The sequence below is a fragment of the Oncorhynchus kisutch genome, linkage group LG25 (assembly GCF_002021735.2).
Source record: "Oncorhynchus kisutch isolate 150728-3 linkage group LG25, Okis_V2, whole genome shotgun sequence".
In the NCBI taxonomy this organism is placed as follows: domain Eukaryota; kingdom Metazoa; phylum Chordata; class Actinopteri; order Salmoniformes; family Salmonidae; genus Oncorhynchus; species Oncorhynchus kisutch.
In genome coordinates, this window is record NC_034198.2 from 22,475,803 (window position 1) to 22,619,981 (window position 144,179).

General features: G+C 44.7%; 3 protein-coding genes across 11 annotated transcripts; 1 reads left to right on the forward strand and 2 right to left on the reverse strand.

Annotated features, from left to right (window-relative positions):
- Positions 1-772: 772 nt before the first annotated feature.
- On the reverse strand, positions 773-70,408 carry LOC109869895 (BAH and coiled-coil domain-containing protein 1). Of its 4 annotated transcripts, none has more exons than XM_020460178.2 (23): positions 59,761-60,529; positions 55,925-56,253; positions 41,014-41,163; positions 37,200-37,316; positions 34,779-36,980; positions 34,251-34,547; positions 33,938-34,087; positions 32,693-32,886; positions 29,400-29,739; positions 27,413-28,336; positions 24,515-24,681; positions 22,380-22,621; positions 17,335-17,570; positions 17,020-17,202; positions 14,766-15,166; positions 14,493-14,567; positions 11,218-11,353; positions 10,882-10,999; positions 10,427-10,728; positions 9,778-9,912; positions 6,444-7,876; positions 3,630-3,866; positions 773-3,484 (listed from the first exon to the last, which is right to left on the reverse strand). In XM_020460178.2, exons 2-23 carry the CDS (start codon positions 56,202-56,204, stop codon positions 3,275-3,277), a joined length of 8,529 nt encoding a protein of 2,842 aa, XP_020315767.2. In that variant the 5' UTR covers positions 56,205-56,253; positions 59,761-60,529; the 3' UTR covers positions 773-3,274. The 4 variants fall into 4 exon arrangements, with proteins under 4 accessions (XP_020315767.2, XP_020315768.2, XP_031660356.1 ...); XM_020460179.2 differs by lacking the exon at positions 59,761-60,529 and adding an exon at positions 68,968-70,408 and having other exon boundaries at positions 816-3,484; XM_031804496.1 differs by having other exon boundaries at positions 816-3,484; positions 10,882-10,996; positions 59,761-60,531.
- A 31,146-nt stretch (positions 70,409-101,554) lies between these two features.
- On the forward strand, positions 101,555-134,252 carry LOC109869915 (putative sodium-coupled neutral amino acid transporter 10). Of its 6 annotated transcripts, none has more exons than XM_031804499.1 (17): positions 101,556-101,760; positions 101,945-102,235; positions 102,570-102,733; positions 102,938-103,031; positions 106,667-106,810; positions 109,095-109,219; positions 117,539-117,641; positions 117,809-117,991; positions 118,112-118,223; positions 119,246-119,352; positions 119,602-119,761; positions 123,742-123,945; positions 124,163-124,543; positions 124,651-124,761; positions 126,727-126,747; positions 130,138-130,275; positions 130,438-134,252. In XM_031804499.1, the coding sequence occupies exons 2-17, from the start codon at positions 102,137-102,139 to the stop codon at positions 131,550-131,552; spliced, it is 3,261 nt and encodes a 1,086-aa protein (XP_031660359.1). In that variant the 5' UTR covers positions 101,556-101,760; positions 101,945-102,136; the 3' UTR covers positions 131,553-134,252. The 6 variants fall into 6 exon arrangements, with proteins under 6 accessions (XP_031660358.1, XP_031660359.1, XP_031660360.1 ...); XM_031804500.1 differs by having other exon boundaries at positions 101,556-101,755; XM_031804498.1 differs by lacking the exon at positions 109,095-109,219 and adding an exon at positions 107,498-107,622 and having other exon boundaries at positions 101,555-102,235.
- Positions 132,850-135,205, reverse strand: ndufaf8 (NADH:ubiquinone oxidoreductase complex assembly factor 8). Its single transcript, XM_020460223.2, has 3 exons — positions 134,895-135,205; positions 133,778-133,888; positions 132,850-133,679 (listed from the first exon to the last, which is right to left on the reverse strand). Exons 1-3 carry the CDS (start codon positions 134,973-134,975, stop codon positions 133,659-133,661), a joined length of 213 nt encoding a protein of 70 aa, XP_020315812.1. The 5' UTR covers positions 134,976-135,205; the 3' UTR covers positions 132,850-133,658.
- Between the last annotated feature and the right edge of the window lie 8,974 nt (positions 135,206-144,179).

The window sequence follows — 144,179 nt, forward strand, 5'->3', positions numbered from 1 at the left end:
GGAAAGGAATGATTCAACTTTTCCAGTTTTAACCAGTCAAAAACGCACCATAGGGGGCAGCACAGAAGCCATTTTGAATTTAAGAGCAGATCAACTTACATTCCCCAAATTCTGACCTAAAACATTACAGAGGAAAACAAAAGTGACCTTAGATCAGTGTTGAGATCCTCTACTCGTCGTCTTTAAGTTGCCATGAACCGACTACAGTAACATGAGGCTTTAGGCAGGGTATGGCAGTAATCCATGTGACAAAGGATACTTTCAAGATGTAATAAACGGTATGAATGTATCATGGGAAGTATCAAATAATATAATTCTCAAAGATATACACTTTGTCCTAGAAACTCTATACACTTCAGGGGATTGTATAGGCATTACACTCACACTGCACACACAACAACGCGCACACACAACACACACAGGTTTTAAATGAGGGTGTTCTTGCATGGGTAATGTGATATGGCTGCATTGTAGTCTTAATGGTTCTGTTCCGTTTGTATTATTCTAAATACCTGACCCACCTGTGCTGCCTGAAAAGTCTACCAGTAAACCACACTGTACTGCGCGCACACACACACAACATAGCTCTATCACTCTCACTCTTTCACTCAAACATGGTATAAAGTTTCAGTTTCCTTTTCCCCTGCTTATTTTTCTTTCTGTTTCCTTCTTTCTGCACCTAACAGTGGATTGTGAAGGAATTTTAACTTCTAAACTAAATCCAGGTACTTGTATATGTACTATAAAAATACATTTAAAAACTTTGCTGATATCATTTTTAGTGTTTTTTTTAATGAAACGCAACACAAAGGCAATAAAATTAAGATAAATAACTTTTCTTTTTTGTTTGTTTTTTTACACAGGGGAAATATTTTAGTCATGTTTCCAACAATGACTGAGACAAATGTTACAAAGTATATATCAACCCTACAAAGTCAATTGTTTCCAGTGGGCCTCCAAAAACAGGTTGCACAAGGATGATGACACTTTACCCAATGTGATGTTTAGAACTGAATCCAGTGTTTCTTTAAGAAAATACCGCTTTTCAAAAATTGTTTCAAGACCTACAAAAAGTAACATAATATGGATGTTCACATTAGATTTCTTTTAAAGCTTTTGCTTCGCAGTGTAACAGCAACAATGTTTTAAAAAGTCCATGTACGTTGCAAACGAAAAGGCATTCATGTTGTCCTTGTAAAAACCTCAACACTGAAAACACAGTCATCCCAGGCTTGCATAACAGTCAGGAAAAAGACAATGGCAAAATAAAAAATATTAAAAACTGAAAGAGACATTTTTGGCAATGCAGGAACAAGATTAAGCACAATTTTGATTTGATATTTTTTCTAAATATATATTACCCTCTTTTGATTGGCTCTGATTGTCCTTTACTTTCATGTGATGTCATATACGGTTGTCATGGAGCCTTCAAGTGCAACAGCCGGGCAATGTGCAGAAAGAAAACGTTGCTCCCATGGCAACATGGTGGTGAAGCGATGTTCTATGCCAACAGGTATGAGGGAACACAGGTATTTTACTTCAATATGATTGCAGGATCCCGGGAATTTTGATTAGATTGAATATTTTCATATTTGTATATTTCTTCATATTGTATTCTAATGTGATCAAGCGTAAACATAGATGCGCTTTGGTTTTGTTTTTTTGAGGCCAGATAAATACCTACATAGATCTCCTCTAGGAATATAATATAGATATAGAACATCTAGAACTCTCCGGTCTAGATCTTTAAGGATCAGCAAATAGAAGAAACTCGGTTTCTGTCCAGTATTTCTATTTCTGTTAAACCCCCTCAGGAGAATAAGCACATAACAATAGACACAATAAAAACATATATGAAAAATATACAAAACAGACCAATGATGATGTCGACACAAAAAGCCTTTTCCACTTTTCTTATAAAAACATCCCCTTCCATCCCAAGTCACCAAATCCACCCTAATCCCAAAAATGGGACTTGAACCCTTCCCTTGTAGCATATTTACAGCTTTACCCCTCATGGACCCCATCCCACCCATCCCCACCACATACTCAGTGCAGGAAGAGAGGACTAAAACTTTCTCCTCCCTAAGCCAAAAGAACAACTCAAAGAAAAATATTTGAAAAATAACACAACCTAAAGAGAAACAAAGAGGGATATATTTCTCTCTTCATGTATATTATATATGTATACTATGTACAGTTTAATCATAACGTCTTTATACATAATGCTGTACAACACACAGAGATAGACAAATAATTAAGCTGTACATCTATGCACCTGAATAGGAGGATATGAGAGGTATTGAAGTGTATGGCTTGACTGGAGAAATAATCATCCTTTTTGTCTTTTTTTTGTCTAGAGAAGAAGCTGTTAGTAAATCGATCTATATATTAATTAATATTTGTAGATTTACATTTAGTAGGTTTACTTTCTGAGTGTTAAAGACATTGAGGGTTTTCCATGGTGAGGTCTAGACTAGAGACCAATGCACGCACGCACAGACAAGCAAACACACACGCTAAAGCACTATTTACTCTGAGCTCTTCAAGTACCAAATGCATCCATTACAACCACTCAGCACACAAACGCACTCATACTCTCACTCTCACACACACACACTTCAGAACTACAGTGTTTTTGGTCCTGTTGGGATTTCTCAATCCTGCCGTTGTTCATTTATCATCAGACCAGTGTGGGCACCAGAAAGACCATTAAACCCTGAAGGGGGAGAGAACAGTCTCTGCTCTCCTCTCCTTACGTTCTCTCTCTCTCTCCCAGTCTCTTTCGTGTATTCTATATAACCAGATCTATAGGCTGAGAAGTGAAAACAACATTCTCACCTGGTGAGAGTCTCTCTTTGTCAGACTGCCTAAGAGTCAGTCTATGACAGTCTTTGACTCTATGACAGACTGTAAAACAACTATTGGAGACAGAGTGTAGAGTGGGCACTGTTTGTCTTTGTTTTAGGTCAGTAGAGTACTGAAGTCCCTCTTCAGGTCAGATGACTCCCGTGCTGATAATAGAATCCACTGCGGTCCAAAGTGCTGTTATCCCTGTTGGGGTTTGGGATCGTCCACACCCAAATAAGACCAAGAACCAAGATCCAGAACCAGCAAGAACTAGAACCAGAACAAGGAAGATCCTCCTTTCTGGACTCTCTAGTTCTGGACAGAACCATGCTTCACTGACACCAGCGCCAGTAGCTCGGTCCAGCCCTATGAGATGAGGTAGCCATCTTGAAGGCTTTGTTTTGTTTACACTCCATAGTTGTTGCTAGGGGACGATGGCCACGCCTTCGGCGCTGACTAGCTGGCCTGTGGTTGGTTCGTAGGTTCCGGCCAGGTAGAACAGGTCCTGAGCTCCGCCCCCTGACTTGCGTCTGCGAATCAGGTGCTCGTACTCGGCACGGTTGACCACCTGACAGCGGTGAGAGATGGTCTGGACGTCATTCTCATCCTCGTGGCTTGATTGGTACAAAGCATGCTGGGTAGAGGGGGGATAAATTGAAAATCAAAAGACAAATAAAGAGGAACTTCCTTAATCCCATGGTGAAATAGATTTAATTTGATTATTTGTTGATCATTTGATCAAAAAGTTGATCAAGTTGTTGAATGATTATCCATCGTACCTTTCCGTCGTGGTGCCTCTTCCCCAGGCGTGTTTCCTCGGGATGGTAGAACCACTTGACCCTGACCACCATACTGGAGGACCAGGACTCCCAGAGGCTCTCCACTCGCCCCACATAGGGCAGCTGGGGCCGACCGGGGGACAGGAATACAGCACAGTCCCCCACATGCACCGTCTCACCACCACGCACGATCGCCTTGTAGAACAACTTACGGGCCTTACCCTTCAGACCACGCCTCTGTAGGGAGAGAAAGAGGGGGGATGTTAGGAGGAAGTCCAGGTAAGAACATGGAACCAAACTTCTATGATGGCTAAATGGTTATGGCCAGAGCCTTTAAAGCAGTGGTACTAAAACCTTTTCAGCAAGAATCATGTTTTTTTTGCCAGAACTTCTGGGACCCCACCCCACCCCACCCCACCCCAAATCTAATGACAAAACCTTAAAATTGGTCAACTTTGATTTTCACATCAACTATCACATCAACTTCACTACCATCAACTCCTATCAACATTAAGAAAACCAAAAAATACAAAATAAAAATACAAAAAATACAATAAAATGTTCAATAACGTTTGTTGCATAAAATTATATAAATCTGTACTCTTAATTTTGAGTTCCCCCTCAAAATGTAAATATTTTTAAATTTGGCGACACCACTGCAATTCCTCCCGACCCCGACTTTGAATAGCACTATTTAGAGGGCCCTGGTTTTTCTGTAGCTTGTATCTATAATGTGACCCATTTCAAGAAGCTAGGCGTATGTTGCACATCACTACTTCACAGGAGAGGCATTTGAACGTTTTCTAAATGCATTTTTATCAAAATGTGTTTTTGGGTAGAAATGCCTTCTGGAACATGTGAACTTTCATGTGCCTTAATAACAAACTTGCATGCAATCTGTAAATGTGAATACAATTGTTAAATTACGAGCCTAGTTAGCTTAGTGACAGAAAAAGACAGGAACCTTCCCGCTAGCCATGATTGTCTGAGATAATGGATGGGCTGGACATGCTGAGAGATGAGTTCGGATTGGTCTGCCATGTAGCACGTAAATGTAAATAATCCCTGCTACCGCTGCTTTTTTGAAAGATATAACGTTAGCCATGGAGAGCTACAAAAGTGTTGCTACTGCTTTCAACAACATTGCTGCCCAGAATTCTGCACACGGTCAGTGTGAACCGGAGTGACTTGACACAACAACGGGCCAAACAAGCTGTAGCTACAAGCCAAATGGAACAGACACTCTGCCATGAAGCATTCATCCATGTATACGGGTACATGTTCAGATATAATATGTTTCTCATTTTGTCAGAAAGTAGTTAACATTGCAAGTTAAAGCATACTGTTAGCTAGCTAGCGATCATTAGCTTGCTGGTATGATCTATATAGTAATATTATTTCATACCTCAGTAATCTAGTTATAGCCTAGCTAGCTAACATTGAACCTAGTTGGTTAGCTTTAGCTACTTGCAGATTCATACTCCAGCATGTCATGCTTGGTGGCTAGCTAAGACAATCCGTTTGTACTGTAGCTATGGGTTGGGATTATAGTTAATTGTTTAGCTAGCAAGCTACATGTATAATCAAAAGACTCCACTTCGCAAAACAATGATTACATGACCCATGACCCATGGTCATTACGGTCATCTATTGTATTTCCTGAACATCTAGACAATAGTGACCATCCACATAGCTAGATGTGGTTATAGGATTTCTTTCACACTACCCATCAATTGAGACAAGTGTCTGGGTAAGCATCATCTAATAATTATAAAATAATTTCTGAAATATTTTGATCTGAAAGTCAGATTAGGATATAGGCCAAGAACTAGACAAAGTGTATTTTTACCTGGAGTTTTTCCCTTATTGTAGGCTACTGCTTAAACCACTTTTAGTCTTGAAATCAATGGTTGTTTACTACACTACCTTACTCACCCTGTTTAGCACATGGCCTCACATGTGAATCGTTAAAAAGATGGGTGGGGCTAAGGCGATGGTGTGAACGATGCTGAATAGGTGTAGACAAAGAAGAGCTCTCCAGTAGACCCCAACGTAAAAAACACAATTGAACAATTTAATGACGGTAGGCCGTCATTGTAAATAAGAATTTGTTATTTTTTTTAACCCAATTTCATGGTATCCAATTGTTTAGTAGCTACTATCTTGTCTCATTGCTACAACTCCCGTACGGGCTCAGGAGAGACGAAGGTTGAAAGTCATGTGTCCTCCGATACACAACCCAACCAAGCCGCACTGCTTCTTAACACACCGCCATCCAACCCGGAAGCCAGCCGCACCAATGTGTCAGAGGAAACACTGTGCACCTGGCAACCTTGGTTAGCACACACTGCACCCAGCCCGCCACAGGAGTCGCTGGTGTGCGATGAGACAAGGATTTCCCTACCGGCCAAACCCTCCCTAACCCAGACGACGCTAGGCCAATTGTGCATCGCCCCACGGACATCCCGGTCACGACCGGTTCCGACAGAGCCTGGGCGCGTACCCAGAGTCTCTGGTGGCAAAGCTGGCGCTGCAGTACAGTGCCCTTAACCACTGCGCCCCCTGGGAGGCCATAAGAATTTGTTCTTAACTGACTTGCCTAGTTAAATAAAGGTTAAATTTAAAAAAGTAAAATGTTAAATGTTACCGAATCGAGGCAGTCGGTCACAAATGTAGTGATCTTACTCAAAAAAGTCAATTTAATAAGACCTTGCTCAATAAATCTATTTCAGACTGTGTTAACCATCAAGCCTCCCACATACCAGGTTACAGGACAGATTATAATGGCCTCTACTTTGACTCTGTGTGTCTCACCTGCGTGGGGTTTCCAGACCACTTCCACAGCTGGCGACCCGGCAGGAGGGCGGACATATTGGGATGGGGGTCCGGTGACAACATCCTCTGCCTCTTGGCTGCTGGGTGGTCCTTGGGAGGTTTGGGCTGGGAGGCTGGGGTGTTGGGGGTCGAAGTGTGTGTGTTGGGAATCGCAATGTGTGTATTGGAGCCGGAACCATCTCTCCTCTTGGTTTGGTTTTTGGCTGCGTTACTGCTACTATTAGTCCTTCCCTTTGATGTGTACTCTTTCCTGTCCTCTCCTCTGTCACTTCCTCTCACCTTTGAACCTCCGGTGATGGTCATGGCTGCCTTGGCAACATAGGCGTGTGGTTGGGCAGAGGCTGAGGAGGCGGCGTTAGGTTTGGGGTTAGTGGAGGGGTCAGGGGTTAAGCGGTTAGAGGTCAAGCTCTGCCTGTGTTTGTGTTTCTGCTGCTGGAGCAGCGCTCTGTGTAGAAGGAGGGATGAAGACCCTTCTTCATCTGAGGAGTAGGAGGAGTCATTGTCGGAAGAACAGAGGGAGGAGGAAGAGAGGGAGCCGGAGGAGGAGGAAGAGGAGGAGGAGGAGGAGCAGACGGAGAGACGGGAGAGGAAACGTCCCGCACCTGCTGCTGCTGCTCTCCTCCGAGCTACGTCTTCATCTCCATCATCATCATCATCATCATCATCATCCTCATCCAGCTCAGAGTAAGAGCTGGGGCAGTCGCTGGGGCAGTCCAGAGCTCCAAACTCTCCCCCCAGACCCCCTAAACCAGATGAGGGGAGCCCTTTTCTGAGGGCTGGAGCCCCCTTCAGGAGCAGCTCAGACCTGGACACTCCACTTTCTCCTCCTCCTTTCTTCCTGTCCTTCACTACCAGAGCAGGGTGGATGTACCTCAGGGGTGCACCCGCCACCCCTTCAGAGGGACCCTTGTGCCCCCTGCCACCCCCCAGACGCAGCAGAGCTTTCCCATTCTTGGTTTTGGGCGACGTCACACCCTCGTGATCCAGCTTCACCAGGAACTGTTTTCTGTCTCTGTCACTCGACTTCCTGTTGGAGGGTGCTGTTGTCATGGTGACAGAGTCCCTCAGCCCCAGAGGCATAACCGTGGTTACAGGCCGTTGGGTTCCGGTACCGAAGGCTCCAGCGTAACCGTTGGCAATGCTACTGAAGGAGTCGATCTCGAATGGGGAACGGAAGATTCCCTTGAGGGGAGCAGGAGGGGCAAAGGGGTGTGTGGCGGGATGGTGGAACACCCCCAAGTCTCGCTGGTGACCCCCTCGGTGGGTTTTACGAGACGTCCCGTTGAACAGGAAGAAGTCCACTGGAAGTCTCTTTGCTGGCCAGCTTAACGAGGAAGTGTTACCACTGGTTACACTCTCTGATGTTGTTGAGGAACTATTGGCCCCTGGCTTGACCTTTTTGGGTCGTCCTACTGGAAGAAGAAACAGAATAAAGAGAAAGGGTGAGAGTGAGAAAGAAAGGTAGACAGCGAGAGAGAGACTTATAAACAAGATTGATCAACCTAACCTTCCTTTAAAGCAGGTAAGTCAATGAGAACAAATTCTTCGTAGCCATAAATAACAGCCCTTACTGTAGAGCTGGAGGCAACTTGTCACATTTAGTCTGTGTTGAGTTATGAGAATGCTGTTTGACTGGAGGGCATTCAGACCAGTGACAGTTGGAACAGTGATGACGTTAGACATGAGGGGGGTTCCATTGAGAAGGAAGAAGTGTTGAGATAAAATCATATTATATATGTGTATTATACATGAGTAAAGCTGGTCTGAATAGTAAGTTGGCCAGCCGGGCCTATGAAGCAGTTTGTCTTGGGGCTACAGTGACTGATTGGGGCTGGGATGGTGAGTGATGAGATGACTGATGACTGGTTGTCTATGCTATCTATCTCACTGGTGCTGTAAGCCACAATTTTAAACAAATGGGAGGAACTGGCACCATCTACACGGAATAAAAATATAAACGCAACACACAACAACTGAAAAGATTTTACTGAGTTACAGTTCATATAAGAAAATTTGTCATTTGAAATAAATAAATTAGGCCCTAATCCATGGATTTCACATGATTGGAAATACAGATCTGCTGGTCACAGATACTTAAGAAAAAAATTAAGGGCGTGGATTAGAAAACCAGTCAGTAGCTGGTGTTACCACCATCTGCCTCATGCAGTGTGACACATCTCCTTCGCATAGAGTTGATCAGGCTGTTGATTGTGGCCTGTGGAATGTTGCCCCACTCCTCTTCAATTGCTGTGCGAAGTTGCTGGATATTGGTGGAAACTGGGATACGCTGTCGTACAAGTCAATCCAGAGCATCCCAAACATGCTCAATGGGTGACATGTCTGGTGAGTATGCAGGCCATGGAAGAACTGGGACATTTTCAGCTTCCAGTCCGTAGTTTATGACTGCCCATACATACCGTAACCCCACCAACACCATGGGGCACTCTGTTCACAACGTTGACATTAGTAAACTGCTCGCCCACACAACGCCATACATGCATGCTGTCTGTCATCTGCTCGGTACAGTTGAAACCGTGATTCATCGGTGAAGAGCACACCTCTCTAGCGTGCCAATGGCCATCAAAGGTGAGCATTTGCCCACTGAAGTTGGTTATGACGCCAAACTGCAGTCAGGTCAAGACCCTGGTGAGGACACAGATGAGCTTCCCTGAGACGGTTTCTGACAGTCTGTGTAGAAATGAATTTGTTGTGCAAATTCATAGTTTCATCAGCTGTCCAGGTGGCTGGTCTCAGACGATCCCATAGGTGAAGAAGCCGGATGTGGAGGTCCTGGGCTGGCGTGGTTACACGTGGTCTGCGATTGTAAGGCCCTTTGAACATACTGCCAAACTCTCTAACAACGACTTTGGAAGCAGCTTATGATACAGAAATGAACATTCAATTATCTGGCAACAGCTCTGGTGGACATTCCTGCATCCAGCATGCCAATTGCACACTCCCTTAAAACTTGAGACATCTGTTGCATAGTGTTGTATGACAAAACTGCACATTTTAGAGTTGCCTGTTATTGTCCCCAGCACAAGGTGCACCTGTGTAATGATCATGCTGTTGAATCAGCTTCTTGATATGCCACACCTGTCAAGTGGATGGATTATCTTGGCAAAGGAGAAATGCTCACTAGCAGGGATGTAGATACATTTGTGAACAAAATTTTAGAGGAATAAGCTTTTTGTGCATATGGAAAATTTCTGGGATGTTTTATTTCAGCTCATGAAACATGGGACCAACACTACATGTAGCGTTTCTGTTTTTGTTCAGTGTAATACCATGGAATTATGCTCTGAGCCATTACCTGGTCTCCGCTCCTGGCTCCTCCCTCCTGTCTCCCCATTGGTTGGTCTCTCTGTGGGCTTGTCTGTACTGTCCTGGGTGGAGCTTCTGCGACCACGACGACCAGGTGAGAGCAGGGCTGGAGATGGCTCCGCACCTGAGAGAGAGAGAGAGAGAGAGAGAGAGAGAGAGAAGGTGAGAGTGTGGGAGAGTTTATTTGTTAGCCATTCTTTCTTTTTTTTCCCTAATTTTCTTATGATTTAATTAAATGTATCGACCGAAGATTACACAATACAACAGCAGTAGTGTTGTACCTGAATACATGATTATGTGTACTATTACTTTTACTACTGAAATGAACTGTGTTTCATTATCCTTGCATTGTACTGTATTTACTGAAATGCTGTACCACTATACTGCTTTGGCAATATTTACAAATTGTACTTCATGCCAATAAAGCAATCTTTATTAGACGGGAGGGAGGTAGGACAAAAAATACTTAAGGAGTGAAGCTGGATTGAATGTTGACAGACTCCAGTTTTCTCCAGACCATGTATTTACACTCCAGGAATGTGTATATATATGAATATATGAGAGAGAGAGAGAGAGAGAGAGAGAGAGAGAGAGAGAGAGAGAGAGAGAGAGAGAGAGAGAGAGAGAAGTGTACTCACAGTGTATCTGATAACCTGGGGGTAGCAGGCGTATGTTGGGCAGAGAGATTCTTCCTCTGTCTCCGTCATCAAACTCCACCATCACACTGCCCTCCTTCTCCTCCTCTCCCAGACCCCCTCTGTGGACGTATCCAGGGTAGAGGCAGCGGGAGCGTTCGCTCCAGTAGGCACAAACACGCATCCCGGCAGTCAAGATGGCTTCCGTCTGCGGCCGCACATCCAACACCCCTTCCTCTAATAGCTGATCTAGAGAGTAGATCCTTGGTCTGTTCCCCCTCTCCCCCTCAATCACTACACGGAATCTAGGAGAGAGAGAGAGAGAAAGAGAGAGAGACAGAGAGACAGAGATCGTATTAAATGTATTACAAGCCAGTCAGCCAGTCCTTTACATCAACATGTCTATCGGTGATTAAGCAGGCCATATCAGTAGGTATCAGTAGGTGTCAGTGCCTTACATGTCAGGCAGGTCCAGAGTGTGTAGTCGAGCAGCATACAGCAGCTCATCCTCCTTAGATATCAACACCTTCAGACCATCCACCAGCATCTCCCTGCTCAGCACACAGTTAAGCACTGCTGCAGAGAGAGGCAGAATAGAGAGCGAGAAAGAACGAGAGAGACAAAAATATGAACATTTAGACTGGTTTGTGACCCTGTGGTGTGTGTGTGTGTGTGTGTGTGTGTGTGTGTGTGTGTGTGTGTGTGTGTGTGTGTGTGTGTGTGTGTGTGTGTGTGTGTGTGTGTGTGTGCGTGTGTGTGTGTGTGTGTGTGTGAGCGTGTGTGTGTGTTCTCACCTGGTGCTCTGCGTGTGTGAGATATATGCTCCATGTCTTCCTCCTCCCCCTCGGAGAAGCTACTCTCCTCGTCCAATCGGAATCCTTCATCAGCCGCAAAGCTCTCCAGCAGCCGGCTCACTGCACGGCCTTTAGCCTGCGACAGGAAATTACATCATTAGACTATATACATCTTTAAACTCCTAAACCAGTGGTCGCCCTCCCATGTTCCTGGATAGCTACAGAGTGTGGAGGCTTTTGTTCCATCGTAGCACTATTTCACCTTTATTTAACCTGGAAGGCCAGTTGAGAACAACTTCTCATTTACAACTGCGACCTGGCCAATATAAAGCAAAGCAGTGCGACAAAAACAACAACACAGAGTTACACATAAACAAACGTACAGTCAATAACACAATATAATAATCTATGTACAGTGTGTGCAAATGTAGTAAGGTTAGGGAGGTAAGGCAATAAATAGGCCATAGAGTAATTACAATTTTAGCAATTAACACAGGAGTGATAGATGATGATGATGTGCAAGTAGAGATATTGGGGCAAAATAGCAAGAGGAAAAATAACAATATGGGGATGAAGTAGTTGGGTGTGCTATTTACAGATTGGATGTGTACAGGTACAGTGATCTGTAAGCTGCTCTGACAGCTGATGCTTAAAGTTAGAGAGGGAGATATAAGTCTCCAGCTTCAGTGATTTTGCAATTCATTCCAGTCACTGGCAGCAGAGAACTGGAAGGAAAGGCAGCCAAAGAGGTGTTGGCTTTGGGAATGACCAGTGAGATATACCTGCTGGAGCGTGTGCTACGGGTGGGTGTTGCTATGGTGAACAGCGACCTGAGATAAGGCGGGGCTTTACCTAGCAAAGACTTATAGATGACCTGGAGCCAGTGGGTTTGGCGACGAATATGTAGTGAGGGTCAGCCAACGAGAGCATACAGGTCGTAGTGGTGGGCAGTATATGGGGCTTTGGTGACAAAACGGACGGCACTGTGACAGACAACATCCAGTTTGCTGAATAGAGTGTTGGAGGCTATTTTGAAAATGACATCGCCAGAAGTCAAGGATCGGTAGGATAGTCAGTTTTACGAGGGTATGTTTGGCAGCATGAGTGAAGGAGGCTTTGTTGCGAAATAGGAATCCGATTCTAGATTTAATTTTGGATTGGAGATGCTTAATGTGAGTCTGGAAGGAGAGTTTACAGCCTAACCAGACACCTAGGTATTTGTAGTTGTCAGAAGTCAGAACCGTCCAGAGTAGTGATGCTAGTCGGTCGGGCAGCTGCGGGCAACAATCGGTTGAAGAGCATGCATTTAGTTTTACTTGCATTTAAAAGAAGATGGAGGCCACGGAAGGAGTGTTGTATGGCGTTGAAGCTCGTTTGGAGGTTTGTTAACACAGTGTCCAACGAAGGGCCAGATATAGACATAATGGTGTTGTCTGTGTAGAGGTGGATCAGAGAATCACCAGCAGCAAGAGCGACGTCATTGATATATACAGAGAAAAGAGTTGGCCCGAGAATTGAACCCTGTGGCACCCCCATAGAGACTGCCTGAGGTCCGGACGACAGGCCCTCCGATTTGACACACTGAACTCTATCAGAGAAGTAGTTGGTGAACCAGGCGAGGCAGTCATTCGAGAAACTAATGCTATTGAGTCTGCCGATAAGAATGCTGTGATTGGCACAGTCGAAAGCCTTGGCCAGGTCGATGAAGACGGCTGCACAGTATTGTCTTTATCGATGGCGGTTATGATAACGTTTAGGACCTTGAGCGTGGCTGAGGCGCACCCATGACCAGCTCGGAAACCAGATTGCATAGTGGGGAAGGTACGGTTGGATTCGAAATGGTCGGTGATCTGTTTGTTGACTTGGCTTTCGAAGATTTTAGAAAGGCAGGGCAGGATGGATATAGGTCTATAACAGTTTGGGTCTAGAGTGTCTCCCCCTTTGAAGAGGGGGATGACCGCGGCAGCTTTCTAATCTTCGGGGATCTCAGACCATACGAAAGAGAGGTTGAACAGGCTAGTAATAGGGGTTGCAACAATTTCGGCAGATCATTTTAGAAAGAGAGGGTCCAGATTGTCTAGCCCAGCTGAATTGTAGGGATCAATATTTTGCATCTCTTTCAGAACATCAGCTGTCTGGATTTTGGTGAAGAAGAAGCGGGGGGTGGGGGGGGGGGGGCTTGGGCAAGTTAAAATGCTTATTAAAATGATCGATTATCGTAAATTCATTGCTCATCGTTTAATTTGGTATTTTAGTGCAGGCCTAGAACAAAAGCATGCACACCCTGTAACCTCTGCCATTTACTGCTGTCAGAACTACCCCTGTCCACCAAACACACACACACACACACACACACACACACACACCAGCCCCTGTACTATTCCGGTTTAAGCTGGTTTCCTAATGATGACTGATGATGGAGCTGTAAAATCAGCCTGTTCAACAGGTTTCTGCCTGTATCTGGGCTTTCCAAAGAAAGGACCATATATTACTGCTTGAAAGATGTGTGTGTAAGGGTGTGTGTGTGTGTGTGTGTGTGTGTGTGTGTGTGTGTGTGTGTGTGTGTGTGTGTGTGTGTGTGTGTGTGTGTGTGTGTGTGTGTGTGTGTGTGTGTGTGTTGTGTGTGGGTGTTTTCCACATGAAGGGACAATATATTACAGTGACAGAGGTTTCATCACCAGAGGGTATGGAATATTACTCACCTCTCTGGGTTGGTGTGTGTGGAGGTTGTGTGTGTGCGCACATGAACGGGTATATGTATTTAGTACGCGTGCGTGCATGTGTGTGAGTTTAGTAAGTATGTGTGTGTAGATTGGGGTTTTTGTTCTGTGCTGTTTGCTTAGAGTCATGTGTTTGTCACATTCCCTCCGTATGACTATGATAAGATCAGTCAGAGGAAACCACCTCAGGGCTGTTCTCACCAAAACACACACAAACGACATCACACTTATTCAGCAGTCATATATCTCACCAGCTGACAGATTCACGGTTGTTGAAAACTGATCAGCTCATGCAGTTTGGTAATAATAAGATAAGTCATGCGGTAGCTTCTGACTTAAATTCGCCATATCACCTTTTCAGTTACATTATGTACATTTTCCCCATTCCTCCATGCCCACTCATCCTCTCTCTTCTACTCTACCTGTTGTTCCTGCTCAGGACTCCAACTGCCATTTCCTGTTTCACACTGCCTCTTTTTGTTTGCCCCTATCCCTCCTTCTCTCATGACCCCCCCCCCCCCCCCCCCCCCCACCCATGTTGACCCCCATCCCCACCTGTTTCTTCCTGCTCTTCCTGCCCCTGGTGGTGTCCTCTCTCTGGGTCTCAGTCTCCAGCCAGCAGCCTCTCCTCTGGAACAACCAAACAGGTCAGGACAGGTTTGCATTATAGACAATGATCATAATCACCATGTAGCTAGAGAGAAACCGTAACACGTGCATTTTAACAGTCTCAAGTAGTTGAGAGAGATTTTAACAGAGGAAGCAGTTTTTGATTAACCTAGAGACTCACAGTCCCTCCCCCCAGGTCCTCTCATTCCCCCTCCTCACCTGTCCCAGAATGCTTTGGGGTTCTGAGCTCTTCATCTCGGCCTCCGCCAGAGGTCCCTGGACCCCCCTGCTGTCCTCAAGGCTGTTGCCCACTGATGAGGCCCTCCAGTTAGGTACAGGTCCTCTCCTTGCCCCCTGTGGCTCCTGGAGCTCTGGGCGTCTCCGGTCTGCAGTAGCAGGACGTGGCGTGCAGGGGGCTCCTCTCATCCTCAGCTCCGCACTGAGCATGCTTGCATCATCACCTTGCCTCTCTTTCTTGCTCTTGGCTTTCTGATTGGCTTGAAGCTTAGGGGCTGGGCCAATCGCAGCAGTGTTCATTGGCATGTCTTTGGAGGATGGTGGCGTCGTCTTGACGTCATTGGTTCCTTTGTCGCTGTCATAGCTCCCCTCATCTTCCTCCTCTGTGGAAGTAAGGGATCAATAAAATCGATTAGAAACTGACTGGAGATCTTTTGTGACACAACCATCTCAAGCTCAGGCTCTAGTGAAAGACAGTGTAGAGAAGCTACAGTGGGGTCCAAAATGATTGACACCCTTGATAAAGATCAAACAAATATTGAGATATGTTGTATGTTCCATTTTTGGGGGGTAAATTATTGTCTTTTATACTAATACAATTGCTCAGAGAAAGAGATTTTGTTCAACAAGTAATAAATGTTTCTCTCAAAAAGGAAGGGGTAAAAATGATTGACCTCACCTTCCAAGGATAATGGCACTGAGCCTTTTTCTAGAAGGTTTTATGAGTTGGAGAACACATTGGGAGGGATCTTTGACCAGTCCTCCATACAGAATCCTTTAAGAACCTCAATGTCCTTAGTCCTCTTCAATTCAAACTGCAGGTTTTCAATGGGTTTCAAGTCCGAAGACAGATGGCCATTGCAAAATGTTGATTTTGAGGTCAATGAAACATTTCTTTGTGGATGTTGTTGTGTGCTCGGGGTATTGTCTTGCTGGAAGATCCACTTGAGGCCAAGTTTCAGCCTCCTGGCGGCAAACAGGTTCATGACTAAAATATCCTGGTACTGTAAAGTTCATGATGCCGGTGACCTTTACAAGGGCCACAGGACCAGTTGAAGCAAAATAGCCCCATAACATCAAAGCTCTACCACCATATTTTACTGTATGTATGGGGTTATTTTCTTCTCATGCTTTCTCACCTGGACACCCAAACCCACCACTGGTGTCCGTGGCCAAATACCTCTATTTTCATGTCACCCAACAAATGTAAACACCTGGAGTTTGCTAAACAGCATTGGCACTTGGATTGGAACTAGTGCTTTGGTCAGATGATATGAAAATAGAGCTCTTTGGCCACGCACACCAGTGTGGGTTTGGTGTCAAAATGAGGATGCATGAGCAGAAAAGAACCCCTAGGTATTGAAAGATTGAAAGGTATTGAAAGCAGTGGTGCCAATAAACAAACAAAAAGTATCACTTGTTAAACAAAGTCTCTTTCTCTGAGCAGTTATATTAGTATAAAATAATATAACGTCCCAATTTTTTTACCATATTATATATCGCGGTATTTGAACTATTTATTTTAAACAGTAATTTTTGCGGTCAAGGAAACCCAATGGCTATCTCTCTTTCTCATGCACAGACAAGCATAAGCACACACACACGTACTGTACACGCAAATAATCAAGCACGCACCCATGCAAACACGCAATCACACATGCACATACACACACACAGATCAGATCTTTATTGGCAGCTGTGGGTGGCTGACTGGGGGTCGTGTCGGGTGTCGACACGTTGCTGACACACTTGTCACTTACTCAGTGTTCTCGTCAACACTCTCTCACACAAACACACATCGCAAACACTTCGCTGCCTGCGAGGGGACAGGCAGATAGTGGCAAAAACACACACACACAGGACCTAATCAACTGACAGACATTGGGACACTTCACTTTATTTCTATGAAATGTTCATTTGAGATTATTGAGGAAAGGGGGACATTGTGTCTCTACTGGTTGGATTGAGGGGGTGCAGGGGAGGGGGCAGGGGGGGCAGGGGTGTGACATTCTAAAAGAGGCGATAGCGAGGTTCACGTTACAGCGCGGGTTTGGGGGCCGCATGCCAGTGGGCAGCCGTTAACGGTTTTAATGGTGTGACAGACGAGCCGGGAAGTGAGAGGAGGCCACCGTGATGGGAGACATCTCACTCACTGACACACACTCTCACACACACTCACACATTCACACACACTCACACTCACAGCTGGGAGATAACTCATTGAGAAGTAACTCACCCTGGCCGGAGGTCTCACTATTGCTCTTCCCTTCGTTCACTTCCTGGTTCACAGAGTCCTCGCCCACTCTGCGGAGGACTCTGGTCGATGGTCCGCCCTGTTTGACCTTTGGCCGACCTCTCCTCCTCCTCCTCACCCCCTGATTGGGCGCCCAGTCCTGCTGGACACTGGATGTATTGGCTGCTGGGTGGACATGGAGACATGGGTGTGTTAGTGTCAGGGAGTGTATGAGGTACAAGGTCTACATGTGTGTGTGTGCCTGTGTGTATATGTACATACATGTGTGCATGTGTGGAGTGCATGTGTGTGTTTTACCTTTGTCACTCTCTCTGCAGTTTGCGTGGGCTCCAGGTCTGGGGTCCACTCTGTGGCGGTGCATGCCCCCTGATGGGGCACCTCTCTGGGCCACAGCCTTCTGCTTCAGCTGGGTCACCCTCCTTGCTAGTCTGGAGCTCAGGCTGGGACGACCTCTCCTCCTCTTGAGGAAGCCATGATTGGTCATCCTCTTCCTCCGCTTCTCTCCATCCCCTTCTGCTTCCTCATCCTCCGCCCTAAAACAAATGAAGAAGAGAGAGAGAAGGATTTTATAGAAGGGGGAAAGATGGGGAGGTGCAAACAGAAAGCTAAAGAAGATCAAAGAAAGGGTAACAGGTCATGTCTTTCTGCTCTCTCTCCCTCTCTCTCTCTCTCTCTCTCTCTCTCTCTCTCCTATCTCTCTCCCTCTCTCTCTCCCTCTCTCTCTCCCTCTCTCTCTCCCTCTCGCTCTCTCTCCCTCTCCCTCTCTCTGTCTCTCTCTCTCTCGATCTGTCTCTCTCCCTCTCTCTCTCTCTCTCTCTCTCTCTCTCTCTCTCTCTGTCTTTTTCTCTCTCCCTCTCTCTCTCTCTCCCTTTTTTCCCTTCTCTCTGGCCTTTGATGAGTACAGAGAGGGGGGGGGGTATTTTCCCGTACGGAGGTTGTTTGGAAGAGAAAGCATTCTGTCGGTAAACTCTGAAATATCCAAGAGGAGTGTGAATATGAGACCCTGCTGAATCACACCAAGAAAGTGGGAGATATAGCTGGCGAGACAGCTACTGAAGAAAAACAGAGCGAGAGAGAGAGAGGGGGATGGGGAGAGTTGGAGGGAGCAAAAGAGAGAGAGCTAACAAAAGAGAGCACACAGAGCGAGAGCATGTGAAAGCGAGAGAGAGAGAGAGAGGGAGAGGGAGAGGCGAGGCAGTCTCAGGGGAGTCTGTCCATTGACCTGCGCTCCAGGGCTGGATCGATAAACACTAACCTCTATTGAACACCACTCTTCTCTCTACCCCTTTTCTCTCTCTCTTCATCTCCTCTCTCTCTTTCTCCCCAGTCTCTCTCTTTCTCTTTCTGTCTCCGTTTCTCTCTCTTTATCTCTCAAAGTGCACACACACACACACACACACACACACACTGCTGTGAGCAGCTGTTGTCTGAGGCAGGTGAATCCTATATTCCCACAGAGTGCTCAGCATCTCCCATCAAGAAAAAGAGAGGGAGGGAGGAGGGAGGTAGATTTGGGGAAGGAGCGGAGTAAAGGGAGAAGGGAGGGAGAGGAGAGGAAAAGAGAGGAAGATTTAGAGGATAAAGTAGGGAATGAGTGGAGGAAAGGATGAGCAGGAAAAAGAGGAGGGGAAGATAGGATTTGTAATGTGAAACCTGAGAGAATTACGAGGTGGTCTAGTTGGTCATTTCAGACAAATACAAAACTTTTCTGCTGAAGTTAAGATCTACAGAGAAGCCATTCACTGGGCACAGGCGTCGATTTAACGCCTATTTCAAGTTAGTTCAACGTAATTTCATTATAATTACTTGGAAACAATGTTGATTCAACCAGTGTGTTCCCAGTGGGCAGATTCCTGAAAACTCCTAAACTGCCCCTAACAAACTCCCACGTCCCCCATACCCATCCCCCACATCAACCCTCCATGGCCCAGCCTTAACCTGTCTGTCACCATCACCCCTTACCACTCCTTTCAACCTTTGACCTTTTGACCTCCAGTCAGCCCCAAGCCCCAGCGTTAGCCCTCTGTCAGTGTGCAACGGCAGTCAGTTGACGTAGAGTCACGTAAATCCACAGAGAATAGTGATTGGAGAAAAAAATTGGTACAGTTATATATCGGGATATTCTTTTTGACGATATATCGCATCGTATCGTTTTGACAATATTGCAATATTATTTTTGTGCTGGTTGGCTCTACCTGCACCAAAATTCCAGTATTTTTCCTTCATAGCTTGTTCTCCATCTTCTTTTTAAATATAGCTTGCCAGCTTGTAGTTCTAAAAATCAGAAATGAGTTACATCTTGTTTGTTCAGCTTTTCCTATGGGAAAATGAATGAGAAAAGAATAGAGTTTTGGGATAAACACCGAAAATACGGTCTGAGGTTAACAGGTCTGAGGTTAACACAGGCTTATGAGATCTGATACGTTTTGTTCTATGAGATATTATCAGTCAGTTAACTTGACCTTTATGAATTAGGAAGTCTTTATGTGCTTGTTTTGATCACGTGAATTCTTCAAAAAGTGACGTAGCTGATGAAGATTATCTCATAGAATAAAACATATAAGATCCGCTAAGCCTGTGTTTACCACAGACCTTATTTTCGGCGTTTATCCAAAAACCCTTAAAAAACTCCATTCATCTTCCCATAGGCTTTGTCCAACGAACCATGGCGGAGTTAGTGCCTACAAAAAGACGCCATTACTATTGCTCTCCATAGGGAGACAATTTGTTTTCAGCACTTTTATTTCCATGACTGACCGAAACTAGTTTTCTCATGACTCTCTCTCATCCCTCTGCAGCAGACATATAGTGAGCATTATGTTTGGAACATCAAATTGCAATAAAATCACGCATAGAATCACAATGCATATCGTAATAGCACCAAGGTATTGAGATAATATCATAACGTGAGGTCCCAGTCCTAACAGAGTATTAAATTACAATAACAACACCCCCCTTTCCTCTCTCCAACACCTCTGTCAACAAGTACTGCCACCAACAGACCAGTCAAGACATTTCTACCTCTTGCAGCTCTCACCCCCCCCCCCCCCCTCTCTGAGATGAAGGAATAAACTGTTGATACCACGCTCATTAATTAAGACAAAAAATACATCCTGTCACATACCAGCCAGCTCCAGTAATTAAACAAATATGTGTGTGTGTCGTCTATGCATTTATCTGTGCAGTACGTCAAATCATGCTATGTGTGTATGTGTTTTTGTGTGTGTGTGTGTGTTTTGTCATTTTTCATTAGTTCGTTGTAATCAGTGTGGTAACCGTGATAAACCTTGAGTTTGTTTAATCAGTTTATCAGAGCGAGGGGAACACGCACTATCAGAGGTGGAGCACAGCCAGAAAACACATTCATCAATATGATGACTTAACACTGGAATTTAACACTGTGTGTGTGTGTGTGTGTGTGTGTGTGTGTGTGTGTGTGTGTGTGTGTGTGTGTGTGTGTGTGTGTGTGTGTGTGTGTGTGTGTGTGTGTGTGTGTGTGTGTGTGTGTGTGTGTGTGTGTGAGAGAGAGAGAGATAGAGAGAGAGAGCATGTGTAGGGAGAGAGCATGTGTAGGGCATTAGGGGGTTTGCTTTGTAATCCTGTGTGTGTGTGTGCATGCCTTTGTGAATGCCTGCCTGCGCGCTCAAGTGTATGTGTTAGAAGAAGAGGTTGGTGAGTCATTCATCACTGTGATAAGTTTACATGGGGACTTTGTCCAGCCATATTAATATGTGTTGAGGGTGAGAGGGAGTCAGGACATAATCAATGGTGGTGATAAATATGATTAAATGTGATTAATGATGATTAATGAGTCTCTCCTCTGAGCTGATTAATCTATTAACCCCTCTCATTTAGAAACCACACCGGGTTTACTACCAGGTTCACACACACATACACACACACACACATGCTCAGTACGTGTGTGTGTGTGTGTGCGTGCGTGCATGCATGCGTGTGTGTGTGTGTTTGTGTGTGCGAGCGAGAGAGAGAGAGAGAGAGAGAGAGATAGCAGTTCCTCCACTCAGCAGTAGCAGTTCCTCTCATAAAGATTCTCAACAAGGTTCATCTCAGGGTACAATACTTTATTGAAAGCCATATAAGTACAGTAAATATACACTATATATGCAAAGGTTTGTGGACACCCCTTCAAATTAGTGGATTCGGCTATTCCAGCCACACCCGTTGCTGACAGGCATATAAAATCGAGCACACTGCCATGCAATCTCCCGAGACAAACATTGGCAGTATAATGGTCTTACTGAAGAGCTCAGTGACTTTCAACGTGGCACCATCATAGGATGACACCTTTCCAAGTCAGTTCATCAAATTTCTGTCCTGCTAGAGCTGCCTCTGTCAACTGTACGTGCTGTTATTGTGAAGTGGAAAAGTCTAGGAGCAACAACGGCTCAGCCGCGAAGTGGTAGGCCACACAAACTCACAGAACGGGACGGCCGAATGCTGAAGCGTGTAGCACACAAAAATCATCTGTCCTCGGTTGCAACACTCACTACTGAGTTTCAAACTGCCTCTTGAAGCAACGTCAGCACAATAACTGCTCGTCTGGAGCTTCATGAAATGGGTTTTCATGACCGACCAGCCACACACAAGCCTAAGATCACCATGCGCAATGCCAAGGGTCGGCTGGAGCGGTGTAAAGCCCTCCGCTATTGGACTCTGGAGCAGAGGAAACACGTTATCTGGAGTGATGAATCAAACTTCACCATCTGGCAGTCCGATGGATGAATCTGGGTTTGGCGGATGCCAGGAGAACGCTACCTTCCCGAATGCATAGTGCCAACTTAAACGTTTGGTGGAGGAGGAGTAATGGTCAGGGGCTGTTTATCTTGGTTCCAGTGAAGGGAAAGCTTAATGCTACAGCATACAATGACATTCTAGACGATTTTGTGCTTGCAACTTTGTGGCAACAGTTTGGGGAAGGCCCTTTCCTGTTTCAGCATGACAATGCTCCAGTGCACAAAGCGAGGTCCATACAGAAATGGTTTGTCGAGAAAGGTGTGGACGAACTTGACTGGCCTGCACAGAGCCCTGACTTCAACCCCATAGAACACCTTTGGGATGAATTGGAACGCCGACTGCGAGCAAGGCCTAATCGCCCAACATCAGTGCCCGACCTCACTAATGCTCGTGGCTGAATGGAAGCACGTTCCTGCAGCAATACTCTAATGTCTAGTGGAAAGCCTTCCCAGAAGAGTGGAGGCTGTTATAGCAGCAAAAGGGAGACCAACTGAATATTAATGCCCATGATTTTAGAAGAGGAGGTGTCCACATACTTTTGGTCATGTAGCGTATCTGGATAGAAGAACCCCTGCGGAGACACTCACCTGAGTCTCTTGGGGCCATCTGAGGCGCTGGGACCCGGGGTAGACTTGCGTTTCCTGGGGCGACCAGGTCGTCTGCGAACAGGGCTGTGAGAGGTCTCTGCTTTCTGGTGGTCATGTTTTCTCTGCAGCTTGGCTAACTCTCTCTGTTTCTCTTTGTAACGTCTCTGTATCTCCGCTAGCTGCACTCGCATAGCTAGCTCCGCCTCATCCATCGTCTCCATGGCAGCCTTCACTGGACACACCTGCAATACAAACAGACATTAAATATATAGTAGACTGTAAATGGACTGTACTGTGTGTCGTTCAGAGAGATCACTCCAGATTCAAGTTGAAATATGACGTTTTTGCAGGTCCCCAGGACGTCGGGAGACGCCGTCAAAACAATCCACTAAGGGCAGAAATATTGCTCATGTGCCTAAATACAGGAAGTTGCCACTAGGGGCAATGATGAATGCTATTACAATCAAGTAGGCATGGGTTTTGCTGGGGTTTGTGGACAGGGGTGGCGGATGGGTGTAATCTGCGAGCTCCGGCGGTTGCGTGTTCAATCCCAGTGATAAGCACTCATGTTTGCAACTTCGAAATTTGACGTTTGGAGAATCTCATTCTGCAGTGAAACTGTGCGAGCTTGTTGGTATTGTAACGCATAAAATGTAGCTTGTGTGTATGTACAGTGGGGCAAAAAAGTATTTAGTCAGCCACCAATTGTGCTCTCACTTAAAAAGATGAGAGAGGCCTGTAATTTTCATCAAAGGTACACTTCAACTATGACAGACAAAATGAGGGAAAAAATTTCAGAAAATCACATTGTAGGATTTTTAATGAATTTATTTGCAAATTATGATGGAAAATAAGTATTTGGTCAATAACAAAAGTTTATCTCAATACTTTGTTATATACCCTTTGTTGGCAATGACAGAGGTCAAACGTTTTCTGTAAGTCTTCACAAGGTTTTCACACACTGTTGCTGGTATTTTGGCCCATTCCTCCATGCAGATCTCCTCTAGAGCAGTGATGTTTTGGGGCTGTTGCTGGGCAACACAGACTTTCAACTCCCTCCAAAGATTTTCTATGGGGTTGAGATCTGGAGACTGGCTAGGCCACTCCAGGACCTTGAAATGCTTCTTACGAAGCCACTCCTTCGTTGCCCGGGCGGTGTGTTTGGGATCATTGTCATGCTGAAAGACCCAGCCACGTTTCATCTTCAATGCCCTTGCTGGTGGAAGGAGGTTTTCACTCAAAATCTCACGATACATGGCCCCATTCATTCTTTCCTTTACATGGATCAGTCGTCCTGGTCGCTTTGCAGAAAAACAGCCCCAAAGCATGATGTTTCCACCCCCATGCTTCACAGTGGGTATGGTGTTCTTTGGATGCAACTCAGCGTTCTTTGTCCTCCAAACACGACGACTTGAGTTTTTACCAAAAAGTTCTATTTTGGTTTCATCTGACCATATGACATTCTCCCAATCTTCTTCTGGATCATCCAAATGCTCTCTAGCCAACTTTATTATCAGTGGTGTTGTATGTCTTCAATTTCCTAATAATTGCTCACACAGTTGATTTCTTCAAACCAAGCTGCTTACCTATTGCAGATTCAGTCTTCCCAGCCTGGTGCAGGTCTACAATTTGGTTTCTGGTGTCCTTTGACAGCTCTTTGGTCTTGGCCATAGTGGAGTTTGGAGTGTGACTGTTTGAGGTTGTGGACAGGTGTCTTTTATACTGATAACAAGTTCAAACAGGTGCCATTAATACAGGTAACGAGTGGAGGACAGAGGAGCCTCTTAAAGAAGAAGTTACAGGCCTGTGAGAGCCAGAAATCTTGCTTGTTTGTAGGTGAACAAATACTTATTTTCCACCATAATTTGCAAATAAATTCATAAAAAATCCTACAATGAGATTTTCTGGATTTTTTTCCTCATTTTTCTGTCATAGTTGAAGTGTACCTATGATGAAAATTACAGGCCTCTCTCATCTTTTTAAGTGGGAGAACTTGCACAATTGGTGGCTGACTAAATACTTTTTTTGCCCCACTGTATATACATACTGTACATGTGCATTATACGTATAAGTGTGTGTGTTCAGTTCTATGTGAGTGTATACAGTTCTATGTATGTTTTGGCATACACACATACCGGCTCGTGGCGAGGCATCCAGCTGCATTTCCGTCGCAGGTTGAGGGTCCTTCTGACGGTACACTGCTGCCCCTCCCCCGTCCCTGTAGCTCCTCCCCCCAGCTCCAGACTGCGGGCCGCAGCCAGGGTCGCCAGGCTACGCAGGTCAAAGGTCAAAACATCCTCACCTTAAAAAAAGAGAGAGGAAAAACGTTACTTCTTTCTGGTGTGAAAATAATTTGACATGATTTGTCCTATTGCCGCCCCCTAAACAAGTGATTTACAAGCTAACTTATAGCCTTCACACCCACACCCACACCCATGCACGCAGGACCACACACTCACTCATCGGCTGAGGTAGACGGACGGAGAGAAAGAAGGAGGGAGAGCGCTAAAGGAGTGCTGTCTCTCCATCTATCACTGTCATTAACTCTGTCATTGTCACCGCCTGCAGATCAACTAGAATATTCATGAGGAACGAGCCACCCCAGACACACACACACACACACACACACACACACACACTCACACACACACACACACACACACACACACACAGGCTGAGCTGCACAGACACAGTCATATTGCTGTGTGCAAGAGAAAAGAAGAGAGAGATGAAGGAGAGAGAGGATGATAAAGACAAAGGGAGGGAGGTAAGGAGGGGGTGAAGGGAGGACGAGGCAGAGGAGAAGCAATAAGAGGCAAGGTGTTTATTGAGATATCTATTTATTCTCCTACATCTCCTCATTACTGACATGGACACAATCCAATTTACCCTACAGGAGGAGAGAGGAGGAGGGCAAGAAAGGAAGTCTGAAGTCTTCTGAGAAGGAGAACGAGAGAGAAGGGGAAGATGGAGAGGGAGCGAGAGATCGAGAGAGAGAGTAAGAGGGGAAGAGAGGGTGGCATTGCAAGAGAAAGAAGGAGTAGAGGGAGGGAAGGCGAGTGAGAGGCTAGACGACGAAGAGAGATTGCGATAGAAGAGAAAGAGAGAGAAAGGGATCGGTCTGCTAGGCCAAAAGGAAGCAGTGTCTGGTTTTACTACAGACCCACTCAGAGCTGGACCACTGGAGCTGAACGGCTATTCACTGACAATATTAAAAACCTGTGTGTGTGTACCTGAGCTTAAACCATAGCAGGCAGGGTACACAGAATATATTAAAAGTGAGGAAGGCAGGGAGAAATAATAGAAAGGAAGGGATGGATGGATTGAGAGAAAGAGTGTGAATGAAATGTGTGAAGCAAATTAATAAATATATAAATGAATGAACCATTCCCCTCAGAGAGAGAGAGAGAGAGAGAGAGAGAGAGAGAGAGAGAGAGAGAGAGAGAGAGAGAGAGAGAGAGAGAGAGAGAGAAAGAGATAGAGAGCTTGAGAGGAAGGGTGTAGGAGGCAGAGAACGAAAGCGAGTGAGGGATAGGAGGGAGGAGTAGAGGGATGTATCTCTCCTGTCCTGGAGTGGAGTCTTGTCTGTCAGACCTCTGGGCCAATGAGAGGCTCTGGTTACCCATGACTGGATGACATCACTGCTGACATCAACAGGCCTAGTTTAGCCTCCCCAAGGGCGGCAGCCACAGATAGATGCCTTCCGCCTGCCCGCCACACACACACACACACACAGGCAGGTGTAAACACACACAGCACACACGCACACAGACTGTGCCTTGTAATTTTTTGCACTTAGGTTGATTTGTATTATTTTATTTTATTTAACCTTTATTTAACTAGGCAAATCAGTTAAGAACAAATTCTTATTTACAATGATGGCCTAACCCGGCTAAACCCTAATCCGGATAACACTCGGCCAATTGTGCGCCGCCCTGTGGGACTCCCAATCACGTCCGGTTGTGATATAGCCTGGAATCGAACCAGGGTCTGTAGTGACGCCTCTAGTACTGAGACGCAGTGCCTTCCGCCCGCAGGCCACTCACACACAAGCAGGTGTAAACACACACAGATACGCACATGTAATCACACATACACACACAGCTGTGCTGCGCGGTATAATTTTTTGCACTTATTAATTCTGTCATCAGGGCTTGCTAAGGAAGGATTTACACAGAAGATTACATCGCTTTTTATAAATGAAAAAAGGGGGGGGACGGCAAATGGAGAAAAGCGCAGCCAGTGTGGTGAAGAGAAACACAGATGCTGATGGAGTGTAACAGGGATTCATCTGGGATTACTTAACAGCTTACACACACACACAAACACGCACGCACGCGTAAATAAAAACACGTTCTCTCAGAGGGAAAAGAGGAACGGTTTAAAGAAGAAGTGTTTTAAACAAGAGCTTCTAATTAGCCAAGCCACACTCCAGAGCCTGAGGGAGGGAGGGAGGGAGGGAGGGAGGGAGGGAGGGAGGGAGGGAGGGAGGGAGGGAGGGAGGGAGGGAGGGAGGGAGGGAGGGAGGGAGGGAGGGAGGGAGGGATGAGACACTTACACTTTTGCATTGTGTTTCTTTCTTTCTCCTATCTATCCCTTTCCCCTCTCCTCCTCCCTCCTTTTGCTCCCTACCACTCCAAACCCCTCTCCCTCACCACCACATCTCCTCCCCCAGGGAAACATTTGATCTTTGGACTTGAACAGAGGCTCTAAGAGAACAGAGGAAGGAAGCTGGACAGTCAGTGGGGACGTTGTATGTGTGTGTGTGTGTGTGTGGCATGCACATCTGGGATCCACACTCGGTTCTCCCATCTCTGTTTCTCTCTTTGCTCGTCTGTCTGTCTGTCTGTCTGTCTGTCTGTCTGTCTGTCTGTCTGTCTGTCTGTCTGTCTGTCTGTCTGTCTGTCTGTCTGTCTGTCTGTCTGTCTGTCTGTCTGTCTGTCTGTCTGTCTGTCTGTCTGTCTGTCTGTCTGTGTGTGTGTGTGTGTGTGTGTGTGTGTGTGTGTGCTCTCACACATTCTCTATCCACTCACTTCCTGTCTCTCTCTCCTTCTCCCTGTTCCTCTGCAGTATCCCCAGCTCAGCCAACTCTCCCAGGATCTCCATGCCTCGGTGTGGGAGTGGGCACGGGGCGGGCAGGAGTGTATTGGAGGGGGGCACAGGGGGGTAGCAGGCATCCCGGGTGGCACACAACGCTGCGGCAATAAGAAGCTCCAGACTCCAGATGCAGGGGTCATCACTGAGGGTGGAGGCTGAGGTTGGGGCTGGAGAGGGCCGTGGGCTGCTTAGTATCTCTACAGAGGCTTCACTCGTACTCATCCTAACTTCCTCCTTCTCCTTTTCCTTCTCCTTTTCCTCCACATCATCACCCTTCTCTCTCTCCTCCTCCCCATGTCCAGTTAGCTCAAGGGGCAGGGAAACAGTACAATCTGGTAGGTGGTTATTTTTCAATTCTGCTGAACTTTCCTCCTTCTCATCTTTCTTCGCTTGTGCTGGTTGTGGGTCCTTCAAGCCAGCTGGCTGGACCAGGCCGCCCACAGAGACCTCTCCTTTCTGGGCATCCTCAGAAGCAGAGACTGGGGCTAGAGATGGAGCTGGAAGTATGGCTGGGGATGTGGCTGAGGTTGAAACTTGGGCAGGAAACGGCGCCATTTCAAGAGTCTTCACTCCACTGCCAAATAGTGGGGGCTCAGATACTGATTGGCCCACCACCTCTGCTCCTTCTCGTTCCCTTTCTACAACTCCACTAGATTCTACAACTTTACACCCGTTCTCCTTATTCTCTGGTTTTGCCTCCTCATCCTCCACAATCCTCACGGTGTGTGGACAGGGCTTAGGGCAGGGCTCAGCTGGCTCCACCTCCAGATCAGCATGTTCAGCCAATCGGGCCTCCTCTGGGGAAGGACCAGCCTTGTAACCCATGGTGATTTCTGGATAGGTGTAACCCGGTGGAAGATCTGGGAGAAAATGAAAAAAAATGAAACTCCTTTAGTCAAGAGTGACTAATAATCAATCAATAAGGCAACAGAGCTTTAGTTGAGGAAGCATTGATACAGCAAGTGTAGTCTATAGGCAGTAAGAAATAGGGCATCCCAGCAGCAGCAGTTTGTGCATCTAGGCTATATGTCCATGTGTATGTGTAGGGGATATTGATGACACCCTGCTGCCTGGCTGGGATTGCAGTGCCGACCCTGTCACCCCACAACTCTGTTATTGATGCTATCCCTCCGCCCCCTGACAACGCCGCCAGATGAATGCATATCCTTCCGCCTGCTGTCTTTCAAGGACCTCTGAAGGATAAGGAGGGGCTATCAGAAATGTTTCTGACCTCGCTCATATAGAGTACACACACACATTCAACACACACATGCACAAACACGCACACACACGCACTCAAAGACACAGACTAGGGTCCATCCTTGCTTCAAACGTTCTTCGCAGAATCAAAGAATAACAGGCTTCACAGACCAAGGATTCTTATCTTTCCTGCAGCATCTTCATCTCTCAACGTCTCTGCTACTATCTGTTCTCCTTCTTTTTTTCCATATCCTTCGTTCACCAATTCTATATAAATGTTTATTTCTCCCTCTACTCCTCTCGCTTTCTCTCTCACACACATTCTCGCTCTATCTCCTCCTATTTCCCTCTCCCTCCCTCCTCCTCCTCAATCTCAGTAGTAAATGGAGGCTGGTACAGACTCTAACCTTGGGAACTGATGAAATGTTCCAGTGTTTCTCCTCTCTCCTCCACAGAGCAGAGGGAATCAGGGATAAGACTGCTATGTGTCTCTCGGTTTATTAGTTGGTGTTGATGAATACTATATCAGAAATAAAGACACAGTGCAAGAGAACGTACCAGAGACTAAAGCTCAAGTGTTTGTCACAGTGTGGTGCATATTTGTGAGTAGAAGGAAGAATGGGGGAGAGTGGGGATAAAGTTCGTAGGCTACTTGCGTGTGACAGGGTCAGAGTGCACCAGGAAACATACAGCTCAGACATCAGTCCATCAATCCAAACTCACCTGGCTCTAAGGATTGTGGGTAATCCTGAGGCGGCTGCCCCTCTCCTCTTTCCCCTCTTTCCGCTCCTTTCAACAGGTGTGAGGGGGCGGGGCTTAGAGCTGGGGATCTAGGGGCTGCAGCCGCAGGGCTGGGGGCGGGATTTAAACGGTTCTGGGGGTGTGTTCTCCTGGAAGGGGAGTTGCAGCAGGGTGCTTGGCGACTGCTGGGACACACCCCCTGGGAGGGAGGGGCGGTCTTGGAGGGAGGGGTATGGGAGAAGGGCTTAGCAGCACGGGAGGTTCTCGAAGTGTCGTGGAGAGGAGGGTCGTCAATGGTGATAGTGGTGTCCTCTGCCTTCCTCTGTAGGGAGGTGGGGGGGAAAGGAGAGCCTTAAAGAATAGCCACATACTGTATTCCTTCAGCTGATTCAAATAATCAACTCATCATCAAGTTTTGATTATATGTATCAGCTGTGTAGTGCTGGGGCAAAAACCATGCACCCAGGGGAAACCCCAGGACCCAGTTTGGGAAACACTGTCCTAAAAGACAAAAAAAAAACTCTAGTTGACATCGGTAAAGTATGTTTTGTCTTTCCTCTTTCATCTCTGCTTCCCTCGTGCAGCAAAGACGTTTAGGGGCCGGGGAGAAAATGCAATAACCCTTCAAAAAACTCCTGTTCCAGAGTAAAAATTCACATTTGTTGTATAATTATTCTGCAAGAGTTAATATTATATTAGGTTATGTGAAAGGTTATAGACCTACAGTCAGTGTCCAGATTTCAGTCAGGCTATTATTCCATCCATTTAACCCATCTGAACAGTAGCCTACAGTTCCCTACAGTCTGGTCTTGTGACTTTGAATTTGCATAGTGCCTCACAATCATCACGCATGACATAGCCGGCACTGCTATCATCCTCTTTTGCCACTTCACCAAATATTTCCCAAACATTTAGAATACTGTTCTGGCCCTCCTTCTATTTATTTTCAACTCTCCATTTCGCAGCTTTCCTCTTATTGAATTCAACTCTGACATTGTACTTTTTGCCTCAGTGGATCAACGTTAACTTTTTCTGCCCACGTTCCCAAAAGCTTTTTGGCAATTGGCGTGTATTTGGAGCACTACAGCTAGGCTCTATAGTTTAGGCTTGGGCTACGTACCAACACAAGATACAAATAAGAACCTAAATGAACAAGAATTATATACAATACCAGTCAAAAGTTTGGACACACCTACTCATTCAAGGATTTTTCTTTATTTTTGCTATTTTCTATACTGTATAATAATAATGAAGACATCAAAACTATGAAATAACACATATGGAATCATGTAGTATCCAACATTTTTTTAAACAAAATTAAATATTTTTTTGATTTTAGATTCTTCAAAGTAGCCTCCCTTTGCCTTGTTGACTGCTTTGCACACTCTTGGCATTATCTCAACCAGCTTCACCTGGAATAGTTTACCAACAGTCTTGAATGAGTTCCCACATATGCTGAGCACTTGTTGGCTGCTTTTCCTTCACTCTGCAGTTCAACTCATCCCAAACCATCTCAATTGGGTTGAGGTCGGGTGATTGCAGAGGCCAAGTCATCTGATGCAGCACTTCATCACTCTCCTTCTTGGTCAAATAGTCCTTACATAGCCTGGAGGTGTGTTGGGTCATTGAAAAACAGATGTGATAGCATATTGCTGCAGAATGCTGTGGTAGCCATGCTGATTAAGTGTGCCTGGAATTTTAAATAAATCACTGACAGTGTCACCAGCAAAGCACCCCCACACCATCACATCTCCTCCTCCATGCTTCACGGTTGGAACCACACATGCAGAGATCGTTCACCTACTCTGCCTCTCACAAAGACACGGCGGTTGGTACCAAAAATCTCAAATTTGGACACATCAGTCCAAAGGACAGATTTACACCAGTCTAATGTCCATTGCTCGTGTTTCTTGGCCCAAACAAGTCTGTTCTTCTTATTGGTGTCCTTTAGTAATGTTTTCTTAGCAGCAATTCGACCATGAAGGCCTGATTCACTCAGTCTCCTCTGAACAGTTGATGTTGAGATGTGTCTGTTACTTGAACACTGTGAAACATTTATTTGAGCTGCGATTTCTGAGGCTGGTAACTCTAATGAACTTATCCTCTGCAGCAGAAGTAATTCTGGGTTTTCCTTTCCTGTGGCGGTCCTCATGAGAGACAGTTTCATTATAGTGCTTGATGTTTTTGCGACTGCACTTGAAATTCTTGAAACTTTCTGCATTGTCTGACCTTCATGTCTTAAAGTAATGACGGACTGTCGTTTCTCTTTGCTTATTTGAGCTGTTCTTGCCATAACATGGACTTGGTTGTTTACCAAATAGGGATATCTTCTGTACACCACCCATACCTTGTCACAACACAACTGATTGGCTCAAATGCATTAAGAAGGAAAGAATTTACACAAATGACCTTTTAACAAGGCACAGCTGTTAATTGAAATGCATTCCAGGTGACTACCTCATGAATCTGGTTGAGAGAATGCCAAGAGTTTACAAAGCTGTCATCAGGGCAAAGGGTGGCTACATTGAAGAATCTCAAATATAAAATATATTTTGATTTGTTTAACACTTTTTTGGTTACTACATGATTCCATATGTGTTATTTCATATTTTTGATGTCTTCCCTTTTATAATACAATGTAGAAATGAGTAAAAATGAAGAAAAACTCTGGAATGAGACTGGCACTGTATTTATGCATGTTTCATGTTTTTTCCCCTCTTTATTCAACCCGCCCACCACCCACCCGACCTTCATCCACACAATATCCCATGACCCACGTGGATTGCGGGTTATGAGTCAGCCCGTGCATCACTACAGACCATCATGTTAGGAACACAATGGGGTTTATTGGGTGAATGCCACAAGCTAGTACAGACATTTTCAGCCAGCCAAAGGTCACTGGCAGTCTGCTAGGATCCTTTGTCTCTTGACAAAATGCTTTCTCTTTAAAAATGGCCTGGTTTCCCCTTTCTCTGTGTTGAAACATCTCTGGCTCTTGTGGTTGAGAATCAACAGTCTACAACTGAATATGCTGAAAATGGTGAAAGCATGAACTCTGGGTTTGTTTCAACATGTTGTTTCCTAATATATGTGTGCATACTGTTAAACAATACAAGTGTTGATCATGGTCAAGGGGGAAACTGCAGTGTAAAAAGCCAACTTGGCTAACGTAAATGGGAGCAAAAGTCACTGTGGTAAAGAGTATTCTCTCCATGAAAAGTTACACACGAGTGCTGAGAGTGTGTGTGTTACCTGTGAATCGCGGGTGTGTTTACCTGTGAGAGTGTGTGTTGCCGATGCAGGTGCTCCATGGCCCTGTGTTGTTGCTGGTGGTGCTGATGCTGCAGGGCGTAGAGCTCCTGTTGCCGTAGGAACGGCGAACGGGAGTAAACAGCGTGATGCTGCATGTGGGGGGAGGGACCTCGGGCTCCGTAGACCGAGGGCCACAGAGCTGACTGGTCCATCACATCTAAAGAGAGAGAAAGAGAGAGAGATAGTGGTATTGATAGTGGTATTTTCGGTCTGTTCTGTTCAAATCGATAAAGCGTGATTGAATTTTACTTTCAGAAAGGGACTGAGTGTGTGAGAGAGAGAGCGCAAGTAAGAGACTGTGTGTGTGTGTGAGTGAGAGCAAGAGAGAGAGTAAGGGTGTGTGGAAGCAGCTGTGTTATTTCTATCAGTGTGGCCTCAGACATCACTCTCTCCCTCTCTCTTTCTCTTTATCTCTCAATTTCTCATGGTGGTGTCTTTATGTGCATGGCAAGACATACATTCCCATATGCCCCACCCCTTCGTGGCTGCCACTGCCGTCGCTGGGAACCTTTGTTCTGTGAGATTAGCCTGAGTGGGCTTATGTTTCCCTGGGGAAGGGTTCAGTGGATGCACTTCCCCTCTCTGTAGGAACTCCTAAGGAGCGAGGCAAGGGAGCAGGCAGATAATTACATTTCACAGCCTGTTTGCAAAAGAGCAGTAACACACACACACACACACACACACCACAAACATCTGACTCCACCACACCACACACACACCACCAAACTCCACCACATAGGAACACACCAACACACACTCATCCCACACACTGCATCTCTCTCTCTGTGGCTGAACCATGAGAAGCGGTGCCATCTCTCTCCCTGAATTTTAGTATCATTAGCTAATCATAGTAAAATGGTTGGCTAAGTCCCTCTGTCAGAGACTCTGTGTTTTATGGCTCTGTTAATGGGAGCAGATATTCTAATGTCTCCTCTCTGAGTGTAAAGCATTATGCAAGCCATTCTAATGGAGGTTCATCTTCAGCGCCGGCTAACTGGCTGGGTGTGTGTGTGTGTGTGTGTGTGTGTGTGTGTGTGTGTGTGTGTGTGTGTGTGTGTGTGTGTGTGTGTGTGTATGTGTGTGTGTGTGTGTGTGTGTGTGTGTGTGTGTGTGTGTGTGTGTGTGTGTGTGTGTGTGTGTGTGTGTGTGTGTGTGTGTGTGTGTGCGTGTGTGCGTGTGTGGCCTGCATGTGTATTTGTGTGTCTTACCCAGGTGGTGGTGTGCTCCAGGCTCAGAGGGCAGGACCACCAGGGAGCCAGAGGGGTCCTGGGACAGAGGCAGGACAGGCTGCAGGGGGCTGGGCAGGCCAGGGCCGAACCCTGGGCCCATACTCTGGTGCAGAGCAGCATGGCTCAGACCTGAGAGAGAAAACACAAAATTAGAACATGAACTTTGAGTTTGTTTCAACATGTTTTTTCCACACTTCCTGATCCATGTGTAAAGACAGTTGCACAACAATACGAGTGTTTGTCATGGTCTGTGGGGAAACTGTATTGAGGAAAACAAGAATGCTCAGCTCACCATATGAATGGCCCATCCAGAGGGAGGGACTTCCAGTCCGCTGCATCCAATGGTGGTGGGCATGAGCAGAAGGGTCTCCACCTAATTGGCTGGCCCCGCCGGGCACCAGAAGGTGAGAGGTCAGGTCACCATGGCAACTGCTGGATGGGTGGATCCTGGCAAACTCCCCTCTCTCCTTGTTTTCCCTGATGAGGAGTTCTCTGTCTCGGTCGAGGTGATGAAGGCTCAGCTGCTCTTCTGTCATCCTCTTCCTCTCTTCTGCCTCCCGGCCCAGCGGGTACACAGAGCGAGACATACCTGGCAACACACACAGCGGGAGAGGGAGGGTTTAGAAAGCAGATCTGGTAACCCTTAAACAAAGCTAGCCTAGCAATGCCATAATTCTTAATAAGTCATGCCAGATTTCTAAACACAACGCAGCTGTTGAAAGAGTTGAAAAAACATTTAAAAAACATCCCAATACTGAAGCTAAGACTAACATGCGTGCATAAATACAGAGACATACAGATACATAGATCCAGCTCTCACCTTTGATGCTGGGCAGCACCCTGCCCTGTCGGCTGTGTCCTGGGGGGGTATCAGACGTGCGTTGGGGGGGCTCTTTCTGCCGGGCAACCGCCACAGCTATACCCACAGGGGGCTGTCGCACCTCCCCCTCCCCGTGTGTCTCCCCCGCCTCCCTCCCCCCTCTTCCCCCTCCGTCCATCCTTTCCCCCTCGCTGGTGGACCCTCTCCTAGGGGGTAGGGGCTGTTTGGGGGGATCCTGAGGGGCGCTGGGTCTACCCCCCTTCACTCCCTTCTCGCCGCCTTGCTTCAGGCAGCCCAGCCCCCCGAAGGGACTCCTCTGGGAGAGCAGCAAAGGCTGCTGCGAACTGTAGTTCATTAGGTTCTTCATGGCGCTGCTCTCTCCCTCTGGGTTGGGGGAGGAGTGGGGGTGAGAGGGGTGAGGCGATGTCATAGACTGCTGTTGGTCATGGGGGTTTTGAGTCCTGTTATCGGGGTAGGACTCTGTGTGGGGGGACATCCTCCTCTCGTCCTCTTGAGGACCTCTCAGTACCCCCCATGGGTGCAGTGTGGGGGGCGTTTGAACCCCGTACCCCATGACAACACCACTCTCACCATTCTGATTCTGACTCTGCCTACCCCCCTCTCTCCCCCTTTCAGTCCCTGATCCATCAGAACCCGACCCGCTGCCATGACTACTGTGCTGCTGGTGCTTTATCCTAGCAACCTTCTGCCCCACTCTTTGGGCTCTCCCCCCTGACCCCCCCTTTCCCTCAGGAGGAGCTGAGTGTGAACAGTCCCGGAAGGGCGGGGTGCTGGCGTAGGGCCCAGTCTTGGTGGCATGGTGCCCAACCCCGGGGTAAGCGCTCTGGGCTTCAAGAGGCAGGGAGGGCCGGTAGACCTCTAGGACCTCCAAGTCTCCCCTGGAAGAAGAGGCCTCTAGGCTGCAGGATCGAGGCCCGGGCTTGGGGTTAGGGTGGTGGGACTGGGGGTTAGAGGTATGGGGCTGAGGCTGGGATTTGGGCTGGTTGTTCTGGCTGTGGTGGTGTTGGTTGTATTTGTGGTTCTGGTTCCAGTCTGGAGGCTTGTCTGCCTTTCCGTAGCCCAACTGCTGTTGATGGGGCTGGGGCTGCTGCGTCTGGGATGACGGCTTCCTCTGGCAGTTACTAGACTGAGGATGATGAGGATTAAGAAGAGAATGAAGACTTTCACTAGACCCTCCACCTCTTCCTCCTCCTCCGCTCTTCTCTGCCCCTTTTACATCCTTAGCTCCGCTTCCACCCACTCCTCCTCCAGCACCACGGCAGTCAGGGGACCCCATGTCCCCAAAAGGCCCGACCGAGGGAACGTACGTAGGGCCAGACCCTTTCGCCTCCCTCCCTGATCCTCTGTCTTTAGGGGGGGTGAGAGTAAGGGGGGCAGGGGGAGGGGGGCAGTAGAACTCCGGGTGGGGGTGATGGGGATGGTGAGGATGGTGCAGCCAGCCCCCTCCCACAGCAGGCCCCATATGTAGTGGTGGAGGAGGGGGAGGGGGCATGGAGTAGGAAGCCATGGCATGGGGGTTGTGGGGTCCCATCATGGCTGCTCGACGCAGACAGTCTGACGAGGAGGAGGGGACAGTTTCACTTATCCTCATTTCCCCGCTCACGCCCCCTTCCTTGGAGCATCGTCTCGCCCCCCCACTACCACTCCCCTGGGGTCTGTTACCCCCTTCACCTCCACCCCCACAGCTGTTCAGGGATGCGGCCTTGGACCCAGACCCAGAGTCTCCATTGGATAGTTTACTTAGTTGTGCACAGTTGGTCATGTGTTTGGCACCCTGGTTTAAGGGGTCGTTTCCATGCTTTGCGGAGTCGTCCCTGTATTCCGTGGGCAGGTTGGGGGTTTTGTGTCTGTGGTCCTCCTCACCAATGTGAGTGGGGAGGAAGTGGGGGTGAGAAAGCGCATGAGGCTGATGTTGATGGTGGTGATGATGATGTCGCTCTTTGCTCTCCTGGGGCCTCTCTTTGCTGCTGGATCTCTCTCTCGACACACTCTTTTCCACCATCCCCGGTTCTTTGGAGCTCTTTTGGGATCCTCCTCCCCCTCCTCCTCCTTCCCCAGAGTCTGTTTCCCTGCTGCAGGACCCCAGAGGATGTCCAGGGGCGGTCCTAGACAGTGGCGGAAGGCTGTGATTGGTTGAGAGAAGAGGGGGCTGGGACGGCAGACTTCTCAGATAGAAATGATCTGAAAAGAGAAAAAAACTAATAAAAAACATGTATAAGGTTGCAAAATTTAAAAAATAAAAATAGGAAAATAAAAATGGTTTTAATTTGGCTGATGTCATTCCACTACAAAATTGCAAAATACAGAAAGTGGTTCTGTAGCTACAAAAACAAAACACACAAACACACACGCACACACACACACACACACACACACACACACACACACACACACACACACCTTTCTGAGTGTCGTAGAATCGGTGCTGTCCGTAGAGAACGCTGCTGTTGCTATGGTGATCCAAGTGGCTCATGGGAAGAAAGGGGGAGGTCAGACCTCCTGAATAACGGGGATACCCTGAGAGAGAAAGAGAGAGAAAGAGGAGAGGAGAGAGAGAGACCGGATGGAAGAGAGACAGGATGGAGAGGGGAGAGAGAAGTTCAATGAAATTCAATGTCATTTTGACCACAAGACCTCTATTAAATGGCCCCAACATGATTATCCCCATCATTTACAGTGGACACAGCGGTGACAACAACCATAACAGAGTGTAACTGACAAGAACTGAGTATTTTTCAGGATGAAAATGAACTTTGCTTATACAAAACAGGCCTGTGTTTTTCTCTTCAGGATGCTCATCCAAGACAAATAGTGGTGCCCTTAACCCATTTCAACCCGCCTTTACACACACACGCACGCAAGCACACACACGCACACACACACACACACACACACACACACACACACACACACACACACACACACACACACACACACACACACACACACACACACAGTTCTTCCCAGGGGGTCAGCGGGAGGTAAATAGTCATTCTGCTCAACTCCTTGCCTCAAAGAACATTGAACTGCATCCTGGGATAGCGGAGGCCTCAACGGGGGGTGAGAGGATATTTATGTGAAAACTAAATATTTCTGTCACCATGAAGCAGACAAAACACACAAACCAGACACACACACACACACACATCAAACACATTCAAACATGTAGTCCTGCACACGCACAAACACACGTTGCACACACCGGGCCTACTACACACAGTGAGAGTTACCAAAAGGCTTGATGTGTGCGTGTGTGTGTGTGTGTGTGTGTCTGTTTGTGCCCTTTCCCAAACTGGTTTCCCAGCTGGTTTCAAGCCCCACAGTGTCCTTGCCAGCCGGATAATTGACAGCAGTTAACAGTTTAACGGTGGTGGCCAAAGTAAACAGCAGCCCATAAAACTCATCCTCCACATTCCTCAGACGCACAAAACCACCAACACCCCTGACATGCTGGTCCCACTCGGTGTGTCTGTGGGAGTGTGTTTGTGCGTGTGTGTGTGCGTGTGTGTGTGCGTGTGTGTGTGTGCATGTGTGTGTGTGCGTGCATGCATATGTGTGTTTTTTAACAACCAGTTCATCTAAATGGCAACAATTAACCAAAAGGCTCCATCGGCCATCTAGAGGCAGTCATAGGCTAATGGTGAGGGATACACCTCACAGAGGGAGGGGGGAGGAGAGAGAGAGAGAGAGAGGAAGGGGAAAGGAAGGGGAGGAGAGAAGGGGATCAGAGAGAGATGGAGGAGAAGGAGACAGGGGACAAGAATGGGGGGATACGGAGTGAGAACATTCACACACCAAAACAGTTTGAGAACTCTGTCAATAAAAACTCTCATCTGTAGGGTAGGGAGTTGGAGTAGAGGAGTGAGAGAATAAGGAGAGAGGGAAGAGGGATGTAGAGAGGATGGAAGATGAAGGACAAAATGAACGGGAGTGGAGAGCTTTAAGATAAGAAAAGAAGAAAGGAAGGAAGGAAAAGCAAGAACACATGGGAAACAGGGAAGACAAGAACAGGTGCTTCACAGAGAGTATGTGTGTGTGTGTGTGTGTGTCCAGGCTCTCCTCTCTGTACTGGCTGTGCTTCACTCTCTGGACTGGGGCCAGCTGGCAGGCTGCCTACTGGTGCTCCCTGGCTTGGATTCTTCAAAACAATCATTTGTAGTGTGTGTGTGTGTGTGTGTGCATGCGTGCGTGTGAGCGTGCGTGTTCATACACACACACACATCAAAGGTGAGCCACACAGAGAGGAATACGTCTGATACTCACAAACGTTTTCGCTCGCTCTCTTTTTCTCCTCTCTCTCCCCCTCTCTTTTTCTCCTCTCTCTCCCCCTCTCTTTTTCTCCTCTCTCTCCCCATCTCTTTTTCTCCTCTCTCGCCCCCTCGCTCTCTCCCCCTCTCCTTTTCTCCTCTCTCTCGCCCCCCCGTTCTCTCCCCCTCTCTTTTTCTCCTCTCTCGCCCCCTCGCTCTCTCCCCCTCTCTTTTTCTCCCCTCTCTCGCCCTCTTGCTCTCTCCCCCTCTCTTTTATCCTCTCTCTTTTTCTCCTCTTTCTCTCCCTCTCTTTTTCTCCTCTCTCTCCCCCTCTCCTTTTCTCCTCTCTCTCGCCCCCCCGTTCTCTCCCCCTCTCTTTTTCTCCTCTCTCTCGCCCTCTTGCTCTCTCCCCCTCTCTTTTTCTCCTCTCTCTCGCCCTCTTGCTCTCTCCCCCTCTCTTTTTCTCCTCTCTCTCGCCCTCTTGCTCTCTCCCCCTCTCTTTATCTCCTCTCTCTTTTTCTCCTCTTTCTCTCCCTCTCTTTTTCTCCTCTCTCTCGCCCTCTTGCTCTCTCCCCCTCTCTTTTTCCCCTCTCTCCCCCCCTCGTTCTCTCCCCCTCTCTTTTTCTCCTCTCTCTTTATCTCCTCTCTCTTTTTCTCCTCTCTCTCTCACCGCTTGCTCTCTCCCCCTCTGTTTTTCTCCACTCTCCCCCTCACTCTCTCTCCCCCTCTCTTTTTCTCCCCACTCCCTCTCCCTGTATTTCTCCTGCTCTCACAATTCAACACTTCCGCTCTCTTTTACTCTTTCTATGAATTCAATTCAATCCAAATAAGCTCCAGGCAGTCTTACATGAACAACAAGAAAACATGATCAACTCTCCCTCTCTCTGACTAGTATGCTGCTTTCACAGTATATATCTGCACCTGCCTACACTAACATGCATAAACAGATACACAAACATACCATTTCACACATATACACACGCATGCAGTGAGTATTCCAAACCGTCGTTGATTAGTTGAGAAACGCTGAAAACAGCATTCTGTTTTGTGTTATCTGTTTTAGCTCATCTCCCCTTGAAACTGCACACACACACACTCACACACACACACACATACACGCACACACACGCACACAAGCACGCACACACACACACACACACACTCACACACACGCACGCACGCACACACGCACGCACGCACGCACACACACACACACACACACACACACACAGACACACACACACACACACCTGACTGGGGTAGATAACTGAGACAACCACTCTTTCTGACCGCAAACGGTTAACAGCCAAAAGAAGACATGGTGCACCCTTCCAGAAGACACAAAACACGTGTATGTGTGTGTAGCAGGAAGGGGCCGTTGGAGGTCGGTTAGCCCAGAGGGGCCCTGAGGGCGGGGCTGCGGTCTGAGAGAGGGGGGTGACGGGGTATAGGGGCTCCCGAAACCTGAAGCTACACTCCTGATACCCACAAGGAGGGCGGGGGGTAAGTGAGGAGAGACGGGGCTGAGAGAAGAGATGAGAGGGGAGGGGAAAGACTATGAGAGAAAGGAGTGGGGCAACAGAGAGAGTGAGCAAGCATGCACACACACATCCACACACACACCCTCCCATTCCCTGTTCCCAGAGAGTGTAATCCCAGGTCTGATAGATAGAGACAGAGTCATTATGTGCCTTAAAGAAGCTCTGAGCTGAAACAGGGACCAGTCACGTTTCTGTTTACACAGCAACACTCCAAGGCTTACACAGCCTGGTGTGTGTGTGTGTGTGTGTGTGTGTGTGTGTGTGTGTGTGTGTGTGTGTGTGTGTGTGTGTGTGTGTGTGTGTGTGTGTGTGTGTGTGTGTGTGTGTGTGTGTGTGTGTGTGTGTGTGTGTGTGTGTGTGTGTGTGTGTGTGTGTGAGTGTGTGTTTGTGTGCGTGTGTGTGTGCGTGTGTGTGTGTGTGTCTTACCTTCATGTGAGTGGGGGAACCAGATGGGAGATGCACTGGAGTGAGGTACTCCCCTGTAGGAGGGTGAGGAAGGGGAGGCAGGGGGGCCAGATGGGTGAGACTGGGGAGAGCCCAAACTGCTGGCCAGGAATGAGCCCATGAACGACGCACCTGAGAGAAAGACGGAGAGAGAGAGAGAGAGAGAGAGAGAGAGAGAGAGATGTAAGTTATTTCACTTGTAAAGCTTCTTGCATTGAGAGAGATAGAGAAACACCGTTTAACCTTGCTCAAAACCTTTGGCAGACAAAATAGCCACAACAGTCTGTGGCACACAATGCCTGCAAACACAGGCACGGGCGCGCGCACATACACACACAGACACACACAGTTACGCCCTTGACAGTCAGACCACTACAAAACACCCAAACAACCACAAGAACTCTCAACTGCTTTTAATCTGAGCTGCTGCCTCTACACACACACACACACACACACACACACACACACACACACATACACACACAGTGTTTGAACAGAATAGGGTCAATAATCATGTGACAGGATGGGATGTGAGGAGGGGGTAAGAGACTGAAGGGGACAGGAAAGGGGCGATGGTCTGTGGACAAGGAGGCGGGACAGGGGGCGTTCTGTTATTACAGCTGGGGCAAACACACACAGGCACACACACACACACCCACACACACACACCCTCTCAATCTAAAAGGAGAAGCCATATTATTTACCGTCTATAGTTTCTCTCGGCTCAGTGTAGTCATAATAAACCTGATTTCTGGGTAAAACCTGAAAGCTGTTAAAAGAAACCCAGACATGACTTCCCATACCAGACTGTTGTGTTCTCTGTCTCTCTCTCAACTCTCTCTCCCCCAGAAGACAATTGTCTGTCTGCCTTGACGGTTGTACTAACTGTGAACTAGTGGCCATCCTAGAAAACACTCCAGACGTGTGTGAGGTTAGGTTCCCACGCTGCATCACAGGGGTTCAGATAGAGGACGGACACACACACACACACGCACAAACACACAAACACACACACACACACACACAACACATCGATGTCCTGGAAATCAGTTCTCAAACAAAACAGGGTAAATTCACGCCAGATAGAGAATCTATCACACGATTTCCATCTCTCATGTTCCTCTGTCTTTCACTCCACTCCTCTCGTTCTGCTCTGTTTTCCGTCTGTGTGTTGAGGAGAAAATCATATTTGTTCTCCCTGTGGGCCGCTGATATGGAAAATCCTCTCAGAAGCCAACTGCCACCATATTTCTCTCCTCCTTTTCCTCTCTCTCCACTTCCCTTTGTTGCTTTCATCCTTCTATCTCTCCCTCTATCCCTCTCTCTCTCTCTCTCTCTCTCTCTCTCTCTCTCTCTCTATCCGCATCTCTGTCTTCTACTCCTGCTCCTCTCTGTTGCTCTGTCGCTCTCTCCTCTTTTTCTCAATTGTAAAATGTCTCCCAAGCCTTGTAAAAACACACAGCTGGGCCCCCAGGGGGATCGTTCAAGATTGTCATCAAAATGTGACATTTATCCATCTCCTGAGGACGTCGGGTAATGCCTTCACAACCGGCCACTAGGGGTAACGGTGAGCGCTATTCCCATCAAGTAGGCTTGGGTTTTGCTAGAGTGTTGTGGACAGGGGTGGTGGATGGGCATAACTCTGGATCAGAAGGTTGCGTGTTTGGTCCCAGTCTTGGAGACATTGGATTGTTATTCCAACCCTATCCCAAACCTTAACCATTCGGGAATAAGTGCCTAAACGTAACCCTTCACGTTTGGAGAACGTTAATGAACGTGTAATTCTTCAGTGAAACTGGGAGAGATTGTTGAGACGCCACATTCCAGATGTGCTGTATATCACAACCAGAAATAACCCCTATCTCAGATCTAAACCAGAGCTCCGGTACCTAACTGTTTGTTTCTGCATTCAACATTGTAGCCATGTTTGGTAAGACAACCACATGTTAACATCCACAAGTTATAGTAGATAGACAGACAGATGGGCATACAGGCTAAGAGGTAGGAGAAAAGGAGGGTCTTGGTATAGGGAAGTGGCTCATAGAGAATGTCAAGGACACCAAGCACAATATCTCTGATTGGCCTAGCAGATGCTGTCTTCCCAGGCCTCCTTCCATGACCTCGCATCTATGACCTTTGACACTGAAGACATCACCTGGGAGACACCAGAGATGGTTCTGGAGACCCCATTACTGACGAGCATCAACAATACTTCCATATTCCAATATTCCCAGATCTGGTTGTCTTCTGCAAATGTGAGCCCAGTTCTGTTAAAAGCCACAAGTACACAAACACACACACTCCCTTTGGTCGGTTTCTTGTCCACAGCAGCAGAGTGGTATTTGGCTCAGAGAAGCAGAGTGAAAACATAACTGACCAGACAACTCAAGGTCTCTCTCTGTCTCTGTCTCTGTCTCTAACTCTGTCTCACACACACACACACACACACACTACTATTATGAAAAAAAAGCAAGAGTGAGGGATGTTATGAGGAACTTTCAAACACATAGAGAGAGAAGGGCGAGATGAAGAGAAGTTTCCTTCAGTTTAGCTCACTGTGAATAACCTTCCTCCTAGTAGCCTATTCTTGCTTGAATGGACTGCCCCTGGTCAATGGACACACACACACACGTGCATGCACACTCCCTGGCACACACACACACTCCTGGGAGACGGGAAGTTGGTAGATTCAATTGATCAGCAGCCAATCGGAGATCAATATCCCCTTGTGGTCTATTGTCACTTTAGCCAATTAACAGTGCCTCTATCCACATGCCGACACACTGACCACTGAACACAACACACACTACCTCCACTTGACACAAATATACTGCAAAATAATGAATACAATTTTAAAAATTGACAGAATAGGAGTGGAAAAAGAGAGAAAAAAAGTGTGTGTGTGTGTGTGTGTCTCCCTGCATGTACCAGAGGTTCTGACTCTTGTTAGCTGAGCTGTTCCGCTCACTGCTGCACAGTTGGCACCTTCCCCTCCGTCCGACCCTTTCAACAGGCTCCAACCACCCACAGTCCTGGCACACCGCCCTCAGCGAGTGTGTGGCAGGTCCTTCTCATATGTTTTGATGGGAAGGAATTGCAAAGGTGACAGGGGTACTCAAATAAGGTGGCAGTGGTACACACGGACACACACACACACCCTACAAATGTGAGCAGGCGCCAAGCAGTGTTTACAAAAAAACTCAGACACAGACAGAAAAAGAGAGGCTTTTTGTTAAACAAGATCTAGATTGCTTTTCCCTTCAGTTCTGCCTCTTTTGTCCCTCTACAGTTCTTTTCCTGACTCATTCATGTTACTTCATCAAAGAGAGAGAGGCAGAGAGAGAGAGAGAGAAATGGTGAGAGAATGTGTGTGTGCGTGTGTGTGTGTGTGTGTGTGTGTGTGTGTGTGTGTGTGTGTGTGTGTGTGTGTGTGTGTGTGTGTGTGTGTGTGTGTGTGTGTGTGTGTGTGTGTGTGTGTGTGTGTGTGTGTGTGTGTGTGTGTGTGTGTGTGTGTGTGTGTGTAGGAGAGAGTGCTAGCGAGGCAGAGCGAGAGAGAGAGAGCATGTCGCCTGGGACAACCAGCAGTACTGAATTACATTACAGGAGCTGGAGAGAGAAAGGAAAAAAAGAAAGAAATGAAAAAAAATAGATGAAAAGCTACAAATGAGAGATTTCCCTCTGAGGCGCATAAATCAGCAGAATATGTACAGGAAGGGAAGAGAGGGGGAACCTTTCTTTATTTTTCTCTCTTTCTCTTTCTCTCACCCTCTATTTCTCTCTGTAATGAAGGGTTAAAGAAGGTGGAACCTTATAACAGCCCTCACACATTCAGGTCCCCACTACCCCATTACCCCTAGTATACCCCTACCCTGCTACCCCAAGATGAGAGTCTGCTGGTTCTCTGCATTTGATTGCTTACAGACGGCAAACAGCTGTTTCCAAGACCTGAGTCAGATGCTGATTTGAAAGAAGAACGGAAGTTGTGCGAATGACTCAAGTGTTAAACAGTGGATTGCAGAACACCATCTGCCCTGAGACATTGGAACCACCTTTTCCCATCCCCTGGTCCATGGACTGGCATCCCTCTGCTGACATCACTTTAGTCCGTTTTCAAGTTAAAGAATCAGGCCCTGATTAACCCATTAGGAGAGGAAGAAATGGCTCCAGTATCATAACAGTCGAGTTCTTCTGGCTAGACCTCACCCAGCCCACAGTGGAAGGAACAACCATATATGGGCTTTCAGGAAGTAAAGGGATGAGTGAACTTTCCATGTTCACCATAGTAACAGGATGTGGGGATATGGGCCATCCAAGTCCACACTAATGAAAAGCACATGGGTGGATGATATTTCTGGAGAGCCTGTGGTGATCTGCCTTTACTGCAGAAGACTGATGGGAGTCAATAGTGCAAGAGTGTGTGTCTAGTCTTCACTCTTTGGCCCAGATTTGTCTCTGCCACACCTCTTGTCCATTCAGCCTCTAGCCCTGGCTGATTCAAAACACACATGAACCATGCAAAGAGAGGAGACAGACAGAGAGAGAGAGGAGAGAGACAGACAGGAGAGAGAGCGAGTGAGAGAGAGAGACAGACAAAGAGAGAGAGCGAAAGAGAGACAGAGAGAGAGAGAGGAGAGAGACAGTATTGCCCATGCTCTGTTCTGAGTGGAGGTAGGAGTTGTGCATGCTTATCTAAATGTAGAACAAACCCTGTACCCACCTACTCAACACAAGCACCCTCAGAGTACTACATCTACAACAAGCATCACTGTTTGTATGTGTGTATGTATGTGTGTGTGTGTGTGTGTGTGTGTGTGTGTGTGTGTGTGTGTGTGCGCGCGCCCGTGTGCATGTTTGTTTGTGTGTGTGGGTTGTGGTTTATGCATGCAGCACTTTGCTTTACCTAAATAGAATATTAACGGCGCTCGGCACAGGTGTCAGTGTGTGTGCACAATATCTACACCAAGCATTAGCGCGTGTGTGTCTTCAGTCATGTGCCCATGCAAGCAGCATACGAGAGGGGGACAGAGGTTACTAGGCTACGATCATGAGAGATAGAGCAAATAGGAGAGGGAGAGCATATAAGTGAGAGACAGTGAGTGAGAGAGTTGAGTGAGAGAGTTGAGTGAGAGCGAGAGAGCAATAGAGATGAGGGAGAGAGAGGGAATGAGAGAGAGGAGGAGAATGAGCCCAACCTAACCTAACCACATCTATATGTAAGCTATTCAATCTAGTCCCATTTCATATTCCCTGACTTTGGCAATATTTACAAGGGAATTTCCTGCCAATAAAGGCATTATTGAAGAGAGTGAGAGACGGGGGGGGGGGGGGGGGGGGGGGGGGGGGCAGACAGACACACACATAGACGTGCACACATATGCACAGAAAAACACTGACTGATAGGCACACATTCGAATCAAGCATGCATTAGTAAGCACAAAAGCACACACGTAATGTATGCGTGCAGGCTTCCAACATAAAACACATATTCTTATGAAAATGATCGAAAAGGACAACAGATAATGATCAAAGTGACATGAAAGTAAAGACAAAAAGGAGGAGAAATACTACACTTGCAATCAAAGATAGAGAGAATGAAGCAAAAAAATTAGAGTTTAGTTTTAATCAGCGAACAGCCAAAATGTTGATAGGCATACACACAGGCACAATGAGTCCCTAAAGGATTAGGACCCTGGCGGCAGGGTGTGTGTGTGTGTGTGTGTGTCCCACGAGACTGATTATCCATGAATGACTGATGACAGATCTTTGTTGTTTTTTTTCTCTTTTTTCTCTCTCTGTCTCTCTCTGTCTCTCTCTTTTCTTGTTTCCTCACCCTCTTCCTCTCTCTCTCTGCACTCGGGTGAGAGCTTTCAGGAGACAGGAACACACTCACAGATCTGCATGTATATTCAACAGAGGATCCTGAATATACTTAACGCTTTCATGTGTTACGGTGTACCGTTCCACACTGTTCCACACAGTCACTTCCTTGTATGCACACAGAAAATACACACTCGTTCATCTACACACACACACACACACACACACTGGCCATTGCTGGACCAGATAAACAACCGTTTATACTCAACCTTTCTGGATTTAGGTAACCCTCATGGCCAAAAATATTTCCCAATATAGAGTTTGTCAGACTGAACAGTTTCCAGTCCATACAGGACAAAGGGCTTGAGAGACAGAGTACATTTGATAAAGAGTTTGTCATGGAGAACAGAAGGGAAAGAAAGGAGAGAAGAGGAAACAACAGAATAGAATCAAATGAAAGGATCATGCTCCCTCAACTTCAGGCAGATCCTCCATGCCCTTTACCCTCACTGTCCCTCTATCCTCCATGCCCTTTACCCTCACTGTCCCTCTATCCTCCATGCCCTTTACCCTCACTGTCCCTCTATCCTCCATGCCCTTTACCCTCACTGTCCCTCTATCCTCCATGCCCTTTACCCTCACTGTCCCTCTATCCTCCATGCCCTTTATCCTCACTGTCCCTCTATCCTCCATGCCCTTTACCCTCACTGTCCCTCTATCCTCCATGCTCTTTACCCTCACTGTCCCTCTATCCTCCATGCCCTTTATCCTCACTGTCCCTCTATCCTCCATGCCCTTTACCCTCACTGTCCCTCTATCCTCCATGCCCTTTACCCTCACTGTCCCTCTATCCTCCATGCCCTTTACCCTCACTGTCCCTCTATCCTCCATGCCCTTTACCCTCACTGTCCCTCTATCCTCCATGCCCTTTACCCTCACTGTCCCTCTATCCTCCATGCCCTTTACCCTCACTGTCCCTCTATCCTCCATGCCCTTTACCCTCACTGTCCCTCTATCCTCCATGCCCTTTACCCTCACTGTCCCTCTATCCTCCATGCCCTTTAACCTCACTGTCCCTCTATCCTCCATGCCCTTTATCCTCACTGTCCCTCTATCCTCCATGCCCTTTACCCTCACTGTCCCTCTATCCTCCATGCCCTTTACCCTCACTGTCCCTCTATCCTCCATGCCCTTTACCCTCACTGTCCCTCTATCCTCCATGCCCTTTACCCTCACTGTCCCTCTATAATCCATGCCCTTTATCCTCACTGTCCCTCTATCCTCCATGCCCTTTACCCTCACTGTCCCTCTATCCTCCATGCCCTTTACCCTCACTGTCCCTCTATCCTCCATACCCTTTATCCTCACTGTCCCTCTATCCTCACTGTCCCTCTATCCTCCATGCCCTTTACCCTCACTGTCCCTCTATCCTCCATGCCCTTTACCCTCACTGTCCCTCTATCCTCCATGCCCTTTATCCTCACTGTCCTTCTATCCTCCATGCCCTTTACCCTCACTGTCCCTCTATCCTCCATGCCCTTTACCCTCACTGTCCCTCTATCCTCACTGTCCCTCTATCCTCCATGCTCTTTACCCTCACTGTCCCTTTACCCTCACTGTCCCTCTATCCTCCATGCAATTTACCCTCACTGTCCCTCTATCCTCCATGCCCTTTACCCTCACTGTCCCTCTATCCTCCATGCAATTTACCCTCACTGTCCCTCTATCTTCCATGCCCTTTACCCTCACTGTCCCTCTATCCTCCATGCCCTTTACCCTCACTGTCCCTCTATCCTCCATGCCCTTTACCCTCACTGTCCCTCTATCCTCCATGCCCTTTACCCTCACTGTCCCTCTATTCTCCATGCCCTTTATCCTCACTGTCCCTCTATCCTCCATGCCCTTTATCCTCACTGTCCCTCTATCCTCCATGCCCTTTATCCTCACTGTCCCTCTATCCTCTATGCCCTTTACCCTCACTGTCCCTCTATTCTCCATGCCCTTTACCCTCACTGTCCCTCTATCCTCCATGCCCTTTACCCTCACTGTCCCTCTATCCTCCATGCCCTTTACCCTCACTGTCCCTCTATTCTCCATGCCCTTTATCCTCACTGTCCCTCTATCCTCCATGCCCTTTATCCTCACTGTCCCTCTATCCTCCATGCCCTTTATCCTCACTGTCCCTCTATCCTCTATGCCCTTTACCCTCACTGTCCCTCTATTCTCCATGCCCTTTACCCTCACTGTCCCTCTATCCTCTATGCCCTTTACCCTCACTGTCCCTCTATCCTCCATGCCCTTTACCCTCACTGTCCCTCTATCCTCCATGCCCTTTACCCTCACTGTCCCTCTATCCTCCATGCCCTTTATCCTCACTGTCCCTCTATCGTCCATACCCTTTACCCTCACTGTCCCTTTACCCTCACTGTCCCTCTATCCTCCATGCCGTTTACCCTCACTATCCCTCTATCCTCCGTGCACTTTATCCTCACTGTCCCTCTATCCTCCATGCCCTTTACCCTCACTGTCCCTCTATATTCCCTCACATCTTTGTGTTCTCAGGACCTCTCCATCCATCTAAGACCCTGACATTAACACACAAACACTGCTCAATGGACTGCATTATAATATGAATGAGCCAAATGAATCAAATAGAGCTGAGATGCAGTAAACAGAGCTGACATTAACTTAATAAGAAGCACACACATTTCAGCTGTACATTTCATGGCCATTTCAGGTGGCTTTCTCCAGGTATTGATGATTGCTGTAGCGAGGGTTGCCGTGGCTGCATCTCTGGACACTACTGTGTTTTTCAGGTGTCAGACCAGCCGCCCAAAGAGGAATCCCGTCGTGGATGACATCATGTCTGTCCCTGTGAAATTATGTCATCGCTCTGGCTCATGTAAACAGTGGATGCCTTGGCCTCAAGGCAAGAGGTAGCAATCCACAATAATACCATAAACACCAGGCACTGTACGCCTGCACACAGACGAATGCACACACACGCACGCACACACACACACACACACACACACACACACTTAAAAGCCGTGTCCACTATTGCACAACTACTTCTGTCCCCCTTTCTCACACACACACACACCACACATAGCGGTACACACACACACACACACCACACATAGCGGTACACACACACACACACACCACACATAGCGGTACACACACACACACACACCACACATAGCGGTACACACACACACACACACCACACATAGCGGTACACACACACACCACACATAGCGGTACACACACACACACACACCACACATAGCGGTACACACACACCTCCCCTTCATCCTAAAGAACAAGAAGCACTTTTAGCGTTGTGTTTTGCGGGCTGTTTAAAATGCAATTTTTCTCTCATTCTCTGACTTCAAAGGCGCTGCGCTGAGCTCTTACTCCCTCTGCCAAATCCTCCAATCGTTTCTGATTTAGTGAGCTGGCTACGAGCCGAGAGAGACCGGGATGGGCTATTAACAACATCGGGGGGGAGCGATCTAGAAAGAGATTGAGTGAAAGAGAGAAGTACAGACAAGAGAGAGAGGGGATGAGAAGTAGAGGGAATTCCTGCTGGTCTTTTCATTCATATAGATCTTCAGTCATCGTCCATCAGTACACATCCCAGAATTTTACAACCAAAAACGGACTGGTTACATTAATACATGCTACATCAGTGCCACTGACAAACACCCTACAGAACAGATGCAGAGTAGAATTAGTCACCCCATACAACAACATACCTGTGTGTGTGTGTGTGTGTGTGTGTGTGTGTGTGTGTGTGTGTGTGTGTGTGTGTGTGTGTGTGTGTGTGTGTGTGTGTGTGTGTGTGTGTGTGTGTGTGTGTGTGTGTGTGTGTGTGTGTGTGTGTGTGTGTGTGTGTGTGTGCGTGTGTGTGTGTGTGTGGTAGTAGAAGAGGAGAAGAGGTCTTGTACACCGTCTCCAAGCGTAGGCTAAACCACATGATCCCCACCACCAACCCAACCACCCGCTAACGCTACCACCACTATCTCCAGCTCCGTAGAGGGGGTTGCCTCAGCTGCCATGCCCCATATGAAGTCTTGTTCCCTGGGGAGGACGGTGAAGGGGGCTGGGGCCTGTCTCTGTCTCTGCCTATGGCTGAGCAGATCTGCTGACTCATCACTGACACACACACACACACACACCACTTAAGAGCCAGCGTGTTCCCGCGGAGACGCTCGGATGAGTTGCCGGGGACGACGGTCCGTGCTGTCAGGCGGCGGTAATCTGACTGGATTATCAACCAGGTGGAAACGCTCAGCCACTCTCGCTCTCTCTCTCTTTTCCCGCTCTCCACTCCTCCTTTCCCTTTCTCCTCCTAGCCTCCCCGCTCCACTCTCCCTCCCTCTCTCTCTCTTCCCCCTCTCCACTCCTCCTTTCCCTCTCTCCTCCTAGCCTCCCCGCTCCACTCTCCCTCCATCGTCACCCTCCTGCTGTTTTATTCCCCCTCTCCTCTCCTCCTTTCTCTCCCTCCCTCCCTCTCTCTTCTCCCTCCAACTGCTCTCTCTCTCTTCGTCCAGTTAACTCCTCTCTTCCTTATTTCCTCCTCCTCTCTTACTCTTCCCTTCTCACTCATCCCTTTATCCTTTCTTCATATGCTCATTCCTCTTATCCTCCTTCCCTCCTCCTCCTTCTCCTCCTCCTCCAAGTATTACAACAATGTGAGCAGAAATCACCAATAGTGAGACCTGTGGTGGGTGATAAGGGCTGGTGTGTCGGGCTATAAAGAGACACATTCTCCCTACTCCCGTAGAGGCTTTTAAAACTGTTCTAGAAAAGATTCCCGGCTATCCTTTCAACTATGATCAGAGGCCCACTCCACTGTTCTCCTCCACTTTCTAAAGACACACAGACAGACACACAGACAGGCACACAGACAGACACACAGACAGAAGGCACTAACTAGTCTGCCATTAGATTGGGGGGGGGGGGGGTATAGGGGAGGGAGAGAGAACAGGGTGTCTCGTTTCTGTAACCGTGGCGATCAAAGTCATGGCACCCTAAGGCTAGAGCACCTGAAACACCTTAGCCAATCAGCTTGCTCGCTGGCTCTGAGTCGCAACGAGAGCTGTTACAAGAGCATCAGGATGACTGGACAGGGCTGCGGAGTGTGAGACAGCGTCTGATACATGCACACACACACACACACAGCGCACACAAACACATCACACACAAACACACAGCACACACAGACGGCACAGTGTAGGAGCCAGCGCTGACATAACCAGACACAGCACTTGAGGAGAAAGGAAGAGAGATGAGAGGGAGGGAAAAGGGGGAAGAATAGAGCAAGAGGAAAAGAGATAGATTAAAGAAAGAGAGAGCCAACGAGGGTCTGACAGCCAGGTCTGCAGGTCTCTCTGAAACATGATTATTAAGCCTGAGCTGCTGTGTGTGTGTGTGTGTGTGTGTGTGTGTGTGTGTGTGTGTGTGTGTGTGTGTGTGTGTGTGTGTGTGTGTGTGTGTGTGTGTGTGTGTGTGTGTGTGTGTGTGTGTGTGTGTGCGTGCAGCTTCAAGGGCACAATGACTACATCAGAGTTGGCCTCTTTCCCTCTCAAAAATGTGCACACACACACACCCGCCAATCCACACCTTCTGAGAAGTGACACACCTGTGCAAGGACAGGCTCAGCCACACCCTCTGTGATACAGCACACCTGTACAACTATACACCTCCAGACAAGACAACTGTCTGTCTACACACACACACACACACACACACACCTGCACTGAAACAACTACTGCCTAGAGGCTAACATCACAGAGAGGGGGGAGAGGGAGAGAAAGAAAGAAAGAAAGAAAGAAAGAAAGAAAGAAAGAAAGAAAGAAAGAAAGAAAGAAAGAAAGAAAGAAAGAAAGAAAGAGAAATGCATACACGAGAAAATAGATATGAGGAATAGAAAGACAAAGAGTCCTAGTGCAGATATCAAACCCTCACTGCCAACGCTATATCACTGGTGTTCATCGGAGGGGCTGAGGTTTATAGTTACGCTATATAACAGTTATAACTCAGTCACCTCGTCAACAGACACCATGCTGATCCTTATAAGGACGTGGACGTTATAGATGGATCATGTTACAGATTTAGAACAAACAACAACGACAAAAGAAGGAAATTGACATTTTTCCTCTCCATATCTAAAAATGAGATTCTGGAATTACCCTGCTGCAGAAGCAAAACATTGGTGAATCTGTGTGTGTGTGTGTGTGTGTGTGTGTGTGTGTGTGTGTGTGTGTGTGTGTGTGTGTGTGTGTGTGTGTGTGTGTGTGTGTGTGTGTGTGTGTGTGTGTGTGTGTGTGTGTGTGTTTTGGCAGGGGAGTAGTCCCGGGGAGAGGAGATCTAACTAACCCCCAAACCCTGAAACCCTTTCCTCCTCCCCCTGCCTCCCCCTTGCCCTGCCTGCACCTCACATCACATCAACCCCCTGCCCAGAGGGCTAGGCCAGGCAGACAGCTATCTGAATCTCAAGGGGGGGGGGGGGGCAACACGAAGTTCCCCCCTCCCCAGCCCCATTACACCAGAAGCCCATCCAAAAAACAATCCCCATCAGAATGTCAGTCGGCCATCAGGAATAATGAAGGAATACCGAAGCTCTGGTATTCTAAATATAATAAAATACAATGTAAAGCTCTTTGAAAACTATATAAATGTTAACAGACTATATATATGCTAAAGTACTATATAATAGCATTTAATATAGTTATTATTATTTCAATAATATTCTGTGGTAAGATAATAGCCTCACCACCAAAGTGACTGTACAAGTAAAGAGAGCAGCCAATTCCGAACACTCTCCAAATACACAGCTATATATGGTGTAAGATGATCATAAAGGCAACAGTGTTGGTTTAGAAGAGAGGGACAGATGTGCGCATGAGCAGGTTATTGTATGTGACCAGTGTCATCTAGATATGGCCTCAGTAACCTCGAACTTTAGAACTATGGTTTGATCACCAATCAACCTTTCAACTTCAGTATTTTAGGGTAAGATAGGGCCCATGATAACCCAGGCAGGCGTATACACCACTCATTTACCTCAATCTTAGTATTTTCTCTATTGAGTGATTAAATGATATACAAACAATATAATAAAATGTCCCTTAGACCTCAAAAAAACAATAATTATAAAATATTCACAAACAAATTATTAAATAACGTTATAGAATTATTCTACATTAAATTCACTTGACATAACTACTGAATTCTTCTGTGCCAAATGGCGAAAGTCCTAAAACTTCTAAAGATTTTTTTTAAAAGCCCCAATTAACCTATTGAATAAGACACCTGCAAATAACTGTAACGCTAATTGTTATGATAAACACGAGTGGTGGGAATAAATACAGTCTCTATATAATTTGTCAATTTAACCATAATTCTCATCTTCTTTTATTTTGTTATTTTTTACTTAATTCAATCTTCATTCAAAAGGTATAGTCACTACATTTGTATTTACAAAGACGGCCTGGCATTTCTTATTTGAATGAAAGCGAAGAAAAAAAGAAACGCATATGCCTGTGACTTCCTTGGATGTTCCTTCTAATATGCCATTAGTCTTGTAGATTTAAAGCATATATGCAGTCTACGATGTCGTTCACTGTGAATCTCTCCTATTACAGGAGAGACAAAACGATTCAAATGCATAATTTAATTGATAGGCGTAATATATTTACACCAACATCTACGGCTGGAAAAGTCATTTTCAGAAATATTAGGACAACACAGGTTCTTCATCTCAACATAAGTAATTCATGTGATTTCACCCAAGACACATTTATTTTAGATTTCTACACAAATCCGCTCGGTTATATGATTCAATACATGATTAGGTGCAGCAGACACCCCTCCCCCAACCCAGAGACACACACCTTACCAGTTCCCTCCCGCTTCTCCTCCTCCTTTGGGGCAGGATACCAAAGCTACTTTTAAAATCTAATGCATGCACTGTCAAACCATTCTCGCCCCGTCACGTCCGTGCTGAATAACAGAAACGGGATTTTCTGGTATTACGTGCACCTCTATTAGCGCGAGCTCCGCTCCCACCGGACTGATCTCCGGTCCCAGACACAGGACAGTCCCGGGGCCTCACCGATAACCGAATGGAACGCACCAGCTCGCGCTTAACCCCTTCCACCTCCACACCCACCACACTCACGCTGCAGTACAGAGCCTGCCTGCGCACATACACCAATAATCTTAGCAAATAACAAATGATTGATGGTAAATAAGGCAATATAAAGTTACAAATGGATTAAAACCCAGTTATAACAGTATGATTAATCAATTTCATTAAACTGACATTTTTGAGTGAAACTATCAAACCATATAAAATAAGATTCCATGTCACTTGAAAGCAAATTAATTATAATAATAATAATCCCATAGATTTCTGAATAATCCCATCATATTTCTGAATTATGCAATACTCTAGGTTATAATAGGCTGTAATCTAAAAATAGGCCTAACGTTGTATATATTGTTCTTAATAGAAATCGTCTTGTCTAGAATAAGCCTAATCTCACTAAATTTGCAATTCAACTAAATAATCTTATTTTGTGCTTAGTTTGACAAGATGCACGATTCTTTTTCATATTAAAGTACACTCCCACTGGGCACAGACATCAAATCGTCGTCTATTCCACATTGGTTCAAAGTAATTGAATTGAAATGACGTGTAAACAACGTTTACCCAGTAGATCGGTTCTGACCAGGTAAGTAAAAAACAACACTAAACAGTTCAATAAAACGTCATTTTGCCTAAAACTGAAACATTAAATATCTAAAGAGTCCACAGCAAGTGCTAATTTCCTGAATGACCACATCGACTAACTCATTTCCTTTTCCAATAAATTATCGTTCTTCACTGAAAAACGTCAAGAGTTAAGTTTTTAAGGGAGTGGGGGGTGGGTGGGGCGGTAAATAAAACAATATAAACTGTCTGTAGGTTAGCACTTTCCAACAGCCAAAAAACACCATAGAGGTTTTAATACAATTGTATAATTCATCTTATTTTGCATAACAAATTCGTATTCACACCAACCTGAATGTGGGGCCATGGAGATGTGAGAGGGATAGTATTTTCCGGGCTGGAAATGAGCGGGGTGCTGCACGGTGCTGTGGCCGCCAGGAGTTATCCGAGAGGCGGCATGGTGAACCAACGCGCCCCGCTCTGTCAAGAGGTGGTGTGGAGGAGCGAAATCCCGGCTTTCCATTCTGTCGAGAAGAAATAAATCCCCCAATCCAGAGGAAAAGCCAGAAGCATCGAACGCTTCCCAGATGCAATAATCCCTTTTATGAACTTCGGATAGGTCGTCTTGCATTCAGTCGAGTTTTTGCCTTGCCGACCAAAAGGTATGTCCCGGTCATGTTCTACAATGAGAAAACACAAGACCACGTCAATGCACTGAAAACAATGGGACAAAAACTCTGAAATAATTATTTAGGCATGTAATTCTCACACGCATGCTGTGTAATGTTACCAACAAAACTACTACCTTGCATAACAAAAGTATACCTTTTAAGTGTTTTTAGATATCAGTAAAATATCAGACTTGGCTAGTTAAATAAAGGTTAAATAAAACAATAAACAATAATTATATATGTTTGACTAAATTAAACCAAAACAAATAGCCTACAGTAAAGTATAAGCTACAAGTCTGGTCGTTTGCCGAGACCCAAACCGCCTACTTTGGTCTCCATTGCAGACAAGAGACGGGTAGGCTACAAACTGAACAACAAAAGAAGTGGTCATCCTAAACTACGGGTTGTTTTATTGTTGGGGACCATAAAGCTATACTGCATCAGCGTATTCTGAAACCTAGATGTGAGTCAGTCTGTGTGTGTGGTGGTGGGGAGGGGGGGGGGGGGACGCTATATCTCACCCTCTCTGATAGAAGGAACCAGATAAAACCTGAAGCAAATGTTTGATCTTTCAGTCAGCCCATTAAAGACCAAATGTTCCCCTTCTCAAACTTCAAGCATCAAAATTGTTTCCTCGACCATAGCCTACTGCACATCATTAAAAGGAGCATACATTATACATATGTCGAGGTAAACAAAATACCATGAAGACTTAAATATCGACGTAGATATATGAAATGGATCAGCTACAGTATTTCGTTAGACTTGGGACAATTCTGACATGTCAATGAAGTTTGACTGGCTCATAAATTGACTGTCTGTACATTTGTTTTTCTTTACTGACATGCCAGTGAATGTGCTTGAGAAGAAGCATTGAAATCGCTTGTTTAAAGCAAATGTAACTGAATAGTTAAGTCAGCATTGCATCTCACCCTTTTACAATGGCAATCACTTATTATGCATGTAGACATGGGTGGGTGCAACCAAGTATAATAAGACTACTAACTAAATGACGTTTACCGCCAGGGAGACGTAAGAATAAATAAAGGAATAATAAGACTACTAACTAAATGACGTTTACCGCCAGGGAGAGACGTAAGAATAAATAAAGGAATAATAAGACTACTAACTAAATTACGTTTACCGCCAGGGAGAGACGTAAGAATAAATATAGGAATAATAAGACAACTAACTAAATGACGTTTACCGCCAGGGAGAGAGATGTAATAATAAATATAGAAATGGGAATCAACAAGCCCATGTGTGTCTTATAGCCCTAGTCATTCAGTTCAATGGAACACCCCATGGCGCTCAAATATGGATAGGTGGGTCTATGTTCACAAAACACACCTCATTGGGCAATGTATTAGGCCCCTTCCATAGCACGTCCATTCAGCGCACATAGAGGCTGATACGGTGATACGGTGATGAACCTCAATGATATCAATAAAATCTAAGATAAGAGAACAAAGAAAATATCAAATGGCGAGCTAAACCAACTGGTCCCCTTGCTGTTTCAAGGAGAAAAGTATACAGCGAACATTCTACTAGAACAGTAGGTCTTCTAGTCAAACTTTCAGGAATTCTATCCTGAGCAAAACAAGGTTCTCTCAAAACGACAAAACAGAGGCCTATAGGTTCACGCAGCATAGGCTGACGTGTGTGTGTGTGTGTCTGTGTGTGTGTGCGTGTGTACACGGTGCTCAGTGAGAGATTTGCACGTATTCAAATCCTTGAGCATGACAATGTGTATGGTAGAGAGAGTATTTGCATTCAAAATGTTGACAATCGTTTAAAAATGGTCTTGGTTATGAAGGGCCTAGTCGCCTCACACTGTGATCCAAAATATTATGTTTCATTCAATTACATAGAGCTATAATTACTAAATGCAATTAAAAAATGCCATTTCAATTCAAATAGTCACATAAAAAATGTATAAACATTCCTGGTGACGCAATTAACGTTTTTTTTTTTCTTTATAAATAAGTAGGCTAATGGGACTATATGGAAAACAATTATGTTATTTCATGTTGCAACAATCAAAGGTACATGACTTCTTCTCATTTGACACTGATACATTTTTACATTATTGGTCGTCAACAAACGTCTAAAATGTTTTCATTCTACGTTAACACGAAGCCACTCAAACTATGCAATTCGACCCAAACAACATTTACATTCAATGTAGGAGCCAAGGCCTACCGTCCTCCAAGAGCGTCACAGAGCTGACGAGAGCCCATCACATTAAAAATCACTTATTAAAATCTGATTAAAAAACAAGGTAGCCTGGGCCTATTTAAATCTGGGATCAACGTGGGAGTAGGCTACTCTAGGTTAGGAGACGCTGAGACTTCCTTTCCTTCCACTCCTCTGTGACAGACACTCTCTCTTTCACCCCCCCAATCGCTGCCCCAAAGGGTCAAACTATCAGGAGACAAAAAAAATCCCCCTTCGAAAACTACCAGTCGAATGGCAATAGGCTACATGAAAAGCCTGCATAAGCACTGAGGTGGAACAAGCACTAATTTCTACTCTCTTCCCAGTCCCCCGCATGAGATTGGAATACAAGTACGGCATTTTGGGCATAGAAAGCCCGAACATCTTCTGAAAAAGAATAGACTCTCGTAAGGACATAACTGCTATCATTGTCATGTGTTCTCTATACGGCTTTACGTTGGGCCCAAGAGCGTACTCAGTGCAATTCACTATTTTGCTGTAAAGCAAAGTCACAAGTCATAACTGGCATACTAAATCAAGATATTCAAATGCCAGTTAAGCGAGAGAGACACTCCAAGCACAGCGAAAACTGCCGGGTGGGACTCGTCAAGATCTCTTTACTGGCAAAGCCCCCTCGATAACAACTGTGAAAAACTGTAGTAGGCTAAGCCTATGTAATCAACTACTGATATTAAAACAACAAAACAAAAATATAATTAATCCATTATTTAGCACCAAATGGTGGTATCTGAACCGCGAAAAAGAATAGAACGGATACAACCAAATAACTGTAAACTATATTAAAATACAATAATTTGCTAACGTGGCATCTCATCTCATCATGAGAGAGTAATTGGAGATTATTGTTTAACGGTACAATAATAATTGTCTATACAACAACCAACGTTTAGGTTGTCAACAGCATGAGCAACTTGGCTCAAGTACAATTATTAAAATCGCTACATTGTCATGAATTGTTGTTGTATAATATAACACTATGCTCATTATTGTATTTGTTATTATACTATTTATAATTATAATTATTTTGTTAGCAATATTATTACTGTTATTACTCTCATTATTAATACTATAGGCTTACCGGACTACTACAAAACAATAAAATCTATGTGCAGTGTGAATTAAATTCATGCATATTCTTTACATATAATTGCTCCAGACCCTCTCAGTCTAAAATAACACACATTTTCTACTACAAAGACTCTTAAAAGCAGCACTTTGAAAGTATACATGTTTATTATCACACACATTCAAAATGGATACAATAAAGAAATTACTTACTGGTAAGTTATTCCTTGCATAACAATTAATGATTTAAAAAATAGTATGAAAACATACAAATGAAAAAAAGCGGCGTACAACAAAGAAAAACGTGGAAATAGTTACATCCTAGTCTGCAGATTGTATTGTGCAGTTGAGGTATAGAGATGCATCGTAGAAGTACAGGCTTCTAGTGAATCGAAGATCGCACATCCACACAGAAACTCTCCCACTGTATCCGCTAGTGCCACAACTACGCGCGAAGGAGGGACAGTAGGGGAACGCGCTCGACCATTGGTTTGGTAAACACAATGAGAAGCGTGCCCGTGAGACGCGCCCCGTGATAAACAGAGTCTCCGATTGGATGGTGCCGTAAACCAATGGCGAAGTTGCTGGATTCGCAAAACAAAACGGCGGGCGTTTGATTCAAGCCCTTTCCAGAGAACAGCATGCCCTGCACGCAAACGCAAGGAGACAGGCAGCACTGTGAGTGAAAAGCAGAAAATATACACTTTTTGATCACTAGGAAGTCAACAGAATATTTTGTGATCACATTAACGAGGCCTACACGTCAATCACCAAACTAGGTTAAAACAATAAAAAATGTTTGGATAACATTGGCAGTTTTATTTGTATTATTTTACAATAACATTTTTTTATAGCTTCACACTTATGCCTTACTTGTGTCACCAGAAATAGGCAAAAGGTTTTGATGATCAGTTTAATTTATTTATAACTTGCTTAATAACACATGTATTAAAAGGTCTTAAACCTGAGTATCATATTTATAAATTATGCCTACAAATATATGTTTGTAACATTTGGTAAATATAATAGAAAATAAGTAGATTAAAAGGTCATTAAAGAACAACAGAAATGCAGGAGCAATTCAAATAATAGACTAAATAACTCGGGATGTAAAAACTTTGGGGTCTGTTTATGTTTACTGTCATGACACACACACGCGAGCGCGCGGGCGCACACACACACACACACACACACACACACACACATCACACACACACACACACACACAGGGTTTGGGAAATCGAATCACAATGTAATTTGATAGCATTACTGTCCTCGGGGTTAGTTTTGCTCACGGTTCCCTAATTTAGTCAATTAAAAAAGGAAGGATATGGCCTTGTGTGTTTCCATGTTAAAAATCTATGAGCTATAGGCTAATATTCCCAGTCCATTCCCAGTTTGTTTTTAATGGAAGTAAAGGGTTAAAACTCGAGCGTTCGGTCTGTGTAAAGTGTCTGATTGGTTGGCATGTTGCCAGGGTGCTGTCAATCACAGAGTGTAAACAAGGTTCTGATTGGCTGCTGGCCAGTCCGCACTGGGCTGCCTGAAAAAAGCAATTACTGGCCCTGCGGTTTCAAGGCGGCCCCGGGTTGAACGATGAAAGGAGATAAGGAGAGGCTGTTTCAAGGCGCCCCCACGGCGAACCCCGTTGGCCCCAGCGCAAAAGGAGAGTCAAGAGTGACTAAATCAAAGGGAATACGTTAAAAAGGGGGAAATTACATGTTGTATTAAATGTAGAGGCTAGATTTGCGGATTAATGCGATGGAATAACAACGTTGCATAAAGAAAATGGAAGGTAAAACGGCTACAATGACAGGAAACAACTATTTAGCTCTTATTTGAAATGGGAATGCTGTTTTTCCAAGATACGGACCACAAAAACGATTAGTTTGCAAAAGAGATAAAGAGCGAGAGCGAGGTCGATTCGGATTCGGTGGTAGAAAACCTTGGACTCGTGTCATTTCATCGGTGTTTCTAAAACGTTAGCGTACGTTTTTATTGCCAGCTATTCAATAACCATGCTTAAGTAAGTGGATATTTCCGACTTTACGCAGTAAGTAGGATACGTTACAATCGCAAATTGGAGTATTACCATAACTGTTCAAGGATACCTCACATGGGTGTTGTTTTACTTGTTACCATGAATTGGGCTTAGCTACATACATTGCTTGCTACAAGAAAACAACAATATCTCAAGAAGGGCTGAAAATAAGGAGAGAATCATTTGTTTTAAATGTTCCATCTCTAAAGAATAGGCTAAATCCAATCTCGCATGATTCAGAATGGACCAGCATGGTCCCATTGCTTTAATGGTGGAGGATTTCATAATTAATTCACTAACTGAACAGAGCTAATAATAATAGCCTAATGATAATAATAATGAAAATGAATATAACATATTAGTTTATGACGCAATGCTACAACAATGCTGACATACAGCGCCTTCAGAAAATATTCACATCCCTTGACTTTTTCCAAATGATGTTGTGTTACAGCCTGAATGTAAAATGGATGAAATTGAGATTTGGTTGTCACTGGCCTACACACAATACCACATCATGTCAAAGTGGAGTTATGTTTTTCGAAATTTGCACAAATTAATAATAAATGAACAAATGAAATGTTTAACATGATTTTTCAATAACTACATAATCTCTGTACCCCACTGTAAGGTCCCTCAGTCTAGAAGTGAGTTTCAAACACAGAGACCAGGGAGGTTTCCAATGCCTCCAAAGAAGGGCACCTATTGGCAGATGGGTAAAAAATCAATTTAAAAAAACGTTGAATATCCCTCTGAGCATGGTGAAGTTATTAATATCACCTTGGATGGTGTATCAATACACACAGTCACTACAAATATACAGGCGTCCTTCCTAACTCAGTTGCCTGAGAAGAAGGAAACCACTCAGGGATTTCACCATGAGGCCAATTATGACTTTTAAACAGTTACGGAGTTTTATGGCTGTGATAGGAGAAAACTGAGGATGGATCAACAACATTGTAGTTACTCCACAATACTAACCCAATTAACAGAGTGAAAAGAAGGAAGTCCGTACCAAATACAAATATTCCAAAACATTTTTTCAAGGAAATAAAGTAATACCGCAAAAAGTGTGGCAAACCAATTAACATTTTGTCCTGAATATAAAGTATTTGGGAGAAATCCAATACAACACATTACTGAGTACCTCTCTCTATATTTTCAAGCATAGTGGTGGCTGTATCATGTTATGGGTTTTCTTGTAATCGTTAAGGACTGGGGACTTTTTCAGAATGAAAAATAAATGGAATGGAACTATGCACAGACAATATCCTAGAAGAGATTAAATCACCTTTCAGCATGACAATAACCTAAAACACAAGGCCAATTCTAAACTGGAGTCGCTTACCAAGAAGACAGTGAATGTTCCTGAGTGGCCGAGTTGCAGTTTTGACTTAAAATCTACTTTAAAATCAATAGCAAGATCTAAAAATGGTTGTCTACCAATGATCAAGAATCAATTTGACAGAGCTTGAATTATTTTGAAAAGAATAGGCCTAATGGGCAAATATTGCACAATCTGGGTGTGGAAAGCTCTTAGAGACTTTTCCGGAAAGACACAGCTGTAATTGTTGCCAAAGGTGATTCTTACTTATTGACTCAGGGGGTTGAATACTTATCTAATCAAGATGTTAGTGTTTTAGTTTTCATACATTTTTTACAAATGTTAGAATTTCTAATTGACTGCAAAACCACAATTTAGGAGAAAAAAAAATCCCAGACTACAAAAATGATCACTCTGCATCTCTGGGGTAGATCTAATGAGCAGTCAAACATCAGAGGAAACATTAGATATGCACTCTATATATCGGCATTATTCAATCAATCTCCTTTTGGTAGAACTACAACAAACACCAAAATCCCAACATCTGACCAGCGGCATCAAACATGATCCAACATCATCCCCCGTGGACAATGGCAATGACGTGAACTAATAAATATAATTAAAATCAAATAATGTAAAACGAGGAGCCTAGACTTGTACGTTTTAATTCAATAATCTAATCGCATCGCAATCTACATATGCACCACGCATTCCATGGGTCCTGACCCCATTGGCCTGTCGATGGGTTGGAGCCTCCACTTGTCCACACACACACAATCTGATCATCGATATTGTGAGCACCGACTTACTCCATTCCTCAAAATTGAGGATTCACTGTCCAGCCCCAAATGTGCCAAATATACATTTCAGTATTGTAATTTATGCATTAGTGCCCATTAGGCTGATACACGCAGACCTATAGCCTAAGTGTGAAATACTACATTAGTAAAATCACTCTAATGTAAGACAGGCAGTTTTCTATTCAACCTACATTTCACATGCTTTCATCGAGTTAGGTGGTGCATGCATACTCAGTGATAAACAGAATCGCCTTCCTCTAGATAAAAAATATATAATTTTCATTAATTTCGTTGTGATTTTTTTATATAGAAGAAATCACCTTCCAACCTCTCTCTCCCATTCCATTCTCCAGCACCGTTGTCTTTAAAACTAATGACATCGGGACAATAAAGAAGTATGTTCCTCGCCTGCACAAAAGGGGTCCCGCACTTAAAACAGAAATCTGCATTTAATTTATTTAGTGACAAGAAAAAGCCCTTTACTGCCTGATTTTTATTGGTTCTTTTTCACTTAAAAGGTGGGGGGTTGGGTGGGTGCTCGTCTGCTCGGTGTGTGTAGAAAGCATAACACACACACACGTTTCTCTTCTCTCTCGTCTGTGTGCCAGCGCGAGCTACACTATAAGGAGGGGACGCACGGATAATTAATGCGGATTGACTGATTACTCTTGAAACAGACCGGTCCTGCGCGATGGATTGTCATCGAGCAATAAAGCGTTCTTGACTGACACTTCCCCCCTTCCCTTCCCGTCCCCTCTGACTCCCAAACTACTAGAGCGGGGCGTTTTTTGCCAGCAAAGGCCCACTTCCAAAAAGCCAGGCTGGAGTTTTCATTTCCGCTGGAGAGACGAGCGTCTTTCTGTTTGACCTGTGTTTTCACCGTGACCATTCTAGAACCAAAGGACGTCCGCACAGCACAGTTCACTTGCCTCCGCGCTCGAGGCAATGTCTGTAGGCAAAGGGAGCCTGCTGCTTCTAGCGTGTGCGCAAGTGTGTGCGTAAAACGACTGGGTATTCTAAATAAATAATGGGGTGTCACGTATAGATGCAATGGTCCTAAGGTAAAGCTGAATTAACTTAGGAAGGGTATAGCTACATATTCCCAGTGCAATTCGCAGTCAACGGGAAACACTGACAGACAGGGCGAGGTAAATGAGGGCCAACTGAAGATCTCTACGGGAGGGCCTCTACAGCAGGCAACAATTCTATTCTTACGAAAATATTTCTGATGTCCACTAATGATGACGAATTCCAAACAGGGCTTTTCACCAGGGAAACGCCTTAATAAGTCGAAGGTATAGGCTGATCCCTCCGAGACATTGATGAAATTACTGACCGACTGAAATATGGCAAAATAAAATAGGTTTATTGAAATATCTCTGCGGTTATTACTAAAATAACATTTACTGAAAACACGTTCTTAAATGTAGGTGTAGTCTATGTCTGGGGCTCTAGGAGTAACATATAAACGGTAAGCCCTATATTTTGATGGCTGATTGGTCAACAAGGGTGTGTGGAGTCTGCCACTCAGCAACTCTTCAGTTTGTGTGTTTTTAGGCCTATACATCTATATCAATAAATTCAACTTTGGTATAACCACATGCACCCAGACAGAATGTGCAGGTCCTAAGATCCTGGTGAGGACACCGTCCCCAAAACACGACATGATGGACTAGAACTTCAGCCTAAAAGCAACGTGACCTTTTAAGCTCAGTGTGTGCATGAGAAGCTGCTATTTCTGGTCATCATGATAGATAGCTACTTCACAACAGGCCATCGCCGATATGTTATAAAACACTACAAGCTACAGCAGGTATGGCTGTAAACCAAATATCTCCAATGTTAGCAGCATTGAGCACATATTTGTATAAACATCGTTTTTTTTTAAAGACACAAGATATTTTTCTTCAACTTTATTTTAGGTCTATAATTTCAGAATGGCTGAATGCTTCTCTCACATCAACATATTTTGGTGACCACGCAAAATAGCCAAAGTCTACAAAATAGCCAAAGTCTACAATTATAACAGTGAGTGAATTATATTACAAATCGACAAAGTGAAATTAACCACAAAGGAGTATAAATAAATTGGTAATGTCAAGGACAACAGCCTAATTTTCCTCACAAACGTGCAGAATGCCAGCATGTTTCAGCTTTTGAACAGCTTGCCAAACAACAAGAAGGTTACAATGGGCTTGGGCAATACACTGGGACAGAATGCCATCCATTACCGAGGTCGCCATCATGTAGGCTAACATGTTCTCATTATCAGCATTTGAACATACATAAAGCAGCCTTCTAAGGCCTCAATATAGAGCCTATTACCTGGACGTTCCATCAAGTCCCCCAAAAGAGTTGCCAGCTTAGGCCTGACTCTACCTTAAGCCTTTGGACCGCAACACAGATAGTGGAAACGCAGTTTAGGCCTGAACAAAACTGTAGCACCGTCAGTAGATATGGACACAGAATGGGATTAAATATACAGGAGACATGCGTGTGGCTGACTAGTGACGAGAGTTCCAACCTGGAATGAAGACCTATACGTCCAAGTTAACGTGCATTCATCTGTACACCTCGGAGACTCGCAGCAAAGCTACCATTTTCGCTAATTAGGGTTCGAGCAGTTTTACTGGCATCATTCGACCAGGGGAAGCAAATTGGCGTTCCCTTCTCAACAGAGAACAAGCCGGGGAATGGCCATGGGGTCTATGAAAACTTGCTTCATATAAAATATGACCGAGTGAAAAGTATGACACCCCTGGCTTCACACCTACACACTCTCAACACACACAACATGATTGGACACGATTTGCTTAGGCCTGCGTTCAGAGATGTGAGATATGATATGCCCTGATTTTCGGTTGCAGGAGGAGGGAGAAGCGGCTAAAGAAGAGGCTCGTTCTTGTGTGGACAGGTGACTAAAGTGTAGGCCTATGTTGAACGTGAAGTCAATAGTCAAGGCCTTATAACATTGCGGTTTTTTGCTGTCTCTAGGTTCTCGATTGCAATTCAGGAATACACTGAATATTTCCCACCTAAACGTTCTATGTGCAATTGAAATAGTGCAAAATAATACAAGAAGTGCATGACTGGATAGGAAGTACGAGTTATTAGATTGTAAGTTAGTATTACTAAGCATACGTCTACATGTTACATAGACCAGAGCATCAACATTGGTTAGGCCTATCAGATAAACCTCGTTGAGCAGGAAGCCGCCAAGCTGCCAAGACCATCATTTGTCATTTTAAAACCGGGTCTGAGTCCCTGGTCCCGGGTTATCGATAGAAGCAAACCTGCACCTCATTAGTGGAAGTATATGCCCAGCTCCTATAAATGGCACATGCCTCCTTCATTACGACCTGTTTTATAGAAGAGGCTAAACGTTAAACTACGCAAAATAAAAAACTACAATAGCAACCTGAACATGCTAAAAGCTTTGGGTTGGCGCAAACTATTATTTAATCGATTTAAGGTGAAGGTATAAACCGGTGGAGCCTACTGGATCATGTGTGGTTCATTATAAAATTACATAATTTAGATAATGAAACATGTTAATCGTTGAAGCTTGCTGTTGGTTTATTTCAAAATGCAATCATTATTAAATGTCATAATGAATTAATTGGTAATAATTGGCGTAATTAATGTAGGCCCTAATCGAAGAAGTTATTGATTATGGATAATTTTATATTGAAATCATACTTTAAAATTTAAAATACGTTTTAGTTGTTCTGGAAGTGAAACTACAAAACATAGGCTACTATAAAACATAAGGCCTTATGCCACAAATGTATTGCTTGTTGTATTAGCTAATCAATAATTGTCAAATTACGTAGCCTACTCCAAATCCTCTGACAGAGAACATAAATAAAACAGTGACTGCACGAAACCTCAATGTGCTAAGACAAGAGAGTCACAAAATGGTCACAAAATGTCGACATGTTGTTGTTTACCATCTCTGGGTTAAATCTCTCCAAACTTCAGGAAATAAACAACAATAACAACTGAAAATTTCTTCAACCATTGATATTTTAAATAATAATGTGACGTTTGTTCCCTCAAGTGTGTGTGTTGTTCCCTCAAGTGTGTGTGTGTGTGTGAGTGTGTACGTTTCGGCTCGTGCGTGTGTGGTGGTGATTCAGGAATCAACGAAGTGTTCTTTTCGCACATGAAGCACTGTTAACAATCAGATACGCATCAACTTATCGCATTACCATATAACACTATTTTAAGTAGCCTACCCAATTGCACGAAGAAAGCGACAAAACTGTCTTCACATAGTTCGATGGTCAGGCATCACAATCTCTACAGGCCTCATCCTGTCCTTCCCCGAATAGGAGTGTGGGAGTGTGTGCGTGTGTGTGTGACCAATACCTTAATAATAAGCAATCCATATGAAATGTTTTATGGATTTTTAAAAAAGTCCCTTGTTTATAACCATACATTACATTAGAGCGATGTGCTACCCGACAAAACCATGCCGAATCAGTAAAGATTGTCATTATTCTACTTTTTAAATGTGGCCGACGTAAGAGGCTCACTCACAGTCATATCCAAACCTAAAAGTTGTCTACCCATGAACAACACAGGCAACATGATCGGTGTATGTAGTCCTACTTATAGTCTACTCTAAAGTCACCCTGAGTAATTTAGGTAGTCTACAACAAAGGTGGTCAGAATGTCAAATGTTTCAATGTGCAAATAGGCTACAGGAAAAATGGTGTTGTCTCGGAAAAGGGCAGTGCTACGCAGTCAAAATGAACCATAAAGGTTGTGCTATAAGAGGTGAATAAATAGCAACTCTAGAACAATTGACACAAGGTTATTACTACGAATGTTATATTTCAGCTGCTAGAGACTGTGGGAAAATAAATGCATGCTACAATCATTATTGCAGTCTTATAATCGTGCATATTTAAATCGGATACAAGGAGCAGTAATTTATTTGATAAATGGAAAACATACAAAATATTTCCGTATTGACTAAATAAATAAAGAAATGCCTTGTGATTTAAATTCATGTGTGTGTCCTTGCAGCGTTTGCAATCCATCTAAACAAGACGCAACTAGAAACGCAAAGCCTATGACAAAATAAAAACATCTAAACCAGTTTATAACACGCCAGTCTATTCAAGCCGTTATGTGAGAGTTGATCAACGTTTAAAAACGTCATCCGTGCAAAATACAGCAGTTTGTTTGTATTCTGTAATTCACAGTGACAATGATAAATAAAAATGTGGAAAGTAGAAAACACCTACCTATAAAAACGACAGTCGGTCCCGCACAAAACTGTAGCCCATTTATAACACACGGTATCGCTATTGATTTACGCAGAAGGGAGAATAAAACAAAAATATAGATGAGGTGTAAAACCTTACCCTCTTTAAAATGTAAATCTTCAAACAGTCTTAATCCCTGCAAGTGTAATCTAACTAGTCTATCTAATCAAATCAGTGATTTATTAAAGGTTATCCGCATTAATATACATAACGTTCGAATGCCTCTCCACTTCCTTTCCTGGTACTGTTCATTCCAAAGAAATAACTTCAGTAATCATCTTTTGGGGGGGTTCCGTTCGCTCGAACTCTGCACATAGTGTTTTAGAAACACCGGATCCTGTGCCTGTGAGCGCGCGAGACGGAATCCGTCCGAACAGTCTCCCTGAGACTGTATAATCGCACATTTATGGCTGGATGACGCGTCTCTCTTCCCACAATGGAGCTCGAGCGTTGACATTAAACAGAAAATTGATGGAAAGACGAACGTAACGCAATCCCCATCTCTCCCTCTCCTTGTCCAGGACAAAGCTTTCTTGCCGTTTTTAATTAGGGGTGGGGGCACATGCACACACCGACCGATAACATGTATGCCCCCCTCCCTCCCTCCCACACATAGCCTACCGAAAACACAAACACACACCTTCCCCGTGCCATTACTGTTTTGTTTGCATTTCTGATTGTAGTCGTGGACCGGATCTATGGAGTCTGAGACAGAGAGATTGAGAGCGAAGACGTCCCCATCTTGGAGAGATATAACGTTAGCTGGTTAACATCGAGTCCCATCGGAGCCTCCAGTCAGAATTTTCACATTTTCTTTCCTCTAAAAAAAGACCCTACATCTATCAAACTAGGCTACTGGCAGCAGAAAAACAAGTTTCGGCACACCCCCTCTCTCCCAGCTCGCGTCCTACCACAAGAATTTCACGGTTCTCAGACTTTCAGAAGCACACTGTTGTGCCATTTCAAAGATGACGAACGGACACAAACACACGGTCTGAGTTATAAGGAACCTCTAACTATTTAGCACACGCGTAAATGTCCATGGCGTTTACTTGCGCCCGTCGAAGACCTTTGATCAGGTTTAAACGGTTTCGACGAGCTTGTGCATAAAAGGTGCGATTTGGCGCGCTAAAGTAAAAAATACTGATTATCAACTGTTCGCCATGGAGAGAATACAACCCACATATTACCCATCTGGATTCACCACGCAAATAAATGTAAAAGCAAAGAGGACACAAACACACAGTCCTGAGCCGTTTACTAATAAGTTTACTTTTGCATAAAAAAGCAATTCAGTACTAAATAGAAAATAAAATATACAAAAAACTTTCAAAATGTGCGTCTCGAAAATAAATGAGAAACGTGTAGTCTAAAGTAGAACGTGAGACTTGATAGTCAGACTTTCTTTCCCTGTCCTTCCTCCAGCCTAAACTGCCCCCTACATAGGTCACCGCCCCAGGAATCATGACGTCACGAGGTTAACCTCTACACTACCGGTTGGAGGGAAAGAGCTTGCTCTGTCTCGGGACCATGTGTGTGTGTGTGTGTGAGAGAGAGAGAGAGAGATAAAGATAATATCTCTATATCTCTAATGTGGTGCCTGGCAATAAACTGAAGCTCATATGAAATAAATCTCAAAACATACATACAATAGGCTTAAATAATTTCAGGTAATCAATTACATCTAAACACACACACAAATACACACACACAAAGGAAAGCCCAGAAAATCTAAAAACACACATGCACACACACACCAAGGAAGGCCTGGAAAATTGTTAAAGATTCCAGCCACCCAAGCCATAGACTGTTCTTTCTGCTTCCTTACAGCAATCAGTACCGGTGCATCAAGACACCAACAGGCTCCTGAAAAGCTTCTATCCCTAAGCCATAAGACTGCTAAATAGCTAATACAATGGTTACACGGACTATCTGAGTTGGCCCTTGTATTTAATTTACATTTTTGCACTGTCTCTACGCACAGTCACAGGACTCAAACACTCACAAGCACTGACACTTCAACACATAACCTACACACACATTCATAATGACTCTACACACGCACACACACACACACGCACGCACACACACACACACACACACACATACACACACACACACACACACACACACACACATACAATCATAATTTACACTGCTGCTACTCTGTGTTATCATATAACCTGATGCCTAGTCACATTACCCATACACATATCTACCTCTATCTCTCCAGTATCCCTCCACATTGTAAATATGGTATCGGAACTGACCCTGGAACTGACCCTGTCTATAGCTTCTTACTTTCTTGTGTTCTTATTTCAAATGTTTATTTATTGAGGTGTTTTTGTTCTACCTTGTTATTTTTAGTGTAACATTGATATTGATTACTGCATTGTTGGGTTTTTAACTTGCAAGAAAGGCATTTCACTGTACTTGAAACACACACCAGGGTTTTGTCATGCTTTTGGAATACAAATGTTTGGTAGGATTTATGGGGAAGGGAAGTGGGATGGTCAGGTTGACCAGGGCCTCACTCAGGAAGTTGACCTCTAGCCCGCTCTAGCGACTAAACCCTGATGCACTTTGTGTTCTGTAATACAACATAAAAATAAACCCCTTATAAATAGTGTCCTATACCACACAGGCAATATTAGCATGCAATCCAATAACAATTACAAATGCAAACTAAATAAAGTAACAAAAATGTGTTCTCACAATAATAAACTATTTGCATTGACCCCACCCACCTTTGTTTTTACACTGCTGCTATCGCTGGTTATTATCTATCCATAGTCACTTTACCCCTACCTACATGTACAAATTACCTCGACTAACCTGTACCCCCGCACATTAACTCGGTACCCCCTGTATATAGCGTCCTTATTGTTATTTTATTGTGTTTTTTTTAAAAACTTTAGTTAATTTTGTAAATATGTTCTTAATTCTATTTTCTTAAAACTGCACTGTTGGTTAAGAGCTGTAAGAAAACACAAGGTGTACGGTAAGGTATACATACACCTGTTGTATTCGGCGCACGTGACAAATAACATTTGATTTGATTTAGTGGGCAGTTTGTCCACAGACAGAACCAAACTTGGTTCACATTTGCTGGTGATGTGTGAATGCTCCTGGTATTGCTGAACGTGTGTGTGTGCGCGTGCATGCGCGCGCATATGTGTGTGATTGCATGCGTGTGTGTGTGTGCGTGTGTATGGGGTGTATAATTCAGTTGCAGGTTCCTAACAGGGCCATGAAAGCCTGACTGCGAGCGTGGGTGGAGCGTTGCGGGGGCGGTGCGGCAGGCAGGACCACAGCTGGAGCGGGTTAAGAATCAGGCACTCAACCTGTTTCTGCTTCCAATTTGGGCCAACAGACTGCTCTCTGGTAAACAGAAAACACTTCAAGGTGCCACGGACACTCTGGGTACAAGTTACCCTCAGGCACAAATCTAGGATCAGCTTAACCCTGCCTGAATCTTAACCTTAAACATTGGGGGTGAAATGGAAAAACGGACCTCAGATCAGTGTCTATGGGTAACTTAAGATGGTTCCTTGGCATCGGCCTCGTAAAATAAATACATGGTCACGTGAGCTCTCTAGAACTGGAGTTGAAGAGAGCCTGCTCCGGAAATGGCCATATGCAAACACACTCACACTCAGTTCAGTTTAACCACAAACTTCACTCCCCCTTGTTTTTAGAGTCCTCATGATTCATCAGGTGGGTATAGAACGCACGCAGAAACGGTTTAACCACAGCAAGGAATGGACATAGAAAAACACTGGGCCGCCCGCGATCAGAACACGTGAGCCCATGATGTGTGGCTGCCTGGGTGGGTAGTCAGACAGACAGAGGGCATAGGAGAGAGTCTTATAGCGCCATCGTTAAGAAGCAGGCCAGAGCAAAGACCCAAATTACAGAACCCCCTTTTATGGGTCTTTGACATGCTAATATGCATGTACTGTATGATACATAAAATTCCAGTACAGCACAGTAGTCGAGGATGGTCAAGCTGCAATCTTCCCATTATTGAGGATATAGGTATTTTCCCCTTTGACGTCCTCACATTATGCATGTACCCCATAAAAGAGTCTTACAGTACAGGATGCCGAGGCTGCGAACAGAGCAGTCTCTTAAACGCCAGGCTAGGCATTCTGCCCTCTATGCCCTCTTTACCATTCCCTTCATCCCTCCATCCATCCATCATTCCTCTCCAGGGTTTCAGTCTAAAGTCTTTTTATCGCAGCTGCTGGTGCAGCCTCCGGGACAGAGACAAGGGCTGCCTTGTCACCCTCCCTCTCTCTGCTGACGCAGTTGGTTGTTGCCTATGCCCTTCATCTGTCCCTCTCGCTCTCACTCACTCTCTCTCTCTCTCTCTCTTTCTCTTCCTCTCCGTTCCATCATTAAAAAACACAAGTTTTATTTCCCTCTCTCCTCATATCTTCAACAGCATCACAAGGAGTGGCGTGGCCGAGATAAGTAATGTGATCGATAGCGATGGTCACCCCACAGCAGCTGCCCGCCGAGAGAAGAAAATAAAGTTTGTGTCCGAAACCTTTTTCCGACCCAGCAGTGGGTTGAAAGGTCAATGCAAACACTGATCCAATAGGTTTGTCCCGACAAAGAGCCAACTCTCTCCCTCTTGCTTCTTTGCCAACGTTCCTTTCCTATTTGATTTCTTCCCCGTCTGATCCATCTCCGTCTCTCCAGGCCCGAGGCAGATCTCAAGATAGCGCCAGCTGACCCAGGCATCACTGCCACAACATGGTCCCGAGACTCGGCAATTTAGTGTTCTTAGAACGTCATATTAAACAGTTTGAAGAGGAACAATTCAGGGCATTTGGAAGAAGGGAGAAGGAACTGATACAATACTAATCATTCTCTCTTTTATCCCCCTGCTCCGCTAAAAGGGTTACCTACCCACCACCAGTTTCTACTTCATATAGGTGCCTCCTAACCTTTTTATAACCCTGAACATCAGCATAGGCTTTCCATAAAGCTGTACCTACATACGTTTATATGACATGTATTTTGATTTTACATGAGCTGTTGCATTAAAAACATTCATTCCATAATTCCATCCCACTGCTCCCTTCCTCCTCTCCTACTTTGCTATTCCTCTGTCGTCCCTGGCAACAGGTGGCCTCTTCCTCAGATTAATTTTTACATTGGTAGTATCGTAGGGGAGTGTGTTCCTGACGTGAAACAGAGGGGTGATATTTCATAGATTGGGCTTATGGGCCTCCAGGAACATTGAGTTATATGGGACAGCGAGCAAGTGCACTAGAAGACGAGGGGGTAGGAGGAATAAGCAGAAACACACACACACACACATACACAGATGAACGGTCAGAACACATACCCACACAGAGGAACGGTCAGAACACACGTCCTCTGAACAACCTTACTTGAGTTTTTGTGTTGCAGTTATGCCCTGTCCTAGGGTAATGGTACTGAACCCCCCTACTACTACTACCCCCACCGAACCCCCATATGGTCCCCTACTGGCTACCTACCCCCTACGCTCCCCCACAGGTTCCCCTTACCCCCTTAACCCCTAGTGCTCTGTACCCCTGACCCCATCCTTTCACTGTTCCTGCTGGCTTTCCATTGTACAAGAGACTGAATATGCAGCAGTGTGTGTGTGTGTGTGTTTTGTGAGAATGTGCCCCAAATTAAAGACTTGGTTCATTCCACAATACCCACTGAGGTTTAAGAGTAAGGAGAAGCATTTTATCATAGAACATTGCACATTTATAGATCTGACTCCACAACAGCAACAACTGGTTATGAAAACGTTAATCCTGCTGCTATCTTCCTCTGACATTTATAGGGTGGCAGGTAGCCTAATGGTTAAGAGCGTTAGGAAAGTAACTGAAAGGTCTCTGGATCAAATCCCTGAACAGACTAGGTTAAATATCTGTTGATGTGCCCTTGAGCAAGGCACTTAGCCCCAATTACTCCTGTAAGCAATTGCTCTGGATAAGAGTGTCTGCTAAATTACTAAAATGTAAACATACACCAAAATGCCATCTAAATCCTCAGCAGTGATGTGACTGTCAGTGAGTTTACTCTATATTATACATGTGAGTGGATTAGTGGCAGGCTAGCATCACATTGTTACCTCCTTCTAGAGAGTTATCCATTAATTCAGGGTTAAAGTCCATTTGCATCCAGACAAAAGGGACATGGGGAAAAGGGGAGGGGGGAGTGTGTGTATGGGGATGATGTGTGTGTGTTTGTGGGGGGAGGGGGTGTCACAGTGTGTGTGAGCGTATGTGTGTGTGAGTGATATGGGGAGGGGGAAATGTGTTGTATGTGTGAGTGTGTATGGGGACAGTGTGTGGGCTGGGGAGGTTGAATAGTCCTCTTGCAGATGAATCTGTTGCCCTCAGGGGTGCGTTTACATAGGTGAGGACTGACTGTTCAGCAACCCTAGAGTGATTTATCTGAAATACCACCACCTACCCCCGTCCCCCGGCCTCCAGCCCTGTCCCTCGACCTCCAGCCCCGTCCCCCGACCACCTACCCCCGACCTCCAGCCCCGTCCCCCGACCACCTACCCCCGGCCTCCAGGACCATCCCCTGACCAGAGAGAGAGAGAGAGAGAATGTGTGTATAAACTCTCACCCAGGTAGGCACATTCCATATAAGTGAGCACACACAAACAGCAAATTCCCCAGTGCTATATTGGCACTGAAAGTGTTGGCCCATATAGAAACTGAACAGCGTTGAATTAACACTGTTTAGTGTAAAGCTTTATTTGCATATTTCACAGAATGCTTTGCCTTTTGAGTTTCCACCCATGAATAAAAAATGTTTGTGACAGAGTCATGCTTGTTGCATACATCCATTTTCAGTCCCATGGACTTCACAATGTGACATCCTAGGGGAATATTTTTACAATACAATATGTATTTCATAAGGACTTAATTTGAGGGTTTACACAAAAAAAATACTGAGTTGTTTGGATTGGGCCACTTAGTAGGGTTGTTTTAAAAAGAGCAAGGTTGGTTTGTTGACGCTGGGTTATTGAGATATGACCCAGCAGATCAACTACTATGGGTGGGCATTTGAATAATTGTTCAGCAGTCTTATTATTTTACTGTTACCTTTATTTAACGAGGCAAATCAGTTAAGAACAAATTCTTATTTACAATGATGGACTACCCCAAACCTTCACGACATCCTATGGGACTCCCAATCACAGCCTGGATGTGATACAGCCTGGATTTGCACCAGCCTTTTGGTCCTACACTTGGTACTCCGGTACCGCTTGCAGTGTGGTAGCAGAGAGAACAGTCTATGACTTGGGTAACTGAAGTCTTCAACCATTTTTTTGTATAGAAACACAACTGATGGTCAAATGAACCCATGTTTGGGTAATCTGAACAACATAACATGTTGGGTGATTAACGCAACCTGTGACATTACGCAGGCCAGCGTGGGTATATCGAACTTTGTGAATTTCTTATCACCCGCATCCTGCATGGAAATATGAGACTACCTAAAGAATCTAAACTGGAACAACCATTTCAGTAACGGGTGCAAGAAATCCAAGTAACATGTTGGATTATACTGAAAAAATATATAAACGCAACATGCAACAATTTCATTTTTTTTTACTGAGTTACAGTTCATATAAGAAAATCTGTCAATTTAAATACATTTTTAGGACCAAATCTACTGATTTCACATGACTGGGAGGGGTGCACCCACTGGGGAGCCAGGCCCAGCCAATCAGAAATACTCCTCAGCACACACGCCCCCCCCCCCCCCCCCCCCCCCAACCCCAGCTTAAGGTAGAGAAATGAGCATTAAATTCTTTGGAAACAGCTCTGGTGGACATTCCTGCAGTCAACATGCCAATTGCACGCTCCCGCAAAACTTGAGACATCTGTGGCATTGTATTGTGTGATAAAACTGCACATTTGACCTTTTATTGTCCCCAGCACAAGGTGCATCTGTGTAATGATACTGCCGTTTCATCAGCTTCTTGATATGCTACACCTGTCAGGATGATGGATTATATTGGCAAAGGAGAAATGCTCACTAACAGGGATGTAAACAAATGTGTGCACCAAATTTGAGTGAAATAAGCTTTTTGTGCGTATGGAAAATTTCAGCTCATGAAACATGGGACCAATACATTACATGTTGCATTTATATTTTTGTTCAGTGTAGTTTCGAAATATTTGAGAAGCATAACATTCATTAATAAATCAATGTACTAAATGCTAAAACATAGATATTGAAACAAACAATTCTTAAAATTAACATGCAATAGAGCATGCTGGGAAATAAGATAATAATGGCCATTGTTTTGGTTCAACTCTGGTTATTAACAACAACATTGGGGTTATTTTACACCCATGAGTGTTAATTCAACACTTACAGAGTTAAATGTTATGTTTAGAGTGTAGGCCCTCAAAATAAGGTCTTATGAAATAATTATTGTATTGTGTTTAATAATAATTTACATTTGTATATTCGCTCAATATCTCAGTTGGTGATGTCCTAAGGACTGACAAAAAAAAGAGTTATGGGTGGTAACTCTACAATTCACTTGAAAAGGCAAGGCACTCTGGGAAATGAGGCTTTACACCAAGCAGTGTGTTAATTTAACACTTTCCAGTGTCTACATGAGGCCACACTTTCAGAGTTAATTTAACACTGGAGAATTTGCTATGCACAGACAGACGAGACACACAGATGTCAACTAATCACCTACACACTGAGTGTACAAAACATTAAGAACACCTTCCTAATATTGAGTTGCAACCCCTTTTGCCCTCAGAACAGTCTCAATTTGTCGGGCATGGACTACAAAGTGTCAAAAGCTTTCCACAGAGATGCTGGCCCATGTTGACTCCAATGTTTACCACAGTTGTGTCAAGTTGGTTGGATGTCCTTTGGGTGGTGGACCATTCTTGATACACACGGGAAACTGTCGAGCGTGAAAAACCCAGCAGCGTAACAGTTCTTGACACACTCAAACCGATGCGCCTGGCACCTACTACCATATCCCGTTCAAGGACACTTCCATCTTTTGTCTTGCCCATTCACCCCCTGAATGGCACATACACACAATTCATGTTTCAATTGTCTCAAGGCTTAAAAAATATTATTTAACCTGCCTCCTCCCCTCTATTTACACTGATTGAAGTGGATTTAACAACTGACATAAATAAGGGATCATAGCTTTCACCTGGATTCACCTGGTCCGTGTATGTCATGGGAAGAGCAGGTGTTCCTAATGTCTTGTACACCCAGCGTATATCCACTACTTCAAGAGAGCAAGACTTAGCTGGTGATACAATTATAGCTCCAGTCATGTTGTAAAGCATTGCACAATAAATGTCAAAGATTCTGTTCACGTCCACAACAACTCTGTCTAACTGAAAGCTGCAGCAGAACACAGAACAGCCGCTAATGCTCTGACAGCACGGGAGTGTGAAGAGGGGGGAGCTATACTTTGACGGAGGATAAATGTTGTAAATTCTGTGACTCCATACATTTGTATGGGTATGTATTAGCTATGGTAATGTATGGTTTTTGACTGATCCACTTCACCCAATAATAGCTAGAGGGATTGTGTGACCTAAAGGCAGATGCTGAATCATGAGGAAAACATCTGAATTCATAATGGTTCATGGATTTTCAATTAGATGTAATATTTATACTATAATCTATAGATGGATAATAACAACAACACAGTAGAATTTCCCCCATCAAACCAGCTGCCAATCAAACTCTTCATCTCCTCTCCTCGCGTGAATATGCAGATCCCCCTTTAACCCACGTGCCCTCATGCGGGATTTCGAGGCAACGATTACAGAACGCTACCCAGCTCAGCGCACCGGGGCTCCCTCCAACTACCCCCCCCCCCCACCCCGCTCGGCTGAGAGAAGAGAAGGGGAGGGGGAGATCGCTTCTTCGCGTCTCTCCCCTGGCAGCCCAGCTGCCGTGCAGTCTGCAAGAACACTTGAACAGAGGTAATGGCGTTGTTTGGATATGGATAGGGCTACACCGCAATGAGAGAGGTAAAGCGCACGACTAGACCAGGACTGGATGGACCAGGGCAACGCGGGAGGATATTTATCTGAAGAGGGCATCTAGGTCTTCGAAATGGGAGAATTTTGGGCAAAGGAAAGTCGTCTTGCGGAAAAACTGTTCGCTTTTCAGAGAGGGGGGATGGGGACATTGGACACGGCACCATCTATACCCCAAATCAATCCCTTTTCACTTAGAAAAACGCAAGAATGCCAAAACAATAAGTCTGGAAAGGTGTGTTTTCGTAAGGAACATGCTCGACTACCGGCAAATACCAGGGATTGGTTTCATATTCGAATTCTACAACAACATAGGAACGCAGCCTATGCGCGCGACACAACGCCGTTTGGAACGCCCCCCCATGACAAGGAGGTGTCAGCTCCAGGGCGCGAGATTCAAATTTTTGCATAATGTGGTATATTTTGTATTCTTGAGCTAAACTGCATCCGTGCTCACTTCTCATGTTACATGCAATCTGCCAGCTCTGAATGAGTTTAAATCCTGGAAAATCGAACAATTGCGTTTTCATCCACTTTGCGTTAACATATATAGAGGAGTTCCAAATCAATTGCAACGCTTTATGGAAAATATTTTGTAAAATAGTAATCGGAGCTGCAAAGGATTTATTTTTAACAAGAAAAGGTGGGCAATGTACTAAATGTGTTTCCCCTCTATTATATTATTCATTCATAGTTGTGATGCAGATTGTAGAGCTAATTTATTTTGTATTCGATCATTTGAATAGTCTTTGCGGAACATAAAATGCATGAAATTATCTGCAACAATTTAATGTAGCATTATGAAAAAGCTAATATAACTTCTATAGTTAGTTTGAAAATGTAGGCTATAGTAGGCTATTACTTATAATATGGACAATTTGAGAAAGATTATTATCCAGCATTTGTAAATTGTGTGCATGTTAGTAATAAAATTATTTACCATACACATAACAAAGTATGTTGTTTAGGACGCGTTTCTATTCAATTTGAAATAATTCGATTTATTTCACTATGTACATTTAATTATCATTTGTTTTAAATATCAAACGTAGTAGAAAACTAACCAGATATACTAATAATATATATATCTACAGAATTGTTGTGAAAGTGCCCTTTCACTCCTGTAGGAGCCATTGGTGCATTGAAGGCATCAAATCCACAGCAATAAAACCTTAAAATCGATCAAACGGGCGGGGTGAGCGCGCCTCTTTCGCCATGTTGAAATCCTTTGTGTAGCCTATATAGATAAAGACTGTTGTTAACCATAAACTTTTTTTCTTTTTTTTTTACTTCAATACAATCAACTATATCTGGTTAAACATTAAGCATGGTGTGACCCTGAATTGTTTTTGAGGATAATAGGTTTAGAAGATCTGATTTCAAAATCAACTCATTTGACTTGATTTTACAATGTGTTTATAGATAAGACTACTTCAATTCCACTTTAAACTCCTTTCTGATCATTTATTTTCAATGTGTGAGTGTGATACAGTATAATTAAAAACCATGACTAAGTTTGCCAATTTTGTGTGCACATTAGTATGTTAATTGATTCATATCTAGTCGTTGACACTGCATTATTTGATAATGCCACAATTTATTTGGCATTACAATTAAGCCTATATATGATCTAAGAATAAACCATTTTAGTAATATTATTTCTTCATTTTTAAACGTGTTTAAAAATAAGTTATTGTTGTCAAGGCTACTGGAAAATGTCATCCTAAAGTAGAGTCTGCAAAATAAAATTTAGCTACAAAAGGTTAGTGTTGAATGATAGTTTGTTTTTAAATAAAATCCTAAATGACCATGTTAGTGTTTATAAACATGACTTAATGTGAACACATTTAGCAAAAACAAAGAAACCTTAATGAGTTAGAGTTTAAAGAGACTTCTCAAAATGTATACAACTCCTTATTATACAAGTATTATTATTATAATGATTATAATAATAATAAGGCTATAACAAAAAAACGTTATTTTGGAACGTCTTGCTTCACTATCTTCTCCCATATCGTGTTCCCACATACAGGCCTTTAACACAGTTTGACTGCTTGGTTTAATCTTGGCCTAAACAAAATTCCACCATGCACACTACCATTCACATAGAATAAAAGACGTGTTTATTTATTGTCGATTATGAACGACATATAGCCTACACACACAAGTCTGCATTATGTGGTGTGCTTTTGATTAACAACAAGTGGGCATTGAGACAAATTAGAAATAACTCTAGCTCTTTTTTTTGTCAGAACGTTTGAACGTAACGTTTTTGAGGAATGGAATGGAGCCTATGGAGGCTCAAGCAGGGACCTGTGCACGGCTCTAGTGAAGTTAATTCGAAGTGACTGCGGCGGGAGGGAGAGCTTTTGACTATGAACATGATGACGGCGATAATAGCAATAATAATAACACCGCCAGTCTGAACACAAGGCCTAACCTTAAATATATTAGGAAGAGAATATCAGAATTTTCACGACATTGATCTCTTTTGAATGAACATTGTCCCGTGTGGCTCAGTTGGTGGAGCATGGTATTTGCAGCGCCATGGATGTGGGTTCGATTCCCACAGCACGAAAATGTATGCACTTAATACTGTAAATCGCCTTGGATAACAGCGTCTGCTAAATTACGTAAATTGATTTTAAAAAATCACTTGAAGAAGAGATAACTACAAGGCAATGTCTTCAGAATTTCAATATAGGCTATAGGACAAACCCTGAGTATCTTAAAACATATATTGTTGTTAGATGGTTATTGCATGACTCTTTGGGAGCATAAATGCACAGAAGATAACTGGGGGCAGCATACGGGTGCTTCGATGTCGCATGTTTTACTTTTGGATGGGGGAACTTTCCGAAGAGTTTAGCTAGCCAAACAAACAATTCAGTCCCCTTAGATAAGATTGTCAGTAACAATGGCTTATTTGTTGAAAGAAAAAAATATGATCAAAATTCCAGTAGGCCCACATTCAGTGTAATATTAATAATAAATAAAAATAAGTATAAATATAAATATTTATATAAAACGTAGGCCTACAGTAAATATAGTATATCACACATTTAGATATGGCTGCAAGAACACCTCCCAGTTTAGAGAAATGAGAAATGTAGCCTACAATGTCCTTATTTGTATTTCGAGTATTCAAATAATTCCAAAATGTTACACTGTGAACATATGTTGTTGTGCGTAAAGATAAAACATTATCTCGAATTCGTTGTAGAATTTAAAAAATACATACATCTAATATGTGAGGGGAAGGGGAAATTATAGCGTTGAGACCTGCAGAATCATGTAATGAGGTAGGGCTACTGATCAACAACTTGGACATGGGCAGGAAACTATAGCCTATAAGCCCCTGCATTTAACTTGCAATCATTTACTACAAAGGCAAATAGAATATGTTTCTAAACAACTGCATTTGTTTCACGAGAAGCTCCGGTGTGAAGAAAACACTTCAAATCAGAAAGCAAGGACTTTTCAGACTCCGTAGATGTAGGCTGTCCTTTGATGGCTTGCGTTCCAAACCCCCATTTTGTACTCTGGCCCTTTACGCACGATGTTTTGTAAGCGGAACGCGTCTTAAATATTAAAGAAGAGGAGCCTCCTGAAACATTATTTGTTCATCAGGGGATAGGCCAAGAGAGCCTTATTTTACACAGCTTGGGGATTTCTCCACAAATAGGCCTATGAGCTGCTTATATGGGCGTTATACCAGCTGGCTACCATCTCGCCTCATACAACTGCACCATGTTTTGTATCACGCACAAACTTTTGACTAGAGGTTATGTGATTTTAAACAATAGTGGAGATAGTGTGGTCCATAGTAGAGGATAGCAGCAGCCACGTCGAAGTAGTCAACCGATTTCAGTTCAGATCATTAAGTTGCCTTATTTGCATAGATAAATCATTAGGCTACTGTCTCTGATAGTCTACAATACTTCCAGTAGGCCTACTTTGCCATGGGGACTTGGCTGCATCAGAATTGATTTCTTATTTTTCTCGACGTAGATGATAGGCCTGTACAGTTTTCTTAGGCAAGACAGGCCAGAACTACCCGTGGTCAAAGATACAAGATGCCTTCCTTCTCTACCAGTTGATTGTTTGGTGGCCAGCAAGGCAGAGTAGCTGCCTGCCTGCAGCGGGGGAAGGGGCCTCCATCGCGACGGGGGCTTCTCTCGCCACCCCGCTGAGTTGGGACGGGCAGAGAGCGAATCCTCACCCTAGGCATACTGCGCCCAGCTAAGAAATACAATACAACGTCAATTAAATGCAGTCTCCGCTGCGATTTACTGCAATGAATTATAAATTGCTAGTCTTTCTCACATACTAGGATCTTTCAAATTGCAATAATGGGCAAAATCGTTATGTAAAATATGCATACATTTTACCACATTTAGTCTCGCTGGTAAACCATCTCTCGCTTTTGTTGCAAATTCCAGTCTAAATAACCAGGCTTGTTTCAAGGCGTCAGTGTTTAAGGTCAAATTGTTTTATTGCTAGATTGCTAGTTATCCTTTTTTTACCAGACGTTGGAAAATAAAAATGTACACATTTGCGAATAACAAAATAATTTCGTTGCTGTCGACCGTGAAATGAGAACAGGGAAAATATGGTTTAGCGGTAAACAGTGTAAACAATAATTACAAACAGAAGGGGGAGGACGTGGCCTGACAGACAGACGACACGCAGGGCTTCAATCCCAGGTCTGCAGGCCCATAGGGCTGAAAGAGAAGCAAGCGGGGTCTACCTTCTAGACCTCAGGTATTTTAGAAGTAGACCTACATACGATATAAACTCGTACTTATTTCATGAAATAACTTCGATAATGGACCAGAATGACATGGTTTCATCATTCTGTTTTCAATCTAGTAAACTATGGATTTCACAAGCTGTTGTTGCAAGTAGGCTTCCATGGATCCAACCATGCACATTCAATAGCCGTTTCTTCTATGTGCGTATACATACTAGACAACTATAAGGCTTTTCATTTGCAGATGTACCATGATATGTTCACGTACAAGCCTTACCCAATTACCTCGTCGGTGTAGAAAAATGTGATAAAACAACAACATCGATTCAATGTTTCCCTCCTTCAGCCTTTCATTTCGCAGACACATTCATGTTAACAGGGCGAGACGAGGCGTGTTGGGAACTGTGAAGAAATATTATCAAGGTACATTTATTGAGGTAGCTAGAATATAGGACAATTGCGCACGTGCTTCAGAAGCATATCTCCATCGTGGATCTTGGCACGTGAAGTCCATGCCTGGTCAAGTGATTTTACCTTCTATTTTAAAAGTAGGACTGTTTTATGATTCAATTTCAATGGGTCAAATGTCTGTTTTAATCGTGTATTTGGAGATAAAAATGTCGATATATAGTTCAAGATTTTTAAAAAAGTGAGTTTAGATTAAACAATCTAAACTCACAGCAATAGCCTGCCACCTTTTCTATAATTTACACTCCTTAAATTAGCAATGTTGATGTTGGTATGTACAAATTGATTCCCCTGTCAGTGTCAATGCCTTTCATGTTTGTTTTTTTTGTATGATTTTTTAATCTGTAATATATGAATAAATATGAAATATGAATTCTTGATTTTATGACGTTTTCAATTCACATAATACAATTAATCAAATCTTTTACTAAAATATGATGGGGACAGAAAGTAATTGAATGATAGTCTGGACATTTATATAGTAGCTAAATCATTTCAGGATTTCCTATGTAAACTGTAAATGGGATTGAATTTATTTAGGCTATGACAAATGTTTTGTAAGACTTGTACCTATGGACATGCCTGTTCTTCCCGATCTCTTTCTTTGCATTCCCTCTTTATTTCTCTCAATCTCCTCCTCAGCGGCATGGGCCATGGATGAGAGGCGTTTATACCGCTCCTCTCCTCCACCCTCCATCCTGTATTAAATCCCACTACAAATGTTTTGACAGCAATAAAAATCATTTTTAAAAGATCAGCACACGCAAATCCTCTGTTACTGAACCTTTAGCTCCCTGTCTCTATCCTGCTCTCCCGTCTCTCTCTCCCCTCCTCCCTCCCTCTCTCTTTCTCCGGGGTGTAGGAGAGTCGGGTGTGGGGTTGTAGGGAGAAGAGCAGTGGTGCTTATTTAATTAGTTGTGGACCTCCCAGAGTTTCAGTATTTCCAATGAATGATCCAATGATCAACTATTCTATGCTGATCTATTATAATGTATGGTTTGCATTGAAATGTGCCAAAGTCTCATGTCATTTTATGTTGTTGTGTTACAATGTAATGTACAATGTTATCATAATATCCAATAATAAAGAGATGAACTCACATTTCTTGCACTGACACATACACACACAAACAGACAGAAGCAGACACAAACATTTTCTATCCTAGTGGGGACCTACAATTTTCCCTAACCTTAACCCTAACCCGAAACCTAACCCAAAACCTAATTTTATCCCTAATCCCTAAACTTAAAATAGTCTATGTCCTCATGGGGATGTGGGAAATGTCCCCACAAGTGAGACATTTCCTTGTTTTACTATCCTTGTGGGGACTTTTGCAGATTTCAGGTCCGCAGGAGGATAGAAGAACAAGACCACACACACGCGCACACACACACACACACACACACACACACACACACACACACACACACACACACACACACACCACCAGGGGGCAGTGTCAGATGTTAAGGTCATGGGGGAGTCCAGTGGAACCACACACACCTACCTATCCCAGGCACCAGACCCCAGGCAGGGATAACCAGACCCCAGCCAGCAGCAATGCAAGCCAGGGCCCATGGCTGAGACTGACAGGCCAGAGGACCACTGGGGCAGACGAAGGGGGCAGGTGTTCTGCTTTCAGAGGAAGGAAGGAGACAGGGGAGGTCAGCAGGGTCAGCAGAGGAAGAGAGGAGGGAGATGGCTGGGGAAGAATAAACGAGGGGAGAGAGAAGAGGTGAAGAGAACAGGGAGAGAGAGGGAGAGAAAATAAGGAAAAGATAGGAGAGAGTGAGGGAATGGTAGGGGGTCTTTCCTAACGTGTGTATCCGGTGTGGGATAGTCCATTTATTACCCTCACGTGCTGGGGGTTTACTTTGCCAATGATCGAGAGTGGAGAGACCAGAACACTACGGGGAGAATTAATGTGTGTGTGTATGTAGAGGGGGGAGGGGTATGGTCTGGGCCCCCTCGAACAGAGACACAGACATTCAAGTTCGAGTTGCGTCTTCTTTTGTACAGGGGTGCAGTCAGTGTTGCTAGCTCTCTTGGACCACATCCCTCCCCCCTACCAAAACGACCCCCCCCCCCCTTGCCTGCCTAACGGCTAGGCGCACAACTGCATTGTCGGGGTGGAAACAGGGTGCTTGTTGCTAGCCTTCTGTCTCTGTATGCTGAGTGCTTGACCATGGGATGGTTTTTTAATACGCAGACAATGACAAGAAATACAAATTCCTCCCTCCTGTCTGTTGTCACTTTTTTAAAAGCTCTGCCCTTCTACATTTCCCTCTTTTTTCTTCAGACTTTCCTCATCTTTATTCAGGCCGTTTGAATCTTATGGCACAGCTGAAAACATTTCATGGCATTTGGCATTGAAAACGTTAGCACTGAAAAGTTTAGTGTTGAAATTTGGGCATTGGTTATTATCTCTTTATCCAGTATTTTTCCCTAGTTTGACATCAACCAAAATGATTGTGCAAAGGTTAAGGTTGTCATTATACTTGAACGTTTTTTTCTAATGACTAGTTTAAATAGCTGATGCAACAGTTTATGTATCATTCATGGCTTCATTATAACCTATACAGCAAGACTTCTAATTCTCTAATAGAAACAGTGCTGCCTTTAATGGTTTAACAGTGTTCTTTTACCTCCAACAATGTGTGCAGTTTGCGGTCGTGGGGGTTTAAGATGGATCTTCCCTATGAAACCGGACACTTAATAAGTCCTATTTAGTATTAATATTTGTAACTTCACAGTTAGTGTTTGTGAGGGGTGAGGAGAAAGGGATTAGGAGAAAGGGGGAGGGGGTACATCAGTAGAGGGAACGGTTGCCAAACCAGATGTTTAGGGGGGGGGTTGTGTGTCTTTCCCCCTCCCCTTCCCTACCTGCCGATGAAATTAATGACAATAAAACACTGTTTCACACGTAGTTGTTTACGGAACCTATGTACAGCATCCTCAACCCAACCATTACTTCTACCTCTCTCAAATACACACACACACACACACACACACACACACACACACACACACACACACACACACACACACACACACACACACACACACACACACACACACACACACACACACACACACATCAATATGACATCATGGCAGAAGATCACACTGTTGCAGCCACAGCCCTCTCCAGGAACTGACTCTGTGTTTGCAATGACATCAGCCTGAAAGAGTGTGTCTGTGTGTCAGAGAGAGTTCAGGGTGAGATCAGGTGACATAACAAATGACTTGGTTGGAATCTCAAACAATTCAGCGTTGCCATGACAAACAGAAGATTATGCAACAGGCTGGAATGGGATGAGAAACAGAAATGGAGGGAGGAGTAGGTAGATGAAGGTGCCTCTAAATACTGATCTTAGGTCAGTTTCCCCCCCAGCTTCCCCTCCCCCAATCCTAAACTTAAACATTAATTAACGTGAAAGCACAAAACTGACCTTAGAAAAGGATCTATGAGCAACCTCACTCTATACTTCAATGATATCACTCTCTGGATGTGAGACTGAAAGGATGCTTTGGGGCCCCCCCTACTGGTAAATACACAAAACTACATGTTGAAGCAGGAAGGAGGCAGCAGAGGAGTATGAATAGTGTGTGAACAATATAATGTTCTAATGGTGGCAAACAGATATTTGTAAAATATTTAATGACTATCATTGGTCTACCAGCTGATCAACATACAGATCTAGTACAATTACTACCCAAACTGTTGATCAATCTGCATGGAGGTCTGTGAGTCTGCATTGGGATGTCTGGCAGCCAGCTGTAGAATAACAGGACTGTTTCTCTTCAGTTTGTGGAGGAGGGAAATGGGGGAGGTTCATATTAGTAAACTGTAACACCTGTGGGATATACAGCATATGATTGGTCATAACACAGACATGTGCACACACTCAGAAAGAGGCACGTACACACACACGCGCGCAAAGAGGTGCACGTGCAAGCACATGTGGCATGCACACACACATACATGGGTGCACACACACACAAACAGACACAGAGACACACACACAGGCATGCACACACACAGGCATGCACAGGAGGCAAACATCTGTAAGGGATTTGTACAGTGAGATGACACCCAATAATAAATAATGCCAACATTTGAAACTCATTTTGGTCCCCCTCTGTGTGACCTCAAACAGGGTCAGAGGTGTGTGTGTGCGTGTGTGTCAGTGAGTGACTTCAAGAGAAATGAAGGATGATCTTTATGTGGTAGTTTACTTGTTTTTGAATGCAGGTAACTCTGAGGCCCAGGGGAGAGGGCTCCAAATACAGCATGTTACTACCAGAGGGAAGGGCAGGCATACAGAACTAAATAGGGCTACATAACGTTACAGAGAGTTGCATAGAATAACACATAGCTACATAATATTATGTATTGGATAGACACACACACACACACACACGCACGCACGCACGCACGCACACACACACACGCATGCATGCACGCACACACACACACACACACACACACACACACACACACACACACACACACACACACACACACACACACACACACACACACACACACACACACACACACACACACACACACACACACACACAGACACACACACACAGACACACACACACACACACAGACACACACAGCAGGATTGGGAAAAAAACCAGGAGGAGACACTGATCAGCGGCTGGATAGCAGCTAAGGATTTAGGGAGAGGGGTCAAATCAAATCAAATTGTATTAGTCACATGCTTCAAAAACAACCGTGAAATTCTTACAATACAGGCCCTTCCCAACAACACATAGAGAAAAATATAGAAACAAATAATACCACACTGAATAAATACACAAGTAACAATAACTTGGCTATATACACGCGGTACCAGTACTGAGTCGATGTGCAGGGGCACAAAGTAATTGATATGTATATATAGGTAGGGTTAAAGTGACTAGGCAACGGGTTAGATAATAAACAGTAGCAGCAGTACGTGATGAGTCAAAAGAGTTTGTGCAAAGAGGGTCAATGGAGATAGTTCGGGTAGCTATTTGGTTAACTATTTAGTAGCATTATTGCTTAGCGGTAGAAGCTGTTCAGGGTCCTGTTAGATCCAGACTTGGTGCATCAGTACCGCTTGCTGTGCGGTAGCAGAGAGAACAGTCTGTGACTTGGGTGGCAGGAGTCTCTATAGGCGGTCTCATCGTTGTTGGTGACCAGGCCTACCACCGTCCTGTCGTCAGCAAACTTAATGATGGTGTTGGAGTCGTGCACTGCCACGCAGTCATGGGTAAACAGAGAATACAATAGGGGACTAAGAATGCACCCCTGAGGGACCCCCGTGTTGAGGGTCAGTGTGGCGGATGTGTTGTTGCTTACTGGAAGTCCAGGATCCAGTTGCAGAGGGAGGTGTTCAGTTCCAGGGTCCTGAGCTTAGTGATGAGCTTGGAGGGCATTATGGCATTGAACGCTGAGCTGTAGTCAATGACCAACTTTCTCATATAGGTGTTCCTCTTGTCCAGGTGGAAGGGCAGTGTGGAGTGCAATAGAGATTGTGTAATATGTGGATCTGTTGGGGTGGTATGCAAATTGGAGTGGGGCCAGGGTGTCTGGGATGATGGTGTTGAAGTGAGCCATGACCAGCCTTTCAAAGCATTTAATGGCTACAGATGTGAGTGCTACGGGGCGAAAGTCAATTAGACAGGTTCCCTTCACGGTCTTGGACACAGGCACTATGGTGGTCTGCTTGAAACATGTAGGCATTACAGACTGGGTCAGGGAGAGGTTGAAAATGTCAGTGAAGACACCCGCCAGCTGGTCAGCGCATGCTCAGAGTACGCATCCTGGTAATCCGTCTGTCCCCACGGCCTTGTGAATGTTAACCTGTTTAAAAGTTTTACTCACATCGGCTACAGAGAGCGTGATCACACAGTTGTCCGGAACAGCTGGTTCTCTCATGCATGGTTCAGAGTTGCTTGCCTCGAAGCAAGCATAGAAGGTATTTAGCTTGTTTGATAGGCTGTCACTGGGCAGCTCGCAGCTGGTTTTCCCTTTGTAATCTGTGATAGTTTGCAAGCCCTGCCACATCTGACGAGCGCCAGAACCGGCATAGTAGGATCTGAACTTAGTCCTGTATTGCTGTTTTTCCTGTTTTCTCCTGTTTGATGTCTCGTCGGAGGTCGTAGCGGGATTTCTTATAAGCGTCCAGATTAGTGTCCCGCTCCTTGGAAGCGGCAGCTCTAGCTTTTAGCTCAGTGTGGATGTTGCCTGTAATCCATGGCTTTTGGTTGGGATATGTATTTACAGTCACTGTGGGGACGATGTTGTCAATGCACTTTATTAATGAAGGTGGTGACTGATGTGGTAAACTACTCAATGTTATTGGATGAGTCCCAGAACATATTCCAGTCTGTGCTAGCGAAGCACTCCTGTAGCTTAGCATCCGCTTCATCGGACCATTTCCGTATTGAGCACATCACTGGTACTTCCTGTTTGAATTTTTTGCTTGTAAGCAGGATTGAGGAGGATAGAGCTTTGGTCAGATTTGCCAAAGGGAGGGCGAGGGAGAGCCTTGTATGCGTTTCTGTGTAGAGTAAAGGTGATCTAGGTGTGTGTGTTTGTTTCCCGGGCAAAAGGGGATGGAGGAGGTACAGGTCATATATAAATGCACCCACATGTTTCAGGGGGATACACATCTCTCTCCCCTATGGGGTTTTTCCTTGTGGGTGGGTGATTGGGGGGTTGAATATCAGAGGCATGCATGTACGCATGACTCCATACTCCAACACAGAGGGATTCGACAAAGAGTCTGTGAAAGAGAAAGACGGACGTAGAGATAGAGACAGAGAGAGAGACACAGGGAGACAAGAGTCCCTGGCAGAGGCTGCATTCAGGAAAGTAAATAAAAGTCCCCATTATGTGGGCCTACAATAGCTAGCTGCTCCCTTGTTTCTCTTCTATTCAAAAAGAGGGGCAGAACATGTAATCACAAAGGGAACCCGTGTCTTTTCTTCTTAAACCACAGCGGTACTACTCTCCTCTTCTCCCCCTCTCGCTCCCTTTCTCCTCTTTCTCATTTCTCTCTCTGATCTAAAATAACCCTTTAAGTTGATGTTTTTCAAATATGTAGGAAGCAGATCAATCAGGTCCACCGACAGTGAATTAAACAGCCAAATTTTGATGAGAGAAGAAGAAAGGAAGGAGACTAGAACTAAGTATGGGAGAAGAGGGGAGGGGGTGATGTGTGTGGGTCATCTGGACTGTAAAGTGTTTAGTGTGGTCAGGGTTGTAGGCGACAAATATTTATGGAGTGCGGAGTACACAGACAAAACACAAATAGGATCTGGGCAGGAACCAGGAACACACATTCAGTGTTAAGTGTACACATCACAAGTTATGATTCAGACCTTAATGATTTAGACCCCATTGCACAATTTCTAATACATTACACATTCCCTTATAATGAAGATCCACAGTCTCCATCATGATCTGTTTACATTGCTGTACATAATGTTCACTGCTGCTTCACATTTTTGTCATGAACTAGGACAAGCAGCCATGTTATGAGGTCAGGGTTCGCCTGGGATAATGAATGGCTGCGTCTGTGTTCTATTTACTGGTATTAAAGAGATATTTCCTGTTTATGAGAACCTTAATGTTTTTTTTCTTCCCAGAAGCAACTGCTTCTCAGCCACCAGCTGCTGTGGGGCCATCCACATGCATTGTTGAGTGACAGAGGAAAGGGGGAAGAGGAAGGAGAGAGCGAGAGAAGGAGAGTTTGGAGAATGAGAGAGCAAGGAGGAAGACATATAGAGGAGAGAGAGAGAGAAAGAAAGAAAGTATGAGGGGTTGCGGGATGATGCAGAATAGTGAGACAGAGGAGGGAAAAAAAGGAGAGAAAGGAGGATAGGTGTGCGAGTTAAACTAACAAATGGATCCAGTTAATCTACCGGTAACTCATAGTTGATGAATATTGTCTATACAGTCAATGGGCTTAACTGGAAACCAGCGGAGGTGAGGGTTCAACAACAGGACCAAGATGGCATCGACTTCTCTTAGCTCAGTAAGAGTTGAGATCCACTTCACCCAGTAAAGGCAGTAAAGTCTAATCACAGAGTGTTGGTAGCCCCAGTTATGAAAGAGAGAAATGGAAGGATGGAGTGAAGGATGGAAGAAGGGATGAAGGGAGGGAGTAGGGGTGGTGTCAATTAAGGAGAAATATGGCAGGGTTCATTTCCGCCAATCACTGAGTGAGTTTTACCCCGGCCAGTCAGTGTGAAAGTGAAAAGCCTGTGTAAATGATCATCCCTAGATCCCTGATTTTCTACATTTCAAACTCCACCAAAGAGACTTATATCTCCATTTAAATGTGAAGGAATTTCCTCCCTACACTGAACTACACTCATCACCACACACACACTGACACACACGGGCTGTAGATCATAGGTGTGGGCAGGAGTGTCAGCACTCAAACACACACTGTACCTTATAGCCTGGTTTAATAGAGGAGACCCAGCATGAATCCACACAGACGCTCTGTTCCATTCACTCACACAGGTAACAGTCTCCGCCATTCACACTGCATGCTGTCCCCGGAGGGTAATATACCTTCTGTGCGTGTGTGTATGTGTGTATATACATCGTTCTGTGTGTGTGACTGTGTGTATGTATCTGTACGTGTGTGCATCCCTATATGTGTGTCCCCATAAGTGTGTATCTGTGTGTGTATCTGTATCTGTGTGCGTGTGTGTGTGTGTTTGAGCTGATGTAGACAGTGTAGAGGGGCCATCAGTGCAGCGTTTCCACCTCTCCTCTTTATGAGTCTGGCCTTTTAAAAACACACTGGATTTATGGTCAGTTTAGGCGGTATTTCATAGAAAGAGGGTGTGTGTGTGTGTGTGTGTGTCCAGGCCTAAAATAGGTGACGGTTAGAAAGAGGCACCATTCGTATACGAGAAGAGTGTTAAAGGGAGGATTGAGCTGTCCTCCTTACCAAAAATGTTACACTGACACTTTTACTGTCCCAAGCTCCCCCTCCACACTGGAAATAGATGTTATTTAGACAGGACCATAACGGAACTTCATTAAGACATTATAAGAGTGTCTGTATATATTTGACATAATAACTGCATCATAATGCATTAAACCTGCCAACATTAAGAAAAGGATTAAGGATTCCACAGTAACGGAATTATGCTTTCAGTCAGTTTTTTCCCACTTTAAAATACATTGCCAAACAAAAACCATTGACTTCAAAGTTTAACAAACCATATAACTCTATGCACAAGGACTACTTTTAACAATTTCAATTGAAAAATTACAAAAACTAATTTAGTGGAAGAACTGTGCAATGCTAAAAAAAAATTATCTTATTCTACTGTACTGTACACTACCTTTCTTTACTGTACTGTACTGCTGTATTGGACTGTACTTTACTGTGCTCTACTCACTGTACTGGTACTGTATTGTACTTTACTGTGCTCTACTCACTGTACTGGTACTGTATTGTACTTTACTGTGCTCTACTCACTGTATTGTACTCTACTGTGCTCTACTCACTGTACTGGTACTGTATTGTACTCTACTGTGCTCTACTCACTGTACTGGTACTGTATTGTACTTTACTGTGCTCTACTCAATGTACTGGTACTGTATTGTACTCTACTGTGCTCTACTCACTGTATTGTACTCTACTGTGCTCTACTCACTGTACTGGTACTGTATTGTACTTTACTGTGCTCTACTCAATGTACTGGTACTGTATTGTACTCTACTGTGCTCTACTCACTGTATTGTACTCTACTGTGCTCTACTCACTGTACTGGTACTGTATTGTACTTTACTGTGCTCTACTCACTGTACTGGTACTGTATTGTACTTTACTGTGCTCTACTCACTGTACTGGTACTGTATTGTACTCTACTGTGCTTTACTCACTATACTATCCAAACTTATGAAACTTACATCTATGATTGATTTGATTTGACCAAATCTAAACCTATCAAATGAAATGAAAGTCTGTGGGCGTTAACATCAAGGCCAGGGTGGACTGACCGAATGTCAACTACTTTCCAACGTCCATGACGTCCGGTGTCGATAGGTGCTCAGTTGGTTCTGGTTACAGTACATGGGAAAAGAGGGAGCCCATCGGTAGGTGTCAGTAAGAGCTGGGAGAAGTTACATTAACTGGAGAGTGAGAGGCAAAGAGGGAGAGAGAGTAGGACGGGTTGTCCAGACTCACACTCTTGGTTTGACCACCAGAAAACAGAAAGACAAAGAAAACAGTTATGAGCTGAACATAACAGTATGTCAGTAGAAGGGAGGACAATGGCAGGTGGCCAAACTGATTTGTGAATATTATGATTTCCCATTGTAGCCAATTCAGTTGCAGTAACTCCATTATTTATTTTGGGGTAATTCTGTTCATTTGGTAACGGAGTTACACTTCTGAATAAGTGAACAATTCTTAACCAAAATAAATATAACAAATAATCACTATAACTAATTGGTATGTCTACCATTACTTGTTACTTCTGTGAACTTTCATCCCCTCCTCTTGAGGGAGAAAAATTAGAAAATATCTGTCACGCCCTGGTCAAAGTATTTTGTGTTTATCTTTATGTATTTGGTCAGGCCAGGGTGTGGCATGGGGTTTTTGTAATTGTGGTGTGTTTGTCTTGGGGTTTTGGTGGTGGTATTGGGATTGTAGCTTAGTGGGTTATCTAGCAAAGTCTATGGCTGTCTGGAGTGGTTCTCAATCAGAGGCAGGTGCTTATCATTGTCTCTGATTGGGAACCATATTTAGGCAGCCATATTCTTTGAGTTTGTCGTGGGTGATTGTCCTATGTGTACTCTGTTAGTTTGCACAAGTATAGGCTGTTTTCGGTTTTCGTTTTGTAGTGTTCGTGTTTAGTCGTGTTTACGTTTGTTTGAATAAATATGGATCGCAATCGACACGCTGCAGTTTGGTCCGACTCTCCTTCATCACAACTAGAAAGCCGTAACAATATCTTCACGATATGTGGGGTTTGGTAACGAAATTACAAGGCAATATTTCTTAAACTTACAGAAGGTAAAACATTTCTCCAACGAAATATAAGTGATATTACACTGAACAAAAATATATAAGTAACATGTAAAGTGTTGGTCTCATGTTTCATTGAGCTGAAATAAAAGTTTGCAGAAATGTTCAATACGCACAAAGCTTATTTCTCTCAAATCTTGTGCACAAATGTGTAACATCTCTGTTAGTGAGGATTTCTCCTTTACCAAGATAATCCATCCACCTGACAGGTGGGGCATATCAAGAAGCTGATTCAACAGCATGGTCATTACACAGGTGCACCTTGTGCTGGGGACAATAAAAGGCCACACTAAAATGTGCAGTTTTGTCACACAACAATGCAACAGATGTCTCAAGTTTTAAGGGAGCGTGCAATTGGCATGCTGACTGCAGGAACGTCCACCAGAGCTGTTGCATGATAATTGAATGTTGATAATGCCGGGCCTCATGTTGCAAGGATCTGTACACTTTTCCTGGATGCTGAAAGTGTCCCAGTTCTTCCATGGCCTGTATACTCACCAGACATGTCACCAATTGAGAATGTTTGCGATGCTCTGGATCGACGTGTATGACAGTGTGTTCCAGTTTCTGGATAACTTCGCACAGCCATTGAAGAGGAGTGGGACAACATTCCACTCCTCTACGTGAAGGAGATATGTCGCGCTGCATGAAGCAAATGGTGGTCACACCAGACACTGACTGGTTTTCATATCCACACCCATACCTTTTTTTAAAGGTATCTGTGAACAACAGATGCATATCTGTATTCCCAGTCATGTGAAATCTATAGATTAGGGCCTAAGGAATTAATTTCTATTTACTAATTTTCTTATATGAACTGTGGCTCTGTAAAATCTTTGAAATTGATGCATGTCAAGTTTATATATTTGTTCAGTATTATTGTATTTTGATGTATTTCTGATAGCTTTTAAGACTTTTTCTGCTATATGTTTACCATGCCAACATGGGTTTATCCAAAAATCTAAGCACTTACAGTACTACCTAATTATTAAGCTGAAAAATGGTTGAAAATGTATAATATGCCTTAATTGAAAAAAAAGATGGACTCTTATTTGACACCCAATTTGATATGCTCCTACGAACTTCACATGTTGGTGCTCATGGGTCCTTTTAGATGGAAATGCCCATAACTAGCTTTCTCATGACCCAAATACTCAGAACACAACCCTCCATTTTTCAAAGACAGAATCAACTAAAATGAACTGAAGTTGCATTTTAAAGCTTCATTCCGATTCTACATGGCCTCCCCATTTAACAACAACAACACCAGACCTAACCATCTAGCCCAGAAGACATCTTTTGTCCATTCCTTCATTCTATCTGTAGTCTAGTAGCCTATTAGCAGAGTGGTCATTAGAGCCTCTAGCCCCCAGTGTATTACTGATGGTCAAATGACAGGGGGTTAATAGAATGTTGAGGGGCCAGAGGCACAAAGGTAGGCAATGTTCAGTTGGATAGGCAGGGCCATGCAGTCTCTCTCTCTGTATAGGAGGCTGGTTGAAAACCCCATTCATGGCCAGGGCTAATGCTGCGTTGTAATTAACTGTGATTACTGGAGCAGAGGGCTCTCTCTCCCTCTCCCTCGCTCCCTCCCTCCCTCCCTCCACTGGTTTCCTGGGCAGACCTAGGACCTCAAGCCCCCAGTGCTCATGGGAAATCGTGTGCATGCCTGGCCCCAGAAAGGCCTCCATTCAGTGGTCCGCATGCTTGACCTCTCAGGGGTCAGCACTCTGCTTTGTGTCCCGCGACCCCACCGCGACCTGGGGTCACCTACAGAGGTCAGTAGGTCAAATCCAGATGCCTGTGTCTAATTTCACCCAGACTGGATTATCCTCCCAAATCTGCCCTGAAATGTGTCCCCAGAAAAATTCCCCTAACTACAACTGCTGGCCATGTACCTGGTCCTGCCCCCGCCAGTCTTAGCAAGGCAACTGCCTTCCATACCTTCATGTACCCATCTCCTGCCGGCCTCATTGCACGCAAGCACACACACTCCCTCAGACCCCAGCCGTATCCCAACCGAGGCCTTGGGCCTACCTTGAGGGATTAGGTGTGGACAGCCAGGACCCTCCAGCCAATCAACCAGTCTGTCACATTGATTTTGAGGGGTCACTGGAGCACAATGGCCAGGCTTTTCGTGTCTTAACCTCCCCATACCTCCGTGATGCACACACACTTGCGCATGCACCCACACACACACTCTTTCCCCTTCCCTCTCCCACCACCGAAAGCTCCATCGGATCCCTGCCTGTCAAATCCCCCTTCCCCAGAGCCCTTACTGGGGTAAAGTGCTCGGGTCATCCCCCTCCTCTGGTCCCACACCTGCCTGGTCAGATGACACAATAACCACTAGGGCTCTGGGAAGTTACCCTAACCACAGATCTAGCCTATAGGATCGTCTTCCTTTCCCCCAGTCATAACTGTAACATTTGGAAGAAATACACAAAACTGAAGCAAAGAACATCTATTCTTCTTTAAAGTTTTATGTCATACTGCACCTATTGGTGTATTGCCGCCTCCTACTGTATGGGTTCTTCTTCTTTGATATTACTGTGGTCTGCAAACAAATGCTATAGGTGCATGCCTCCACCTACTGTTTTGGCTGTATATCAGCAAAAAAGAATGAACATAAAAGTAAACTAAACTAAACTCAATGTAGTCCTTTATTCAGATTCAACTGCCAACACCCATCCCTACAGGCTCTGTTGCCTGAGAAGGAAGAGCATCTTCAAATCCCTTTGTCACATGCGCCGAATACAACACCTTACAGTGAAATGCTTACTTACAAGCCCTTAACCAACAATGCAGTTTTAAAAAATGTACTTGGCGCTAGATCTTTGGACAGTAATCTTTGCAATGTTTTGGCAGTGAAGTCCTGGAAACCCAAAAACCTCTCAGCCGCAGATACTATTAAGGCCAGTTTGTTGGACTTTTTGTTTGTGTGTGCAGTACAATTAATCACATGCATAATAAACACCATAAAATAAGATTGTCTATTCTCTGCCTGGAGGTTTTTCATATGGTCGCGGCTGCGCAAACGCAGTTCATTTTGGATTGGATCTAGGGACGCTATTTTTCCGAAATGCTGTAACACGCCTGGCCGCTAGAGAACGCCCAAGCGCATCATGAACAGTCTTGTCACGATTCAACGACAAAAGAGATAGGAATCCCAATGAATAAGACAGTGTAAACACCCACCCAGCAGACTATAGTCATGCTGCGTCACGCAATCCCTTCTCGAAAGTCAGGAGTCGAGAAACTTCACTATTTTCCACGAAAGTACGTAATGTCACGATTCCAAAGCTATACGATATTACAGAGAATAGGTTAGTTATCTTACATCTCGGAAAATATTTGTAATGTTGTACTCCTTGTTCCCGAATTTCATGCTAATGTTGGGTTTCTAAGCAAGCGCCAAATTTACTCCCATTGCCTCCTTGAAGGAGAACTCGCCTTGTCCCAAAATAGCCCAGAATGCATCGTGCGACGTATGGACAATTTACACATTGGGCGTTAATACGATTTCTAAGAACTTTCCCATGCCCTCAAAAGTATATATGGGTATAATATGAGCCAGATGCATTGGTAATAAACTGCACAGCTCTAACAAAGAACAAATCAGAGAAAATAGGCATCGTTGTGAGTGCGGGACTCCGCGATTGTACAGCAGAGGCATTACAAGGAATCCTGTCGATGAATGTTCCTTCCACACAGGCACCTGGGGCCTGTTGCACAAAACTAGGATAAGGGATTAAGCCAGGATATCTTGGTGATCCTGGCTCAATTGATCCGTAATCCGGTTGCACTAAAGATGGATAGGGGGCAGGAGGATATGTTATGGTATAAATTACCATGGAGATTTATTCTGTGGAGCTAGCCTGCTCCAGACCAGGCTAAATTCCAGGATCTATTTAATCTCATCCCTAATGTCAGTCAGCAGTCACCACAAATGGAAACCAATAGTTATTTCACTGCTCACTATACATTGTTATCACATAACTAGACCCACTGTTATTATTTAAACGTTTGTGATCATTAATTTCAATGATTTTGGATAAAAAATTATTTTTTGATGTTGCTATCATTAGATAATTTACAGTTTCCCCATAGACTATAAGGCTATATATAAAATGATAGAATATTAGGGCCACAGAGGGGAAAAAAACACAAGTCATAATATTGTAACCAGTTGTTTTAAAGGAGGACAGTTGTTAAAATGACAGATGTGGGGCATTTCGTGAAATTGTACTTCAGTATGGTTTCATAAACAAAGACATGCTGATGTGCCAGAATATTAAGTATCACATTGTCATAAGTATCAAAACTGTAAAAACAATATGTAGCTTTTCTGCAGAAAGAACCAGCCTCATAAATTTATGACTTTATCCTTTTTCTTCAGTGTGGCCCTAGTACTCTGTCATATAAACAAATACACATTCCATATGAATATAAAAACACAATGTGTAACATTATGTTCCTTTATTGAATAAGGACAAAACAAAGCAGGTAAACCATCAGCTCCTTTCGAAACTGAAGTCACAGTGACTCTACAAGATGGAAAGCACAGAATCCAAGCATATTATACAAAATGATACATACACATTCAAAGGTCTGTATATAACACACCCTGCATGTCTGCAGACTAAAATAAATGCAGGACAAATCCATACACATCAACTGAACAGACAAATGAATGGATGCAGTAGCCTCCCTGCAGCCTTGTATTACACACAGTATACCGCACAAACATCATAAGAGGCCAAATTCGTCAAAAAACGAACACAAAAAAACCCAAATTCCTCTGCCACCGCAGGACATATTTAACCAAAATTGAAAGCACACATACTAACTAAAATAATTCAACACATATTGGTCCCTCAGCAGCCGACCACTGTCGTCATCAGGGAAGATTGCCGGATTGTCCCAGTCCATGGCTGGTGGCACTCTGGGGGCCCTCTCCTTCCTCAGGCAGGCCACATTGTGGAGGACAGCACAAGCCACAGTAATATCACATGCCCTAACAGGGCTGACCCTTAATTTGTGAAGGCAGTGAAAGCGTGCCTTCAGGAGGCCAAAGGTCATTTCAACTCTGGCCCTGGCATGGGCATGGTTGTAGGCCTGCTGTGCTTCCTGGGGGTCTGTGAAAGGTGTCAGGAGAAAAGGCTGGCAGCCATACCCCCTGTCTCCCAGCAACACACCAGAGAATTCACCTGTCAACACAAAATCTCATCATTACTACCTCATAAACACAGTGATATTCTTGACACAGCCATGATTGTTATAAATAGGGGTTGTGTGGCTTACCTTGTGATAGATTTCAGAGGCCCGAAAGATTCTGGAGTCATGGACTGAGCCAGGCCATTTTGCCACAACATTGCTGATCACACAGTCAGCATTGCAGACCATCTGAAATCATAAGATGAGGAATATTACACCAATCAATGCACATCACTGGCAATGCAGAGTGTTCGTCAATGGACAATATCAAAAAATTTATCATAGCTTTATACAGTGTGATGGAGTTACTTTACACAATTTCACTCATATCTGCAGTGCATTTCAATAAAAAATTTAACCGTTTCATAATTACAGTACAACTGCATTTTTGGAGATGTGAATTAAATATTTGAATTGTAATTGTGATGTTTCAGCGGAGCGGTGAGTGTGTAATTGTGCACTACTTACGCATTCAGGCGGTCTGCAATACTTTGCCACGCTTTTTCTCTTTGCTTTATCACTGTGGCGGTGTTGCCTTTCTTCTCAATTATATATTTTACCTCCTCGTATGCCTCCATGAGGATTTGTGCTTCCGACGGGGAAAAGTACGCGGCTCTAGTTGCCATGGTAAATCAGTTAATCTGTGATCTGTGGCGGGGTCTATTTGAGTGAGCCGTGAGCGCGCACCTATCCAGGATTGGTTTCACCTGGCTTAATGAATCCGTGTCTGCTCATCCTGGCTTGGTCTTTGTGCAACCAATTAAGCCTGGACGCACATGTTTTGGCTTCATTGAGCTCAGCTGAGTCATTTATCCCGGATGTCTTAATTCTACTTTTGTGCAACAGGCCCCTGGAGTGGGGTGGGGATTTATTTTGTTTGTATTGAATATGACGTTGGTATTTTCCCGCAATGGATATTTATTATTTATCGTTCAGAATCCATACAGTAGGTGGCGGCAATACACCAATAGGTGTAGTCTGTCATAAAACCTTAAAGACGAAGAAGAGTAAGAGCCAGATTCATACTTCCTGTGTACACGTTCAGGAACTAGTGATTTCCGTAGCTTTTGTAGTTGTTTACCTCATGGTAAATATTAAAATAAAACGTTATAGCGTTATGTGATGGATATAAATTGATAACGGTCTATTTTAACCAAGTGGACGAGTCACCGATGATAACATAAGCTTCAACATCAAGGGAATCGAAAACTGTTAAGGTTAGGTGTGTGTTGAACAAAGTTTTTGCAACAACAAAAGCTCGATTTCCTTTCAGCTGTCAATTTTTCATTTTGAACGTACATGCACGATGCAGATAAATGTATTTTATTTCGTGAAATGAAATATAACTACATGTATTTTAGCTGAATGATCTAGTTTGCCTGTTCGGAATGTTTTGGTTTCTCTAGCTATCCTACTAGCGCCACGTCACATAGCTCTTGAAAAGGATACGCTTTGGAAAAAGCAAAGCAGAATCGGACGGATTCAACTACTGTCATCATCGTTACTTGGACCAAATAACGGCCGCAACTTTACAGTGGTCATTTCTCTACGTAGTATTGAACGTTTTTTGTGTGGTGAAGAAAACCTAAACATTCAAAATGACGGCGGCGGCGGCTTCAAACTGGGGTTTGATCATGAACGTGGTCAACAGCATCGTTGGAGTGAGCGTTCTGACCATGCCGTTCTGTTTCAAACAGGTACGGTTTCCGCTATCTTACACCGGTCACACGAGTATTCCATTGCAGATGTAGTTTATCTTATCGTGTGTAGCGACTTTGAACTCACGATAAGCTACTAGTGTGACGGCAGGTAATGAGTGAACATTTGTTCCGTGTTTACCTTTCCACGCGCCTTAACAGGTGCATTATACAGTCTGTGCACCTCATGCTTTATGCTGATCTTGACATCTTTGTACCGAATTGCAGTTTTAGGCCCCCATCATGCCCCTGTCAAACTGAAATGTGTATGACAGAGTTGCCATATTTGTAGTTTTGAAATTAACCCTCTCTGTCTCTGCTTCTCTCGCTCTAGTGTGGGATAGTGCTGGGGACTTTGTTGCTGTTCTTCTGTTCGTGGATGACCCACCAGTCGTGTATGTTTCTGGTCCACACGGCTAACAGCACCAAACGCAGGACCTATGCTGGCCTAGCTTTCCATGCCTACGGCAAACCAGGCAAAACACTGGTGGAGACCAGGTATGTGTCCTTTCCTTTGAGAGCCAATACTGTTTTGATGTATGTCTTGTGTCTTTAGAGCCTTGATCAAATGCTAATATCTGAATTTCTCTCCCTCTTCCTCCCACTTTCTCTTGGTCTCTCTCCCTCTTCCTCCCACTTTCTCTTGGTCTCTCTCCCTCTTCCTCCCACTTTCTCTTGGTCTCTCCTGCTCTTCCTCTACAGTATGATAGGTCTGATGTTGGGGACCTGTATTGCCTTCTATGTCGTCATCGCTGACCTGGGCTCTAATTTCTTCGCCCAATTGTTGGGCCTACCGGTAGGAGTCAAGAGTTTTGAATTACAGAAGCAATCAGAGAATACAATAGAGGCTGCATGATTTGGACAAAATACCCAATGTTTTGGGCCAGATATTGCGAAAAGCTTGGTAATTCCATCAGCCATGGTTAATACAAGTGTCTGGGTAGAGGACATCTCTTCTAAAATGAGATCATATGAATTAATACATACCATGCTAACTGAATAAAAAACAAATTAAACAAATATGTTATACATATGATAGCAGATAGGATTATTGTACCTACATATTAACCAATGGAATATAAAGCTTATGATTGTGTAATTATGTATAAGTAGGCCCAATCATTGTTATAATTTAAATGAAGTCAAATTGCTTTAAAAACATCTAACACGTAGCCTACTTATTGCAAGGTGCAGCCTGTGATCAAAACATTGGAGTCTGGTCCAGTTATTCAACGTGATGGCCTTTACCGCGTTTGGTCCAGTCAACAACGCGATGACCTTTACCGCGTTTGGTCCAGTCAACAACGCGATGACCTTTACCGCGTTTGGTCCAGTCAACAACGCGATGACCTTTACAGCGTTTGGTCCAGTCAACAACGCGATGACCTTTACCGCGTTTGGTCCAGTCAACAACGCGATGACCTTTGCCGCGTTTGGTCCAGTCAACAACGCGATGACCTTTACCGCGTTTGGTCCAGTCAACAACGCGATGACCTTTACCGCGTTTGGTCCAGTCAACAACGCGATGACCTTTACCGCGTTTGGTCCAGTCAACAACGCGATGACCTTTACCGCGTTTGGTCCAGTCAACAACGCGATGACCTTTACCGCGTTTGGTCCAGTCAACAACGCGATGACCTTTACCGCGTTTGGTCCAGTCAACAACGCGATGACCTTTACCGCGTTTGGTCCAGTCAACAACGCGATGACCTTTACCGCGTTTGGTCCAGTCAACAACGCGATGACCTTTACCGCGTTTGGTCCAGTCAACAACGCGATGACCTTTACCGCGTTTGGTCCAGTCAACAACGCGATGGCCTTTACCGCGTTTGGTCCAGTCAACAACGCGATGGCCTTTACCGCGTTTGGTCCAGTCAACAACGCGATGGCCTATGATGTTTGCAAGCCCCGACCTTGCAGTTGAAACTACTCATCAAGTGTAGTTTCAAAGGAATGTAGGGCTCGGTTGTAAACAACATGTGTGAACTCTGTTTCAACTTCTCCATTTTGTTATATAGTGTTGGCATGGCGACTTGGGAGAAATGCAGTCTTATCTCCTGTCCAGCTTATTATTATTATATATTTTTTTTATCTTCTTGAAGCCGTCTACAGTTACATATGATTATTGTGAATAGTCAGATTTAAACATTTACATTATTTGCAAGAATACTGATTTCCCTAATGATTCCGTTTACATGGATACATCTGAAATCAGGGTAGCCTATTTGATTCTGAGTTCGGACATATAAAGTTTCTATTTAAAAACAATTTCTAAGATTAATGCATTCAGTTTTCCCGAACTCACCTCATTCTTGGTTTTAATGTTCATGTGTCACATGCACAAAAGAAGAAGGAAGCTTGTGCTTTTAATTGGTGTACACTTACTTTGAGTATGATTTAGGCAGATTAAGATAAGCAGATTAAGGTGTTTACGTGTCTAATGCCATACTCGGCCTAGTGCCATAATCAGTTTAATATAGAATTACTAGTGTGCATGTAAGTGTAGACATGAGTCATGTCGTTGGCCATATGATAGATGGGTGACAGCCTCTGTGATTTCTGTGTCTGCGGGTTGTGGTTTCGTAGGGTGTTACTTGAAAACGCATTAGCAATCAATGCCTGCTTAATGTACAGTGCATTCGGAAAGTATTCAGATCCCTTGACTTTTTCCACATTTTGTTACATTAGTCTTATTCTAAAATTGTTTTCCTCATAATTTTTTGCACAATACCCCATAATGACAAAGTGAAAACAGGTTTTTAGACATTATTGCTTATATATATATATATATATATATAAAAAAAATATAGCTTATTTACATAAGTTTTCAGACCATTTGCTATGAGACTCAAAATTGAGATCAGGTGCATCCTTTTTCCATTGATCAACCTTGAGATGTTTCTACAACATGATTGGAGTAAATTCTGTTTATTGGATATGATTTGGAAAGGCACACACCTGTCTATATAGTTGACAGTGCACGTCAGCGCATAAACCAAGCCATGAGGTCGAAGGAATTGTCCGTAGAGCTCTGAGACACTGTTGTGTCAAGGCACAGATCTGGGGAAGTGTACATTTCTGCAGCATTGAAGGTCCCCAAGAACACAGTGGCCTTCAACATTCTTAAATGGAAGAACTTTGTAACCACCAAGACTCTTCCTAGAACTGGTCGCCCGGCCAAACTGAGCAATCGGGGTAGAAGGGCCTTGGTCAGGGAGGTGACCAAGAACCCGATGGTCACTCTGATAGAGCTCCAGAGTTCCTCTGTGGAGATGGGAGAACCTTCCAGAAGGACAACCATCTCTGCAGCACTCCACCAATCAGGCCTTTATGGTAGAGTGGCCAGACAGTAGCCACTCCTCAGTAAAAGGCAGATGACAGCCCGCTTGGAGTTTGCCAAAAGGCACCTAAAGGACTCTCAGAACATGAGTAACAAGATTCTCTGGTCTGATGAAACCTAGATCGAACTATTTGGCCTGAATGCTAAGCATCATGTCTGGAGGAAACCTGTCTCCATCCCTACAGTGAAGCATGGTGGTGGCAGCATCATGCTGTCTATGTTTTTCAGCGGCAGGGACTGGGAGACTAGTCAGGATCAAGAGAAAGATGAACGGAGTAAAGTACGGAGAGATCCTTGATGAAAACCTGCTCCAGAGCGCTCAGGACCTCAGACTGGGGTGAAGGTTCACCTTCCAACAGGACAATGACCCTAAGCACACAGCCAAGCCAATGCAGGAGTGGCCTTTCGGACAAGTATCTGAATGTCATTGAGTGGCCCAGCCAGAACCCGGACTTGAACCCGATCGAACATCTCTGGAGAGACATGAAAATAGCTGTGTAGCAACACTCCCCATCCAACCTGTCAGCTTTAGAGGATCTGCAGAGAAGAATGGGAGAAACTTCTTAAATAGTTGTGCCAAGCCTGTAGCGTCATTCCCAAGAAGACTAGAGGCTGTAATTGCTGCCAAAGATGCTTCAACAAAGTACTGCGTAAAGGGTCTGAATACTTGTGTAAATATGATATTTCAATTTTGTATTTTTTTTTAATACGTTTGGTAACATTTCTAAAACCAGTTTTTGCTTTGTCGATATGGGGTATTGTGTGTAGATTGATCAGGGGAGGGGGGGAAACAATTTGATCCATTTTAGAATAAGGCTGTAATGTAACAAAATGTGGAAAAAGTCAAGGGGTCTGAATACTTTCAGAATGCACTGTAGGTGGCTGGCTATGGCTCAATCTTCATAAAATAGGGGATTGTTCTTCTTCAAATGATTGAATAAATGTGTCGTGTTGCCTCTTGTTGTCTCCACAACTCAAAAGGTACTTTTTGCACGACACTTGGTTTCCTTGTACTGTTGCTGATTTTGTTCGAACTGATTGTTTGCGTGGTATGATTGGTTAGAGATTGTGTCCTTTCTCGCCCTCCGCAGGTGTCATTTGGTTTCCGTGTGCTGCTGCTGATCACGGTGTCTCTGTTTATCGTGCTGCCTCTCAGTCTGCAGAGGAACCTGATGTCATCCATCCAGTCCTTCTCTGCCATGGCCCTCATGTTTTACACGTTCTTCATGTTCACGGTGAGACCAAAACCACATGGGTAGGGGAAGGGGTACAGGGCTGTCTGCAGCAGGTGTAAGAGGGCCATACTCAGATGGGTAAAATGTTAAGAGTTTTGCTAATATACATTTTACTCGATAGGTTTTTACAAAGAGTTATGGCTCTTCTATCATGATGATATGTGTTTCTAATTCCTGTTTCACACTGATAGAATAATGACTGTTGACACTATGTGACTCCCTTGCCTTTTCTTTGACCCTATTGCGAAAATGTATTGATGTTGATGTTATTGTCGATGGCTCTGTGAATTTCTGTAGTATTTGCACTGCTTACACAGTTAGCCTTTAGTACTGCTACTGTAGTATAGTGTAGCCTCTTTGTGCTATCCTGTGCTCTGCCCCAACCTCCTGTAGTACAATCATGACATCTCTACTGAACACCACTGTGAGTTGGAGTACTGTTGTGTTTGGGATTAGAACCAGTCCTGGCCCTGACCTCCACCCACCTTGGTCCAGACCACTAACCCTCTAACTGATGTATCTCCCTTCCTCTCCTACTTCTTTCTCTATCACTGCCGTTCCTGACCCCCCCCCCCCCCCCTTCCTTTCTGACACCTCCTTTACGATTCTCTCTACCTTCCTCTCCCTTGTGACTGTTTCTCTCCTCTCCTGTGTTGCTGCTGACTGCTGTCTGGCTGGCTGCTGTAGATAGTCATGTCTTCTCTGCGTTACGGCCTGATCTCAGGCTCCTGGTTCGAGCGTGTACACCTGTGGCGGGTCAGGGGCGTCATACAGTGCCTGCCCATTATCGCCACCACCTTCTGCTGTCACCCGTAAGTAACCATGGAAACAATCCTTGAACTCCGACCTGGGGGAAGGTATCAACTCCGACGCTAAAGGGGACAAAATTCAATCCCCAACCCACCTACCACCTCCTAAAAGTAATAGCATCCTCCCTCTCAATCTCCAATCCAATCCTCGCATTTCCACTTCCTCTCCCCTCTTCAAATTCATTTTTGTTTGTCTTTAGGTTGTTTGTGTGTCTATGGTTTGGAGGAAAGGGGGTGCACAATTATTGGTTGCTCAACCCTTGTCCCCCCAAACTGCCATCCTCTGATGTGGAGGATGCTCATGGAGCTCTCTTTCTCTGGTCCTCTGGAGCTGGATATGGGAATCAACTACAGACAGTAAATGCCATACCGATCAAAACATCTGCCCCTCAGAAATATTTATTTATTTTCTTGATCAGTCTTTAAATTCTGCATTTTAGTTGGTTGGGCTGCACGAAATAAGTAAAAATCAAATTGCTATTTTTGTACCAAATATTGCTATTTTACTTGCGATTATTGATCAAAACACTTGGTTAAACTGTTGGAATCATAGAAATTGAATAATGATTTTAATTTTATGGTTGGAATACAGTGGGCACTTGGAATGCAGTTCTGTTTCGCATGACAACAAATGAAAAGTAAGGGAGGAGATGGTTGTGACAGAGCAGGAACCAAAGTGTTGGTCAGTCTTTCCCATGGGAACCTAATTAGATTTAAATGGATAGGTACATTCATACAAAGATTTTAGAATGTTCTTCACCTTTTCCTCTCTGATTAAGAACAAGCTGTCTCTCATTAAGAACAAGTGGATTAGCATTAGGAGCTAACAGGAAACCTTTAGGCATATTTGCAGTTTCCTAAGGCCAACTAAGAGCAAGTTACACTAACAAATAGTATAATATAGAAAATATGTGGATTTATATTAAGAAGTAAGGTGGAAAGTTGTGTTCTTGTTTGGGAAAAATCTGTTGACTGCATGCTGTTTGGTCGATGCATGCAGAGTGAATCTCGAGCACGAGAAACTGCCTGGCTGAGTGATGGAGCGGAGAGAACTCTGTCAACTTAAGCAATAAATCCAAAGTAAAAATACGGGCCTTACAGATGGCTGTTTCAAAATAACGCAGCCTCTTGTCATATGGATATTGCGCATGTCAATATCACAATTTAGATTACCATTCGATTAAATGTGCCCTACAAGTTGGGCATTGGGCATGTGTAAATGTCTAACAGGTTCGAGAGGATGATATCGTCACAGCCTTATTTGGGCAGGAGGAGACTTTTTTATCAACATGGTATATTCTGTCTCGTTTTTTAAATGTTGTGTTCAAATTCATTTTCTCCGGTTCCTCCCTTCATTCTTTCACTCATGATCAGACAGGCCTTCAGAATGGGCTTTTCTCCTCCTCTTCAATCCTCCTGTTCTTCTTTTGGTTCAAGCCATAACTCCCCCCTGCTCTCCCCCCTCCCTCCCTCAGATGGTGCTGTCCTCATTCAAACACGGGCTACTCAGTGGCTTTTGGCTGGGGCGGGTCAGTTTGGTGCGCTGGGACGGTGTCTTTCGCTGCCTCCCTATCTGTGGCATGGCCTTCGCCTGTCAGTCGTAAGTACCTCCCAGTCCCTTCCCGCCCCTCCTGCGCAGTCCCTGAAAGGGTGATAGGATATGGGTTGTGTTCATTAGGCACAAAAAGAAGTCCGAGACACTTTATAAAAAAATACATACCTAAACTTGTCCAATACGTTTTCAAAAGTTTCCTGTTTCATGCCTATTGAACATGACCAGGATGTAGAGTCTATAGACAGAAATAGAATGGGTAGAATGGACATGATAGTCATGTGGTCTTTCTTTCATGCTGCTCCTAATATGTTGTAAATGTGCTATTGTTGCATGTAGAACACTGATAAATGTACTGAATGGAGCATGACTACCTGAATTCATACAGACAACACAAAGGCTATAGGGTTAGTCTGCAAGGTGACGGAGACAGAGTTAGGGGTGGGGGATTTTTGTTGGGGGAGTTTGCTGTTTCACTTTCACGGCTTCACATTTAACCAATCGGCTACTTCATTCCCTGTTCTATTGCCAGGTACTTCTACTTCTAGACGCAGTCGCCTGCTGTAGTTGTATCTGTCTAACAAAAGTGCATCATGTTGTTTCGGTGTGGGTTTTATAATGGGTTGCCAGGAACTGCATTCTAGCCCTGGGAAAATATGTTATTTATCACAACAGCACAGGCTGTTGAAGCCTGGAGACGAGATGTTGATTGGAGATCTTGAGGAGTAAAGAGTAGGATCTACAATGTAACTAGCGAGAGATGGACCAAGAGAGCATTTTCTTCCTCTACATTTGAGTCATTTAGGAGACGCTCTGACTTACAGTTTGTGCATTCATCTTAAAATAGCTAGATCGGACAACCGAAAGGCAATAAATTGTTGTATTATTTTGGGGGGTAGGGGTGGTGCGAGGCAGGGTGCTGTGGGATTATTTAAGATACTATTTGAAGATTTGAAGAGTTAGTGTTTCAGATTGTTTTTGGAAGATGGGCAGGGGGGGGGGGGGGGGGGGGGGCAGGACAGAGAAGAGCTGGGAGGGCTAAGAGACCAGAGGTGGCAAAACAAAGTAATCGGGTTGGGGTGTAGGGTTTGAGCCTAGCCTGAAGATAGCTGCTCCATAGGCAAGTACGATGGTCTTGTAGTGGATGCGAGCTTGGTTGAACACCAAGTGGGCTGCAGTGGTCTGCATAAGTTGCAGGGGTTTGATGGCACAAGCGGATAACCCAGCCAGCAGCGTGTTACAGTAGTCCAGACAGGAGATGACAAGTGCCTGGATAAGGACCTGCGCCACTTCCTGTGTGAGGTTGGTTTGTACTCTACGGATGTTGTAGATCATGAACCTGCAGGAGTGAGTCACTGCTTTGATGTTTGAAGAGAACGACATGGTGTCCAGGGTCATGCCAAGGTTCTTTGCACTCTGGGAAGGGGACACGTGGAGTTGTCAACTGTGATGGAGAGGTCTTTGAACGAGCAGGCCTTCTCTGGGAGGAAGAGCAGCTCCTTCTTTTTGAGCTTGAGGTGGTGGGCCAACATCCCAGCTGAGATACCTGCGTTTCGCTACCTGGGTGTCAGTAGGGGGGGGGGGGGGAGTTGAAAAGTAGTTGAGTGTCATCCGCATACAAATGATAGGAGGGACCATGTGAGGATATGACAGAGCCGAGTGACTTGGTGTATATAGAGAGAAGAGACGGCCTAGAACCGAGCCCTGTGAGAGAACGTGGTGCAGACAAAGATCCTCTTCACCTGATAGGAGTGGCGTGTCAGGTAGGATGCAATCCAAGAGTGCAAAACCTGAGACACCCAGTCCTGACAGTGTCGAAAGGCAGCAGGTAGATCTAGGAGGATGAGAACAGGGAGAGAGTCAGCTTTGGCAGTGCAGAGAGTCTCTGACACAGGAGAGCAGTCTCAGTTGAATGACCCGTCTTGAAGCCTGACTGGTTAGGGTCAAGAAGATCGTTCTGAGAGAGCTGGTGAGAGTGTTGGTCAGAGACGGCACGCTCAAGTGTTTTGGAATGAAAAGAAACATGGGATACCGGTAGGTCGTTTTTGACGGCAGAGGGGTTGAGTGTTGGTTTCTTAAGGAGGGGAACGAACATTTTGAAGTCAGAGGGGACAAGCCAAATAAAATGTTATACAAAACGTGACAAATAACAACAGGTGTAGACTAACAGTTAAATCCTTACAGGCCCTTCCCAACAATGCAGAGAGAAAGAAAATTGAGACATGATAGAAAAGTAATAATGAATAACAATAACTTGGCAATATACTAGGACTGACCCCAATTATTCGACTAGTCGATTGTTTGGTCGATAGGCTGTTGGTAGACCCAAGATATTCTTTAGTCGAGCAGAGGCAAATATATACCCTACCGTTCAAAAGTTTGGGGTCACATAGAAATGTCATTGCTTTTGAAAGAAAAGCACATTTTTGACCATTAAAATAACATCAAATTGATCAGAAATACAGTGTAGACATTGTTAATGTTGTAAATGACTATTGTAGTTGGAAACAGCAGATAATATATATTTTTAATGGAATATCTACATAGGCGTACAGAGGCCCATTATCAGCAACTATCACTCCTGTGTTCCAATGGCACGTTGTTAGCTAATCCAAGTTTATAATTTTAGAAGGCTAATTGATCATTAGAAAACCCTTTTGCAATTGTTAGCACAGCTGAAATCTGTTGTTCTGATTTAAAGAAGCAATAAAACTGGCCTTAGACTAGTTGAATATCTTTAGCGTCAGCATTTGTGGGTTCGATTACAGGCTCAAAATGGCTAAAAACAAAGACCTATCTTCTGAAACTCGTCAGTCTATTCTTGTTCTGAGAAATAAATGCTATTCCATCTAGAAATTGCCAAGAAACTGAAGATCTCGTATAACGCTGTGTACTACTCCCTTCACAGAACAGCGCAAACTGGCTCTAACCAGAATAGAAAATTGAGTGGGAGGCCCCAGTGCACAACTGAGCAAGAGGACAAGTACATTAGTGTCTAGTTTGAGAAACAGACGCCTCACAAGTTCTCAACTGGCAGCTTCATTAAATAGTACCCGCAAAACACTAGTCTCAACGTGAACAGTGAAGAGGCGACTCTGGGATGCTGGCCTTCTAGGCAGAGTTGCAAAGAAGAAGCCAAATCTGACTGGCCAATAAAATATTAAGATGGGCAAAAGGACACACACTGGACAGAGGAACTCTGCCTAGAAGGCCAGCATTCCGGAGTTGCCTCTTCACTGTTGATGCGTACCTGATTACACATAGAATAAGGCCTATAGGCTACCTGGCCTGCTCACAAATGTAGGCATATAAAATGGGCCCATTTGGGGATGTTGTAGTATTTCTGATTGGCTTAATACACCACCACTAATGAGCTGTGGAGCTTCTCAAAATAATGTTTTCTTCACCTCAAACAGCAAGTAAACAAAGTTTTTACACTCTGAGGGCCCAGAATTGTATACAATGTTCAATGTACAATGAACTTCAGGCCAGACCCAAGTTAATAGTTGATCCAATGTTTCAAGGTTATTGCAGACAGGCCATGTGTAGCCATTGCAATTTATCTGATATTTATTTTTATCAGGATATCTTCTACCTGCAGGCTGCAATGTTTTTATTTGTTGGCTTTATAGGCTATTTTTACATAGTTTATCATTTTAATTTAGATTTGGATAGAAATTTGGTTAACCACATGACAATGATTTTAAGATACGAATACGTTATTTAAACGAAAGGAAACTGTCCTACGAAAATGTTCTATGAAAACCATAACTGGCACACAGATCGGTAGAAATGGTAAAATAAATTGGCATTACACATGAGAAAGGTTGCCGACTCCTTGTTTAGCCTGTTACCGACAACTTCATGATAGTAACGGCAGAATCGGCGAAAGCCAGTAGGAGCGGGAAGAGGATGGTCGGGACAGGTTCAGTTTAATTTTCTTCTTGTTATCTTGATCTCTGACTCCCTCTTGAGTCATTTGTGTCTTATTTCATCAAACAGTGAGCTTAAAGCATCAGGCATGCTCAATGCATATATAGTTGACCATTCGCAATGCCAAGCGTCGGCTGGAGTGGTGTAAAGCTATTGGACTGTGGAGCAGTGGAAATGCGTTCTCTGGAGTGATGAATCACGCTTCACCATCTGGCAAGTCCGATGGATGAATCTGAGTTTGGCGGATGCCAGGAAAACGCTACCTGCCTGAATGCATAGTGCCATCTGTAAAGTTTGGTGGAGGAGAATTAATGTTCTGGGGCTGTTTTTCATTCTAGACGATTCAGTTTAGCCCTTTCCTGTTTCAGCATGGCAATGGCCCTGAGCACAAAGCAAGAGCCATACAGAAATGCTTTGTCAAGATCGGTGTAGAACAACTTGACTGGCCTGCACAGATCTCTGACCTCAACCCCATCAAACACCTTTGCGATTGATTTGGAATACCGACTGCGAGCCAGGCCTAATTGCCCAACATCAGTGCCTCACCGCACTAATGCTCATGTGGCTGAGCGGAAGCAAGTCCCTGCAGCAATGTTCCAACATCTAGTGGAAAGCCTTCCCAGAAGAGTTTAGGATGTTATAGCAGCAAAGGGGAGACCAAGTCATATTAATGCTCATGATTTTGGAATGAGATGTTCGATGAGCAGGTGTCTACATACTTTTGGTCATGCAGTGTACATGGGGTATATGTACCAAGTCGATGTGCAGGGGTACGAGGTAATTGAGGTAGATATGTACATATAACCTCTGAATAAAGTGACTATGCAACGTGATGGGTATTAAACAGTAGCAGCAGTGTATGTGATGAGTCCCAAAAAAAAGACTTGCAAAAAGGGTCAATTCAGATAGTTTGGGTAGCTCTTTGGTGAACTATTTAACTAACAGTTTACCAGTTTTATTTATTGAGCGTAGATGCTGTTCAGGGTCCTATTGGTTCCAGACTTGGTACATCGGTTCCGCTTGCCATGCGATAGCAGAGAGAAGAGCCTATGACAATATTTTTGGGCCTTCCTCTGACCCCACCTGGTATAGAGGTTCTTGATGGCAGGGAGCTCGGCCCCAGTGATGTACTGGGCCGTACGCACTACCCTCTTTAGCGCCTTGCGGCCCGATGCCAAGCAGTTGCCATAGCATGTGTTGATGCAGCCAGTTAAGATGCTCTCAATGGTGCAGCTGTAGAACTTTTTGAGGATATGACAGCCCATGCCAAACCTTTTCAGCTTCTTGAGAGGAAAGAGGCATTGTCGTTCCCTCTTCACGTCTTTGTTTTGGTGTGTGTTTTGACCATGATAGATCCTTAGAAAGTGGATACTGAGGAACTTGAAGCTCTCGACCCGCTCCACTACAGCCCCATCGATGTGCTCGGCCAGCCAGTGGTCAGGGATGGGGGAAGTGAGGAATGGAAGGAGGTCTAGAGGAGGGAGGGGGAATGGTGTCAAGCAGGCAGGTCGGGTGGCCGGACCTCACCTGCAGGATTAGAGGGGAGATAGAGGGGAGAAAGAGGTCAAGGTGTAGGGTAGTTCTGTGTGAGTGGGATCAGTAGAATCAATAAGGCTGAGTGAATGAGGAGCATATGTCGTCAACCTTCTTTTCAAAGTGGTTGGCAAAGTCGTCCACAGAGGGGGATGGGTGGAGGATTAAGGAGGGAGGAGAAGGTTTAAGATTTTCCTAGGGGTAGAGGTAGAAGCTTGAAATTTAGAGTGATAGAAAGTGGCTTTAGCAGTGGATACAGAGGAAGAGAAGATGGACAGGAGGGAGTGAAAGGATGATAGGGTCTCCAATAGTTTAGCTTCCTCCATGCCCGCAATCCTGTTCTGTAAGCTCGGAATGAGTCACTCAGCCACGGGGCAGGAGGGAAGGGCCGAGCCGGCTGGGAGGAAAGGGGATTGTGCGAGTCATAGGATGGAGAGTAGAGTTGAAGAGGCAGAATCAGGAGGCAGGAGGGAGGATTTAGCAGAAGGGGGAGATGATAGGATTGAAGAGGAGAGCGAGGGAGAAGATGGCAACGGCACACAACCATCTGGGTAGGGGCTGAGTGGGTAGGGTTGGAGGAAATGGAGACCGAAAAGGAAACATATTAGTGATCAGAGACCTGGAGGGTGGTTGCAGTGAGATTAGTAGGTAAAAAGCCTCTAGTAAAGATGTCAAGCATATTTCCTGCCTTATGAGTGGGAGGGGACTGGGGAAGAGAGGTCAAAAGAGGCAAGGAGGGGAAAGAAAGAGGTGGAAATAAATTATTTAAGGCAGACGTTGGGAGGTTGAAGTCACCCAGTATGAAGAGCTGTGAGCCATGTTCAGGAAATTAGCTTATCAAGGTGTCAAGTTCATTGAGGAACTCTCTAAAGGCACCTGGTGGACCATAGATGACAACAATGTTAAGCTTGAGTGAACAAGTGACAGTAACAGTATGGAATTCAACAGCATAATCCACCCACCCACCCATCCATCCATCCCTCCCTCCCTCCCTCCCATCTTCACCTCCATCTGCATGTTCTGTCACTGCCTCCTCTCTTCTGTCATTGCCATGGTGCCTGGGATGAAAGGGGAAGGGTTTTGGGTGGGTGGGGGGGTTAGATGTGTTTGGGGTTGGACTGGGTTGGGTGTTCGGGTTTTGGGTTTGACTGGTACATACGCTTACGGTTTGCATGTATGAAGTTTCTTAAGGAATTTTTATTTGAGTTTTTTGGAGGTGATTGGGTAAGGTTTATTGGGGCGAGTTTTTTTTTGGGGGGGGGGGGGGGGGGGAGGCTGACTGGTGCTGAGACTGGAACAAGAATAATTATCCCACTGAGGTAACAATACTCTCGTGTGTGTGTGTGTGTGTACGCACGCACGCACGGGCCTGTCCTAGTGTGTGTGTGTGTGTCACACTCTAGCGGTGATGAATGTTATTTGGCAGGGCCCTCTGTTGGCCAGTGGTCAGACAGCGAGCGGAGCGCTGCTCGACTCCATGCTGCTTCAGCCAAACCGCTAATCAGACCAATGGGCGGCTGCCATCTAATGTATTCACACACTGATTAAACATCTTTCAACACATACGCTTTTTATGACCTTTTATTAAAGCTGTTTACGTTCATTTATAACGCGACTTAATATCACCATTAACCAGGCCAAGACTATAGAGTTATGAAACTGTGCAGTCATAGAATAGACAAACACTAATGAAAATGTCCCTCTGTGATACTGCTGTGGAGTCAAACAAACTAGATAAGCAATATGAAGACCATGTCTGTCCCTCTACCCACACATGCTGGAGTGTTAGTTTCAGTTTGACGTCAAGAAGTATTTCAAATAAATAGCTATAGTACGCTGTTTTACAGACCATATAAACCGAATAAGAAAACATACATTGGACTATTTTACAGATGGTTGTAAACTATAAATAGAATGAAAAAACATTGGAATGAGGTATATTGAGAGAATGTACAGTACTCTACAGGTTTGAGGTCTCGTTCCAGTAAGCTGTTTTATTTGAGCTCAGCTATAAGTTGGGAATAGCTTCTGAGTTTAAACAGGTGTCAAGGAAAAGCACTGTGGGACAGTGCTGTACACCCATAAAAACCAGAAAGAGGGAGAGAATGCGGTAGAGAGACATGGTAACTGTATGCTCTCTCTTTCTCTCTCTTTCCCCCACACACACACACACACAAAAGTGAGTGCAAAAAAGACGGCCAAGAAAGGTTATAATGCTCTAACCCTCGTCGAACACTAGCTGTTATATAGAAGGCCTGTACATTCCCCTGTTAATGTGCTGCTGGCCTGTTCTTTTACAGCGCTGCTTGATGACAGACAGCCCGTTTCTCAGAGATAATAACCAGTACTTTACTGCACCCCTCCCTGACTGACAGACAGCCTCACCCACTCTCATTCTCACACACACACACACACACACTTGTGCATGGCATCGCACGAACACGCACATGCACACACGGTGTCGCACACACACTGTGCGGAAACCACAACTGCCTTTTTGTGAAATGAGCTGTTTTTCTCTCCCTGTGTGTTAATCTAATAGGATACCAATGCTGATTCTCGCTGTTCAATCTCACCATCTATAATGAGTAGAGCTCTAAACCGTCAGATAAACCTTTTTACCCTCTCATGACCAATTTGCCTCGACCAATATCTTATTCTTTGATTCAAATATACTAATTTGATTTTGATTTGATTATGATCTTTAAAAAACCCAAAACAATGAATTATCCCCAGTTGATGTTGACGGCTGTTGTCTTTAGAGAGAGGAGACCAGACTACAAAGTTTGTACTAAAACTTTAGCTTTTTTTAGTAGAGCACAAAGTTTGCCCTGAAATTTGACCTGTCTAGTCCTGTCTGATGTGGCAGCTGTAGTTTGTGTGCTGGTTGTTTGTTTACAGGCAGGTGTTGCCTACCTACGACAGTCTGGACGAGCCCTCCATCAAACGCATGAGCACCATCTTCACCACCTCCCTCAATGTCGTCACCACCTTCTACATCACGGTTAGTGGTGCACGCTGATGTCACTTCCCGTCTCGATGTCTTCACCGCATAGTACATCATTCTATACGATGGTTTTGGTGTGTGTGTGTGTGCGTGGCTTTTGAATTTATCACAGATTTTTTCCCCTCTTCCCTCCTTCCTTCCTCTTCCTCCTCTCCTCTCTCTAGGTGGGCTTCTTTGGTTACGTCAGTTTCACGGACGACATAGCCGGTAACGTTCTGATGAACTTCCCTTCTAACCTGGTGACAGAGATGATCCGGGTGGGCTTCATGATGTCAGTGGCTGTGGGCTTCCCCATGATGATACTGCCCTGTAGACAGGCCATCAACACCATGCTGTTCGAACAACAGGTGAATCTATACACAAATTAAGGTTAACACACACAGTAAACAGTGATAAGAAATGATCATTCCCTAACCAGAAGAGCTTTACTGTAGAATACTGTTATAATGAGTCTTTTTGTCCCCCAGCAGAAGGACGGGACGTTTGCTGCAGGGGGGTACATGCCTCCACTTCGTTTTAAGATGATCACCCTTGCCATCGTCTTCGGAACCATGCTGGGAGGCATCCTCATCCCCAATGGTGTGTGTTTGTATGTGCGTGTGGTGCAGGCGGGCATTCACGTGTGTGTGTGTGTGCGCGACTGTTCGTGTGTTCTTATGTTTGTATGTCCGCAGGCCTTTATGATGCATGTGTTGTTTTATGTGTGTGTTGTAACTCACGCTTTTTACGACGTGTGTGAATATGAGTTTATGACTCAGTGACCGTCACACTCTTAACACACTCCTTAAATCACACCTCTACTTTTATCTCCTCTGGACGAACAGACAGGAAGATAGCGCTATTATTCTCCCTTCCTCACACAGCCACACACACACACCCTCTGGCTCATAGACCCCCACAGCACACATTTGTTCTTTAGTGGTCTCCGTTAGTTGTCTGTGTGCTGTAATAATGATCTAGATGTGAAGGTTGGGGTGAGTTTGAATGTTTTATTCATCTTGTTTGGTAAGGCTATTTGTTAGGGCTGTGCTTGGGTAGGGGGACACACACACACTGCTGTGTTTGGCTGGGGTGTGTGTATCTAATCAGGCTAATAGAGAGGAAGGGGGAGGAGGGACTCCAGGGGGAACAGACACTAAATCTGAGGGACACAATATAGCCTGGGTTCCCAGGATGAGAGATGGGGCCTGGGCCCAGCGCCCAGACAGACCTGCCCAGGGGAGGGAGGGAGGGGTTGGGTCGGAAGGAGGATGGCATTGGTACTGGCTTGAAACACAGGTTCTGGAAGTGAAGCTTGTACTAGATTAGATCAGGGGGGGGTGTATGTTTGTGCTTCATTTGGGACAGGGCCATGGGCAAGATGGGTTGAAAGATGGTGTGGAGATACTGACTTCTGATTGAACAGGAAGGCTAAGCCCTGTCCCTGTACTGTATGTATGGTGTGGAGGTGAAGGAAGAGGTGGAGAGAAAGATGAGAGCGGATGAGGACTGTTAGCCTGGCAGACGCACAGACCCACGTGGTACACTGTCAGCTAGAGTATGTCGCTTTAGCCAACCAAGGGATTGTGTGCAACTGTTTCTCTATGCTCTTATGTCTGTAGTGGAGACCATCCTGGGACTGACTGGAGCCACCATGGGCTCCCTCATCTGCTTCATCTGCCCCGCACTCATCTACAGAAAGATCCAGAAGAATGGACTCACTGCACAGGTACCACACACACTATCCCCACTAACCCCATCACTGACCAACATCCCTCTCTCGCTCTCTCTCTTTCTCTCTCTCTCTCTCTGGTGGTCTTCTGTAGCTCAGTTGATAGACCATGGCGCTTGCAACAACAGGATAGTGTGTTTGATTCCTGGGACCACCCATATGTAAAATGTGTACATACCTTTGGATAAGCGTCTGCTAAATGGTATATTTTATTATTATATAATCTTTCTCTCTCTCCCTCTATAGCTGGTGTTATGGGTGGGGTTAGGCATCCTGCTGGTCAGCACCCTTACCACGTTGTCAATCTCAGCCAGTGACTCCACCCCCAAGCAGGCCCCTCCTCCCCCTGCATCGGTCAAGAGTGCCATCTTTGGGGTCCTTCCTGATGTTCCTGATATACGGAACGGTACAGCCCATATATTACTATTATAGCCACAGGCCATGTTCCATCGCCGAGTCAACTTTCCATTCTATTCTGTTCTTTGTTATTCTATTCTAATCAGTTCTAGATCTGCAATGTTCAAAACTCCAAAGTTCACATTTTGATGTCATTGTTGGAGAGAGAGGTGCAGAAAAGTGAGAGTATAGAGAACAAGAGCCAAAAGGTGAAAGCAATCTTAAAACAAAGAAATATGGAACCGCAGATAAATGGGGGAATATATTGGGTTGACTGACAGACAGCTAGACAGACTGACAGACGGGGGTAGAGGATAACCACTTGATAATATCGAAGAGAAGCAGCGTTTGACATTGATGGAGCCAGAATGATGCCCTTCAAACTCCAGTGGTTTCTCATCTTCCCCACTCTCTCCCCCTTTCCTTCTCACCTACTCCCTCTCCTCTTCCCCCTTTCCTGGGCAGCTGAAATGCCTGCTAGCTCTTTCCTGTAACAGTGGTATCAGATGGAGGTGGCATGGAGGGAGGGGTTGAGAGGTACAGACAGAGGAAATGAGGGGAGAGATGAGTGAGACAGGCTCGGGGCTTGAGGGGTTTTGATAAGAGGAGAAGAGGGGGATCGTAAAAATTAGAAAGAGCTCCACACATACGAGCGAGGACAGTTCACACAGCCCCATCCTCTGCCTTCCGTTTTCCTCTTTCTATCACTCTATCTCGCTCTCTCCCTCCCTCTGACTGATAGTCGCCCACTTCCTTCCACACCTGTTTCCTGTTTATTGCAGATTAGTGAGGCCAGTAGAACAGAAGCATGGGTCTCTCTCTCTGTACCCTCTCGTCATTTTCTCTTCATTCTCTCCTGATTCTCTCTTAGACTGTACTGTAGCAAGTATGTCAGCATTAGTGTTGCATCTCTTTATAGTTTAGATCTCTGCTGCCATCTAGTGGATCTCACACTCACACATATTGGTATATACAGTGTGTTCAGGAAAGTATTCAGACCCCTTGACTTTTTCCACATTGTGGTACGTTACAGCATTATTCTAAAATGGATTAAATAAAAATGTTCATCAATCTACACACAATACCCCATATTTACTAAGCGAAAACAGGTTTTTAGACATTATTGCAAATTGATTAAAAAGAATATACCTTATTTACATACAGTACCAGTCAAGTTTGGACACACCTACTCATTGATTTTTTTAAATTTTATTTTATTTTTTACTATTTTCTACATTTGTAGAATAATAGTGAAGACATCAAAACTATGACATAACACATATGTAGAAACCAAAAAAGTGTTGAAACAAATCCAAATATATTTTTGATTCTTCAAAGTAGCCACCCGTTGCCTTGATGACAGCTTTGCACACTCTTGGCATTCGCTCAACCAGCTTCATGAGAAATGCTTTTCCAACAGTCTTGAAGGAGTTCCCACACAAATTCAATTGATTGGTCATGATTTGGAAAGTCCCACAGTTGACAGTGCATGTTAGAGCAAAAACCAAGCCATGAGGTTGAAGGAATTGTCCGTAGAGCTCCGTGACAGGAGTGTGTCGAGGCACAGATCTGGGGAAGGGTACCAAAAAAACATCTGTAGCATTGAAGGTCCCCAAGAACACAGTGGCCTCCATCATTCTTAAATGGAAGAAGTTTGGAACCACCAAGAATCTTCCTAGAACTATCTTCCTAGAGCTGGCCACCCGACAATACTGAGCAATTGGGTGAGAAGGGCCTTGGTCAGGGAGGTGACCAAGAATCCGATGGTCATTCTGACAGGGCTCCAGAGTTCCTCTGTGGAGATAGAAAAACCTTCCAGAAGGAATACCATCTCTGCAGCACTCCACTAATCAGCCCTTTATGGTAGAGTGGCCAGACTGTAGCCACTCCTCAGTAAAAGGTACATGACAGCCCACCAAAAAGCACCGAAGGACTCTTAGACCATGAGAAACAAGATTCTCTGGTCAGATGAAACCAAGATTGAACTCTTTGGCCTGAATGCCAAGTGTCACATCTGGAGGAAACCTGGCACCATCCCTACGGTGAAGCATGGTTGTGGCAGCATCATGCTGTGGGGATGTTTTTCAACAGCAGGGTTAGGAGACTAGTAAGGGAAAGTTGAACCGAGCACAGTACAGAGAGATCCTTGATGAAAATCTGCTCCAGAGTGCTCAGGGACCTCAGAATGGAGCGAATGTTAACCTTCCAACAGGACAACGACCCTCCCCACACAGCCAAAACAATGCAGGCGTGGCTTCGGGACAAGTCTCTGAATGTCCTTGAGTGGCCCAGCCAGAGCCCGAACTTGAACCCGATCTAACATCTCTGGAGAGACCTGGAAATAGCTGTGCATCGACTTTCCCCATCCAACCTGACAGAGGTTCTGACATATTCAATCAATCCTTATCCCAGTCTGCTGTTCCCACATGCTTCAAGAGGGCCACCATTGTTCCTGTTCCCAAGAAAGCTATGGTAACTGAGCTAAACGACTACCGCCCCCCCCGTAGCACTCACTTCTGTCATCATGAAGTGCTTTGAGAGACTAGTCAAGGACCATATCACCTCCACCCTAGACCCACTCCAATTTGCTTACCGCCCCAATAGGTCCACAGACGACGCAATCGCAACTACACTGCACAAACACATCTGGACAAGAGGAATAACTATGTGAGAATGCTGTTCATCGACTACAGCTCAGCATTTAACACCATAGTACCCTCAACTCGTCATCAAGCTCGAGACCCTGGGTCTTGACCCCACCCTGTGCAACTGGGTACTGGATGGGCCGCCCCGCCCCTAGGTGGTGAGGGCAGGTAACAACATCCCCCCCCCCCGCTGATCCTCAACACTGGGGCCCCACAAGGGTGCGTTCTGAGCCCTCTCCTGTACTCCCTGTTCACCCACGACTGCGTGGCCATGCACGCCTCCAACTCAATCATCAAGTTTGCAGACGACACTACAGTGGTAGGCTTGATTACCAACAACGACGAGACGGGCTACAGGGAGGAGGGGAGGGCCCTCGGAGTGTGGTGTCAGGAAAACAACCTCACACTCAACAAAACAAAACAAAGGAGATGATCGTGGACTTAAGGAAACAGCAGAGGGAGCAACCCCCTATCCACATCGACGGGACAGTAGTGGAGAGGATAAAACGTTTTAACTACCTGTTCACCCCGCTATCATCCAGAAGGCGAGGTCAGTACAGGTGCATCAAAGCAGGGACCGAGAGACTGAAAAACAGCTTCAATCTCAAGGCCATCAGACTGTTAAACAGACACCACTAACATTGAGTGGCTGCTGCCATACATGTAAAAAATGTATCACTAGCCACTTTAAACAATGCCACTTAATATAATGTTTACATACCCTACATTACTCATCTCATATGTATATGTATATACTGTACTCTATACCACCTACTGCATCTTGCCATCTTTATGTAATACATGTATCACTAGCCACTTTAAACTATGCCACTTATTATAATCTCATATGTATATACTGTACTCAATACCATCTACTGCATCTTGCCTATGCCGTTCTGTACCATCACTCATTCATATATCTTTATGTACATATTTTTCATCCCTTTACACTTGTGTATAAGGTAGCTGTGGTGAAATTACTCGTTGGTTATTACTGCATTGTCGGAACTAGAAGCACAAGCATTTCGCTACACTCGCATTAACATTGCTAACCATGTGTATGTGACAAATACAATTTGATTTGATCTGCAGAGAAGAATGGGAGAAACTCCCCAAATACAGGTGTCCCAAACTTGTAGCATCATACCCAAGAAGACTTGAGGCTGTAAAAGCTGCCAAAGGTGTTTTTGCTTTGTCTTTTATGGGATATTGTGTGTAGATTGAGGAGAAAAAACGATTTTATCCATTTTAGAATAAAATGTATAAAATAACGTATCAAAATGTGGAAAAAGTCAAGGGGTCTGAATACTTTCCGAATGCACTGCATTATTTCTCTCCCTCCCAGCAGTAGAGAAGCCAGTGGCAGTGAAACAGCCTGAGGTGAAGCCTGTGTTGGTGGAGAGGCCTAATGCCCCAGCTGCAGTAGAGCCAGACCGTCCAGTGGAGAGACAGCAGGAACAGGCTGAGGCCCCCCAGATCAAAGGACCTGAACAAGCAGTAGCAGACATTAAAAAGAAGGAGGAGGTACAGCTGGACCGCCCCGACGCAGGTATGGAACTAGGGAGAACCTTTCAGAACTAGGGAGAGAGTTTCAGAACCTAGGAGAACCTGTTAGAACCAAGCAAAATCCACTAGACTGCAACATACAAGAGAACCAATAATCTATAAGTGCTAGGTTTAAAAAAAAAGTCAGGAATACTATTTACAGCAACACCTGAAAACCCATGTGTTATACCTGTGTGTGTGTCCCTCCTCCCTCCCTTCAGGTGTGGCGGTACCTGATGGGGAGGCCCATCGGCACGAGCCGCCCATCCCTCACGATGAGGTCCAGATAGAGAAGAGGAAGAACGACGCCGAGCTGGAGGAGGAGAAGAACCAACCTGCAGCTGGAGGAGAAGAGGGGCAGTCTGAGGGAGGAGAGAAGAAGGAAATGGTGGTGAAAAAGGAGGAAGTGGAAGAGGCCGAGGCTCAGTTCAATGAGGTGCTGGAGAAGCCTGACCCGGGGGTGGGGAAGAAACAAGAAGTCCTGCCCCTAAAGGAAGTGGAGAAACTTGGCCCAGTGAAAGAGGTGCTTGCTGTGAAGGATATGGTGGCTGAGCAGGCGCTGGTTGAGGATTCGGCCAAAGCCCCAGATGCTGCTGGGAAACGTGCGTATGACTGTTCTTTATCCAGAACATTCAATCAACTCAGATGCTCAGGGATTTGATTGGCAGTAGATGTTTGACGTCACCCGACCTTTGACACTGTGGTTTAGGTGAGCCGGCGGCCCCAGTTCCTGTAGCAGTGGTTCCTGGGGCAGCGGAGGTGGCTGCTGCTCCAGAAGCAAAGGAAGAGAGGGAGGGAGGAGCAGAGGACAAAATGGATGGTAAGTGGAAGAGTAAGAAGGAGTAAAGAATTGAAGTACAGACCAAGGACCAGGGTTAGCAGCTCATAGACTGGCAGAATGGATGGATTTTTAAAAATAAATTCTTGTTATAGTGAATATACAGTGAAGTCGGAAGTTTACATACACCTTAACCAAATACATTTAAACTCAGTTTTTCACAATTCCTGACATTTAATCCTAAAAATGCCCTGTTTTAGGTCAGTTAGAATCACCACTTTGTTTTAAGAATGTGAAATAATAGTAGAGAGATTTATTTCAGCTTTTATTTCTTTCATCATATTTCCAGTGGGTCAGAGGTTTACATACACCCAATTAGTATTTGGTAGAATTGCCTTTAAATTGTTTAACTTGGGACAAACATTTCGGGTAAGCTTCCACAAGCCTCCCACATTAGGTTGGGTGAATTTTGGCCCATTCCTCCTGACAGAGCTGGTGTAACTGAGTCAGGTTTGTAGGCCTCCACAAATTATCTATGGGATTGAGGTCAGGGCTTTCTGATGGCCCCTTCAATACCTTGACTTTGTTGTCCTTAAGCCATTTTGCCACAACATTGGAGTATGCTTGGGGTCATTGTCCATTTGGAAGACCCATTTGCGACCAAGCTTTAACTTCCTGACTGATGTCTTCATATGTTGCTTCAATATATCCACATAATTTTCCTTGCTCATGATGCCATCTATTTTGTGAAGTGCACCAGTCCCTCCTGCAGCAAAGCACCCCCATAACACGATGCTGCCACGGTTGGGATGGTGTTCTTTGGCTTGCAAGCCTCCCCCTTTTTCCTCCAAACATAACGATGGTCATTATGGCCAAACAGTTCTATTTTTGTTTCATCAGACCAGAGGACATTTCTCCAAAAAGTACAATCTTTGTCCCCAGGTGCAGTTTCAAACCGTAGTCTGGATATTTTTATGCCGATTTTGGAGCAGTGGCTTCTTCCTTGCTGAGCGGCCTTTCAGGTTATGTCGATATAGAACTAATTTTACTGTGGATATAGATACTTTTGTACCTGTTTCCTCCAGCATCTTCACAAGGTCCTTTGCTGCTGTTCTGGGATTGATTCGCACTTTTCGCACCAAAGTATGTTCATCAGAACACGTCTCCTTCCTGAGCGGTATGACGGCTGCGTGGTCCCATGGTGTTTATACTTGCGTACTATTGTTTGTACAGATGAACGTGGTACCTTCGGGCATTTGGAAATCGCTCCCAAGGATGAACCAGACTTGTGGAGGTCTACAATTTTTTTTTTTTTAGGTCTTGGCTGATTTCTTTTGATTTTCCCATGATGTCAAGCAAAGAGGCCCTGAGTTTGAAGGTAGGCCTTGAAATACATCCACAGGTACACCTCCAATTGACTCAAATTATGTCAATTAGCCTATCAGAATCTTCTAAAGCCATGACATCATTTTCTGGAATTTTCCAAGCTGTTTGAAGGCACAGCCAACTTAGTGTATGTAAACTTCTGACCCACTGGAATAGTGATACAGTGAAATAATCTGTTGGAAAAATTACTCCTGTCATGCACAAAGTAAATGTCTTAACCGACTTGCCAAAACTATAGTTTGTTAACAAGAAGTTTGTGGAGTGGTTGAAAAACGAGTTGTAATGACTCCAACCTAAGTGTATGTAAACCTCCCACTTCAGTTGTACCATTCCATGCTATGTCTGTATTCTTTCTCTCTCTGACTTGTACCGCCTCTTTGTCTGACTCCTTCTCTCTCTATCTCTGTCTATCTCTCTATTCTCGCTTTCCATCTCAAGTGTTTGGCAATAAGCTTTTGCCTGGTTGTTTTTGAAGTGGGATTCTCTCGTTACTTTCTCGCTCTTTGGCTTGATTCACTCAGGACACTCCGCAGCACATTTTTGGTTTCTCTCTGCTGACTCACTCTTTCTTTTCTCTCTTTCTCGCTCCTTTTCTTTTCCTCTGCCGGGCTCCTGTCACAGTGATAAAAAAGATGGTTGCAGGTATGAACTCCTCTCTCTCCTACTGTATTCACATCTAGTCATTCAATCAACTAATGAAGTCTGGAGATGAGAGCGTAGTACCCAGTTTAGTAATATTTTCTAGTTCTGCCCCCCAACCCACATAGCCATAATCACCAAGTCCTAACCCACCTCACGCCCTCTCACACAGTACCCCCCCCACCTTGCCTAAACTGCTCACATCTTGTTTGTAGCAACCATACCCTACATTAGTTTGACTGAGTTATCCCTCCTCCACCCATAAACACATCCCTATGCTGTTTGTTTGGATAAATCGAATGCTCCTTCTCCCTCCGTAGTAGTTACCAATACTGCTCAATATACAGTGCATTCGCAAAGTATTCAGACCCATTGACTTTTTGCACATTTTTTGTGCAAAAATGTATTATAAAATGTATTCAATTGTTTTTTTTTCTTCATTTATCTACACACAGTACCCCATAATAAGAAAGCAAAAACAGGTTTGTCAAAGTTTTTGCCAAATCATTTTTAAAAAACGGATCACATTTACATAAGTATTCAGACCCTTTACTCTGTACTTTGTTGACGCACCTTTGGCAGCGATTACAATCTTGAGTCTTCTTGGGTATGACGCTACAAGCTTGGCATACCTGTATTTGGGGAGATCCTCCCATTCTTCTCTGCAGATCCTCTCAAGCTCTGTCAGGTTGGATGGGGAGCGTTGCTGCACATCTATTTCTATCTATTTCCTGGGCTCAGAGACTTGTCCCGAAGCCACTCCTGCGTTGTCTTGGCTGTGTGCTTAGGGTTGTTGTCCTGTTAGAAGGTGAACCTTCGCCCCAGTCTGAGGTGCTGAGCGCTCTGGAGCAGGTTTTCATCAAGGATCTCTCTGTACTTTTCTCATTTCATCTTTCCCTCGATCCTGACTAGTCTCCCAGTCCCTGCTGTTGAAAAACATCCCCACAGCATGATGCTGCTACCACCATGTTTCACTGTAGGGATGGTGCCAGGTTTCCTCCAGATGTGACGCTTAGCATTCAGGCCAAAGAGTTCCATCTTGGTTTCATCAGACCAGAGAATCTTGTTCCTCATGGTCTGAGTCTTTAGGTGCCTTTTGTCAAACTTCAAGTGGACTGTAATGTGCCTTTTCCTGAGTGGCTTCCGTCTGGCCACTCTACCATAAAGGCCTGATTGGTGGAGTACTGCAGAGATGGTTGTCCTTCTGGAAGGTTCTCCCATCTCCACAGAGAAACTCTAGAGCTGTGTCAGTGACCATCGGGTTCTTGGTCACCTCCCTGACCAAGGCCCCCCGATTGCTCATTTTGGCTGGGCGGCCAGCTCTAGGAAGAATTTTGGTGGTTCCAAACTTCCTCCGTTTTTAAGAATGATGGAGGCCATTGTGTTCTTGGGGACCTTCAATGCTGCAGACATTTTTTCGTCGCCTTCCCCAGATGTGTGCCTCGATACAATCCGGTCACGGAGCTCTACGGACAATTCCCTCAACATATTATTGGCTTGGTTTTTGCTCTGACATGCACTGTCAACTGGGACTTTCCAAATCATGTCCAATCAATTGAATTTATCACAGGTTGACTCCAATCAAATTGTAGAAACATCTCAAGGATGATCAATGGAAACCGGATGCATCTGAGCTCAGTTTCGAGTCTCATAGCGAAGGGTCTGAATAGTTTATTTTTAATACATTTGAAAAAAATGTTTATTAAAGATATTCACTTTGTCATTATGGGGTATTGTATGTAGATTGATTTATGTTTTTATTTCACCTTTATTTAACCAGGTAGGCAAGTTGAGAACAAGTTCTCATTTACAATTGCGACCTGGCCAAGATAAAGCAGTTTGACACATACAACGACACAGAGTTACAAATGGAGTAAAACAAAAATACAGTCAATAATACAGTAGAAACAAGTCTATATACGATGTGAGCAAATGAGGTGAGATAAGGGAGGTAAAGGCAAAAAAAAAGGCAAAGTAAATACAATATAGCAAGTAAAACACTGGAATGGTAGATTTGCAGTGGAAGAATGTGCAAAGTAGAAATAAAAATAATGGAGTGCAAAGGAGCAAAATAAATACAGTAGGGAAAGAGGTAGTTGTTTGGGCTAAATTATAGATGAGCTATGTACAGGTGCAGTAATCTGTGAGCTGCTCTGACAGCTGGTGCTTAAAGCTAGTGAGGGAGATAAGTGTTTCCAGTTTCAGAGATTTTTGTAGTTCGTTCCAGTCATTGGCAGCAGAGAACTGGAAGGAGAGGCGGCCAAAGAAAGAATTGGTTTTGGGGGTGACCAGAGAGATATACCTGCTGGAGCGCGTGCTACAGGTGGGTGATGCTATGGTGACCAGCGAGCTGAGATAAGGGGGGACTTTACCTAGCAGGGTCTTGTAGATGACATGGAGCCTGTGGGTTTGGCGACGAGTATGAAGCGAGGGCCAGCCAACGAGAGTGTACAGGTCGCAATGGTGGGTAGTATATGGGGCTTTGGTGACAAAACAGATGGCACTGTGATAGACTGCATCCAATTTGTTGAGTAGGGTATTGGAAGCTATTTCGTAAATTACATCGCCGAAGTCGAGGATTGGTAGGATGGTCAGTTTTACAAGGGTATGTTTGGCAGCATGAGTGAATGATGCTTTGTTGCGAAATAGGAAGCCAATTCTAGATTTAACTTTAGATTGGAGATGTTTGATGTGAGTCTGGAAGGAGAGTTTACAGTCTAACCAGACACCTAAGTATTTGTAGTTGTCCACGTATTCTAAGTCAGAGCCGTCCAGAGTAGTGATGTTGGAGAGGCGGGCAGGTGCAGGCAGCGATCGGTTGAAGAGCATGCATTTAGTTTTACTTGTATTTAAGAGCAATTGGAGGCCACGGAAGGAGAGTTTTATGGCATTGAAGCTCGCCTGGAGAGTTGTTAACAGTGTCCAAAGAAGGGCCAGAAGTATACAGAATGGTGTCGTCTGCATAGAGGTGGATCAGAGACTCACCAGCAGCAAGAGCGACATCATTGATGTATACAGAGAAGAGAGTCGGTCCAAGAATTGAACACCCCCATAGAGACTGCCAGAGGCCCGGACAACAGGCCCTCCGATTTGACACAGTGAACTCTGAGAAGTAGTTGGTGAACCAGGCGAGGCAATAATTTGAGAAACCAAGGCTGTCGAGTCTGCCCGATGAGGATGATTGATGATTTAATACATTTTATAATATGGCTGTAACATCACAAAATTTGGAAAATGGAAGTTGTCTGAATACTTTCTGAATGCACTGTATGATTTATGAACTTCACCCCATCGCTGTGCCATTTCATTTGGTACATTCCAACCCCTCTCACTTGTAATTGACTCCCCCTGTGTGTGTTTTGGTATGTTCTAACCCTGTCTCCCCCCATGTAGAGGGTCAGTTGGACCATGCCGTTCTGCTGCAGGTTATAAAGGAGCAGCAGGAGCAGCAGAAGAGACTGTTGGACCAGCAGGAGAAACTACTGGCTGTCATACAGGAACAACACCAGGAGATGCACCCCAAAAAGACAGGTGTGTACACACACGTACACACACATACTCAGAGCATGTACGAGAGTGCACACACTAAGTTTATATTCTGATGCATGTCTAAGTGCTGAGTATGAGTAATTGAAATGTTAGGTCAGTTAAAGGGAAAGTAAATAATGATCTTTGTATCTTGTGTTACATCAGATGGAGCTCCAGAGGCTGATGCAGAGAAGGGAGTACAGGAGGAGGGGGGAGCATCCAAGCCCAAAGACCCAGATCAAGATGGCCCTGCCCTGGCCTCCGATGCCAAGGAGCCCAAAGGAGCAGGAGCTCTACAGGCCGGAGGGGCCGAGCCTCACGTCCAGCCCCAGAATGAGGTCCTCCCTGTGGAGAAGAGTGCAGAAGAGCAGGTCGTCAAAGTGGTTCTCCCCGTGATCCCCAAGGAAGTAGTCCAGGAAGTTCCTAAACAGACAATTGTGGCAGGGGCAGCGTTGGAGGCCCCTAAGGAGAGGGAGCTGGGAGCTAGAGGGGTACCGCTGGGTCAGAAGGTGGCAGAGGGGGAGAAGCTAGAACCAGATCAGCCCAAACACAGAAAGGAGCAACCACCACCTGCTAAAGCTGAGGACCGGCCAGGGAAAGGATCGGTAGAGGCAGTAGTAGACAAGGACAAGGAGAGGATGGAGAAAGAGACACTGGAGGAGGAGAGGATCAATAGAGAGGTGCAGGTAAGAGTGGAGAAGGAACGGTTAGAAAGGGAGAGGAGAGGGAAACTGGTGAGAGAGCAGGAGATGGAAAAAGACCAAGTAAAGAAGGAGAGAGCGGAGAAAGAGAGGCTGGGAAAGGAGCGAGCAGAGAGGGAGAAGGTGGATAAGGAGAAAGCAGAGCAAGAGAGGATCCAGTGGGAGAAGGAAAAGACTGAGAGAGAGGTGATGGAGAGAGCGAAGAGGGGAGGAAGAGGGGAGGAACAGGCTCAGGCTGTAGCTGGGCCAGGACCTGTCGAACCAGGAGAACTAGGGGCTGTGAAGAAGAGTGGACGGGACCTGAAGGAGAGGGCAGCCGTCCAGTCAGACTCCAGGGATTTTGTGGAAGCCCAGCCCCAGGTGATCCACGAGAAGGAGAAGGCCAGGGACCAAGGAGACATGGACCTGAGGAGGAGAAGGAGAGCCCTGGGGGTAGGAGGTACTGGAGGAAAGTCCAGGGAGGGTGCGCTGGAGCCCTTCTTGGACATGGGGGGGTCAGATCTCCATGCAGCCTTGGGGGGAGCACTGGTACACACACGCCAGATTAAACAGACCTCTGAGCTTGAGAGAGACGAGTAACAGGGACTGGGTAACAGCATATGAATACGGTATAACATACACTCATGGATCGTTGGGTTGGACTGTGCGAATCCCTATATTTAAACAAACTCACTCTCACATAGTGGGTCAGACTGTGCACACACACACACACACACTGGGTCAGACTGCGCTAACCTTGTACACATGTTCATACTAATCGCAACGCATACACACACTCTTTCTCTCCCCCACACAGTCATGTACCGTGGATCTCACACTATTGCCTTACCACCTGCCTTCACAATACCTGACAAGTACAGGAGGAGTGTGTGTGTGAGATGCATTGATGTGATGGGGAACATTCTGGCTGCATTTAAACAGGCAACCCAATTCTGATCTTTTTCACAATTATTGGCAAAAGATCTGATCTGAATTGGGCTGCATCTTCATGTGACCTTAGTCTGTGGGCATCTATTACCAAATACTAGTGCTTTCTTTAGTTCTCCTTCCATGATTCCAGAAGATACAGGATAATAGTGATGATAAAGATATTGTAGCAATGATCACATATTATTCTATAATAATATGCTGTATAATGCTGCCATAGTTCTAGTCTTTATTAAAAATATATTTGTATGTAAATGTTAACTTATTTTTAGTTTTCTCTGGGGTGAGATTTGGACTAGAATGTATGTTAAGCGATGCAATACCACATCCAGAGTTTCCTTTTTAATCCTGTGTTTTGAGAGAGCAATGACTTGTATTTTAGTCATTTTAAATCCCTTGATACTTCTAAGTGATTTAGCGTTTTCATTTTGGCTCTGGACAGATTACGTGCTGGTGTTTTTGTTACTGTAGTGGTTTTGTCAAGCCCAATGTATGTTGGTTATCGTGTGCTGTAAATAGCGTCTATATGTTCTCTGAACTGGCGCTAAATGTCCTCGTGCTGGTTTTGACATATTTTTGGAAAGCGTTAAAATAACATTTAAATAGGGATCAATTGGTTAGCTTCAGTGCTTCTTCCAGATCATTTCACTCTTGATTTTGAAAACAGAATCATATTTTTGATGAATAAAAATAAGAGTGTAGTGCTGTAGAAATGTGTATCCTTGTCACACACATACAGGACAATTCCAATATGATTGTATTTTTTGTGAGTTCTGAATCCATAACTCTGATTCTACATTCCACGTTCTTGTGCCTTACATGTGCTACAGCAGTGTTTCTTCTGTGACTTAAAAGGAATATGGTTCTTTTGTTTTGTCGTATCCTGTGTGTGAGGGCTCCACTGCTTTGTGCCTGTATCCTAACTTGGGGTGAAATGAACGGGTCGAAGTGAATATCTTTATGCCTGTATTGAGATGTAAATGCATCATTTCCAGAACAGAAGTGCAATTAGTCGTCATCTCTCGCTCTCTATTCTTGTAGCATTTAAAACAGTGGCTTGGACTTCTACAATGGTGCCCAGTGCTGTGGCTACCATAAGGAACAGTGAATGAAATGGACTTCATAAAGGGAGGACATCAACAGTGGCTTCATAACTCCTCATGACTTCTTTTAGAATTAGAGTTATTTCATTCTGGGTTGATTCATATTTCTGAAAATGTCACAATATGAAATGTTGGTTGTCAATGTGTGTTGTGTACATTAACCAAAGAGAACCCCCATACACCAATTTGCATATTTCTACATGACAAATACACAGTCCTGCAAGTCTTCGGTGGTGGGTTACATGTTATTACATAGTCAAACGGTATGAGCTTGACGCACTATTGAAGACTAGTTGAAACACCATGCTAGCATTACCTCTGGGACCAACAACAGGTCAAACATTATGCTTGTGGGACTAGTCAAGATATCTTTCAGCACCTGCCATCGCATTACTGAAACAGTACTACATGATGTTCATGGAACAACGGGGACATTAGGTCCACTGCCTGGGGTGTAGTCATTAGTGCAGACTGCAAACAGATGCAAATGTTTTACAATGTAATTGAGCGTTTCTATTGAACAAATTCAGGTAGGTCCCTCCTCGTTTCCGTCCGTTTAGTTCCTAGTGAATACACCCCTGTTTATGTTGACGATAAAGCCTATGTCCAGCAGAATGCACTATATGTCCAGCAGAGATGTGTTGGGCAGAATGGTCTACTTCACTCCCTTCTTGGCCTGCAAGACAATAAGATGATCAAGTCAGTTGAATTTATACATCAAGGACAGACAAAATGTCATAGAAAATGATGGAACACCTGTAATATGCCACTCACTGCTGTAACAATGCAAGTCTTCAGAGCATCAAACTCTTTAACACACAGGTCCTTTCTCAGCTCCTGTCTGCCTGTGGTAGTAGCTGTCACACACTTCCCATAAGCTGCAGCCTGAGGACATGATATTCAAAAGTCAGTATTTAGATCAAACTTCTGTTGGAGGATGATTGCGGAAACACAATAGATATATTATTGTTTAAGGCAGTGTTTCCCCCTTCTTTTATTTCACGAGCTTCCTCCCCAAAAGCATCATCCAGGGCCACAAGCCAAATTCCTTGGTGGGCCGCCCCAGTTATACAATGGTAGGAGAAACACCGGGACAAGTTCTCACATTGGCAGAATGACAACTTAACTTGGCTTTATGCTTTTGGATATTGTATGGCAAACAGTAGCCATCTATACTGAACAAAAATATAAACATGTAAAGTGTTGGTCCCATGTTTTATGAGCTGAAATAAAAGATCACAGAAATGTTCCATAAGCACAAAAAGCTTACTTCAATTTTTGACAAATTTGTTTACGTCACGCTTAGTGAGCATTTTCCCTTTTCCAAGATAACCGGCATTATTACACAGGTGCACCTTGTGCTGGGGACAAAAAGTCAGCAGTTTTGTCACACAACACAATTCCACAGATGTCTCATGTTTTGAGGGAGCGTGCAATTGCCATGCTGACTACAGGAATGTCCACCAGAGCTGTTGCTAGAGAATGTGATGTTAATTTCTCTACTATAAGCCAACTCCAATGTCGTTTTAGAGAATTTGGCAGTATGTCAACCGGCCCCACAACCACATCCGGCTTCTTCAACTGCGGGATCGTTTGAGACCAGCGAACTGATGAAACTGAGGGGTATTTATGTCTCTAATAAAGTCCCTTTGTGGGGGAAAAAAGAATTCTGATTGGCTGGACCTGGCTCCCAGTGCGAGGGCCTATGCCCACCCGCCCACCCATGGTTGCACCCCTGCCCAGTCATGTGAAATCCATAGATTAGGGCCTAATTTATTTATTTAAATTGACTGCTCTCCTTATATGAACTGTAACTCAGTAAAATCGTAGAAATTGTTGCATATTGCGTTTATATATTTTTTCAGTATGAATTTGTTTGGTGGCTACGCACCTCACCAGAACACTGGGCAAACAGCTCTGGGAACCGTCTCATCCTCTCCCGACTGCGAGTCCACACATTTGTCCCCGACATGATCAGTTGTGTGAGCAGCAGCAGAGATGGACACCTGTTCAATACTCTTTGACAGTGGAAAAACAACGAATAACAATCTAATGCCTCAGCATTAGCTCTTGTACAATATTAGCGAAGTATCATAGAAATAAAAAGCATTCGTAGGAAAATATCCACTCAAATCATTGGCTCGCCCAGACCATGGACGGCACCATGTTGTTGACCCTGAATCAGGAAATGACACGCATGTAAATCTACAAACGTGATTTGTTAATTTCCACGTCCATCTTCTTCTGTGGGGTTTATCAGCGATTGGCAACCAACGTTATGGTGCATTACCGCCACCTACTGTACTGGAATGTGGGTCGGAGACCTGCTAGCCCCGTTAAAAAAAAACATATTTAATACTGTATCTAATGACGTTCTATACTATTTAAACAAATTTCCTGTATACCCTTCTCCCTCATACTGAATCTCAGCCTCTCTCTTCCCGCTCATACTGCCCACACTGTATCAGTACATGCTCCACTGTCTCTGGTTTCCTGGCAAGAATCACACTTTCCTGCTGGATGCTTTTCTATCACATTTATAGTTTTATTCAACTGGCTGCTACATGAGCTAAAGGAATGCAGACTCATCAATACTGCACATGAATAAGAGCAAATAACTTCTCTGTCTGCCTTGACTTCCTCCACCCACTGCAAGGCCAACAGTATGGCCATCAGCTCTGCTGTATATACAGCCAGATGATCTGTAATACGTTTCCTGACTGCCACCCCACATTCTTGCACTACAAATGCTGACCCAGTATGTCCTTGGAAGTCCTTGGTCCTTGGCTGCCAAACCATACACTATACTGCCATAGTCTATTACAGATTTGAACAATGCAACATACAGTACATGTTCCTCAATGAGGATCGGCCAGCCCCTCCACTCAATCACCGTCAGACAGCACATCACATCTAGCACCTTCTTACAGTTTCCCACCACTCTCTCAATGTGTTCTGCCCTGGTCAGCCTAGTGTCAAAGTACACTCCAAGGAACCTGAAGGCCCCCACCCTCTCCAAGTTTCTCCTATATAACCTCAAGCGTACCTCATCTACCACCTTCCTCCTGGTGAAGAACACTTTACTTTACTGCCTTTATTGTCCCCCCGTGGGGAAATGTTGTTGCAGCGTCATGTACACGTTTAAAGTGGCGTTTAAATAACAAAACAAATTGACAATACAACTTTCATAACAGTTACATAACAATAACAAGAGACTAGCCTCACTGGGTCGATAGGAACATCAGCCCGAGCTATTTAGGAGGGATTTCACACCTGGCACAAATGATTGTCTAGTTCTGTTTTTCCTGCCGAGGGGTGCCCTAAACCTGCGCCCAGAGGGGAGTAGTTCAAAGTCCAGGTACAGGGAGTGGCTTGGGTCTAAAATGATTTGAGCCTTGCGGAGGGTCCTGACCTTAAAGACCTCATGTTTGACTCCAAGTACCTTGCTTGCTGTGGTGACAATCCTTCTCAGTATATTTCTCTGGCTGACAGTGAAATTGCCAAACCAACAAACAATAAAAAAAAGTTAAAATACTCTAAATGAAAGATTTGTAAAACAGAGTCAGTATAGGACAATTAACATTAAAAGAGCTCAGCTTTTTGAGAAAGTACAGTCTCCGTTGACTCTTTTTGTGGATCAGGTCTGTACATTTACTCCACTGAAGCTTATTGTCCAAGAGGACACCCACATATTTGCATTCCTCTACAATCTCTATGTTCTGACCTCTGATAGACGTTGCAGAGGTAAGTGTTGTACGCTTCCTAAAGTCTACGCACATCTCTTTGGTCTTATTGGTATTGAGGACCAAGTGTGATTGGTCACACCACTCTACAAAGTCATTTAGGACCGGGCCATGATGTTCCTCGTTATCATGCAACAGGCTGATCAAGGCAGTGTCATCAGCGAATTTAACGAGGTGTCTGTCAGGATGGAAACTAGTACAACTATTAGTGTACAAGATGTGCAGGAGTGGGGACAAAACACATCCCTGAGGAGAGCCTGTGTGGGTGTTGCGTATGTCTGACACGTGGGGACCTATTTTGACCCGGCTGTGACCGTTGGCTCAGGAAGTCCAACAGCCACAAAACCAGCCCCCCATTGAAGGAGAAGTCTCGAATGAGTCTGTGCCAGAATGTAGGGCTGGATTGTGTTGAAGGCAGAAGAAAAGTCAACAAACAAAACCCTGACATGGGATTTGGCACCCTCTAGATGTCTGTAAACCATGTTGAGGAGAGTAAGAATGGCATCATCAACTCCTCTGCTGGGCTTCACAATTTTCTCAAGGCATTTCATTCCTAAGGATGTCAAGGCGAAGGGGGGTAGTCATTCAGCACAGATGGATTAGATGTGATTAGACACTGTCTGAGTTCTCTACAGAGAACCTGAATCCCCACATTAATGCCCATCGCTCTACCTCATCAATTGCTTCCTGCACCTTCCTGACTATGTATAGCACATTTCTTCCCCGCTTCTGTAAGGTGCCTTCATCTGCAAATGTTGAATTTTTTTATTTGATTTATTTCACCTTTATTTAACCAGGTAGGCAAGTTGAGAACAAGTTCTCGTTTACAATTGCGACCTGGCCAAGATAAAGCAAAGCACATACGACACATACAACGACACAGAGTTACAAATGGAGTAAAACAAACATACAGTCAATAATACAGTAGAAACAAGCAACATTTATTGGATGCCAACCGCAGTTAAACCTCACGAAGAAGAAGAACGGGATGGCAAAATTATAGCAATATTCAAGGAATGACTGGCTTTTCTTCAAAACGTTGGTGCTATTTACAAATATAAACACTATAAAAAATAATATTTTGATATGTGTATGTCACATTTTGCGGGAACAGTAAATAGTTTTGTATATTCCTTTACGCCCACTGTTTACTGTACCACTACAGCAGCCTAACTAACGTTAGAATAGCACATCATATGACATCACAGTCTCTGAACAGAAATCGTATGTCATCGTCAGACTAGACTTGAGCTTTACAGTCCGTTGATATGATTTCTTCCCACACTGTATCACCACGGATCCACCCTGTGTGTTCTTTTTGTGCTAAAGACAAAATGTATGCTTTGGCCTCCCGAGTGGTGCAGTGGTCTAAAAAACTGCATCGCAGTGCTTGAGGTGTCACTACAGACCTGGTGTTTGATCCCAGGCTGTGTCACAGCCAGCCGTAACCAGGAGACCCATGAGGCGGAGCACAATCGGAGTACAGTGTTGTCCGGGTTAGGGGAGGGTTTGGCTGGCTGGGATTTCCTTGTCCCATTGCGCTCTAGCTACTCCTTGTGGCGGGCCGGGGGCCTGCAAGCTGAACGGTGTTTCCTCCGACCCGTTGGTGCGGTTCGCTTCCGGGTTAAGCGAGCAGTGTGTCAAGAAGCAGTGTGGCTTGGAAGGGTCGTGTTTCAGAGGACGCATGGCTCTCGACCTTCGCCTCTCCCAAGTCCGTAGGGGAGTGGCAGCGATGGGACAAGACTGTAACTACCAATTGGGGAGAATTATTTTTTTATTTTTATAATTGAGGCTATGACATGACAGCAATCCTTGCTAAATGTTCTATTCTGGGCTTCACCTGGCCATGCCTGATGATCTCTCTCTCTCTCTCTCTCTCTCTCAGGTTCCCACTCTGATGAAAGCAACATCAGATGATGAATCGCCTTGTCCTGGCTACCTCTTTGAAGAAATCGGAAGTATCCTTTTAACCCCTTCACCTCCCACTGTATGATGATACAGCACTGTGTTCTGATATGAAAAATAATTTAGTAAGATTCACCTCTTTTCAAAGTCAACTCAAAGACAGTACAGTCTGCATCCTTTATCCTCCTGGATGTGTAGAAATCTCCCAGGAGTCCACTGGGTGTGGTCAGTTCCTGTTGGAGTACCTGTTGAAGAGGCTGGAGGTAGAATCCTGCCATGTCAAAATAAAGGTGAGCTCAGCTAGCCAGGTTAGCAGGATTTCACCTGCATTAAGAAACCACAAACACTGAATTTTACCATAGTTTGTTAACTGAGGCTGAAGAGGAATCATGTAGAAGAATGAAGCTAATCTTCACCATATATAATATAATCTATTAATCTGTTCCTCCTGAGCCTTATCCCTCTTCCCTTTCCATCGTTTCTGTCCTTCCAGGTTCTGAAGATCTTCGTCCATCTCTGTGGCCACGGATTGCCTCACTTTCTGACAGAACTTGGACGGAAATCCACCTTCATCCAGCAGGCCTCAGGTGAGACATGACGATGATGATATGACCAGTAACACACCTCACTGTCTCCATTTCATCTTTCTATTTACCACAGTAGCATTTCAGAGAGCTATGAGTGTTATACTGAATATGTGTTTTTCCCTTCAATTTAGTGGTCCCCCTGATCCCATCCATGGCATTGCTCTGTATCAGAAAGTGAGGGCCACAGCACATGTGGCCAAGAGAATGAGAGACAATGTCTAAGCCAATCACTATCCCTCTAGGTATCTCACACACACAATGCTAATCCTGTCATCTCCAGGACATAGACAGGTTACTTTTCACAGACACAGCCTCTCCCCAGAGCAGCAAACTAGCCATGCCCAACATGGGTGAGTACATTATATTGTTGTTATTCCATGTTCTGCATGTCTACCTTACATTTACATGTTAGTCATTTAGCAGGTGCTCTTATCCAGCAAAACTAACAATTTGTGCATTCATCTTAAGATAGCTAGGTGGGACAACCACACATCTCAGTCATAGTAAGTAAGATTTTCCTCAATAAAGTAGCTATCAGCAAGGTCAAAGATAGTAAGGGGGGAGCTGTGCGATTATTTAAGATAAATTCAAATCAAATTTTATTGGTCACATACACGTGTTTAACAGATGTTACTACGAGTGTAGCGAAATGCTTGTGTTTCTAGCTCCGACAGTGCAGTAATATCGAACAATTTCCCAACATATACCCAATGCACACAAATATAAGTAAGGAATGGAATTAAGAATATAAACATATATGGATGAGCAATGTCAGAGACTAAGATACAGTAGAATAGTATAGAATACAGTATATACATATAAGATGAGTAATGCAAGATAAGTAAACATTAAAGTGACGAGTGTTCCATTTATTAAAACGGCCAGTAATTTCAAGTCTGTCACACCCTGATCTGCCTCACCTGTCCTTGTGCTTGTCTCCACCCCATCATGGTGTCACCCATCTTCCCCATTATCCCCTGGTATTTATACCTGTGTTTGTCTTGTTTTGTCAAGTCAACCAGCGTGTTACTCCATGCGCCTGCTTTTTCCTTTTCTCAGTTTTTTGCTAGTCCTCCCGGTTTTGACCCTTGCCTGCCTCGACTCTGTACCCACCTGCCTGACCATACTGCCTGCCCTGACCTCGAGCCTGCCTGCCACTCTGTACCTCCTGGACTCTGACCTTGTTATGATCTTTGCCTGTCCACAACCATTATCTTGCCTGCCCCTTGGATACTAATAAATATCAGAGACTCGAACCATCTGCCTCCCGTGTCTGCATCTGGGTCTCACCCTGTGCCCTTATAGTATGAACTGGCCATGACAGACCCAGCAGACTTGGACCAGCTCCGCCACGCTGTCTCCCTGCAGGGAGCCACCATTGGAAGGCATGAGGAGCAACTGCTGGACCTTTTGGAAGGGCTTCATTCCCTGACAGAATGCCACAACCAAGGGTTCAAGGCTATTATGGAGAAAATCAGTGAGTTAGCTCATAGGCAGCCTGCCACCTCAGAGACCTCCCAACCTCCCAGTAACCTGTCTACTATCAGTGATGGGTTTGTACAGCCTACCCCGGCCCCCTGAGAACCCTGCTTACCTCCCCCGGAGTGATATTCTAGGGATCCTGAAACCTGCCAGAGTTTTCTTTCTCAGTGCTCCCTTATTTTTGAGCTACAGCCATTATCGCTCCCTTCAGACCGGTAGAAGATAGCGTTTATTACTACGCTATTGACGGAAAGGGCGCTCTCCTGGGCTATGGCAGTTTGCGAGCAACAATCCGCCATTTGTCGCCATCTGGAAGATTTCATGGCAGAAGTGAGGAAGGTGTTCGATTCTCCAGCATCCGGGAGAGAGGTGGCCCGAAAACGACTTAAATTACGTCAAGTGTGGCAGACTACACAGTAGATTTTCACACGTTGGCCGCCGAGAGTGCCTGGAATCCGGAGTCCCTATTAGATACCTTCCTTCATGGGCTTTCAGAGGAAATAAAAGACAAGCTAGCAGCTTGGGAGTTACCGCTGGGCCTTGATTCCCTTATCTCCCTTACTCTTAGCATTGATGGGCGTCTACGGCAACACAAGAGTAAGAGGAGGTCTGGTCTTGGGCAAACTCGTTCATCCGCTGTTGCTCATTCATCACCAAAGGAATCCGTAAGTCCCCAAAGGCTGTATTTCCGAGAAGACCCGAAGCCACCTGAGTTCTCTCGTGCATCATCAGCGAAAGGTGAGTCAGATGCACCGGAACCTATGCAACTGGGCAGAGCTAGATTATTGCCCAGGGAACGTTCACATAGGCTAAATTCCAACAGTTGTCTGTACTGTGGGGCTGCAGGACATTATATAGCCACGTGCCCGGTTAAGATACCTATTTCTTTAGTAGGTACAAGTACTCTGGTGAGTCAGACTGGGAATCCTCTAATTCCCATCAACCGCACTCCCTTTTATGTGATACTGCTGTGGGGAGACCAGTCTACGTCTCTTCAGGTGCTCATTGACTCTGGGGCGGCTGAGAGTTTTATGGACGCTACCCTAGTTTCTGAATTAAGTATCCCCACTCATCTCCTCTCTGCTCCCATGGACGCTAGAGCACTGGACGGCCACTCCATTGGTAGAGTTACCCACAGCACTGTTCTTGTTAATCTGCGGGTTTCAGGAAATCACAGTGAGCCTATACAGCTTCTCCTCATTGAGTCCCCCAATGTTCCTGTCGTTTTGGGATTTTCTGGGCTCCAAAAACACAACCCCATTATTGACTGGACCACGAGTTCAATCCTGGGTTGGAGTCCATTCTGCCATTCCCATTGCCTCAAAGCAGCGCAGCCTTCCCCGAGACGGCATCCTCGGGGCTTAAGTCAAGCCTCAGATTTCTCTGCAGTCCCGCAGAGTACCATGACCTCCTGGAGGTCTTCAGCAAGGCACGGGCTACTTCTCTTCCCCAGCATCGTCCCTACGATTGTGCCATTGACCTTCTCCCAGGCACCACACCGCCTCATGGTCGACTATATTCCCTATCCGGCCCGGAGACCAAGGCCATGGAGGAATATCTGGCTGCTGGAGGAATCCATCCTTCTGCATCCCCTGCCGGCACAGGGTTTTTCTTTGTGGAAAAGAAGGACAAGACTCTGTGTCTGTGCATGGACTCCCGGGGCCTTAATGACATAACGATCAAAAATTGTTACCCCCTTACACTCCTCTCCTCAGCTTTCAAACCTCTCCGGGGGGCTACCATCTTCTCCAAGCTGGACCTTTGGAATGCCTACCACCTGGTTCGGATACGCAAAGGGGATGAGTGGAAGACAGCCTTCAACACTGCCAGTGGACATTATGAGTACCTGGTCATGCAGTTTGGACTCACCAATGCCCCACAGTTTTCCAGGACCTGGTAAAGTATGTGCTCTGGGACATGTTACTGCCTGTTCATACTGCCTGCCTGCCACTCTGTACCTCCTGGACTCTAACCTTGTTATGACCTTTTGCCTGTCCACGACCATTCTCTTGCCTGCCCCATGGATACTAATAAACATTAGGAATCTGCCTCCCGTGTCTGCATCTGGGTCTCACCCTGTACCCTTATAGTCTATGTATATAGGCAGCAGCCTCTAACTGCTAGTGATGGCTATTTAACAGTTTTGAGACTGAAAAACATCTGTCTCTCGGTCCCGGCTTTGATGCACCTGTACTGACCTTGCCTTCTGGATGATAGTGGGGTGAACAGGCTGTGGCTTGGGTGGTTGTTGTCCTTGATTTTTTGACCTTCCTGTGACATCGGGTGGTGTAGGTGTCCTGGAGGGCAGTTAGTTTTCCCCCGGTGATGCTTTGGGCAGATCGCACCACCCTCTGGAGAGCCCTGCAGTTACGGGAAGTGCAGTTGCTGTCCCAAGTGGTGATACAGCCCGACAGGATGCTCTCAATTGTAAAGGTTTGTGAGGGCTTTAGGTGCCAAGCCACATTTCTTCAGAGGTTGAAGAAGCTCTGGTGCACCTTCTTCTCTATGCTGTATGTGTGGGTGGACCATTTCAGTTTGTCAGTGATCTGTACGCATAGGAACTTGAAGCTTTCCACCTTCTCCACTGCAGTCCCGTCGATGCTGTTTCCTTAGGTCCACGATCATCTCCTTTATTTTGTTGATGTTGAGTGCAAGGTTATTTTCCTGGCTCCCAGAGCCCTCACCTCCTCCCTGTAGGTTGTCTCATCATCGTTGGTAATCAAGCCTACTACTGTTGTGTCATCTGCAAACTTGATAATTGAGTTGGAGGCGTGCTTGGCCACCCAGTCATGGGTGAACAGGGAGTACAGGAGGGGGTTGAGCACGCACCCTTGTGGGGCCCCAGTGCTGAGGATCAGCGGAGTGGAGGTGTTGTTTCCTACCTTCACCACCTGGGGGCGGCCCATCAGAAAGTCCAGGACCCAGTTGCACAGGACTCAATGAGGAGAACAGGGCCACAAACTTAATGATGAGATTGGAGGGTACTATGGTGTTGAATGCTGAGCTATAGTCAATGAACAGCATTCTTACATAGGTATTCCCCTTGTCCAGATGGGATAGGGCAGTGTGCAGTGTGATTGCGATTGCATCGTCTGTGGATCTATTGGGGCGGTAAGCAAATTGAAGTGGGTCTAGGGTGTCAGGTAAGGTAGAGGTGATATGATTCTTGACTAGTCTCTCAAAGCACTTCATGATGACAGAAGTGGGTGCTACGGGGCGATAGTCATTTAGTTCAGTTACCTTCGCTTTTTGGATACAGGAACAATCGTGGCCATCTAAAGCATGTGGGGACCAGTGATGGGTCATTCGCGAACGAGTCGGCTCTAAGAGCCGGCTCTTGTAGGTGAACGTTGGGAGCCGGCTCGCATATCAGAAGAGCCTAATCTTTTTATAAAAAAATTAAGATATGAATAATCAAAATATTTAAATGAATAGAATTAACTAATGCAAAGAGCAACA

Coding starts and splice junctions, on each gene's coding strand:
- LOC109869895 (XM_020460178.2), bottom strand. CDS start 56,204: ATGCAAGACGACCTATCCGAAGTTCATAAAAGGGATTATTGCATCTGG. Junction 24,682..27,412: donor GAAGGAGAGAGAGACAGGAA/GTGAGTGGATAG, acceptor TCTTTTTTTAAG/GTGAGGATGTTTTGACCTTT. Junction 11,354..14,492: donor GGAAGAGCAGGAAGAAACAG/GTGGGGATGGGG, acceptor TTCCTGTCGCAG/GCTAAAGGCCGTGCAGTGAG.
- LOC109869915 (XM_031804498.1), top strand. CDS start 102,137: ATGACGGCGGCGGCGGCTTCAAACTGGGGTTTGATCATGAACGTGGTC. Junction 103,032..106,666: donor CCCAATTGTTGGGCCTACCG/GTAGGAGTCAAG, acceptor CGCCCTCCGCAG/GTGTCATTTGGTTTCCGTGT. Junction 130,276..130,437: donor GATGCACCCCAAAAAGACAG/GTGTGTACACAC, acceptor GTGTTACATCAG/ATGGAGCTCCAGAGGCTGAT.
- ndufaf8 (XM_020460223.2), bottom strand. CDS start 134,975: ATGTCGGGGACAAATGTGTGGACTCGCAGTCGGGAGAGGATGAGACGG. Junction 133,889..134,894: donor TTGCCCAGTGTTCTGGTGAG/GTGCGTAGCCAC, acceptor TCATGTCCTCAG/GCTGCAGCTTATGGGAAGTG. Junction 133,680..133,777: donor AGACTTGCATTGTTACAGCA/GTGAGTGGCATA, acceptor ATTGTCTTGCAG/GCCAAGAAGGGAGTGAAGTA.